Below are 137,868 nucleotides of genomic sequence, written 5' to 3' on the forward strand. Positions count from 1 at the left end.
AAAGGTAATGCTTAAAGGTAAATCAAGCTTATACGAATCGGCTGGTCCTTAACTGACCCTTAAGACAGTCTTTCTGTGTGGTTATAAATCAGAGTCAACCTCCGTAGACCCTATGTCATCAAACATTTCTGACTGATGCTTGGACTGTTTTTCTCGATGCACATTACGTATTAGAAAGATGGTCCATTGCGCAAATTAAGATTCAAGTTTAGCACAAGTGGCTTTACCACTCGCACACTGGGCTTATTATCTCTCGATAAACATTTGTTTTTATTGTTATTAAACAATGAGGTCCTGGGAAAATAGGCCTCCACAAGGACAAACTCCAGCGACTAAGGATAGTAGGAAAAAGTTAAATAAACTTTAATTATATGATTTATTCTTTGCTGTGTGCAAGGCTATTTTTGTTTCTTTTAGAGCTTAGTGATTGTACATGTAGTGACTGTTCTCGTAATGCGCTCTGCCACTGTACTTTACACATTATTGTTGACTATTATGCCGTAGCAGGCTATGCCTGAGTTAAGAGCTGTTGTATTCCTTCACTATTTTTTCTTTCTAATATATTTTTTTTCGATAAGGAGGCAGGGGAGATTTTGGTGCTCTCCCGGGGCTTTATTATGTCATAGCAATCAGTGCGCGCTGCAATATGCTCATTTAGCCAAATATAAAATACAGAGAGCCGAGAAGCTTAGTGCAGCAACAGACGTTATTAGCCTCTTTTTTTTATCTCCCTGCCACCCATAAGCGCAAAAATTTCTCCGGCTTCTTATAGGCGTTTGTAGATAATCCCACTTTTACTGAGCACGCCATCCGGCTGATGCGCTTCCGGAGCTACTAGCAGCAGCCTCTTCTCCAAAGAAGAAATCTAAAACGAAAAAACAAGAAAGCAACAAAATGAAGAACACCGAAGCAGCTTCAAGAATGCGAAGGCGGTGACCACGTCGCCATTGAAGGAACCTAAAAGCTCGTACCACTCCGCGCACAATTACTTTACTACTCTTGGTTGCTCTGGAGGCCTCGAAGATGACGTACACGTTCTCTTTATTGGCTTGTTGAGCCTATTTTTGCGACGGGCTCGTCCACCGTCCTTTGCTGGTAAGGCCCGCCTTAACGTGCGAGCCCCTTCCGGTAGTGCTGTATGTGATTGCATACGCGCAAGGCTGGCTTCTTTGTCAAAGAAGTCGTTTTCTTTTTTCTTTTTTTTATCACAGAAAATTTCTTACCCACCACCCCCTTTTACCACTCTCGTTCTGCTCTGTTCAATCGGAATTCAGTGCTTTTCTCTGCGCTCCTTGAGATTGAGTGGATCGACGCAATACAAGATGTTCGCGTGACCAAGTCACTTTCTCTTTGTGCCTCGCCGCTGTCCTTATTTCTGCTCTATGGCGCGGCCGCTCCAGCAAAAATCATTGTTCTGGCAAGATGGGCGGGAAAACTGCCGCACTCCGGGCCGAAATGTGGGGGCGGGCGCTCTGACGTTGCGTGGCACTTTAGCGGCGGCAAGGCCGGAGTGCATGTCTGCGCGGCGAGTGGGTAGATCCGGAACAGAAAATTGAAATATCTTCAAGTCGGGTGCACGGTTTAAACAAGAATGCCAAAAAAGGATTTGTCGCCGAAAGCGAGTACTGTGTATAGGTATTTTGGTCTTTAATGCGCGTTCCACATCCACCACTACGTCCATGAGTGCCGCTAGCTGGCCCTCCAGACGCTGAGGTGAAATATATGCATGTGCGTAAATACCCAAGAAAGCCGATGTATATCGGGACAACCGTCACCGTAACTGAAGTCGTAGAGGGGCCACAGTGCGCTTTGTGCGGAAGGTTAGAGCTCGGCTGTGTTGTATTAGCGGCAATGTATCGTCTCTTCTTTCACTTTCATTTAATTTCCAATTTCATTTACCCAACCATATTAAGCTTTTGCGCAAATTGCGTCCCCATATTTACATGATGAGATAATTAAAAACCTGTGGCTTTTTCGACTTCACGGTTTGTTGCTTCTTATTTTTTTATTTATTTATTAATACCTCAAAGGTCCCAACAGGACATTACATGAGGGGTGCTTTTGTGCTTTACTCACTGTTATTGAAACGGGAAAGTAGGTTATATAGGAACCCGTTATGAAAGTCGAGCCCACATCGTCCGGTATATATATATATATATATATATATATATATATATATATAAGGTCGCACGCCGACCGAATCGTCAGTAAAGTCATGTTATAGGTAGTTCCTACATGCTTCTAATTTTTGACCTATACCCAGGTAGCACACAAAGTATTGAAAACGTCGTATTAATGGATTCAACGGCTAAAACAGATTTCTGACCAAAATCGACGCTTTAAAAACGTCGCAGGCACGACAGCTTAAAAACGAGGGGTGAATACGTATTGAAAACGTTTTCATAAAACTAGCCGTATCTGTTCAATTACCTAGCGTACCGGGTTTTCGACAGCGCCGTTTTTGGTGGGAGAATTCGTCATTTAGCCAACCTTACGCAAGATGACGATACCGTCGTCACATGGGTCACATGACCACTGTGTACATGTCCAAGGTTGTGGCCGTGGCTGCCGGCTTCCGCGTGAAACCAGCCTGTGCATACTTCCGTAATTACGCTTGGTTTGGGCGGTCGTGTGGATCTGCCTGTTTTCGGTTGTGCTGTCCTTTTTCATTGTGATGAGTGAAAGAAAACAACGACGATGAAGCGCGCGGGTTCTTACGCGATTCGACCACGCATGTGAGTGATCTCACCAAATCAGCGATGGCCCAGTGGTATTGGGCTACGTATGGCCAGCACGTGGCGATATGCTTCGTGGCGAGACACGCGGCTAGTCAGCGGGAGACGGAAGACAGCAGGCCGACGTGTTGGACGCCGACAATCAAGGCGCTAAGGAACGTGGCCGTCCATGGAGCTGCCGCCCGACCGTTGCCCTTCGCCAAGGCGTTCGCCAGCACGAGTACTGATGCTCGGAGCGTGGCTTGGCCTGCTGTGCTACCACTTGCCGCGAGCATTGCGGATCGCGGGCAAGGAGTCTCCTTGGTCAGTTGTTCGGCGGAGCACCGTTCGTGACCTAGCTAATGGCCGCATATGCACCGAGCACTGCGGCTCGCCCGCAAGCTGTTCGCTGGGCAGGCTGACCATTCCTGCAACGTGCACTGCGGCTCGGATTCAGGCTGACCGATGAGCGCCAGTGAGCGGTCGTCTCCAGTTCGGTCCGGTTCGGTAGCTCCGCATCGTCTCCAACATCGAGGCGTGTCCGACGTCATCACGTCATCGCCCCTCACTTCGGCAAGCCCTCGTCTCATGCACACCGTGCCGTGAGCTCTTTTGACTGCTTCTCTCTCGGACTCCTACCAATCCTAGCGCTTTTAGCCTTGTATGTATGTCGTGTCATGTGGCGTAAGGTTCTGTGTGGTCGTAGTTTGATTTTATAGTTTTCGTAAATGTAGTTTGGTTTTAGTTTTCATAAAGGTATCTTGGATTTTCCCATCATGAGTTCAACTGCTTTTCTTGCGTCATTTTCCTCATTGCGCGGCATGACAAACAAGTGTGACGAATCTCCTCGTGATTTCCTTTACACTCATGCAAGTATTGCAGTGTTGTGCTATCTTATTCGACACTGCGTGTGCAGAGGTTTGTTTTTATGGTTTTAATTTGTTGAGCAGCTTAGTTTTGCATTAAAGAGCGCCGAGTGGAGGGCACTAATTTGCTCTTCAATCTGATTCTCATGTCGCTATGTGAGGAGCCTTTTCAGTGATGTTGTATTTAAGGCGTTAAGCTCAGTATGAGGATGAAGGTCAGACGAAATGTTGCTTTTGTATGGCTGACATCGGGATCCACCATCAGGAGTGGAACTATCAAGTTTGGCAGGATGCGAAGAAAGGAGGGAATTACTGTCTCTGCGCACTTTGCCTATATCATCTAGACAGCTGTGATCGCGGTATTTCAGTTTCCCGTTTCGCAAGAATGTTGCTGACACGAGAATTGACATAGATGATCTTTGTTAATGTTTCATTACGCGTATGGTAGCGCAAGATATGAGGTCAACTGCCCATCCTATTCCCTTGCCTTGTGCTACAGCGCACCCATAGAATATTGCGTACCACACCGTGCTGTTATCGCTTGCGATTCAGGTTCTCTCGATTGTGTTTTGGCCCGTTTTATCTTACGTTATTGGTATTTCATGGTCTTTAGAGGAACTTCGTTTTCAATGTGACACGGGCAAACTCGATTTTCTTTGGCACCTCGGCATGGTTGCGATATGTTGCGCTGCTTATTGGAGCTTTCTTCTTCTAGTTTTTCTAGTTCGCCAATGAATAGTGCACATACGCTGCGTAACTCGCTAGTGGATACTGCATATGTGAATCGTGAATCCCCTTGTCGTAAAATATCCTATTACTCCAGGCAGTCATGATTATTTGCAGTTTGTGACTGGTGTCGGACTCTACGCTGCGCGGCGTTCATGGCTTTAGTCGGCCGTCTGCCGAGTTCGTGCGTGTGCCAGTGTACGCACGGTGCTTGAGAAGTGCTCGCGCGGTTCTTTCGATTTGTGCGCGCTTCGTGCACTTCGCGCAACTAGGGCATGCCGCGGTTCTTGGTCCTTGTGCAACAAACTTTCCTATCGTACATCAGACAGAGCAGAGGAGCCTCTATTTAGGCATGTAAGCGCACTAAGTAAGTTGAAGGGTGAAAGTACATAGCATTTGCTGCTTAGAGTCCATGTGATGGGTTATTTACACAGCCATTTTAACCATGGCAGTGCGGAATGGATTCGTGCATGATTAGTTGCATAAATTCGTCCCTGCGGGGAGGTCTAAGTACAAAATGCGGTTACAGGGCAACAGTGCACCAATAACCTCAGAAGTATCGGACGAATGCATTGTGACTGAATGTGGTGTCTTGAATGGTAGTGAGCAGTTGACAGGTGACTTAAAACGTGATAATGCTTTAAGCGCATAGCGGCTTTAATTATTCTTGTTCCCTGGGAATGTGCCAACTGATCGTTCTCATTCAGTCCACTGGCATCAACACAGCGGCCACTGGTGAAAGTGCGGGAGAACACATGAACATACATGGGGACATCTTCCCTCATGTGCTTTAAAGGGCGTTCTCCAAATCGCTTAAGAAATGCAAGCAATCACACTGCTAGCACAGGACGGGCGAGTGAACGCAATTTAATATGGTATTACATAAGTTGTCGCTAATTTCTCTTGAAATGCTTGGTAAATTTAATGTAGAATCTACATATGTGAGTTCATGGAGCAGCCTCTTCAAAACAATTCCTGCAATAATTTTTATAGTTCCCCTTATTATGTTTGTTTTTATGATTTGGACACAGTGTTGTAGTTGCATATTTTGTGTACATATCGCTTTCATAAGTCATAATAAAATTTCGTATGTCTTCAAACATCGTAGCTTACTTGTGCTGTTATGTTTTATTACAAGATGCAAAAATTTGAAAGAATGTGTAGGACTCCCCACTTATCTAGCAAGCACACCTAGAGGCAAATCTTCAGTGCTACACCTCAGTGATGCCTCTGGTGCTACCAAGTGAAGAGGAAATGCGGGTGTCCCAGCTAACTTTAGCCGGAATTTTAAAATATGTCCATGCGTTCTAACGCGACCAAACCCATGTTGCTTACCATTGTATGGCGTAAGTCACTGTTTTTTTTGTATTCTGCTTAATTGCGTAATTAGTTAAGGTTAATGTACCAACTTCTGAAGGAACGAAGTTAAGAAAGAAGATTGGTTTGCAAAACGTCCAATTAAACAGTTTCCAACTTTCTATTAAGTATTAGTATTTTCCCGCTTACTGCAGATGCCCTCAAAATACAAAAAATACCGTGTGACATGCCCCCTTGTGCGTCGTGATTGCAGTGCCCCCAAACGTTCCGCGTACAAACGAACATAGCATTTAGCAGGGTGTGGCCGCTTAAAAGGCGACAAGGCACCGACGCAGGCGTTGGCTGCGCGATTTACGCCAGCAACCATGATCGCTTGCGCTGCGATAACGCTTGCCCTGTCGCGTTTTAAGCGGCAGCACACCCTGATCAATGTTATGTTCGTTCATACGCGGAGCGTTTGGTAGCACTGCAATCACGGCGTGCAAGCGAGCATGTCACGTGGAATTTTTTTTTTTATTTCGCAGGCATCTGTAGTAAGAGGAAATAACAAACACCTATTTTCTTCTTTCTTTAAGCTCTGACTGGAAGGTTTGTCCACGGTACAAAAGTGAAACGTACATCCTTCCCGAGTCGACATTTATGATCGCAGTGCTGCCGACAGGTGCGGAGTGTGTGTTGCGTGTCCGAAAGTGGACGACGAACGGACGAGGGGTTTTACGTGCCAAAACCAGTTCTGATTATGAGGCACGCCGTAGTGGAGGGCTCTGGATCAATTTTGACCACCTGGGGTTCTTTAACGTGCACTACAACGCAAGCATACGGGCGTTTTTGCATTTCGCCTCCATCGAAATGTGGCCGGCGCGGCCGGCATTCGATCCCTAATAAATGGAAAGTTAGAAACCGTTTAATCGGACGGTTTGTAGACCGCTCTACAACTTAATAATTTGAATTTTGTTTGCTTCGTTGGTTATTTAATATCAGCTAATTATGCAATTGATCCGAATACAAAAGATAGTGTGATTTACTGCAAACAATAGTCCGCAACATGCATTTCGATCGCGTCGTCTTAGTGTGCAGCGGCATATATTTAACTCTGGCTAAAGTTAGCTGGGACACCCTGTATATGGGAGTGATAGTATGTGAGCAAGCCTTTTTGCTGAAGCCATTGCATTTGCATTCAAAACATTTCAACTACCAGCGTAGTGTAGGATACGTGTCCACTTCGACAAAATGGAGCACTAGTGCAAATATCTGGGCGTACTTGTCCAGGGCAACAAGTGTGTCTACATTAAAAACATTTCAAGTACCAGCATGTACATTTCCATTGCAAGAGGCACTGAATAATGTTAAGTGGTGCACTCCCAAGCTGTTCATCAATGGAATTCTGTCTGGACTGTGTGCCAAATACTTTTGGATGTGAAAGTTGTGATTTTATTAGCCATCGTCTTCTTCCTCGGCCGCCTTTTATATATGGCGCGCTCCGGCGCGTGTGTCTCGTGTCTCGTGCCTCGTGCTGCGAGCGGCGAGGTTATAAAAAAACGGAGGGAAATAAACGCTTCTTCGGCTCCTGCCATCGGTCCGAATGGTTCTCAGATCTTCCGCTCGCTGATGCACATTATTGTAGTGGACCTAACCTCGCTCGCTATAACGTGGTGACCCGGACGTGATCGTACGGCGAGCACTCCGTCATGGACGATGTCACCAACGAGAGACGAACGACCAGCGCAGAGGGCCTCGCCACGTTGGAGATTCACCTGCCGTCCTTTTGGCCACAAACTTCTGCAACCTGATTTACTCAGGTGGAGGCCATATTCGACTTTCGGCACATTACCTCGCAGTGCGCGTAGTTTCTCCATGCTGTCTCGGTACTCATTACAGACAGAGGTGGTTGAAGAGTTTCAAGAACTTGTGGACTCGCCCCACGACACCACACCCTACTACCACTTCAAATCGACGATGCAGGATTGCAAGTCCGTGTCTGCACGCATGTGGCTTCAGCAGCTTATAAACCAACAGGAGCTCGTCGAGCGTCGAAACTTCTATGTCGTATGCGGCGGCTTCTGAGTGACTAGGCTGGACGCAAACAGGCCGCTGCTGTGTGAACTGTTCCTTCAGCGCCTGCCGCAGAATTGGGTGGTCGCCTTGGCTGCCACACAAGAAGACATGTCCCTCGACAATCATGCCGATCTGGCCAACCCCATCGCTGACAATTAAGCAAAAGGTGCTGTAGCAACAACGACCGTTCCGCTGTAGCACCTCGATGATTGGCAGTCTCGCCTTCACTAAACGACCTGAGAACCGTTCGCACCGATGGCAGAAGCAGAAGCTCTCTTGTTCTTCCTTTTAAATGCGAAGCATTTCTTGCGGGCGCCTTTGTCGGTCGCTCCCGCGTCCCACACCCCCACAGCGCATGCGCGTTCCCTCCCCTCTCTCTCCTCTCCTACACTCCCCCCTTTCTCTCCTCTAGGAATCCTGTACGGAGAGGCGCCCGCGTGCCACACCCCCACAGCGCAAGCGCCTTCCCTCCCCCCCTCTCTCCTCTCCTACGCTCCCCCTTTTCTCTAGCGATCCGGAGCGGTGCGCACGACAGGGGGTGCGACAGCTGCATACTCCGCTGGGGTCGCCACGGTAGTCCCGCGGTATGAAAATGAAGGAGCGCGCGCGCCTCATTCTCTCTCCCGTGCAGCGCCGCGATGAGTGCTCGGGCCGCTGCCGCGAAACCATCTGCCGCCCAAGCTAACCATCTCCCCGCTGCTTCGCATCCACACATGGTTCCCTTTAGCGGGAGATGGAGTAAATTTTTTAACCTTGCAGCACGAGACACGCGCCGGTGTTCGCCGTATACAGACTCGACAGGGGAACAGCGCGAAAAGACTAAGCACGAGAAGGGGAACACACATCAGCTCTAGTGTGTGTTCCTGTTTTTCTCCTTCGTCTTTTCGTGCTGTTCCTCTGTCGAGTATTTACCGACTAGCCGAAGCCTCTAGTTTCACTTAACTTGGGCCAAACTTAAAAAATGTGCAAAGGCTACGTAGCTGGACAGAACCAAGGTAATGTTTGCCGTCGCTTAGAGATACTCAGATTATATTTTGCATGATTATATTTTGCCTGGTTATATAATTGGTCTTCATTAATTATTCAACTTTTCAGTTGAAGTGTCAATGAGATAAGTGTCAAAATACACGCAAACTGGCTCGAGTGGCCAGTCGCGCGGCAGTTCTGAGTGTGTTCGGGGGCTTCTATCACATTCGGAAAAACACTTTTAAGTAGCACGTATTGAGCAACAGAAAGCTGTATCGGGAGGTTTTCATGTTGCTCTACAATTTTCTCATTGACACTTATCTAATTATAATAATCGAGAAGTTGAAGAATTAATGAAGACTAATAATCTAATTAGGTGGAATTCAAAAAATAATCTTAGTATCTCCAAGCGGTGACAAACATTGCGTTGGTTCTGTCCAGCTACGTGGCATTTGCATATTTAAAGTTTGGGCCAAGTTACGTGAAAGACCCTGTATAAAAAGCGGCTGAGGAAGATGACGATGGCTGCTAGAGGGTGAACGGGTAAAGGGTTTGCTCGGGGTTACATGTGCCAAAGCTTCTTGTCATTCAGAGCGCTTTTTTTTACTTTAGGAAACAGTAGATGTGTGTGAAGTGGATATCATGGCAGCGTGCAAACATATTCACTGGTTTGAAGATGATTCATTGCGACTTTATGCTTGTTTTTTTTTTCAGAGTGGTACATATGTGCCTCTTGTACAATGCTTTTCATATAAACCAAGAATTACTTCCTTGGTTACTTGAATGAAGCTATCAGTGCAATAGTTTTAATTTCCAGGTTTATATAAGTTTTAATATGAGGTTTATACATGCATGTCTCGTAAATGCCAAGATTATTTTATCTATGTAGCATTACTCAGTCTCATCATACACTGCATTACAATGGTGCACACTTGTGACACTCATTTCCCCGTTTGAGTAATCTATACTATTTTTACTTGATTGTTGCTTTTTGGTTTTATGGTTCTTTGAATTTACACCATTACATTATTTGACGTATCCCAAAGGCAGTATTGTTTATTTTAACATGTTCCCAGTGTTTGTTTTTGATACTATGCAGCATTATTCCTTTTTGTGTTCTTTTCAAGCTTCTAGATTATTGGTAACATTGCTTGTAGGCAGCTACCATTCGATTAAATCTCACATTTCGCAGTCTGCTTCTTGCAGTTGCTGTGATATCAATCTATAAATAACTATAGTCTGTTCATCTGACTGCATGGGCTGTTTACTTTGCTAAATAGGAAACTTTACACATTTTGTTTGTAGATTGTAGTCATTGTTTATCAGTTTCTAGTCTATTAAGAATTGTATCTGCGAACTTTACTCAAAGTTGGGGTACTTTTAATTCAATTTACTTTCTATTTCTTATACATTTTGCTGAAAGCTTGCACATTTTCAATAAACTTTTTCTTCGTCGTACTGTCCTTATTCCATGCACACTTGTCGCAAAAGCCCTGGCCTGGACGCTCGTCCAGACAGACAGACAGACAGACAGACAACGAACTTTATTTGATCCTGAGGAGCTACTGTCAGGACCCCCTAACGGGAGGCCGTTGTAGACGCGCCCATTTTTTCTTAGCGGGATTTCATTCCCATTTTGGTTGTAAACATCGTTGCTGCATAGCAAAGACAGTACTCTAGATTCATTTTCGTGGACATGTTCATTTTCATGTGACTTAGTAGAGGATGCGTCGGCGTCGATAGGCAACAATTCTTGACACTGCACCAGGAGCTCTTTTGCAATCGATACCGACGCTTCGACACAAGTGGAACCGCCCAAAATTCGCTTCAGATTATCGTAAGCCTTCCAAGACCATTTTTAGACCAGCTTTTTTTAACGTCTTAAAAACGTTTAGAAATTCGATATGAATCGCTTTGGGAAAGGGCTTATTTGTTTCTTTCCCAATCCTATTTCTAGACGAGCTTGTCGAATACGTCTTTAAGACATGCTATAGATCTTCTCAGAAAAGTGAGTAAGCTGGACATTAGCCGATATATACGACGTTTTACCGGCGAAGTTGTCTCACTGATGTCTTCTTTAAACTGTTTTTATCGTCTTGGATAAACGCTACGAAAACGTTATGTATCTCTTTTGTGCTACCTGGGTATATATATATATATATATATATATATATATATACCCAGGTAGCACAAAAGAGATACAGAACGTTTTCGTAGCGTTTATCCAAGACGATAAAAACAGTATATATATATATATATATATATATATATATATATATATATATATAAACTAGTACGTTGAGAACACGTATGAAAAATACAATACTTATTTCCTACGTTTCGGCGGGGGTCCGGCCTTCGTCAGGGAATTCATGAAACGGTAAGGCATTGTGCTTAAATACCTACCTGGTATTGGGGCGGGGGGTACGACACACTGTTGCTGTAAGGTACCCATGTCGACTCAGCATTGCACGTGTCAAGCGGGATTGGAAAACAAGGTAGAAAAAACGTAGGAAGGGAGGAAATAATGTATCGTTTTTTTTTTTCTGGTACGTGTGTCCTCAGCCTACAAGTTCCTCTTCAACTACCGGATCCCGGCTTAACCTCACTTCAATATATATATATATATATATATATATATATATATATATATATGCATATATAAGGTCGGACCCCGGCCGCATTGTCAGTAAAGTACTGTTATGCATATGTGTGTCCTACATGCTTCTCATTTTTAACTACACACACACATATATATATATATATATATATATATATATATAGGAAGAAATGGAGCTGGGCAGGCCATGTAATGCGTAGGATGGATAACCGGAGGACCATTAGGGTTACAGAATGGATACCAAGAGAAGGGAAGCACAGTCGAGGTCGGCAGAAAACCAGATGGGATGATGAAGTTAGGAAATTTGCAGGCGCAAGTTGGAATACGCTAGCGCAAGATAGGGGTAATTGGAGATCGCAGGGAGAGGCCTTCGTCCTGCAGTGGACATAAAATATAGGCTGATGATGATGATAGATTTAGTGTCGGCATTTCTTAGTGACTTTGTTGGCTGCGCATGTTCATCATCTCGTCGGCTTCGTCGTCTTCATCGCTTGTGGGGTCTCATCTTGAGACCGATCTGTGCCTCGAGTGTGATCGGTCCGCCGCGTCTTCGGGGCGTAATAAAGGTCGTGTTAACGCTACGTCACAAGTGGGGGAGGTTGGTCCTCGGTCCCCCTTCCTCTGCTCGCCCGCTCTACCTGCCCGCCCGCCTCGCCTGCTCGTTTGCGTGACCGCACACAACCGCTGTCAAAACGCTGGCTACGTGACGGAACGGCTAAACGCAGTTGTCGACACTGTTAGGGGAGAGGCGGGCGAGAGCCCCGAGAGAGTAGCTGGCACAGGCGGCAGAGGCTGGCAGGGCTGCGCGCACGCGCTGCAGTGGGAGAGCGGGCACGCACACGCGCAGTCTAGGGTGCCTCGATGCCCTCCTCGCCCACCACTCCCCTTCCACTGGGAAGTCGCGTTTGCTCTCCGCCGTGCGTTCGCTCCCAGTGAAAGCGCGCGTCCCTCGTCCTCACGAGCTTTCACTCGCACATATAGCATACGGCCAATGAGATTTTTTTTCTATTGCCGGACGCGACCATCGAAGAGTGAGCCCTTAATAGCTTTGCTGTAAAAACACGTAGGGCTATCTTTGAGCCGCCGAATATGGCCACTGATTACCTATATGCTGGCTCCTGTGCATAAGAGTTGGTGATCGGGGTTGTGCCTCCTGCTACGCTTCGCCTTACTCTAATTTATTGTGGGCCGAGGAGTGCATGCTTAACTGCCGTGCTTTTGATGTCGTAATCAGAATGTTTTTGTGAGACTTTTTATTTTGTTCTTGGGGGGGGGGGATTTTTAAAGAAGTCTAGAAAGCTTTGTAGACAAAGAAGTCTACAAAACTGTAAGGATCATTTAAGAGTATGGTCGTAAGGAAGTGCAGTATAATAATTTAAGGGTTCGATGTCTGAGTGTATTTATGTGCTCTAATAATACGGGTAGTATTATTGTGATAGAAATTGTATGGACACTCCTGGCTAATTTGCGGTGGTTGCGTGTTGCGCGACTGATCGCGGCCGCGAGGGGTCTATTTTGAAAGCAATCTGGGGTGGGTACCGAGTCTAGGCGCACTGATGGCTGATAGCTTCGTGTGCGCTGTGTTCTCCCCGCTTAGTTCGCGTTGAAGCGAGAGGTATAGCACGCAGGGGAATTCGCTCGCTGCTGCTACCGCTCTTCCTCACGCCAGCGTTTTGACAGCGAGTTTCCGGGGCCATCGAGTGAGATGTGTCCATGTTTGCTTCTGCATGCGTGACGCCATGCTGGTTAATTTACTTAGTAAGCTAATCTTTACAAATTTATATTACCGCCGATGAAACTAGAATACTTACTTCGCATAGCTGTCTAATAATTTGCTATCGTAATCGATGCTTTGCCTTTCGGGCAAAATTGCGACGTTTTTATGTGGACTCCCACTTAAACTGCCTTTCTGTGACCTTACTTAATCTTTGGTATGGTAACCTAACTTCTACATTTGCGTTTATTAAAGGTACTTCTTGGTTATTATGTGTCGCATACATTCTATTTTATTCCGCCCTATTTTTTGTCGGTTTGTTTGCTGGAGCAGCCGGCTCCAATATGGTGCGGCAACATAGTTTCAACAAGAATAGTTCGATCAAAGGTATAATGTTGCAAATAACTTCTTCGAAAAGGGCCTTCCAGTGTATATAACGCCGTTAATGAAAGGCGCCGGCACTTATATTAAGTTATTAAGTTATTAAGCACATTTGTGTTTGTAATTCCATTCTCGGAGTGCGGGCGTTCTCGGTCTCCACAGTCAACCGGCTTCTTAGCTATATACGTCAAAATCATGCATGATGGCATGCAGTAACAGAAGCATTGTCGCACGCGTGGACATGTCGAAAGAACTATTGCGCACTTAATGACTTAAAGAGACCTGTTATAGTTTGGGCCATGGTCAAACAGAGGAGGGCAAACGCGAACTTCGGCTGTCGGTAGCTGTTGTATATACGTCGTCACGAATTTGGCTCGCGATTGCGTGGGGAAATTTCCCCACTAACTTGCATTACGGAACGCTGTCTCCAATCTCAAAGACCTCGACGGCACACGCTTAGTGGCCAAACATAGTGCTCAAGCCCCTGATTACTCACAATAATTACTCTCGCAAGAATTTATTTTCGCGCTGCTTTGCTAGCCTTTCGTGTTGCTCGCGCCATGTTTCTTAGCGCTGCGCTTTTGTGTCATTGTTATCACTTGCATCAGCTTTAGGGCGTTTCAGGCACTCGAAACGTCGACTACTGTGATTACTCGCGAGACTCCCATTCGACTTCGCTAATTGAATCCCTTTGGGAGCGGATGTACCGTTCGTATGCCGGCGCCTGCAACGATCGCAGCCATGCCACCCCTGACGCGTTGATGAGGTCTCGATGGTCTATTGTCGTATGCACCATCGGTGTGCCGCTAGAGGGAACAATAGATATTTTAGTCCACTCGCCTCGTTTTCGGGTAAAGAACGTGGTAAGTAAGTGTAACGGCAAGAATGCGACAAGCCTACTACGAAGTGCACTTTATCGCCTTGCTGACTGTGTCAGCGTCCTGAAGAATAGGCTGTCCCTTAGAACGGCAATTTTTTCGCAGCGAAAAAGGCAAGTAGAATACTAGAAGAGTAGCTGGCCCCTTTAGATAGATTGTCACTTGGCCCGTACGCTGCTGCTAGGCACCAAATGAGTGTTGTCGAATTCATTCTTATTCTAGTTAACTTCCTCTGACAGGAGGAGTCGGGATACAAAGCTCTAAATCCAGTTAGCAATCAAACCTTAGTGAGAGGTACGTGCGTTCATCAATAGGGCGTTTCGCCATCATACTAGAAAGGCCGCAGAGGTGGTATAAAAAACAATTTTTACAAAAACTCCTGGCAATTGGCTGACGGTCCTCGTTTTTGACGATTACAGATGATGCAATGTTGTATGATTACCTGACATTGTCGCATTATTCGCGCTGTTTTCTTGGTTCTATTGTCACACCTTACAATTCTTTCCGGACCCACTATTTCTTTTATTCATCTGAAGTTTTTTTATTCGCTTTTTTTTACACGCAGGTACGTCGACGTTGAATCCTTTCTCGTCGAGCTTGGTTGACATGCCTTCCTGTTTTTTTTTTATTTCGTTTTTTTGGGTTGGGGAGGGGGGGGGGCAGGGGTCGAGAGTCCAGGTAAGCCCATCCCGGAGATTGCACAGTCTATGTTGTAATATGGTTTATTTTCTACTTTATTGCCGATAATCGCGAGCGTATCGTTTCACCTGCCCTGCAACGAATTTTCCCTTCATGTCTTGTTGAGATCTACAATGCCTTTTGGGACTCGCTAGGACAGTCTAGACACGCGAAGAACCGCTTTTGGCCAAGGCTCCAGATATCTACCCAGATCCTACGTACACCAAACCCATGTTAGGTCGCCAAAGACCTCGTTTCCAAAATTTACATGATAGATAGTTAGCGGGATGCTTGCATACTTCCCTTTTATGACTATGTGCCCATCAGCGTTATTTGTTTTCTTCCTTTCTACTCTTTTTCGTTATGCCCACTGTTCAGGTGGCGCTTCTATTTTTTATTATGTGGTGTTCTGTTATCCCAGTATGTATGATGCTTATCGATAAAACACTGGTAAGAAAAGGTGTATGCACAGAGAAGTAGGACACAAATCTAAGTACATTTAAGAAGAACTTTAGCTCAGGGGCCGCTATCTAAATACATGGGAAAGCAGAAATCGTTTTTCTCGGCGACCAGTGCACCAAATTTGATGACGCTTATTGCATTTGAAAGAAAAAAAAAGTTAAAATCGAATGACTGTTGCTGGCGCATTTCCGATTTATGTCCTAAATTTTGAAATAAATATTGTAAGAAATATAAAATTTTTAGAAAACAAAGCTATCATATTTACAACTCTGTAACTCAGCAATCGATATCGCAATTCTGTACACTACACATCATAGTACAACTACAGCGGATAAAATTCGTATATATTATACATGGCTCTAACATATATCGCTAATATGTGACTATATCACAAGAAGCCAACAAACAATGCCACCAACGAAAACATAAGAGCAATTCAGTCGTCAGCATAAAGGCGTATTTTTGCGGATACACAGTTTGGCAAATTATTTATATACAATAAGAACAAAAGTGGCCCCAGGACAGAGCCCTGGGGAGCGCCTGATGACACATTTACTATAGACGAGTTTGAGGAATTAAACGAGACATACTGGGAACGGTTATGTAAAAAAGTTAGCGATCCAGTCAACTAAGGATGAATTATTAAGTATAGCGCGAAGTTTATGGAGAAGTTTTGAATGTTTAACAGAGTCGAATGCCTTGAAAAAATCTATGAAAATGGCATCAATTTGATTTCCACTGTCCAGAGCGTAAGAAATGTCATGCGAAAATTCTACGAGCTGAGTTATAGTACAAAGTCCGCGACGAAAACCATGCTGGGCATCACTCAAAATTTTATTATTTTCAAGAAACTCCATAATATGCCTAAAGATTATATGTTCAATAAGTTTACATGATTGAGACGTTAATGAGATCGGGCGATAGTTTAATGGTGACTGTTTGTTGCAGGATTCATGCATTGGAAGAATTTTTGCCAATTTCCAAACTTCTATCGATTGGGCACAGGAGGCTTCGCTTCGGTCATCGCTTTCAAGGGCGAATGAGAATAAGGTAGGGGTATGATATTAGGATATTTGCAACGCGTGCAAACGCTCATTGGAGATCGCTTAACGAGGCCTCCATTCAGCAGAGGCGATAAATAGGACAATTGTTATGACGATCATAACGTACGTAGATGACGACAACGTTTTCCGATATGGCAATTATGCAAACAGGTGTACGATATACAGTATGAAAGCAGTTATTCTTTTTTTAAACGTAATGTTCAAACACGTTAGAAGAAAGCCCAACTTACTTTTATTGACGTTTAAGTTATTTTTATTTCTTAGTATAAATACACAGAGTAGGCCTTCTACAAGTTTACAACATGAATACATGCCACAGAGGATAGAAGTAATGGCTGACCTCCCGACCCCCCCCGCCCCTTCCCCCTTGGCGCACACACGAACACATACAACTCAACGTGTTTCTTTTTGTGAACACTTCCTTCGGGCTTCCTGTACAGTATAAAAACCTGTGACAAAAGAAATGTTTTCGTCGCGCATTGCCTCCAAGACATAAGCATATGAATCTGTCAGGTAGGGATTAAACTAACTGTGTACGCAGCTATTCCGGTACATAATTTATGCTCTCTCTTCAGAGACGCGCATTGTCAACGGGTGGTTTGCAACGACTCTACAAACCAGCACCAAACCCTAAAAACGGGTTTTTGTTACTGCGTTGCAGCTCAGAATGTTCCGAAACAAAAAAAAGAAAAGAAAGCAATGTTGTACGTCCCTCGCCAACAACGTACCTCAGTGTTGCCACGAACCACTGTTCAAGATTTCGCTATTCATAACAATTTTTAATACTACACGGGGACGCCTAGGTGGAGCCGAGCAGAGCGATTGGCTCTGCATGGAGCTCCGCGATTTTCCATATTTTGACCAGTTTTTCCTACGATATGCTGAATTTAGTGTGGGATACGTGATTCGGGAACATCTGAGGACTCTGCGGACACCACTGTTACCGGTGAGCTCTTCGCCTTTTCGTAAATACGGGCCAGGACGTGCCTGCCACGCGTGTGCGGATTGCTAACACTTAGGCCAATTACGGCGTCGGCTGCTGCGCGGGAGACGCCGGGCGCGCTGCCGTGACAGATGGCGACGCCGGCTGCAGCCGGAGCTGCGACGCCGACGACGGTGAACGCTACGACGGACGCGCCTGAACCAAGCGATGCTGAAGCTACAAGCTCGCTCGAACAACTAAAAGCACAAGCCGCGCTCTCGGACTTGGACCGGGAACAAATGGAGTGCCAAGACACCGATGAAGGGGATGACATCATCCCACACGACACCGATACGCCTACCACACGCATCGAGCAAGACGAGGACAAAGAAGGAGACTGGTAAACGGTGTTAACCATTCGCCAGAAGAAGGCTCTCGCAAGAGCTGGAAGGAAAACCGTGGGAGCAGGTTTGGCTATGACTCCTCGAGCCAGCACCTCGGAGCACCCAAGAAACCGCCGTTGAAGAAAAAGTCACGAGCCAACAGACTACCTCCGTTACCAAAGGAAGACTTCAAAATAATAGTCAGATCACCTCAAGGGCTACCAATCAAAGAGTTGACGCCACCGCAGATTTCCGAAGCGGTCATCATCGTCACGCAAGGGAATATGAGAGGGGAACACTTCCTTTTACGACTAAAGCCAGGATCAAACATCTTTATCATATCTACCCCCAAACAAGAGGTAGCAGATATAGTCAGGAAGATAACGACGCTCGTTATCAACGGCAAACAACACGTAGTAAAGGCTTACGTGACGGCAGGAGAAGACACAAAGAAAGGCGTCGTGCACGGATTGTCACCGCACACGAGTCCGGAAACACTCCAAGCCAACCTGCGCATCAGAACGCAAGGAGCGGAGATACTACGAACGCGCATGCTCGGGGAATCAAAGACAGCAGTTATAACTTTCTATGGCCCCATGATACCACGCTTTGTTTACTACATGGGAGGAGAAATGCCCTGTTACCCATTCAAGAAAACCGTACAATTCTGCAAGGCGTGAATACAAACAGGCCACAGGACGGACGTGTGTCCTCAACCTCATACCTCAGTATGCAACAGATGCGGCACTAAACAGCCAGAGCCAGAGCACGAATGTAAACCCACCTGCACCACTTGTGGAGAGGAGCATCTTGCCGGCTCGAAGGATTGCAAGAAACGGTTCAAAAAGTCGCAGCAGAACAACAAAACGCCAAGGAAATCATCATCCAGAATATCCAAAGCTCCGAGCAAGGAATCTCCACCGAGGCCACGTTGGTACGACACGGACGACACGGAAGACGACGACTGGCCACCATTAAAGCGACAGGAAGACCCACAAGCGGCATCGCCACGGCAAGAGCGATTTGGATCAAGAGAGCGACGAAGAAGACGATATAAGGACTCTGACGGTTCAGACTACCCCACTTCCAAACGCCAACCCACAGACACAGGGTCCAGGCAAAGATCTTACACTCCAGCAAGCAGGAAGGAACCCACCAACAACAAGGTTGGCTGGGCGGGGATGGTTTCTACCACGGCTCCCATAACATCCAACCCAGAATACCAAAAAAATCGTATTCGAAAACAAACAACTCAAGCTAAGTTTAGAAGAACTTAGACTGGAAATCACCACACTTAAAAGCCAACTCACAACTAAAGCGGTACAAGTAAAGCCCACACATGCGTCACAACAACAAGAAAACACGAAAGCGACGCCCTCTATGGACAAAACACTACAACTCCTGGTACAACAGATGCAAAGCATCCAAAACTTCCAACAACAATTATACGCTGATTTACAGGGACTTAAAGGATACGTAGAAGAAACGCTAGCCCGGCAAAGGCCACTACGTAAAAGAGCGAATAACAACCCCAACGCACCGTCGGCGAGAAAAGCCAAGAATTGTATAATCTCGGACTCGACGGACGTCGAAAGTGTGATCAACAATGGTCAGTAAAACGCCCAGAACCGCAGACACCGCAGAGATTTGGCACTGGAACTGCCGCTCTTTCCAAAGAAGAGCGACAGCGCTACAGATATACATCGATTCGGCCATCAGCAAACCTGATATTATATGCCTCCAAGAAATAGGGAAGGGGACAGTCAAGCTGAGGGATTACTACACAGTTACGAATCAGCAATACCCGTGGGTTGCTACATTAGTGCACAAAGGGATAGCGGTCAGCGCACACTATGCCCCTCAATGCACAACAGAGCATCAAATCATTGAAATACACACAAGGAAGAAAGGGAGAGCAAAGACCTTTATTTTCAACGTATACAGCCCTCCCAAGGAACGTCGACCAGAGTTTGCGGATATTCTTGAATACGCACTCGGCCACCTAGAAGTAAAGGACAAATTTATACTCCTAGGCGACTTCAACGCTCCCCACACAAATTGGGGATAGCGACGAAATACGCCCAAAGGCAGAAGCCTGGTTGAAATTACAGACAAATATGATCTAGAGCGAGCAACCCTCCCACTAACACCCACTAGACTAGGAAATAGCGTGTGCGGGGACACCTAGTCCGACCTAACCTTCACGCTAAACATAGCAGATGGACAATGGAGCAATTTAGACGAAAATCTGGGTAGTGACCACTATGTTATTAGCTATTCAATGACCACACCCCGGCTAAAACGCGCACCAAAGCAGGCCAAAGTCACTAACTGGACGGCGTACAGAAAATATCCAATGTTCACAACACCCCCTAACACTGCCGAGGACTGAGCAAAGGAACTCAAAGTCGCGCACAAAGCCACAAGAAGAAACATATCAATTAACGCGAAAACCCCTGCAGTCGACCCACACCTGCTGCACCTGTGGGAGGGACGGCGCAGCTTAACCAAGCGCTGGAAAAACCAGAGACTGAACAGAAAACTTAAGGCAAGGATAGCAACCGTAACGGAACAAGCAAATGAGTATGCCAGACAGCTGCAAGCTGAAAATTGGCTTCAATTTTGCGATTCACTAAGAGGGACGCTATCCACCGCTAAAACATGGGCTATCTTACGTAGTATGATAGACCCGGACTCTACAAAAACGGCAACAACGAGAACAATACGAACCCTAGTAGGTGAATACAAAACTAACACTGATACGCCGATCCAAGCCCTCAGGAACAAGTACATCAAAACAGGGGGTGATAGCGTCGAATCTCTCAGCTACAAAGGGCGAACAAACGATCCACTAGATGCGCCCGTTACGGTTGCGGAACTATATGCAGCGGCGCAGGACATCAGACGAAACACAGCACCCGGAGAGGACGGCATCACCAACGCAATGCTGCGCCACCTCAGCAATGATCAACTCGTACGACTAGTAGACAACAAGGACATATGGGAAACTGGTACGATTCCACAGCAAAGGAAGGAAGAACCATAGTCCTTATCCCTAAATCGGGAAAACAGAAAACTATTCAAAACCTGAGGCGAATCGCACTTACGTCATGTCTCGGGAAGCTGTTTGAAAAAGTGATACTCACGAGGTTAACCGATTATATCGAAAGACATAACTTCCTGTCGTGTGTACATGTATGGCTTCCGCAAACATCTTGCGACACAGGATGTTTTTCTCAGACTCAGAGACGAAGTAATTAACAACGTGGCGACTGGAGAAGAAAACATAGTGGGGGCGTTAGACCTAAAGAGCGCATTCGACACTATGTCTCATAAGCTCATCATGGAGCAACTAGAAAAAATGGGGTGTGGAAAGAAAACTTTTGACTACATCAAATCCTTCCTAACTGGCAGGACTGCCACGATAGGATTGGAAGATATACGGTCACCCAAGCTAAACCTCCCCAATAAAGGAACTCCACAGGGAGCTATACTCTCGCCATTATTGTTTAACATTGGCGTGAACAATTTAGCAAGAATTTTACATCAAATTCAAGACCTCAAATTCGCGCTCTATGCGGATGATACGACTCGTTCAAGCTTTTATCATCAGCAGGATAACATACGCTCTACCCTATCAAAACTTCAATCGCACAGAAACAAAGATGGTGGATCAGATCATACGGAGCGCGTACAAAGCGGCACTAGGATTATCAGTCAACACCTCAAATGAAAGACTACACGACACAGGAGTTTACAACACCTTTGAAGAGCTCAAGGCAGCAGTTCTGATAAATCAGATGGAGCGCCTATGTCTCACAGAAGCAGGACAACAACTACTGACTGAACTAAGATACCCGATGAGACCGCAATATTGCAGTTACCGAATCCACCAGATCCCAAGCCACATCAGGAAGCAAATACAAGCCACACCGATACCAAAGAACATGAATCCCGAATACCACAAAGGCAGAAGACAAGCCCGAGCCAAGCAACTTATCAAAAGCTTTGGAAACAATCAAGAAGTGAAATACACAGACGCCGCTCGGACCACCAGAGGACACGTCATAGTAGCAGTTCGCAACACACAGCGAAAAAAAGCCTATATAACGGCCTCAATAAAAACAACTTGCATCGCCACTGCCGAAGCCCCAGCAATCGCGATGGCAATCAAACACAGTGACAGCGCCGGGCACTCAGCACTGGTTATCTCCGACTCTCAAGCAGCATGCAGAATGTACATGCAAGGCAGATTGCCACGAATCGCGCTAAGAATAATAGGCGACGCACTCCAAGAACAACATGCAATCATATGGTGTCCAGGACACGAGGGCATCCCAGGCAATGAGAGGGCACACTCCCTAGCTCGAGAACTCACAAACCGAGCAAGGAACCACAGCCCTTGCCAAGATAGCCCAATTACGGCCCGAGACATCCTCGAGCACCAACGTCGCACAAGAGAGCGCCTTGCCCCCCGCCCCGCATCGGCAACTGGGGGTACAAGAAGCCCGCGCATACAGAAGAATACAAACACACACCTATCCCCACTTAGAAAGAGCACACTACATGAATCCCACACTACCACATGTGACGTGGGAATGCACGAATAGACCACAGGAAGCAAACTCGCGTCACATACTTACCTACAGTTGGGAGCCGTGGGAGATCCTCCTCGCCAAGCCGGAGCTGGAGGCCCAAAGGGGCCTCTTAGACCAGGCGCAGAGGGTAGCAAGGATCACTGGTGTCCTGGACTAAGGACCCTTTCACCCAACCACTTCCCTTATTCCCCTTTTCCCCTCCCTCGATAAATAATAAAGCTTTTCCAATACTACACAGTCTTTACTGTCACGGTCGTGAGTGGTTGCGTTCTTGCCGACCAATAGCTTTTGTGAGTCTAAAGCGAATCGTTTTCCGCAAGACTGTTGTGTGATGCACCTTCAGTTGTTTTTTTTCTCTCTTTTTTTTCGGTATGACGTATATAAGAAGTTGCTGTTGCCTCTTAGGGGCATGTGATAGGAAATTTAAGAAGTCATCATATTGTTTTTCTTATTTTTTATCTTTAGGCAGCAGCAGTAGAGACTACACTGATTGGTGCTGATGTCATGACGTGCACGCAATATTCACTGCAATGTGCCCCATAAGATTTCAGCCGTGCACTTATTCACGTAATTATCTCCTGCGCACTAAGTGCAAGTTAGCCTAGCCGGATTTTGTAGGAAAGAGGAAAGAGTGATACCGAAGGCAATCATTTCTTGAAACAGGGAAAAAGTAGGCATTGCATGAAGCTGGTGGATTATTTCACAGCAGGAAAGAATCGTTTCGCGAGCCATGTAAGTGTTAGCATTATACTTCATTCTCTTAGCTGTAGAAAGAACGTTTCCAGCTGTGTTCTCTTCACCTAGAGAGACAACGTGCGCCGCTGCAGAGAAAATGTGGCCTGGAAATCTAACGGGCTTTTGAGGGAAACATGCCATTTTTCTACCGAAAGTGAGAAACTATTCCACATGCGCTTCGGTGACAGAGCCGCATAGCTCACTTGCGCTGTAAGTGCTATACGTCTCTGCAAGGCAGCGTCATTTTATGATGAATAAATGATCACAGGGATGCAGCACTTGGTCAGTGCTTCTCCTTTTTTTTTTCAGCATTTCTTACCTTGCTAAAGCTCTCTTAGTCACGGAATTCTGCGCTCAAATCGTTCACGTGTCGGACTGTCGACAATGCGGCCGCAATACAAATTGGATCGGCATGAAATATCTTACCGCCTCGAGACGACACTGGCTCAATGCAAATGTCGCGGCGATGCCTAGCGTCGCGAGTGCTCGTGTGAGCGTGAGGCCCTACCATCTCCTACACACGCCCCGTTCTTTCCACGCCTTTCTTCCCTCAACTTCTCTTTTCTGAACTTCCACACGCTGGTCTCCTTTGTTACCAGTGCGCCGCGCACGCATTGGTTACGCAAGTGCACGTCGTCTGTATATCGTCGACGCTCGCTGGGGGCGCGTTCTTCGTCCGACAGAGTTAGACACATGGTAAGACAAAGCAGACACCGAGAACTGCAGCGTATACGCCCAAAAAGAAACAAAGCACAAGACTGCGCGGGAAGGACCGTCATTTATCAACGCCGCAGTGCAATGCGGAGGCTGGGAGGTTCGCGACGCGAGGCGATTGGGGTGGTGGATATTCTAGAGAGCGCCTGCTCGGGGCCCTTATTCTTTATCGCGGTACGGGCTCTCGGCTTTCTCGTCAGTTGAGCGATGTGCTTGCCCCCTCGTCTTCGCGGCGGGTCTGCGCCGACAGTGTGAGCAAACAAGCTACCGCAAAGAGAGCGATAAAAAGAAAAGAAAAAAAAAACAAGGAAAGGGGACTCAAGAAAGGGCAAACTTGGTGGCCGAGCTACGCTTCGCTTCTACAGAGGCACCAGCTCCGCTAAACGGCGTTAATTAGGAGAGCACACGACGACCTGGCTGCCGGCAAACAAAGGAGTTACCCACGGAGGCAGCGAACAAAAGGAGCGGCGCCGCCTGGCAGGAGCTGCGGTAAAGAAAGCACTGGCGTAAAGCAGGCAGCAGCCAACGTAAACGATTGCAGAAGGGGAGAGAAAACGACGCGTCACCTCCCCCCACCACCATACTTCCTGACTCCGCAGGCAGCGACGTGAAAAAACGGGCCATTGAACGTTATGCGGACAGGACACCCGCGGCTTGGCTAATGAATTGAACTGCGTGCTATATATGTTGTTCGTGTATAACGGGGCGAGCAGACGCGCGAGCATTATACGGTGGATACTTGCGCTTGTAATTCAGAAGTAGCCCCGACCGAATTACGAGCGGGTCTCCACACTCGATATGAGCCATGCTGCCATCACAGGCGCCACGTCCCCCAGCGTTTTTTTTTTTTTTAAATCTTTTTGTCGTATTGTTTCGGCTGCGTCTCTGCAAATGTTCTAAACGTTCTGCAGGGCCAATACAAACGGCGACTTTATTTACCGTAATCACGCGTTTCTCACCACTTGTACCATTAGAGCTCGTAACAATTTAGATACTTGTAACAATATTTGAATCTTTTGAGTTATTATCATTAAAATGTAAAAGGCGAAAGATTCGAAAACGTTGCCGTAATGTACAATGGCCGCAACGGATCAAACTTCAAGGATACTCAGCTCAATAATGGTATTTTGCTGCGCTGTCATGCAATGTGGGTAGAGCAACCTGTGTTCCTAGTCAAAAGGTGAAGAAGGCCGTGGTTATAGTAAGAGTAAAGTGGCGCCTAATCGCGCAACTTTAACCAGGCTGCACGCTTGTTGAAGGCGGAGTGATGTTTCGTAACACATCAGTTTCGAATAGGCGTACAGCGCATTGTCCGGAGATGCGCCGTTCTTGCAGCGGCGACTATAGTTTAGCCCATCTCATAACAAGAACTATAGCGGCAACGGCCCGGCGCCGTAGACAGTCTACGCGCAACGATGCTTTCTAAGGCTACGCCCGACCAGTGCCTATACTCTAATTTTTAAACGCAATATCTAGTTGACCGCAATGTGCTGCGGGAATTAAAGAAACGGGAACGCTCGTTTGTCGGGGACCATTATCAACTCTCTCTTCTTGGCATCCATTTGTCATTCGCTTGAAAGAGCACGTCCAGAGACGCTGGGCATTGTCCGGTTTCGCTTAAGTGTCGCGTCGCGATCGCGCTCGATTTAATTTTACAAAAGGCACGATTAGGTTGGGTCAAACGGAGAGAAATGATAATGCTTAGACCACTTTAGAGAGTCTGTGTTGGGCGTGAGCCATGCTTGTTCTCATCACCAGATTTATGGAACTTAGTAGAATGATCCTCCTTTTTTTCTGTTATAATAATATGAAGCGAAGTTTTGGGTCATCATGCGGCAATTACACGCCATCTAAACTAAATAGAACCCCTCCCCCCCCCCCCCCTTCCTCCCAACGGCGCTACGATAGAAAACCACACTGCGAAAAGTAGGCCTGAAACAATTCAACTGCGAGACTGGCCGTTCCGACAGATGAGTGTAATGCGTTTTGACGTTTTTGTCATATATTGCACCTTCATTTTAAGCGGTAAGAGCGGTGACGTTCACGGGGTCGCACATGGCGACAGCATGACATGTTCACATAGGAATTGGTGCATCATTCAGAAAACTTAAGGACTGCGCTGACCAGAATTTCCTTTTTTTTCAATTGCCTGATATTTCTCACTGGCCAATTAGCTTTGTTGCTCTGATAGAATGCACATGCCCACACACGCCTGTCTGCACTGCCGTGCTCAGTAAACAATCTGCGGCGCCAGTACCGCTGAATCAATTACAGCATTCTGTCTGAACGGGTGCTTTGTTTTTTCAGCTTCCAGTCCTTCACGGCTTGCTGCAACATGGTGTAGCTTTGCTAAACTACAGCCCACCGTTACCTATTCTGCAGCGTCACTGCATGGCTCTCTATGATACGTCTGCCTATCCTAATTTCTTGAGAATGTCCAGAGTAGAGCACTGCACGGGCTCGAGCTTACCCGATAGCCCGGGCCGGGCCGGGTAGGGAAGTTCTTTCACGGGCTCTGGCCGGGCTCGGGCACGGCATGTGCTTTTTGACCCGGGCCCGGGCCGGGCTCGGGTGTTTTGACGCGGGCCCGGGCCGGGCTCGGACTTTCTGGTGGCGTGCATGTAACGTGCAGCGAGTTATCCTCGCACGTCTCGACTCTGAAAAACCTGTTGCTCCGGCGCAGCTGGAAACTAGCAGTGCTACCCCTGTGTACTTCCCTTTTCTTCTTTCGTCGTATTTTGCGCTGTTTGAACAGAATGTTAAAGTCCAGAAAGACCGAAGTCACCTCAAACCAAAGAATATCATTGTGTTCCTTACCTAAATTAATGTAATAAATGCTTACAGCGCGCTGCAAGCGCAGTCGCTACTTGCTGATTCTTCAAAGGCAAATTGGTAAAGCGATGAGTGCTAAGATAATTCGTCACGCTGCTGAAATATGGCACTGCGTCCATCTATGATTACACGCATGTTCTCAACCGGCCACCTAGCAGCAGCGCATTACGCTGCACAATGGAGGAACGAGAAGCTTTCTTTCTCCATTTACTCCATCGACGCGCTGCACTCACGACCGGTCGTGGCTGCGCTTTGGCTAGAGTGTACTAGAATAGGCACCGGGCGGCCGTCGTAAGGCGCCAGCGGCGCGCCGGCGAAAAGCTGGCGAACAGCGCCGCGAACGGCAGCTATCAAAGCACTGGCATGTGAAGCAGACGACGGGATGAAGGCGCTCGGTGCTTCCAGTGATTTGGCACAGCGGGTTTTAAAGGCTGACGCAACGGAAAACGCATTTTTGTGTGTCTGCTTTTGAGAAAGGTCGTCACCTGTACGAGGCAGATCACATTCGTGGTATCAGGTAGTACATAAAGCAGAAAACGAGCGCAAATTGCGATGCAAATGCACCACGCGAACGGAGCTCACCGCGGCAAGCTAAGACGTGGAACTCCAGCAGTTATATTCCAAATGTTTTTTGGCTTTGCGCTTTAACATTACCACGTATTTAATCATGGAAATATGCGAATGACACAAAAATTATGGACAGAAAAAAAAAGGAGACATACGTCTTCCTTATTCTGTTTCTTGAGCTGCTTCGCCGATCACACATGTGTCAGTAAGTTCCCGCTCTCTGTCCGTTGTAGTTCTTTTATCTTTGCAATGCTTCCCCATTCTTAATTGCTTATAAACTAGCCCAATCTTCAGTCACGGCCCATTTTAAATTGCTTAGCGCGACTGGAGCCGTCGGTGGCGGCGAGTGTGAACACGCCACTGCATTGGCGTTCGCCGTCGATGCACAGCACAGAGGTGTGCCGGACGCAACCAGAGTTGGGAATTGCTAGGAACGAAAATGTACATTAAAGGAAGACTGATACACTGATAAGACGGTAAAATGACTACACGTCTGAGTGTTCGCCTTCGGTGCCCAAGCTACAGAGCCGTTACACTGCGGAGGCGAAGACAGGTAAGCGGGACACGAAGCTCTTGCGTATGAACGGCTCTTTTATTAACGTTAGAACAACTACATCATAGCAAATCAGCGTCGGAAATGTACAGTGCCCAGCGATTGAAGCGCTGGCAGCGCGCGGCTGTCGCCGTTTTTCTTTTCTTTTCTTTTCGTGCCACAGGTGAGCGCCGTGGGATCAAATGCAGTCATAATGCGTTACGAAGGTTCTCGCTTTCACTCTACACCACAATGCATCAGTTTGGTGTCCCCAGCGCTTACAGTCAGTGCAAAAAGCGCTGGCGACCATGCGATTCGAGTATCGCGTTTCAATTGCTGAGCACTGAACGCGCTGTTGCCTACAGACCGCACATATACAGACTTTCCGCCTGAAAAACGCGATGCCGCGATGAACAACGGTTAAATTGAATGGCCTAACCAGCTTAAGTCATGTTTCAGTAACTGTTTGTGCACCCAAAAACGCAACATGTTTGATCAGACTTGGTTTCACGGCAGCGCCTGCTGCGCGCGGCCCAGCTGCAACATGCCATTACATTCGCGGCGCCTCCGCATGAAGGCGCCACCGGTCCAAATTCATCCCGCGCCCGGTGCCTATACGGGCGAGTGGGACGAGCGGCTGGGGCGGCGCATGCTTTGCAGTGAGACGCCCGACGTGGAGAAATACTGTGGCGGCGCTGCGATAGAAGTGAATTGGGCCGCATGAAGGTCGTGCCGTTGGAAACTGCTGGCGATACTCCTCGGCAGGGTCATTCGTACTACTTCGCGCTCTGGTATTTGCGTTCAGACCGCTGAAATGGTGTTCATAATTGCATATGACATATTTATGCCTTAAGAATGAATTCCTGTCATTATCTTCTTTATTTTATTTTTTGTAGCGTTAGCTACACTGGCCTAGCCAAGCCCATTTCGCGCGGCACATCAAGAGCCGTGCTGCGCATGCGCAAGGATCAGTGATGTCACACGGCTTGCGCACCGGAGCCACCGGAGCCGGCACCTCTCGCGCACTCCGCCGCCGCCGCGCGCGACTCACCGCCGCCGGTCTGTGCATTCCAGAGGAGTGACGTCGTAGCCGTGGCAGACGCACTGGCGCCGGCACGCGCTCGCTGTGCAGTCGCCGTCTGACACTGCGCTGGAGCCGCTGCGCTTCTGACTGGCGTTTGCCAGTGTGGTATAGCCATGGAGAAGGAGAGCGCAAACGCTGCTCAACAGCGCAGAAGAACGGAGAAGCTTGACTCATCGGATCCCGAAGTAGTTGCCTGGCAATTAGCGGTTGAGCGTAGGAGTAATGAACAGAAGAAGGCTATATACATGTGCCACATAATACGTATACCTCATGTGTGTCATTGGAGCAGCAGTAAGCATGACAATCAAGCTAATCCTTGACAATCTAGACAACCAGGAAAGCTAAGAATAATCAGCTGAACCTTTGCTAACGCTACGTATATCCTGGCATAGCCGAGCTAAGCCACTGCAACTGTTTTTACTGCCGCTCGGTGATATTTTTAGGTCTCGGGCCGGGCTCGGGCCTAAGGTAAAGGGGTGGCGGGCCGGGCCGGGCGGGTAACGTAGATTATTTCCGGGCCCGGGCCGGCCCGGGTTGAAAAAATCGGCCCGTGCAGTGCTCTAGTCCAGAGTACATCACGTGTTTCCTCGTAGGTCACTTTCTTTCTCAATTCGTAGTCGTACAAAGCGGCGTAACTCAGTCTAGATGAGCGGTGACACTCTATACCAGATTGGGTCAGAAATATTGCCTTTGCGAAGTTTGTCAAATGACATTGGATACGTCTTGGCATTTAACTAGACTCAGGAATTACATAATCAGATAGCATTCTGCGAGCTCATTTCGCAGAGCCTTTCAAACTCGATGGCAAACGTGGAATATAATCGGTGTGGCTAGATATGCTCAAGTGTTCAAGTGCTGCTCTTTTCTTGCTCTACTTGGCGCACTAACAAACTCTTCATACAAACTCTGCGAGACCATATTCGGCTACTACGACGCTGTATACATCCACCTTCCACGCTGTGCTACGATCTGCGCGTCTTTGTTGGTAACGGAGAGGACAACCCAAAGAAATGAAAGTTGGCGCGTGATCACTGCCATGGCTTTCGACATCTGCTAACCAGGGTCTGGCATAACGGAACGCTTCTATAGCTAACTACATATGGCGCGAGGAGATCATGGTCACATTGGTAGCACTAGATAGGCCAAGTCCGTTTAGGTGTCAGTTTAGTTCAGTTTCACCGTCTCTTTTCGTTACAAATATGCGTTTTATACTTATTTATAAAACAGGCAAATGTACGACAAAGAACAAAAAAAAAACGAAAGCAAACCATGCACTAAAAGTTCATGTGTGCACCTGACTAGGTCCATGTCCTCAGTATATTGTACACTCGAGCAACAACAGTAACATAACACCACCTGTGGAATATAAATTTTGAGGCACTCTAGCTCGACAAGAAATACATAAACAAACAAACAATGCATTTAGCGAAAGGTGAACATAGTTCTTCAGAACATGACATAACTAATAACTAAACGAGATTCTAGAGGCAATTAGGCTAAAAAATTACACTAAGTGTTTGTTGCGTAAACTTCAATACAAAGGAAAAATTGAGCCTGGCTTCAAAAAAGGAAAAAGAAAAGTGCCAGGTTTTATATTATCTATGCCGTCGGCAAAAATTAGCAAGAGGAGGATCGGTCCATCTACAAATCTCTATAAAGTAGCTTTATGAAAAGTCTCGGGGACCTTCCTTGCGGAATTTCAGTTTAAATATTGCTGTTATCATTCAAAATAGCAGCCATAAACAAGTTGAGGCTGTGTGTGACATAATTTGTCCTTACTTTTGGGAATCGATAACACACTTTTCTGAGGTACAAATTTTGCATATGATGAAGTAAATTCTTTTATTTTTCAAATTCTTGTGGGTCTCTTTTAACCTCAGTATAAATACATGTCGCGAGCCTGCCCATCGGTAGTTTGCTTACTAATAGCAATTTGTAATGATCACGGAAATCCCTCGTAGAGTCCATGTTTCACGAACTTTCAAGCCCAAGGATAGACTTTTTTGCAATGTCGCTAGCGTTTTTGATGTGCAAAATCAAAAAGGCGTCGCCCACACTATAACGGCCTTACACAACCACAGGGAGGATGAGGGGCGCTTATCACAACTAGCAAACACTGTCCTTGATAAACTATATTGGTGGAGTAAAGCAAATTTTTTACAGATTAAGTCTAAAAAAACCAAAGCTGTCCTTTTTGCACCCGCCCAAAGACATGTAAATAGTAATCTAAACATATTCTATCGATCAGAACAAATTGATGTCACCGCGGACGTGAAAACACTTGGAGTGATTTTTGATCAGCATTTAAGCTGGGACTAACACGTAGAACGCATGGCAACAAGTATGGCAAAAGCATGCGGTGCGCTTTGCAGGCTTCGAGATGTCCTTCCGTTAAAACTACGGCTATTGCTGTATAACACAATATTTATTTCTCATGCAAATTATTGTAGTCTTGTATGGGGGACAACGTCACAAAAAAAAAAACATTCAGACGTTATCTCTTTTAGAAAAAAAAAAAGCATTGCGCCATGTTGCTTGGATTTCTTACGACAGTCATACAAGGACCTTGTTTTCTAAGTTTAATGTTCTCCCATTTCATTACAATTATCAGTTTAATCTTGCTATGAAATATAAAGAAAGCGTAAAACGAGGCCACTAGGGATTTACTGATCTTTGTAATCTAAGCAAACCTCATCGCATCAAATACGACATTCGGGAGCGAGAAACTTGGGTCGCGCCTTTTTCACAAACTAATCATAAAAAGGACAGACTATCGTGCCGAATATCGGTATTACTGAGCAGTCTTGAAAAAGAAAACGTCGATCTTAGGACTGTTTCACGTCGAATTCTGAAAGAATACTTCATTAGCCGTGCGATTTGCATGTGAATAGTGTATGTTGTTATTTAGGTTTCCTTTTCTTGCTTGGAATAATTTTGTATTTGTCTTGTATGTTAAAGTACATTTATATATACTTATGTACCTGAAAAAATGTATTGCTTCATGACGTTACATAAATATCTAATTTCTGCTAGGAAAAGGCCTGTATTGAAGGTAAAAAAATGGTTATACTGTATGTTTTTCAAAATGTAGTTTATGTATGCTTGCGTGAAAAAAGTTCACAAAATGTCTGCTGCCAAATACTGTAGGGGCAGGGGCCTTTGTCAAGCCGCTTAATATAGCGGCTTTTTGCTCCTGTCCTAGCATTTGTACATTCAAAGATGAATGCTGAAATAAAGGAATGGAATGGAATGGAGTCCTGTCAGTATTAATATGCGGCCCAGGTGCCCATTTGAGAATATCCTGTAGACAATCCATATCAAGGGTTGGACGAGGTGTTAACTGCAGCATATGCAGTGAATGCCAAGTTGTTTCACTTCACTGTGACTGCAAAATACTCAGTGGAGGCGTCGGTAAGGAATTTTTCTGCATGATTTTTTTCACAGCTGGCAATGTGCTCGGGCAGATAATTTGCGAGCAGGGTCACTGTTACTCATCCCGCTCGTCTCTTTTAAAACAGGCGCTCCCGCATGACACGCAACCAGACACAGTTAAGCTTGAGGACTAACTTTTTATCGGGAGGTTTGGCCGCTGCCTTTGCTCCAGTTAACAGTAATGTTGGCTTACAGTAACAGTAATCCCAGGTGTACTGCAAATGAATAATAAGCTTATGCGCAATATTTACCTGCCTGATTGATGCTGCTCTTATAGCCGCGCATCCGTGATAGAAACTGGGCGAATGCGACAAGACTGGCTTCGGAAACAAAGCGCCGAATTCACAAAGCTTCTCGTTCCTAAGCGCTCCTTGCAATTGGCCACCCGCCTTCGCTAATAAGGTGTACGGCATCAAGATTTACATCTATTTTCTTTTAAGAAGTCGAGGAACAGTTTTATGAGAATACGGGCCAAGATTCACTGCGCTACAGGTTTTCCTTCGTGACGGGGACGAGGGCCTTTAATTTAAGGCCAGGTACTGCCTCGCCGGATGCGAACTGTGCCCAGGCGAGACGAAAGAATTGTCTGCGTTTGTGTCGCAGATGTGAACGTTGTACCTGATTTGCATCTAGAGATTGTGTCATGCATGCTACCAGTGTGGCTTAAGTTAAGCAATGTGAACAAGCCAACATGTAAAGTAAGCAGCCAATTGCAAAACTTCAAAGCAAGCATCAGCACTTGACTCAATTCTGACATCGAATTTCGGAATAATCTGGCGACCGCTATCCAAGTGCGAGAACGCAAGACAGCGGTACATGCAAACCTTCACTGTGCCCACATTGAACGCAATGTTCTACATTTCAGACATCACGTTCCAGTTGTGTGGGGAAGCCCGATTTGTGATTTGAGTGCATCCTCTATTCGGCATCGGCGCTGTCTCAGTTAATTGTATCAAAATCGTGCCAGCCCCCGGTCACTAGCTGTGGGTATCGTTGCACGTACAAGTAAGTCCCGTGTTAAAAGGAACGCACATTAGCAGAACATAATCGGATTTCCCACTGTGGCAAGTAGAGAAATGAACAGTATTGCTGCAGATGACACATGTGCTATAGATGGCGCCGCCTATTTCATATTGATCTATCTGCATATGGCATCGACAGCACTCCAGCAGGCACCAAAAACTGCAGCACGCGCAAGACTTGAGCTATCTGCCCGCGTGTTCCCTCAAACAATGGGCCTTCTGGAGCATGATGGCAGCCAGTTGTGTAAGAAGTGTGGGTATATGCTGGAGTACGCTGACTGCATAAATTCCACGGCAGGGGACTAAGTAACCGCCCTACTAGAGCCAGTCCAAATGATCCATTTGTTGTGACATAGCGCATTTGTTGTGACAGCGGGAACCAGTGGCAAACCCATTTGTCATAACGGTACTGCTTAAACAGCCGTCGTATTCAGTTTGCGCTTACGACGTGGAGGCAGGTGCAATCGTCCCCGAAATGTGACAACAATCAACGTCGAGAGAACTACAGAAAATTAGCGGGACCTGGTCACCATACCATCTCAAACACGTGCGCTTCTTTTTATGACCAGTTCGAGTGCATGCTTTGTCGTTCAACGGGTTTTCTCACGCAAACTGAGGCACCATGCGCCACGAGCAAAAGTATTTCACCTAGCGCCCTTGGCACCCAAGAGCCAGTCCGTCGTCTTTTCGAACAAGTCCGCATAGACCGTTTTTTTCATGGGCGCCGCCATTGCGTAGGCAGTGGCGCCATCTATGGGCAGTTGGCATGCTGGCTTGGGCGAACGCCTGTGTTGTATGCTGTGGTATACGTTCAACGGCAGTTTCTGGTGGATTTTTTAGCACTCGCCGGGTCTATTTAGCATGCAATGGCATCTTCTATGTGGGGAATGGTCCTGTGAGGCGTAGTGAAGGAATTTAAGTCTGAAGTAATTAAGCGGCTGGAGTAACTGTTGGTGTTAGGGCGGACGTAGCACCCAGCGCGAGGTGTGCGCGTTTGTTTGAGCTTACAATCAGCCTCGAATGTCAGTTAGGTATTTCTGAAAATTCGTTTCACGAATGTTACCTTACTGCAGCATTCTCAGCACTGTAATTCTAAGCTCTGGTTTAGCTGCAACGAGTACTTGCGAAACATTTGACGATCCTAACAGCGGGGGTACCGTTCTGCTGGTGAATAAGTCGTGCTGTTTTCTTTGACAAGCGTTCAAGTTGTTATGTGTATATACACCGGGCGACTGCCTTGTTTGCTGGGCAAGGTTTTCGCCCACAAATAAAATAGTTTGGTTAATAATAACCGCATACCGTACAGTGTGAATCACACTTTAAGAGTGGTCGAATGACCAGCTGCAGACTGCGCGAGCGCCCGAGGCAGTACTAAATGCTGTGTTATAGATCTGTTTGTTCTATATAGCCTGTGGTCTAAGTGGTCCAAGCATGCTGCATGGCCATGCGGAGTCCTATTGCGTCGTTATCCCGTGTTCTGTTTTATTTTGCCGCAAAAGTAGGACATATGAACTCTTTTTTTTTTTCAGTCTCGTAAGTTCAGTATTTACGACGCATTCACCCAGGTTACAGAAATTGCGTCCTTACAAATAGCTGTTGGATTCTCTTTATGCGGTCCCCTTTGTATATTGTGCCTTACAGGGCAAAAAGGCAGTGCCGATCTAAGCACGAAGCAATTGTGTGTATCTGTTGGTTTACCAACCGCAGTGCTCGCTGTGTTGAGCAAAGCCTTCGGCCTGTTGCAGGAGGCTAACGTAGACATAGTGATTTGAAGTCTACTAGACTTAAAATGCGTGAGAACCATGCCGGTGGCTGATGCAAATGTTTTACAACAACTCTTCGTCGAGTGAAGACCGATACATTCAACATAGTTCACAACACATACACACACCGCCGCTGATGATGCGCGTCGCATTTTTGCCCATCTAAGAGAAATTTCCAGATACTGTAGCTACTGCTGCACCTAAAGGCTACACAGTGGTTGTTCGACGACCTCTTAAGAATTGACATCCCGTAAATTGCACTCAAAACTAGCTAAAACACCTCCGAATCGTTCCGCAGCGCGCGACCGGCAAACATTCAAGCCGCGCCGCGCCGGCTCGTTCACAAGCCAGAGAGGAGGAAAGGCTCGTCGCGCGCCCTTTCCTCCTCGCCCAAAGAAAAGGTCTATAGGGAGATATAACTTCAGCTGAGAATTCCCCTTAAATACCAGAGTAAAGCACTATTTCACTTGAAGTGGATTAATTACAAATAAATACAATTACAATTAAATATAATTACAGTCGGTGAAGATACTAAACATGCGTGTGAGTGAGTGAGATAAATCGAACTATAGAGCCAGCGATGCTTCTTCCAGTCATCCTTGATTCTATATGGTATACAACACGAATTTCTACCAGTTTTCCACTACCTGAAGTGCATTAACGTGAAACAAGCAATCAGGAGATATCAATCCACGCTACAATTGCTCTCTCTAATCCAGGTGTCAAATACACTAGCTTGTTTTTCTTGGGGTTTTCGATCTTTGGGCTTGTGCATATGACCAAGATGACCATGGTATTGCTTTCATTGCTTTTCAGTCAAACACACATGGACAATGGCCACAATTATCGTTAGCGCAAGAAGCTATTCGCGAACTGAGGCAATTTTTCAAGCGCACCGGCCTGAGTGACAGTTTGTAGTCCTCCTATGCTTCCTCCATCATGGGCGCAGTGCTCATTGTTGCTATTTTGCTTTTTTCTAGTCCTCCCTTTCCCTTACACCCAGTGTAGGGTAGTAAAACCGGCCGCTCGTCTGTTTTACCTCCCTGCCTTTCCTATCCACGATTTCTCGCTCTCTTTGTAACTCCCATCTCCCAGGCAAAACAAAAGACAAAAAAAAAAAATAGAAAAACATAAAAAATAGTTGGTTAGACTGTGAAAGCTTACAGAATGTAATCTTGTTTTCCTGTCGTTCGCGGAAGACATTTTCCTCGCTTCTACCTTCTGTTCGTCGCTGGGCCACAAGTGCTTTATCTCTGAACGGCGCTCGTCGAATCGACCCGTTGTGTGTGCGCACACGCGCCCATGTCTTCGTTTTCACCCCTCATCGTCTCGTCGCATCACACTAAGTGCCTCTCAGCCACCGAGATTGGCACAGCCGTCTCGTGATGTTCTCTCAACCCGCCTATCCTAGGCATGCATCCGTTGCATTATTAAAGGTTTGGCCGCGTATGCCCTAGAGGACATGAACAAAGTTCTAGAGGAAGTAGAAAGGGAAAAACCAAATTTGCTGGGACATGCACGCATGTTTTAAATCTGAGTGACGTCGCTATCTGACACGAAGCATAGGTCCTCCGTATCTTGTTGCTTCACCTATTCAGAGTAAAGTTTCACTGGAGGCACTCAAAAACTGGAATAAGTGAACAGTGACGTGTTTTAGGCGCCGCTCTCAGGTGTAGCTTTCAGAAGCTACCTATAACGATACGATGCTTTAGAAATAGTGCACGCAAGCGTCTTTGTGTACTCAAAACGCTACGGCCCTGCCTGTGTTCTTTCTTACCCCTTTTTACGTTCTTTTGTAAATCCCGCGGCTTACGTCCGCATTGCATTTGTGACCAAAATATAAAACTCCCTGTTATATGCAGTGCACGAAGGCCCATTCACGGTATTAACTTGCCCTAACCTTCTGAACATGGATTCCAATAGAAGCTGGGATTAAAAAAATGGAAGTCTACAAAGAAGCCTTTTCCCTCCCTTACTCTCCCGCGCCTGAGCCTAACAAACACAGACAATAATCAGACGTATGTGATCGAGAAATATTGCCCAATCTGCTCTAAATACCTTTCACAGCTATGAACCGACATAGCATACGAAACCCTTGCATAATATATATATATATATATATATATATATATAGTGTGCGCGCATTTTGGGCGTCAACTGCACATACGACTCATGATCTTGTGTGAGCGCTATTCGTGCATATCGTCGTTGTCATCTGTACATACGACTCATCATCATCTTTTGCCTCGTGCGGCGCTTCGTCTCTGCCTCGGGCAGCTGCTCGGAAATAAAGGCGTCGTATCGGTCGACGTCTCACAATATATATATATATATATATATATATATATATATATATATATATATAGTTAGTGTGAGCATTATTGCTTCGCTTCTTATTCTCATCTGTACAAACGCATCATCACCGTTTTGGGCCCCAAGCCTGGTGGTGGGGCTCTCACTCGAGAGAATAAAAGAGAGTCTGACTGCCTAAACCTTCTCTCACAAGTGGTGGAGTGTGCTGTCCGGTTCCTTCGTCCTCTCGCTGTCGATCTCTCTCCAGCTTCACCTACGCCACATCCCTGGAGCTCCGCTCGGGTTGCCGCCTCTACCAACTGCACTCGACCATGTCCCAAGATCAGCAGGCCACTACCGGGACATCCATCTTGCCTGCTCTGGCGAGAACCCCTATTTGGACGGTAACCACCCCTCAGAAGTATCCACCGGTGTTTGCAGGACTTCGCGCTGAAGACGTTAAAGACTGGTTGGAGCAATACGAGCGCGTGAGTGACTTTAACCACTGGAACGAATGTGCAAAACTTAGGAACGTTGCCTTCTACCTCACCGGCGTCGCAAGAACATGGTTTTACAACCATGAGCTCAATTTCGTCAACTGGAGCACGTTTAAACAGCACCTACGTCAGATTTTCGCGAACTCTTCTGTCCGCTCAGATATCGCCAAGAAGAAGCTTGCTGAGCGTGTTCAGCAATCGGGCGAGTCGTACACTTCGTTCATAGAGGACGTCCTCGCCCTCTGCCGTCGAATGAACACCTCGATGGCAGAGAGTGACCGTGTACGCCACCTGCTCAAGGATATTGGGAATCTGGCATTCAATGCTCTTTTAGTGCTGAACCCCACTACCGTCGCAGACTTTATCAGTACGTGTCAGCGCCTCGATGAGCTTAACATTCTCCGCTTACACCCTGACACATCTGATTCTAAGGCGTCTAACGACAGCGAGCTACGTGCCGTGATTCGCTCCATCATCCGCGAGTAACTGCACGCCCAAGCTTCGTCTTCCCCTCCTGAGGTCCATATGACCCCTCCTGGTGGCGGCCTCGATCCGCCATATCGTGAGGGAAGAGATAGCTGCCGTGACCTGTCTGCAAGTCCCGAGCCCGCAACCCATCCTTACGCCCAATTACGCCCAGGTTACCTCTGTAGTGCCACCCTCCCAGCAGCCACTACAGCAGGCTCCTGCATCGCACGGGTCTTTGAATCCTATCACTACAAGACCACCACCTCTCCCGTCTTACAACGCATGGAGCCCACCTCGACCTGTTTGCTACTATTGCGGCATCCGTGGCCACATTGCAAGCTTTTGCAGACACCGGCAGCAAGATGAAAGGCGTGGCTATGACGGGTCTGAAAGGGATGAATTTTCTGGCTCTGTACCACAACGTCGGCGTTCTTACTACGATTATTATCCACAACGTTCCCCCTATCCGCAGGAATTCAACGCTGCCGGTTCATTACATTTCCCGCGCCGTCGCTCTCCTTCGCCTCTTCGACCAGCTACTTCGTCCAACGATCACCGCCCGGAAAACTAAATTGTGCAGCTTCAGGAGGGAAAGCTGCATGCTGTGGACAACGTGAAACTCCTCCGGCGCACCCGTCAAATGTACTTTTGGAGGGTGTTGAAGGTATACGGACTGAAGCCTTGGTTGACACGGGTGCATCGCTTTCTGTTATTAGTACTGACTTGTGTTCTCGATTGCGAAAAGTGAAGACACCATATAATGGCCCTCCCCTTCGTTGTGCTAATGCAGTTCTTGTTCAGCTCTGCGGTGTTTGCACTGCGCGTGTTTTCATTGATGGCATCCTTCACAGTTTGTGCTGCTATCTTCGTGTACCTACGCGATGATCTTGGGATGGGACTTCCTGTTCTCCGCTTCAGCTTTCATCTCTTGCCGTCAGCGAACTATTCATATTATGGACACTGAATCTTCGTCCGCTGTCGATGCTCACAGGCTACGTTTCCTCACGTCTACCGACTGTTCCATGCCCGTGGGGAATGAGCATATAATATCAATGTATATCGGGCCAAGCCACGACAACGGGGACAAACGTTTACCTTTTGTGACATTTGCTCGCAACACTGCTATCCAGCGAATGACAGGGTACTCACCCTTCTACCTCGTTTACGGCCGTTCGCCGACATTAACCATCGACGCCGCTTTCTTAACTGCCCCAACTAACACCTCGGCCAGTGTCGTGACCGTGCTCGATTCAACACAGAAGTCAGTCAGCTAGACCGCAAGCAACGTTACGACATCTCTCGTCGAGACGTCTCCTTTCGTCCTGGAGATGAAGCACTCCTTTGGACGCCCATTCGTACAGCCGGTTTGTCTGAGAAGTTTTGAATCGCGCTTCCTCGGCCCCTACATTATTAATAAACAAACATCCCCAGTGAACTACTGTGTTACTCCCGTCGAAGTTTCTTCGGACCATCGTTATCGTGGTTCGGAGATCGTTCACGTTTCGCGTCCGAAACGAGTCGCGGCCTGACTGGCCCCTTGCGCGCGCAGGGAAATTAGTGTGAGCATTATTCATACGCTTCATATTCTCATCTGTACAGACTCATCATCACCGTTTTGGGGCCTGGTGGTGGGGCTCTCGCTCGAATAAATAAAATAGAGAAATAGAGTCTGACGGCCTTAACCTTGTCTCGCAATATATATATATATATATATATATATATATATATATGCATTAAAAGAAGCGCAGGCGCACGTAGAAAAGCAAAAACATTGATGAAGGCCGGCCCCCGGCCGAAACGTCGATATTAAATGTGTTGGCTTTTCTACGTGCGCCTGCACTTCTTTTAATTTATTAAACACCGAATCCGAAGAAATACTTCCTTCATATATATATATATATATATATATATATATTGTTACGAGGCTATATAGTTAGTTTAACGAAGATATAGTTAAATAACGCTCCTGCTTGTTACTGGTCTCCTGAAAGAGCACTCAAAAGTTAGGCCAAGTGGCGGCTTCATGCTTCGCCTGCTACCCAGGTTGTCTTCACAAGTGTGTCGTGCCGGCGGATTAGGCCGCGCAATGGCGTTTTGCCCCTTCAGGCAGAATGGTGGGAGTGAGAAAAGTATAGGGAGGGTAACTGCAAAAGCGTCAGGTGGAATGCACTGGCACAAGTGGAGTGGAGGAAGGATATACAAAGACGATAAAAAGTAAAATTCAATGAACCAATGCGGAAGAACGCAAAAAAGAAAGAAAAAAGAAAACGAGAGCGAGGAAGAAGACGGGCAACCTTAACCGCTTTCAATAGTATCAATAATTCTGTCCTGAAGTTAGCACCCAGACACGCGGAAGGAAAACCTTAGCTTATACTTTGCCGACTTGAAGAATTCAAGTCTCATACTAAGCAAGCGGCCATCCTACTATCGATGTTCCGTCTATATATATTTGGAAAAACAGGAGCCCATCCGGTCTTCTTATTTTCTATAAATGCTGGGTGGGCTCTCGCTCGGTATTTTATGGTGAAATTTGACAATGAATGCAATAAACCATACAACATGGCGAGATAACATGTTTCCTATACGCACCATGTTTCGAAGCCATCGTTGCTCAAATACTTCTGCCTGCTGCACCTCAGTGTGCTTTTATGAGCATCGGGCAATTTGCTTTCGCCCGGCTCACTGGCTAATCAGTCGGTTGACTGATTGATTATTTGTATATATTTGAAAGGCGACGCCGGCCCAATGTTGGACGCCGTAGTGGAGAGCTCTGAGTTATCTTGACTGGTATTTTTTTTTTTTTTACTAAATCTCTTGTAGGAAGCGTGCCCGTTATATCAAAACACATAAGGGGGTCAAGAAGACACGGGGAGGAGGGCTAACTTCCAAACACTGTTTTTTTTTATTTTGCAGCGACATATCGCTTCAAAATTCAAAACTGGTCGCGGTAAGTTCGCCCTCTTCCTCCTGTCTACTCGCTTATGTGTATTCGTCTGACGTTCGCGTTCAGCCTGCAAAAGGCGTAATGTCAACTAGCCTGATCAGCCGTACATGACTTAGTCCGGAAAAAAAAAAAAAAACAGCAGCCCCGATGCGACACCATACCGAGCCCGTTAGCAAGTATGTGCATTTCTTTAAACAGAAAAGCTGCTGCTATTATTCGTGAGCATATAGGAAAGCTTTAAAAAAGCCCGAATGCGGTGATTTATCAGTCCGTCATGGCTATGCGTCGATTTTTATAACATCTAAAATTTGAAAAATTAAAGGTATGATCATCGGGAAATATATAGCTAGATGCGCTTCACCAAATCTAATTTACGTTTGTAATAACAAACGTAAATTAAATTTTCTTAAGCGAAGTAAAGAAACAATTTAGGCGGGACCGCGTTCAGCGTTCGCAAGCCAACCTCCTCAGAAGCCACTCCCTCCTGCTTTCTCCTTTCACGCTGGTTGTTCAGCGCGTTGCAAACTGGGAATTTTACCTAGCCGCAGAATGAATAAAAAAAAATACTGAAAAGTAGAACACGCGTGAACCCATGTGTGAGCGCACGTGATAAGTGTGGGCCAAGACCATGTGCACGGCGCAACGTTTGCCTATCATACTGCGTGATTACGTGCTTATGGCGGAATTCCCGGAATCCCCTTCGATTCTTTCTTCCTTCTTTCGTTTTTCGTAGTGGCACGAGCATCGAGTGACACTCTTGTATCTTGCACAGCACTTCCGGTTCCCTTCCTGAGACGATTGGGAACAAAATTCAGAAAAAAATAGAAAAAAGAAGTGCAGCACAAAATTCATGCGTTTCGTTATAGATATGACATAAGAGCACAAGTTTAGTTTCAAGTTACGTTCCTGAAGTGTCTGCTATAATTAGATGTAATTACCTGAGACGAAATTCAAACTAAACCAGAAAAAAATTTAAAATGGTACCATACAAAAGTCATGGGTTTCAGTATATATATATATATATATGTATATATGTACACGTAAGAGCATAAGTTTAGTTACCAGTTGAGTTACTGAAGTCTTTGTAATAATTAGAATCAAGTATAAATAATACTGATTACCGCACACTTAGCACAAATACAGGAATAAAGAACACATCACCATGTGAAAAAACCCCATGAAAACAATCCGTTAATTGGGAGAAACCATAGGGGAAATCAACTGTTCAGTTCAAATGCGATAATAAAAGGAAAAGCAACATGAAAGTGAACGAAAAATTAACTTGCCGCAAGGGGGAGTCAAACCGACATCTTCTGCATTACATGTGCGGTGCTTTACTAAATAAAGTGCACCACGGTGTCCATGCTCTCATCCACTTCCTTGGGTATTTGTATATGTGTACAAGATTTACATTAGGCGTGTTTTAACATCGCTTTAACAGCACACTTTTGTATCTTTGGAGAAAGTTTATAGTATTTGAAATAAATAAAACTAAGAAGTAGCTCGGGATAGCTCGCCGCACATCTTGACAAGACTGGATACACCTTCTCAACGTCATCGCCTCCGTTATAGACCAAAAAGATTAGAAGCACCCCATTAACGCTCATTCCTTGTGAATATCTTTTTTTTTTTGTCTGTATTGTATCTTCCCCAGTTGTGCCTGTAAAGCCTGAGGGGGCCGAACAATAAATAAATAAATAAATAAATAAATAAATAAATAAATAAATAAATAAATAAATAAATTGTGGTGCGAAAGCACACTGTCCAGTCATGTGAGTGCCTTTGTACCCGTTGTTTAGCACTGCAGGCAGTTTGGCCGGCACATAGATAGCACGGACCGAACGTCGTTCTATTCATTAATGCTACCCCTGCCCTTCTCGCCTCACTTGTACAACCGGCTCTGTTTTTTTTTTCTTTTTGTTCAAAACGCAGGTACTACGCCATCATGTCCCCTCTGAGCTTCCGGTGGACTCGCAAGCGGGGTCCCCACATCATCCTGGCCATCTGGGTGGTGGCTGCGCTGTTGTCTAGCGTGCAGTTCGTTCATGGCCGAGCCACTCCCTTCACCTGGGCCGACGGCACCTACTACGACTGCCACGAAAACTGGGACGAGAAGGCCGGAAAGGTGAGACGCCGCCGCTTCTGCACACTCTCCGTCATGTCCCGATCTCTCCCTTCGAAGCATGCCCCGGCCGTGTCCTATACACCGTATGAGTACCGGTGAACTCATCCAGAAATCAGTGCAGTGAGGTGGAATTTATGGAACCGACCCAGATGGACCTTTGAAGGAGTCCTGTGGCAGGGATATCGTGGGCTGAAAACAGCTCAGATCTTGGTTGTAACAGTGGAGAATTTGATGGCGGCTGTGAGCTGAGGAAGCGCAGGACGGCGAATTGAGTGCACGATGAGAAAAAGAAAATACAATAGTTAGAGAAATGTCAATGGAAGAAACTCCCATCACATTGTTTTCTTTTATTGTTCCCAGTCGTTTGCCAGAACCGTGTGGTGTATGAGATATTTTAAATTTTACTGAGTGACGATCCGTTGGTGACTTCTGGTATTTTGTTAAAGCAGAACGGTACATAAAATGCCCTCGTTCTTTTACCATAGTTCGTGAACGCTTTAGCCGGAACGAATGTCTCAATCTTACGCAAATCCAGAGTTTTTACGGTTTTTGTTTTGTTTTGTTTTGAATGTTTCATCAAAATAAGGCTTCGTAAGTACTACCAAAAGTTCTTTAATATCAAATATTCCATGTTCTGCCATCAGCTCACTGTGGCCAACAGCGCTGCTGTTTGTTCCGTATGTTATGTATTCGTAAATTTCGGTATTATTCTATTTAACACTTTAGCCTATATGGCGAGGCCAGTCCGTAGATCGTAATGCCATATCTTAATGCAGTTTCACCCAGAGCCTTATAGGTGAGTTTTCTTAACGAAGATCACATACTGATCTGATTTTGTACTTAACTGCGCATACTGTTCGGAGTCTTTTATCTACATATTGTATGTGATGTACAAATGAGCAGGATTCATCGAAAATTATGCCAATGTACTTTGTTTTGGTAGAATACTGCATGCATACTTTGGCAGGAGCATTGATTGCAGCGCTCACTGTGTAAGTATAGTTGGTCGGTCAGTTCCACTTTTTTGTATGGGCTGTGGAACCAGATTAACTGGGTTTTTTCTTTGTTCACAAATATATAGTTGTATATCCGCAAATTGGTATAACTTTAAGTGCAACAATAGATGGGCCAAATCATTGACATTCAAATTAAAAAGCAGTGGGCCTAGCACGCATCCTTGTGGGACTCCATGCTTTATGTGAATTAAGTTGCTGTCGATATTTTGAATTCGAACAACCTGACGTCGATTTTTGAAGTAGTTAGTTAAAACCTGAATGAATGGTCCGCGTAATCCCCTGTGAGTAAATTTTCCGAGGAGTACTTCGTGATCCAATGTATCGAAGCATTTTTAAGATATTAGAAAAGCCCAATTACTATCTTAATTTTATTAATTTCACTGTTCACTATGTCTGCAAAGTCTTCTCGTAGTGTGATTTTGCTTCTCTTGCAACGAAGACCATATTGTGAGCTACACAACAGATCAAATTTTTCGCAAAATGAAACCATTTTTTCTGAATAAGCTTTTCCAGAACACACGACAATGCTGGCAAGATTGCTATAGGTCTATAGTTATCGCACTGTTGCCTTCTCCCGTTCTTGTAAATTGGTCTAATCAAGGATACTTTCATTGCGTTTGGAATTAGACCCGTCCTAAATACTTCTGAATAAATATATAGCACTACACTCTTTAAACAAGTAAAGTTAAACAGTATCTCACGAAATCTAATTCCATCATATCCTGCAATTCTAGTAATGTTAAAGGATCTTATTACATCCCAAAAATTGAGATCAGTTACCTCACTCAAGTATGCAGAGCTGACGTTTAGCTTAATTGCTATGTTTTATGCTACCCTAGGGGAATATTCTGGATGTTTGATAAGAGTATTCGCAAACCAGTTATTAAATTCATTTGCTACTTCATCCATTTCTCGTTTTCGAAAATTATTGTTTGCGACTTCGTCTATGCTGCGCTTTGTTTGTCTGTCCATTAGCGAATTTACTACGTTCCATGACTTTAGATATATAGATGTATAGATAGATAGAAACAAGAAGAATATAATAATTGAAACCTAGTATAGGAAATTGCGAAAATATATACTAAATGAAATTAACAAGCATATTGATATTAGCGGAGCGGAGGAAGCCACCTATATGGTATGCACAGAATATAACTCGTGGAACATTTGTCACATAATGATACCAAGCCTACGAAAACAGTGTGAGAAGCCATCCAAATAGGTTAACATGGCTTGATGAGTTAGGAAACTCGCGCGTAAACTTGAGGGGGGGGGGGTTAGTTTCTCACGCGACATGTGTATTCTTAGAACTGTCGAATGCCGCTCGTTGATGGGACGTGAGTGTAATAAGACTTTGAATGATGGCAACTGCTCAACGTATGCGTAACAGCGGCGTATATAGGGCGGTAATGTACGCGTTACTGTAGTTTATAAAGAGACATCTGTCGTAGTTATAGCATTCACTGGAGTCAAGCCAAGCCAACCAAGCGAAAATAAGCCACGCGTTTCCTCTCTGTAGTACCTATATAGGCTACGACACGCCTCCTTCCAAGAGCCTCCGAAAAACACGCACCAGTGCACCTGACGTGGTGCCGCCATTGCAAAATTCCACACGAATGTATGCAGTCGGGCTCATGACAGAGTTTGTAACTCTTCTTTACATCAAGCAGTGTTAAAAAAAACGCAGTTTCACAGCGATGGTAGAGGCAAACTTTACAAATGCCTTTTGGGGTGTATTAATGTGCGCGATCTCAGCACACGGGCGTTTCACAGGGAATGCAAGATGCAACCACCGCGTTGTCGTGCCCGTGCGCCGTTGAAATGCCCCGCGATCACTAACATGTTCTCATGGCTGATAATAAATAAATAAATAAATAAATAAATAAATAAATAAATAAATAAATAAATAAATAAATAAATAAATAAATAAATAAATAACCTACCAATAAATGAAGGCAGGAAGGCACGTCCGCTAGTCTCGCAACTTCGGCGTATGATTGATCAAACTGGCGCTCAAACTGCGTCGTCAGTACATCGCGCCTCTATTATAGTGCAAGGTATACAAGTCATGCCTTTCAAAGCAGTCGTTCCAGTTCGCGCTGCTATATGTGTCGGATACAAATGCAGCAGCGCCACGGGGAGGGGGGTGGAGGCATGCAAGCGAAGCAGGAGGCATGAAGTGAAGCGCAAGAAGAAAGACGCCGAAGACGTGAGAGACGGCGATACTCCAGAGTTGCAGGAAATGGGGTGGCCGTTTATATTTGCGCAGCTTTTGGTAAGAGTGATCTGAGCAAAATTTACGGTGCAAAACATTCTGATGGTGCCGCTAGCATGGCGCTATTTATATGCGAAACTATGAAGATGCAATCTGGAGTTATCTCGCCACGCCAGGGCAAGTGCTGACTACAACTGATCATGACGGCAAACGCTGCGAATCTTGTGGGTTGGGTACGTCGACGGTATTTATGCTATTTGTACTGGCATCGATTCAACAACTGATTCAGAAACACATGCTCAGTCCCGTAGGGACTATATACGGCACGCGTCGATGAAGAAAAAAGGAGTTCAACGTCGTTAATCACGCTGAACAAATATGCTTGCCCTCAATTCAATTCGTTCTCAAGGCGCAGTTAGTTCAGTGAGCGCTCTCATACATAATTACTCATCCACATTGGGGGACTGTTTCTTCAACTGCGAGTTTTTTTTTTTTTTCGAGGAACCCTTATGGGTTTCCTTTGTAGCAATTACAAAGATTGGGTGGATGTCTCATTTCCCATTAATATATTATTACATACACGCACACACGTGCCCAACGACAAAGGCCGTCAGACTTCAAGGAACGCCTCGGGTATTGCGTTACTCGCCGTGGTAAATTACGAAAGAATATCCGTTTACCGCCCTATAATGTCATGACTTTATACGCAGTGTCGGGTGGTAACGCCGATGAGAAATTCCGACCAATAGGACACTCCTTCCGTGAGTCCGCCTGGAAAATTACTTTAATAACTCCCAAGGCACATATTCGAATGACCCGTAGAATGACTGTGCCTATGATTTGGAGGAGACGAATATTTTTAATGGAAAGACATTTTTTATTTCGATTATTTACGGCACGTCGACTCTGGTTGCTTTCCCAATGTCAAATCATCCTGAAAACATAGTACTCGTTTCTGCTTTCTTGCGAGATGATTAAGCTGGAATGCAGGTCACTGTTTTCCATGCTGCCTGCAGCTTAGAAATTCCTCGTCCTTTAACTCCCCCTTAAGGAGCAAATAAAATGAATTTATGGTGCCTTCGTTCTGCATCGAACAGTGCAATTTACCGACAAATACTTAAGTACATCGTTATGACGGCGCTCACATTTTGCTTCATTTCATTCTTATCGAGTCCGGTAATGTAAGGAAACTTATCGCGTGTCTCAGGCCATCAGCGACGTGCATGTGCTGTGCTTTCAGCGGTGCATGCTTTCAGATACCGACTTCTGCCATACTTCCAAGAACGCAGGTAGTTTGCAGTCATTTGGCTGTCTCAACAACCGTCTTTCTAAAATGAATCATCCATTTGCGTTCGGTCTCTGACTTTAACACAAAATTATTATCTCTGCAAGTTCCAATAAGTATAACCTTTATCCAGCACGAACGGTAGCCATCTTATAAAATGGGAGACCTGACGACGCCACCTGCCGCTCTTTCAGTAAACATGGCAAAAGATTGCCGCTGGTGTATGGGGGGCTGTGTGCTGCTCTGCAATTAAGGACCATTTTTTCACGAAGCAACGCTCTGCTTTTATACGCACCTTTTACTCATGCTGCGCTTCGATCGCCCCATTTTGTTTGAATTGAAGTCTGGAGTTTTAGATGTCAAAATCACGATTTCCTTATGAGGGACGCCACAAGGGGGGGGGGGGGGGGGTCATACGCAGTAAGTTTGACCAGTAGGGGATCGTTGACGTGCCTATAATGCAGGGGTCACGGATGCCTTGGCGTTCCGCCCCTATCGAAATGCGGCCGCCGCGGCCGGGATTTGCTCCCGCGACCTTGGGCTTAGCAGCGCGACACCCTATCCGCTAAACCACCGCGGAGGGTCATTATATTTGCCGCTCTAGCCCCTTATTGATCAAATAATCGCAAAACACTTTTCTAGCAGTAGCTGAATTTCAACATTCCTTTCTATTTACTATACTACTAATAATCTTTCACGCGAGGGGCAAAGAAGCATCATTGTGACACAAGAAAAGCGCAAAAAAAAAGTAATGCAATAAAGAAAATTTTAGCACCGACGCACGTATTATAATACCGGTTGCTATTTCTTTAGACAGAAGACATATTTAAAAATTGCCTGAGGTAGATAGCACGATTTCAATTTCTAGATGAAGCAGCCTTCGTTTAACTGTATGCTTAACTGAATAACTAACACAATTACGCTAAATAAGTTTCTAATTATTTCATTTACATTTTACATATTTATATCTACGAATCATAGCTCGTTAGCATGCAAGGCATATCGACTTAAAAAGAACTCTGAGTATGGTACCGGTTTTGAGATAGGCACCGGGTTTCGAGAAGTCCGCGAATACACGCAAAATTACCACGCGAATGGCCGCTCGAGGCACTTCGCGTGTATTTGCGGGCCTCTTTCACGCTCGGAAAAACACTTTTATGTAGCACGTATTTTGCTACAGAAAGCTGTATCGGGAGTTTCTCATGTCGCTCTACAATTTTCTCATTGACACTTATCATATAATTATATTTGTGACGTTGATTATTTTTTATTATTTAGTTATGACTAATTATTTAATTATGCGGAATGCAAAAAAAATTGTCGACGGCAAACAACATTACCTTGGTTCTGTCCAGCTACGTGGCGTTTGCATTTTTTAAAACTTTGGCCCAAGTTAACAGGAACACCTTGTATGTACTACATGTGCGCGCGCGTGCGCATGTGTGTGCGTCTGCGTGGGTGCGTGTGTCTGTGTCTGGCCTGTGTACGTGTGTGTGTATGTCTGTGTGTTCACGCACGTGTGGGTTTGTCTATATATATATATATATATATATATATATATATATATATGTGTGTGTGTGTGTGTGTGTGTGTGTGTGTGTGTGTGTGTGTGTGTGTGTGTGTGTGCGCGCGCCCATATGTGTGTGTGGGTGGGTGCGTTTGTGTGACTGTGTGTGTCTGAGCGTGCGTGCTGTCTTTGTGTGTGCACCTGTGTGTGCGTGTGTGTTTGTCTGGGTCTGTGCGTGCGCGTCCATGTGTGTGCGTGTCTGTCTTTCCGTGAGTGCAAGCCCGTGTGTTTGTGCGCCTGCGTGTGTCTGTGCCTCTCTCTCTCTCTCTCTCTCTATGTGTGTGTGTGTGTGTGTCTGTGTGTCTGTGTGTTCACTTGCGCGCGCGCCGGTGTGTGGTTGTGTGGGTGTGGGTGCGTGTCTGTGTCTGTGTGTCTATGTGTGCGAGCGCGTGTGTTTATGTGTGCTTATGTTTGTATTTGTGTGTGTGTGTGTGTGTGTTTATGTGTGCTTATGTTTGTATTTGTGTGTGTGTGTGTGTGTGTGTGTGTGTGCGTGTGTGCGTGTGTGCGTGCGTGCGTGTGTGCGTGCGTGCTGCGCGCGCGCGAAGTTGACTGAAAGTAAAGCGCTTTAGGCAACTAGCTGCATCGGTGTTTGAGTACGTTCAAGTTTATTGAAACGCAACAAATTGATTTAGACATTACGGCCGGGGACCCCCATTCTGTGCTTTTTTTGGAATGATATAGTAGATGTTTTGGCATGCAGATATGGCGCAGACTGCTCCTTGTCTCATGAGCAGAGGGTATAGTTAGATACAGGGTGTTTCACTTAACTCGGCCCCACGACGCAACCAAGAGTGGCGCCGGTCAGATGAAGATGATCTCGCCAGCCATTTTGTTTATGCATCATTGTCTATCTTGTAAATATTGTAAATACACCTGTATATGTGACTTCCGCAACGTACCAAATTGGTGAGATGGGCTGGGTACCCACTAGAAACAAAAATGGAGCTCCGCAGTGGGCGTCACCTCGGACAGGACAACATGATGGACGAAACAGGACCCGAAATGGGGCGGTCCGCACAACGCCTACAACCCCGACGGTTGTCCTGGCTCAGCTGCGGAATCCTGTAACGTTCGGCTGCACCAACCACCTCGACGTGGAAGACTGGATCGCCACGTACGAGTAAGTGCCCACAGCAAATGGGATCCCACAATTATGTTGGCCAACTTGGTCTTCTAACTACAAGGCAAGGCGAATGAATGTGTGGTATGACAACCACGAGGAAGAGCTTAACGACTGGGAAACGTACAAACAGAAGCTGAGGGAATTCTTCGGCCGTCCCGCTGGTCGGAAGAGCACCGCTGAGAAAGAACTAGCGACACGTGTCAAAACGTCCACAGAATCATACGTCTCATACATCTAGGACGTGCTGGCTCTGTGCCGTAAGGCCGACAGCGATATGTCTGAGTCAGACAAGGTTGGGCATGTACTGAAGGGGATCGCTAACGATGCTTTCAACCTGCTCATATGCAAAAATTGTGAAACACTACAGGACATCATAAAAGAGTGTCAACGCTTTGAGCAGACCAAGAGCCTCCGCACTGCAACGCCATTCGCGCGTCTGCTGAACACAGCTGTGACATCCTCCTGTGACGACGGGCTAGGAATTCCGCGACCACCGTCATCAGATGACCTGACGGGGATAGTGCGGCGAGAGCTTGAACCTATGGCTCCTGCAGCCCTTTTTTCACGACCCAGTGAGCTCAACAACTTGCCTATAGCACCATTTGTGCAGGCAATAGTCCGCGAAGAACTCGTGAATCTTGGAGTTCATTCTGTATGCGCCGCTGCGCTTCACAACTCTCTCGTGCTCCTTGTCCATTGAATGGTCAGTGGTATCCTGCACGCTACCGAAATCCAGCCGAGTGGCGAACCCCACACGATCGGCCAATCTGTTTTGCCTACCTGCGTATCGGTGGCGCTGCTGGCCATTGTAATAACCGTACTGTCTCCTCCCCTCTGCGACCGCCATTCACCACTTATTATCGCCCCGAACAGAGCCAGCGTCGTTACCAGCCCCTGTTTGAACCGCAACAGCCAAACAATCACACTCGTGCCCCTTGGAACAGTCCCTCGTCGTCATTCCGACGTCACCAGTCACGCCGACGCTTGAACAAAGTTCTCACACCCGCTGCATCACTCACCCTCCGCGTCGCCGACGGCGGAACGCCTACCGTGATTGGTATGTGCGCTGATCGCATTTACATCGTGGCGCATGAAACGACTGTTTTGTTGGCCGTTCTGGAACAATGCCTTTACGACGTCATACTTGGCCTATATTTTTTATCGTCCCATTCAGTCCTATTTTGCCGGCGCGTCTAGTGTCATTCAGCTTGCTCTGCCGCATGGCTGCTCTAGTCCACTAGTCACACAACCATGGTTATATTCTCCCGAAGGCATCCGCCTGTCGCCTCAAGCCACTACGTACGTCACTCTAATGTTCCCATCTGTTCCTGACGGCGTCTAAGTGCTATGTGCCACCACTGATATACTGCTTGAAAGGAATTTGGCAATTCCCCATAACACGCTCACTGTTACAGGCAATCAGACTTCGCTCCCTCTCCTTTATTTTACTTGCTCGGCTCAAATTGTTCCCAGAGGCATGTCCTTGGACGACATCTCGTCTGTGAACGATTGCGAGATATCGGCTCTTGACGCCCAAATTCCGTCGTCCTCTACAGGAACCTCCGATTCACCGACTCTCACAGACGAATTTTGCAAGATGATCGCAGCTCACCTTCTTCCTGCACAAGCTGCTGACCTCTACCGTCTCTTGGAAACTGCGACATTTTTGACCTTGACGGCCGCCGTTTAGCCCAGACATCGGTGGTCACCCATCGTATTTACATCGGAGACGCCAATCCGATACGCCGACGGCCGTACCGTGTTTCAAATGCTGAACGACAAGTGATCCAATGAGAAGTCGATAAGATGTTGACTAAAGGCGTTATCGAGCCATCTTGCAGTCCATGGGCGTCCCCTGTTGTTCTTATCAAGAAGTACGGCAGTTGACGCTTTTGTGTCGATTACAGAGACCTCAACAAAATCACGCGCCAGGATGTCAATCCCTTGCCGCGTATTGATGACGCTTTGGATTGCTTGCACGGAGTCAAGTACTTTTCATCTATAGACCTTCGATTAGGCTATTGGAAAATCACGGTAGATGACATGGACCGTGAGAAAACTGCCTTCGTAACATCCGACGGCCTCTACCAATTCAATGTTATGCCGTTCGGCCTTTGTAATGACCGGCAATCTTCGAAAGAATGATTGGCTCCTTACTTCGCAGCTATAAATGGTCCACATGTATGTGCTATGTAGACGATGTGATGGCCTTTTCACCAACTTTCGCGAGTCATCTCACGTGTCTCTCGGTCATTCTAGCTGTTTTCCGACGCACCGGCCTGCAGTTGAGCTCATATACAAGCGCTACTTTGGACGTCATCAAATTACTGTTCTTGGCCAACTCGTTAGTGCCGCTGGAGTTCAAGCCGAGCCTGACAGGATTCGTGCTGTCCAGAACTTTCATGTTCTGTCTTTCACCACAGATGTAAAAAGATTGGTAGTGCTGTGTTCGTATTTCCCTCATTTCGCCAAGAATTTCGCTGAAACCGCCCACCGACCCATCGACATAAAAAGGACGTTACCTTCAGATGGGGCCTTGGCCAAACCAAAGCCTTCTCCACCCTCGTACGCTTGCTAAATACTCCAACAGTGCTGGCTCTATATGATCCATCTGCCGCCACGGAACTGACCACAAGTCACCATAAAATTAGGGCTGTACTCATTCAATGGTAGCGTAACGCAGAGCGCGTAATTGCATACGCCAGCCGCCTCTAGTCACCTGCTGAGAGGAATTTTTCAATTACTCAACGGCAGTGCATGGCGTTAGTTTCCGCAGTAGCCAAATTCCGCCCCTACTGGTACGGCCGCACATTCTCCGTGGTTACCGATCACCCCGACTTGTGCTGGCTATCGTCACTGAAAGATCCGACTGGTCGATTGGGTAGATGGGCGCTACGGCTCCAAGAGTATTCATTTGCTGTTTCATGCAAGTCAGGCTGCTTGCACAAGGACACCGACTGCCTCTCCCGTTATCCTGTCGACCACCCTGAAAATGATGCGCATGACAGTGACGCTTGAGTCCTAGCCCTCTATGATCTGCGTGACATTCGCATTGAACAACGGCGTGATGACTGCTTATGTGTTCTCATAGATCGTGTCAATTGTGGACATTCGGATCCCACGTTGGGCATGTTTCTGCTCCGCGACGATGTTCTCTGCCGCCGCAGCTTACGCCCTGAAGGACCAGAATTTTTACTCGTTGTACCATGCCATCTCCGGACCTCAGTTCCTGAGCAGTTGCATGACGCCTCTACTGCAGGCCACCTCGGCGTTTCGCGTACCTACGACCACGTACGGCGCCGCTTCTACTGGCCAGGCCTATACCGCTCGGTGCACCGCTACGTTGGAGCCTGTGCGCTCTGTCAGCGCCGCAAAAAACCAGCTGTGCTGCCCGCTGGACGCCTTCACCCCATCGATGTGCCCTCAGAACCATTCTTTCGCGTCGGTCTTGACCTTCTCGGACCATTTCCGACGTCGAAATCTGGCAATAAGTGGTTCGCATGATTGCGTACGCAACCTGGTACGCGATCACGCGAACTTTACGCACAAGCTGTGCAACTGAGGTGGCGGATATCCTTTTACATGACGTCATCCTTAATCACGGCGCACCCAGGCAGCTCCTCATTGATCGCGGCCGCACCTTCTTGTCCCGCGTTGTTGAAGACCTGCTTAGCTCCTGTTCTGCCGAACACAAGCTTTCCACCACCTACCACCCGCATACAAGCGGATTCACGGAGTGGCTCTATCCCACGTTGACAGAAATGCTGTCTCTGTACGTTTCTGACGACCACACTGATTGGGACAGCACGTTACCCTTCGTGACCTTCGCCTATAATTCGTCCCGTCACGAGACCGCTGGCATATGTCACCCTTTTACCTTCTGTTCGGCCGCCACCCTACTTTTCCCTTTGACACACTGCTTCCTTCCTCGACGAACACTCCCACTGAATATGATCAAGACGTCTTCGCCCGGACTCACGCAGCACGTCATATTGCCGGCTCCTGGCTCACTGAGTCTCAGGCCGCACAGAAGATGCGGTGCGACCGCCGACATCGGGACGTTCGATATTCCGCCTGACTCCGTTGTCCTCCTATGGACACCATGTCACCACGTCGGCTTGTCTGAAAAGCTGCTGCCACGCTACACGATACTGCGTCAGCTTGGCTATGTGAAATACTAGATCGCTCCGCTGGACTCGCGTCTCCCCAATGACGCTGTGCATGTGTCCCGGCTGAAACCTTACTTTGCCGCGAGTTCACCTCCCCTTAGTTAGCACCGACACGGCGCCTTTGCAGGTGGGGGTTATGTTACGCCAAAAGTGGCGCCAGTCAGAAGAAGTCGACTTGGCGTGTAGAGGTAGAATTGATCTCGCCAGCCATCTTGTGTATGTATCATTGTCTCTCTTGTAAATATTTTAAATGCACCTGTATATGTCACTTCCGCAATGTAACAATATGCAAATGCTACGTATCTGGACAGAACCAAGGAAATGTTGTTTGCCGTCACTTGGAGATACTTCGATTATTTTTTGCACTCCGCCTAATGGCATAATCAGTCCTAATTAATTATTCAACTTCTGAATTATTGTAATTAGATGATAAGTGTCCATGAGAAAATTGTAGAGCAACCTGAGCAACTCCCGATGCAGCTTTTTGTTAGTTAATACCTGCTACATAAAAGTGTTTTTCCAAGCGCGAAAGAAGCAAGCGAAAACACGCTTAATTGCCGCGTGACTGGCTGCTCGAGCCACTTTGCGTGTATTCGCTCGCATCTTTCGCGCTCGGAAAAACACGTTTATGTAGCAGGTATTAATTAACAAAAAGCTGCATCGGGAGTTGCTCAGGTTGCTCTACAATTTCCTTATTGAAACTTTTCATCTAATTATAATAATTGACAATTTGAATAATTATTTAGACTAATTATGTAATTAGGCGGAATGCAAAAAACAACCTGAGAATCTCCAAGAGATGGAAAACAACTTCACCTTGCTTCTGTCCAGCTACGTAGCATTTGCATATGTTTAATCTTTGGCCCAAGTTAAGTCAAACACTCTGTATATATAGTTCCCTACCACCTATGCAAGTAGTGTATACAAAAATAACAAGTACAAGAAAAGCTAACGCGCACACAGTGGCATTGTAATATGCCTCTGCAATGTCGTTGGTTTTCGATAGTTTAAGGATTTCTGGTAAACAGACGTGCGGTCAGTGTTGCTCGGCTTCAATTGCGTTATTCGAAGATGTGCCGTAAACATAACATTAAAATGTTTTATTGAATCGTTCTGATTAACCACCTGAACAATGCCAACTGCCATGCAAGTTATTCGACAACCAGAAATGGGCTAATTCACATATATGTATATGTAGTAATGTAGGAATCACACTGGCCGCGGTGATACAATATATTAACTTGCGAGAAAAAAGCAAGACGGAAGTTGTTTTCACATATTTCTAACGTTTCAAAGAGTGGATCATCCTTTCTCAAAGACCGGTGCCCGCGCAGAAACGTTAGAACTATATATTGAGACTTTTACAAATAAATTGTAAATACATTAACACGACAAATACAGTCAGACATCTCTCCTCTCTCTCTTGACACACACACACACGCAAACACACATGCACACACACACACACACGTACACACGCACACACGCGCGTACACACACACGCACGCACGCACACACACACACGCACCACGCACGCGCACACACACACACACACACACACACACACACACACACACACACACACACACACAACACACACACACACGTACACGCACGCACGCACATCAACAGATTATACAGGTGGCACTCATTGCAAAAAAACTACTTCTCTACTAACGTTTCTAGGCCGTCGTCAGTCTTAGGCAATACCCGGACCTATACAATCTTTACTTCAAGCATATACATACATATACTATTTGGACACCAAGCCTTAGAATGATTTAAAAAGCACGGTCTGTCAGAAAACTGTATACAAACAATGGAGTTGAATTTCTTCGAGACAATTCGCGTAGCTTGTTATCTCATTGGAGTTGCATGAATGAACCGCCGGGTTGCTCAGTCAGCCAAGGCGTCGCGCTACTGAGCACGAGGTCGCGGGATCGAATCCCGGCCGAGGCGGCCGCATTTCGATGGAGGTGAAATGCAAAAGCGCCCGTGTTCTTGCGGTGTATTGCACGTTAAAGAACCCCAGGTAGTCAAAATTAATCCTGAGCCCTCTACTACGGCGTATCCCATAATCAGAACCGGTTTTGGCACGTAAAACCTCAGGAAGAAGAGTTGCATGAATGTAGGGGCGGTTATGGGCAGTTTATTTCAGCTTTTTTTTTTTAATTTGGCATTTGGTCTTTAAACTCATTTTAGAGCTAATGAGAATTTTGGAATGCAACTTAGACGACAATCTTCTTTAATAGCAAACGTATTAATATGACTAGGAGCGTTGAGCACCCCGAGAAGATAGCGCTAAGCTCGCAAGAATAGGGTCATCATACTGACGATCGATGAAGACTTTGAATCAGCTTTAAGGAATTCCCAGAAAAAATGTATACACTGAAAGAAACCTCAGTTCCTCACGAAACTCATTATAACGCTTAACATTAATTCCTAAGGCATCAGAATATGCAGATGGTTATTTTACACTTCCTCTTGTCTCACGAAATTGCGGAATACATCACACAACACAATCAAATATTAGATCGTCGGGCTTTTTTCATCATATGGATAAAGCAGAGGCTGGTCATTACTTATGCGGGCGTTTCTCGTTAACTTCGCTTCGACCTTAATATGCCAATTTTATAGACGGGATAATTTACGCATGAGAAATATATGATTACGTTAATTATAGAGGCTTATAAATGGGTGCTTTTAGCACAGAACTAAAACTAATAGATGGATATGGAATAATAATTCAAGTTTGGCAAAGAAAAAATAAAGCATTCATTTCGCAATGCACTGTCACGGGAATGAAAACAGATATCACAATGTTGTGATCTTCAATTGGGACGTCCAAAGAGGAGCAAATTTATATACTGGCTTTGCATAATATATAATAATTTATAGGCTATTAACTTCCATGTATTGCAGTAAGAAAGTCTTACGTGAAGAATACAAAGATTTGACGTAGGCTCCTAAGATATAAAAGTCGTCTTTAGAACCTTTAAAGAATGAATCTTACAGGTCTGCAATAGACTAAGAAACTTCTGTGAGGTTTTATGTTGTTCTAATATTGAGGTATCAAACTTAAGGAATTTTCCAATTGTCCGCTCTTTTTGGCAAACACTTTCGTGGCCACAAATCCAAATTATCCGTTCTATTTGAGGTAAAGCTTCCTTAAGTTTAGCTATCTTAATTCAAATCGAGTCTTATTTCATTACGTACTTCTGCGCTTTTCACTTCTAGGCTTTTCATGTGTTCGAACGCGTTAATTGGTGTTTGCACAAAGATTCGGGCTGCTGTTAAATTACCAAACACATTTAAGGCCTCAAATCCGAATGCTCTGTTCTATTCCAGGTAAAACTTTCTTAGGTTCAGCTATTTTAATTCAAATCGAGTTTTAGTTGATTGCGTACTTCTGCGCTATTCATTTCTACGCTTTCCATCTGTTCGAACGCGTTAATTGGTGTTTGCACAGAGATTTGGGCTGCTCTTAAATGAAGACCAAGCTAAAACAACAAATGAGCATAAACTGATGGAGTATTACTTATTCTTTTAAAATTCTCCAAGGTGAAATTTCTTTCTGAATGTCGCACCCTAATCGCGGTGACCACGACGACGGTGGCCCGTTGCGGATGGCGTGGTGATAATGAGCATTTAGCGGCCGCTTTTGTGCGGAAAAAGTTCCCAGGCGGGGCAGGTTTACTTTCTACTTCCTTTGAATGGAGTGTAGTCATCCGTTATTGGTGAACAATTATCTGGCACCGAGCAGACGCTTCCGCAATTATCGACATCATAGGACACTGATACGAGAATGTAAGTGAACCGTGGTCCCCCGTATTTTGTTTTTACTTCCTTTGATGGCTTGCCAAGCATATGATCGGGGTAAGACCTGATGTGCCTTTACCTTTATAATTCTGTGTCTTGTACATTCAAGATATCGTGGCTAACCACCGCGTTAGTCCATTTGCTATAATGTTGCGCTGCTGAGCTAGAGGTAGCGAAAACGATCGAAATGAAAACGATCATGTGCTGAAATTTATGTGCACGCTAACGAACCACAGGTGGTAAAAATTAATCCGGAGGCCCCCACTACGGCGTGATTTCAGCACGTGAAACCCCATCACTTATTTTATTCGAAGTCATCGAGACTGAGGGGAAAACGAGCGCCTCTCTTGCTGTTATCGTCGCAGGTGTACACGGCTGTGATATTCACGGTGACCTTCCTGACCCCCATGCTGGTGCTCACATTCACCTACTCGTCTATCGGCTGGAAGATGTGGCGCCACACGTCACCTGGTAACGCCGACATCCAGCGCGACCAGCAGCAACTCACGGCTAAGATGAAGGCGAGTACAACACCGATTTCTTTCCTTGCAGCGTCTACCGCTAGAGCAGTGGTCTCTGCCCTTTCTACACCGATGCTTGATGTCCACTAGAAGTGGGGTCTCTACGCCTGCCTTATAGGCAGCCACGGTATCAAATTCTAGACTCGGAGGCTGTTTTTTCTTTTGTTTACCATGACGAAGTTTAGCCTTGCAAGAAAAGACGCCGGGTGCATTGCGAGAAGTACTTTTTTTTTCGACTGAGTGGTGCTAATCCATAGTGGAAAAAAATTCTCGCAATTTCGCTTCATACTTCGCGGAAGCATACTTCCAGGGCTGCGTACGGTCACATGATTAGGGAAAATGACGAGGCAGGTAGAGTGGTGCCGAAAGCTACACTTCGTGCATAACATGGTTGCCAGCACAAAACACTTTCAGTGGCTTCCATTTAGGAGTAACAGTAAAAATTTCCTTTATTTTCTTTCTTGCATCTAGGAGGCTAATTTTGGAACCATGTAGCGAAGCAAGAAGTACGGTACATTCAGACCCATAGGTTAGTCGTGTGTGAAGACGTTATTACTACTACTACACGTTTCGTACTTGAATTTGCCATGGATGATTCCGTGGTTCCAAAATACGATTATCGTGGTGAAGAGAGAGAGGGAAGGTAAAAGGAAAGGTGTACGATTATCAAGAAATCGATCCGATTAGCTACTCTGCGCGGAGGGAGGGGGACAATGTGAGAGAAAGGAAAGAGAAGACAGAAGTACGAAAAACGTAAGTTGTGCACACAATCAATCGTTTCCGTGGATGCAAAGAGCGCTCGCGCGAAGACCCTCGCGTGAAGCACTTGGTGGCCTCACGTACAAAGCAATGCCGGGTGGGTCACGTGCACAAAATTGTAGGTAACAGACCACAAGTGGGTTAATTGGAGTGACACGTTATTTTCTAAGGTTTCCTTACAATCACATCTGCAAAGCTTATTGTTTTTCATCGGAGGCCGTGGACGAAAAAACAATGTCTGTCTGTGCAGCCCGGTTCTCAACAACACAAGGGACTTTGTTTTTCTCCACAGCGGTGTCGTAGCGAGTTCTCATAAAAAGGCTTATTAAGAAGCGACACGCATCACTATGACTGCCTATAGGCCTACCACATGCCCGCAGGCGACTGCAGAAATGGAAGCATTTCGCTATCAGCGTTTTGCGCAGGCTTCATAACATGCCTGTTGTTGAGTTCTATATGAGTAGAGGGACGAAAGCGAGACAAACAGAGATTGCGACGTCATCTACGACTAAGTGTTACACAACTGTACGCACCTATGTCTAGGTAACGTTGTCTATGTTAGAACGACGATGACATTTGTACTCCGGCGAAGACACGTTAAAACCTGCGCGATGTGGGCCGGTCATGAAGGTAGTAGAATGTGACATAGGTTCCACGTAGCGTTATAGTTGCTACGAGGAAAGGACTGGTGAATGTGAGCCGATTCCGGAGACAGTGCAGTCTAACACAGCATCACGAAGCACTACCTCTTACGAGTGAAGAATGCGAGAAAATGGCATGTGATGCACCCGCCAAACGTTTAATATGCAATCCACTTCCAATTTTACAAAGTGGAGTAGCAATTGAGTTTCAGGGTTCAACTCTAAAAGTCAAACAGCTAGTTGGCTTTGGCAGAAGAATATTACGCGGGGGATGGTGGCTTAATGCTTAGAACATCCGGCTGCTGTGCTGGGAGGACCAGGTTCGATCCCACAATCGGTCATGCATTTCCTTTAAATGCGAAGCATTCTTTGGGTTCCCCCTGGTACATTGCGGTAAGATAGGTAGTTTCCGGTCTCGGCCTTGTTCCGGGCTTCTTCAATAGCGAAGAATTCGTGTCCGAATGGTGAATCTCTAACCTCCACCTAGCATGATGCTCTAAACATGGAACCAACGATCATACGAATAATCTTCTTGTGCCAACGCGACATAGTTCTTTCAGAGGTCGGACGCGTGCGGCACGTCGCATAGCACGAGCGAGAGTGTGCGCGCAGGCGCCACTTTCGATTCAGCCACAGACTTGTGATTGAAACGCACGAGTGATTGTGAATCCTACCCCTGTCTTTCGCGTGTTTCGCGTTACGTATCAACAAAAATGTGAGCGCGTTATAACATATGTTCTTTCATTGTTTCCATGGGGCCGCTCGCGCTTTCAGATGTTGTGTTAGATTGCACCGTCTTCGGCAGCAGCTCGAGTCGCAACGAAGCAGGTCGTAATGGTTTCTCCGCCAGAGGACAAAAAAATCAGTCACCATGCCATTACCGCCTTCTTGCGGCAGTCGTGATGCACACGGTACAGTGCTTAATTGTGATATAGTATGAAAGTGAGAGCTTTTGTGGCGCATTGTGACTGCATTTGGTCCCCTAGCGATCTCCCAATGCTCTCCGGTGGCGCAAAAAGCGCCGGCCACCATGCGGTCCGAGTATCGCATTTCATTCGTTGAGCACTCCAAATAAGAATGTTGGTCCATTTGATAACGCCTTGAAAAACCCTAAACGGTGCTACATGGTTAGCTGCCAGCAAAATGCTTCGCATAACATCGATTCTTACTTGTGTGTGGAACCTGCATAACTTCCATTGAAGTGGTTCGAAACGAGGCGATACAGGCCACTATACGTATCTATTTACCACAAAGTGCCTGGTATGAGGCAAATAATGCTTCACATTAAAAAAAGAACCAGAGAAATAAAAAGAGAAATAATCGAGTGTAAACTGTCATGGTGGCTTAGTGGCTCTGGCGTTGCGCTGCTAAGCCCGGCGGCGCGGAATGAAATCACGGCCGCATTTAGATGGGGTCGAAATGCAAGAAACTTCCGTGTACCGTGCATTAGGTGCACCTTAAAGAACCGCTAGTGGTCAAAATTAGTCCGTAGCTCCGCAATACAGCATGCCTCGTAATCAGATACTGGTTTTGGCACGTAAAACCTCAGAAATAAAGAAACATTAACCATAATAATGCAAAAATCGCGTGCCTCAGGCTCTGCGGGTTTTCCCGGTCGCTTCTTCACACTTCATGGCGCCAACAAGGTTATTTACGGGACCGCACCTGAGTAAAAGCTATGTATTGGTTCATATACGAGGCACAACAGTTGGATCCGTCTGCCCCTTTGCCATGGCGTCGCCATCGCGCTCTTCCTTGTCGTCTCGCTTGTTTGTTGTGAGCAATCAACTGAGTAGATTGCCTTGTGCGTGCGGGCATTGCACTATATGCAGGTATTGCACCGTGCGAGCGGCGTCAACGGCGTGAATTCAAAAAGCACGGAGTCCTGATATGCGGAAGTTGAGGCTGGCTTCAAACAAGAGCGCTGACGTGTCTTTCGTTACTGACGTGGTGTCCACGTGACTTCTAGAGAAGCACATGGCGAGGAGCAGAGAACGCCGGTGGTTAAGGCGGCGAAGGCAATAGAGAAACCTCTTGCTCGCCTTCCGCTCCGATTGATTTTCGTTCCCCTTAAGTTGCATGGCTATGCTCGCCTCCTAATGTCATCCTCGTGTGAGCGGGTGCTGTCTATTACAAGTTTGCGCCAGAGCCATGCGACCACTGGTAAATAAATTTCCCGAAGAGATAAAAACAGTGATGTCATTTTCTGGCTGGAAGTAGAGCGACTGGCCCGAGCAGCGCTGTTTTTTTTTTCTTTTTGCCCATTTTCCTTGTTCGTCAGTTATCTGCACACCCCGCAATTTTTAATGTGCCATCGAAGCAAGAAAATTCTAAGAAGTACAACAATAAAGAAAGAAAAAAAGAAAGCTCTTACTTAGGGGCACGCTTCCGTACTCTATTCCCGATTTAACCACGTCGCAGATATTTTTCAGTAGTTTACCGTTTATCCTGTCACTCTAGAACTCGCAGGAAGTAGGCAGTCGCAAGTCAAACGATTACACGTGTGCATGTACTTTTTCTCACTGCATACTTCTTTCCAGTTCCGTAAATCTTTTTTGTCTCATACGCATCGCACTGCAACTATAGACGAGAAGCGCGTCGCGTCATAATGTTTCTCTCTCTCGAGGCCATTTTCAGTGAGAGTTCTGCATAACAATGACCAAGCTACGAAAAGATCATTGCAATCTTAACAGTTCTTTTAATGCTGAAAAATCGCAGTTTCTGTAACGTTCAATTCCGTGATTGCATGAGCAAATATGGACAAAGAAAAAAACATTGTGACTTCCGTTATTCGACCAGTAAATAATGTGAATGAAGCCAGGGGGTCGAACCGAACCCAAACCTGTACCGAAAATTGTGCCCGAACTGGAATTTTAGCATAAACTCTACCCAGCCCGCGCACATATTCTTTTAATGGGTCTGAAGCGGAACCAAGGCACAAAAATTAATAAAGCTTACTGATCCGGAACGAAATGGTAAGACGTTTTCACGAGGGCGCTTCCGACGGTCTGGCCTGGAGAGTATGTGTCAGTATTGCCGGTTCGGTCTGGACTGTGAGCTTGCCTTGCACTTGCATTGCGGAGTGGTAGCTTTTCTTGGATGTTTCCGTTTATTTTTGTCACGAATTACTTACGCTCGTAAATAATGGAATATACACTGATCAAAAGGCTACAAGCCAGCACTGTGCAGTTTATGGGTGCACAAACAGCCAGCGGAAAATAACGATTTTGGGGACTAAGTGTGTCCACAACACAGCACTCCGCGAGACCACTGCCGCAATGTGGTATGTTCACGCTTCGCCGGTTTCCTGCATCACCTGAGGACTTGGCATTTCAGTCTAATGTGAACCAATGCACACATCACTAAAAAACCGCAATTTGGTAAACTCTTTTCGGCACATTTCCCAATAGGTTGCGAGAATTGTCAGCTCTTCGATGGAATATTTTCTCATATGTAGAGGCCGAGGCTACATTTGTTATTCTTTCAAACACGACTTCATTCCAGTGCCTAATACGGGGGTCACACGGCGCACTTTTGATCGTGATCAAGCCCGATATGGGTCGAACTTCTTGGTCGCGATTGGCTTTATTGCTCAATCTGCGGAAGGGAGCCAATCGCGGTCGAACATTCCGATTCAGATCGGTCTCGATCGCTATCAAAAGTGGCTGTCTGACACCGGTATAAGACAAATTGGAGCACTCTGCGAGAGAACTAGTCGGTTAATACACTTCGCAACGATCTGGAAAAATCGTGTCCTATGGAAGATGTATACAGACCCTGTGTCCACCAAAACATTGTCTCTGCGTTCACATGCACCCTGCGCGGCGCTGCCCATAAAGGTAATTAACTTCAACAGTGGGGTGCTGCATCGAGCTCACCCATCTTTGAGCATTGTCTATGTGCTTGGGCAGCAAGAGAATGCAAAAATGAACGTGTCAACCTCATCATCGCGGCCTAGCGCCAGTGCTAGAGTTCGGGAACCGTAATGCGCTAACTGTGCGTGGCGTAGAAACGCGCTAAATGAGCCCGCGCATGTAAGAACGTAAAAAAATGTATTCGCATGGGTACGCAGACAATAGCATTATGCTTGCAAGACTAACAGTAACGAAAAAAATAAATTATTCGCACAGTCGATCAAGTGAAACACTTACGTGCGTGCAGTGACCGCTTCGCTGACCACTAAGCGCTTTTCACTCACGGTCAGTAGTGATTTACAGTCATATGCATATGTATTTATTCTACAATTGTTAAGACTCGACATTACTTTATTATGAACATAGCACAGTGAGACGGTGTAAGGGAAACAAGAGAAAGAGCAGAGACAGCCCTAACGCTGCAATATATTATTGGCTTATTTCGCTTCAGAGATAGCGCACACGAACAATTCTTGGCTTACGCAATATCTTCAATGCAAACTTCGCACACGATCTACGTTAAGGTTCACCGTGAGCGAAGCTTCTTCCAAATTCAGACATTCGAAAGAAAAGCCATTCCAGGTAAACAAACGTAAAAAATAGGTAAACAAATATATCTTTATAACAAGTCATGTTATAATCCCTATTGGGATTGACAGTATGTGTAAATAAACAAAATACTAAATACTAAAAACAAAAATCTAGCCCCTGGGCTAGACTAGTAGCTAACTACTAGTTACAGTTTGCAGGACCAATTGTACGCGAGAATTCTGACAGCCGTTGGGTACTACGTTAACCTCGACTACGGGAACATCAGCCTAGCTATTTTGATGGCTTCCTCGACCTCTATGAAGACCCATAGTTGGGAGCTGAAAATCATTAAATACAATGTGAACCATTACTTCCTCTGACACCACATCTCATATGCCGCAAATAGCTCCCTAAAAATAAACACAGGAAGCAATGAAAAATTAATAAAAAAAAGTGCGCCTATGATCCCGTGATGGTTACGAGATAGGGTGGCGAAGTACGACGCAGACAGAATGAGGATTCCTTTTTTCATTACCTTCTCCGTGAAAACACAGAAAAAAAAACGGCAGCATACGGGCTTAAGTCTAAACTACGCATCTACGAGAATGACCTCTAGTCTCATTTCTAACACCGCACCTTGGCTTCAATGCCTCATATCTAAAAGGCATCGCGAAAGCTGCGACGGCGACGGCAAATCACACGCGACTCGCCCGGCGTGCCGCTGTTCCTGGTTCCCGTACCACGATGTGGAGGGCAAGCTCCATGCTGCACCGTCCTCGATACTGCAACCCACTTCCCCCCAAACAAGTACACACACATAATTGGCGGAGAAAATAGCGCGGAGCGACGTGCAGAAGCTCGCTTGCCACCTTGAAGTCGGCAACACGAATAACTGCGCTCCGGAGCCACGTGGCGTCGTGTTCGTGCCACGTATGCCCTTTCAAGAGCGAGCGGCGTACGCTGCATACATTGAGTGTCGGCGATGTTATTTTCGCACGGTTCAGTTTCGTGCTGGCGTTTGCAGGGCCGACAGCATAATGTGAATGTCGAGGTAGTGCAGTGCGTACGCTCTGCAAGCACACTTGTGGCAATTTGTATCGAGAGCGGCATGCACTCCTATTGCTCTAGCGGACCTAGTGGAGATCGAAAATTTCCAAAATTACTTGAGGCCTGCGTAACCTGCGACAACTCGGAAATGTCAGACGATGAACCAAATCATCTGCGACGCTCTCTTGAATTCCAGTTAGAATGTGGCCCGACTTATTTCGAAGCTTTATTGTCCAAAATTTTGGCGGAATCTTATTTTGCTAGCGAGAAAACCTTTGCGTTCGTGCTGCACTGCCAGCGAAGAAGGAAGTGAGTTTTATGTTAAATGGACGAAGTGATAAATTGCCCACAGTTCTGATATTGTGTCGCGGGTTTTCTTTTCTTTTTCACTAACGTAGTTGCACCTATTTTCGTTGTTTCTGAACACTGCGCATATATTGTTGCATCATGATGTATTGAATATGAGGCGGCTTTCTGCAAAGCTGACGGCTAGCTTTCATTCTTTCAGTGATATATTTACCGCTTCCCGTCTGTGCACATGTGTTCTGTTAAGCTTGTATTATCAGCTTTCAAGTTTTTGGTGTATTTATTATGACGTTTTTGGATGGCTGCACTGTTTGTGATTAATCTAGCTTTTCTGTTTCAGGAAGAAAAATATACATATTGCAAAAACGTTCAGTTTTCACAGTGAGAATTTCGTCCTTAAATATGAAGGCCACCTTGTGCGAGTGCAAAAGGTGGCGTTCAAGTTTGGAAGGGGTCTGAGAATGGGAGATAACGTGCTCTTGGGCAATGAGCCTGTGATTCCACAAGCTTTTTTGTGTGCGAACTGATAAAAATTTGTCGCGGCACCGCTGCACCGTGGCTCGTTTCGTTCGTTCTAGAACTGGCTTGGCCACCAGGCCTTTGTAGGTGTCTGGAGAACTATTGCCGCTACCACCGTAACTGTAATCTACCAAAACGCGGTTTCATTTTGGTATACACGCGTAGTAAAAACGCTAAAAAAATTGCCCGTCAATCCACCCTGTGAAGGTGGTTGGAAAGCGAAGCTTTTTACGCCACCCTCACGGTGACTGCGGCGCACTTGATATTTCACACACTACAACGTAACTTTAACCACGGCCTTTATTATTATTTACTTCACAACAATGTTCACTACTGCTTTATGATCGGTGTGATATACACTACTAGACTACCCCATAGTGGGGTAGTCTAGAAAATTAACCGAAGCAGTTACTAGGCTGGAAGGGTTTCGAATGACGTCAACCCTCTTTCAAGCAGCTGCATAAGCTTTGCAACAGCTGCAATCTAATCTTACGGACCGCGCCGAGCCTGTTTGTGTTGTTTACCCGCAGCCCTTATCATCCATCATGTTGGCTCGTCACGTTGAAGCTTGTTTTTGTGGTTTTTCTTGCGAAAACGAGTGCTTAGTTGTACGCTGAATGCCTGAATTCAAGTAAGCTATACAGCTATACCTGCAATTGTTAGCGGTTCGTCGGGATCGTTTTTTGCTTACCACGACGGACACGACAGAACCCTTGGCTGGTAGAGGTACAAAGCTTCGCTTTAAAAAATAATCTGAGTATCTCCAAGCGACGGCCAACAACATTACCTTGGTACTGCCCAGCTACGTAGCATATACACATTTTTAAAGTTTGGCCCAAGTTAAGTGAAATATCCTGTATAGACAGCCACATATACATATACAGCGAGATATCAGCCTATCCAGCAGCTCCCCCACCTACCCCCGCCTCGTTCCCTCTCTGGGGGTGGCGATGGCAAAGAAATCTCTGTAAAAAGTTTGCTATAAATAACTAAAGCCTTAGTACTAATAACAGCAATGTTGTAGTTACCTAGAGCTGTGATGTACACCCTCTTTTAGTCTGAACTAAAACAACACCCCATGTCCACGGATGAAATTGATTTCCATACGGGGTGGCTGGGAGTTGCACAAGAGTCTGCCTTGTTGCTCTCAGTCGCCTCGCTGAATGGCGATCGTTTACCAGCGCCATGCAGCTTGTAACGTATACTTATGATCGAAAACGCCCCTACAGATGACATTGGGACATGCACATCAGAGAAGGAATAGACGCATTGGGCAACTACTGAAATCAGAGCTCGAGACGTTCCCAGTGGGCGGGAGCAAAGGCAAGTACCGCAACAAAAGCGAATGCCTCAGGTTTGCACAAAACAAGGAACGCGACTCTTGCCGAGCACCGCTTCGAGCCACAGCGGCAACGCCTGATGGCCGAAGCCTACAGCGCCGGGTTGGTGCCTCGCCATAAACAAACCGACGAGCGTGTTTTCGCGTTTTCTGGATCTCGTTTTTCTATTTTGGCCACTTCATCGAATAGTGCAGCACAGAAACAGGAAGGCAGGCAAGCTTTGCTCCCCTTAAGGCAGTGTTGGCGACAGGGCCACGAGGCTCGCTCGAAGCATCGGAAAAAGCGCTACCCAACTATTGCTGTGACCCTTGCCGAAGCCGCACGTGCGTGTAGATTTGTTCACTTATTCCCCACAGTGGTCACAATCCCGATAGCAAACAACTTGGCATCAAAAAGCAAGATTACCAGCCATCCAGGTAAGCCCAGGATGTCAAGGCATAGCATAGACGCTAGGCGAGAAAAGCAAAAAAAAAATGAATGCAAAGATTTGTTTCGAAATTTCTCGGGGGTAGCACGAGAGAAAGTGTGTCTGCTCCTTGTTATGGCAAGCCGAATAGCTGGTGGTGGTGCTCTGCAGGACACAAGCCTGGCACGTACTGAGCACCCGAAGGCAAAAGCGAAGCGTTCGATACGTCTATATAGAGACGAAAAAAAAAGAAAAGAAGAATTTGAGCCACGTTGGTTGTTGAAAAAAGAGGCGTAAAGACAGGAGTAAAATTGCCAGGGAACGCGTAGGCATTTCTTGGTCTTGACAGGGCTGGTGCCCGCTTCGATCGCGAGACGTCGTATGACAGCGCCGCCCGTGTGCGCATCAAAACACGGAAGCTCTGCGATCTTTCCTCTCGTCACGGAATAGAGCACAACACAAATTTATTGCTGCTCTTTTCACGCATGTGGTGAAATAGCACGGTCTCACCTTCAGAGTGAAAAGCAATGTCTTATTTCATTCCATCTGGATACTTTCTTTGTGTTTGCTATCTGTCGTCAGGTGCTGTAGGGCCGAAAGCACTTCAGACTTTAGCGCTTAAATACCCGCGCGTGTACTCGATTGATGGCACGCAAGTTACAGCATTCTTGTTTCCTTTTTAAAGCGAAGATTTGTTCCTCTACCAGCCAAGGGTTCTGTCGTGTCCGTCGTTGTAAGCAAAAAACGATCCCGACGAACCGCTAACAATTGCAGGTATAGCAGTATAGATTACTTGAATTCAGGCATTCAGCGTACAACTAAGCACTCGTTTTCACAAGAAAAACCACAAAAACAAGCTTCAAAGTGATGAGTCAACATGATGGATGATAAGGGCTGCGGGCAAACAACGGAAACAGGCTCGGCGCGGTCCGTAAGATTAGATTGCAGCTGTTGCAAAGCTTATGCAGCTGCTTGAAAGAGGGTTGACGTCATTCGAAACCCTTCCAGCCTAGTAACTGCTTCGGTTCATTTTCTAGACTACCCCACTATGGGGTAGTCTAGTAGTGTATATCACACCGATCATAAAGCAGTAGTGAACATTGTTGTGAAGTAAATAATAATAAAGGCCGTGGTCAAAGTTACGTTGTAGTGTGTGAAATATCAAGTGCGCCGCAGTCACAGTGAGGGCGGCGTAAAAAGCTTCGCTTTCCAACCACCTTCACAGGGTGGATTGGCGGGCAATTTTTTGCATTCAGCCAAATTAGAAAATTAGTCTAAATTTATTATTGAACTTCTCAAATATTAAAATTACATGAAAAGTGTCAAAGAAAAAATCGTAGAACAACATGAAATATGCCCGATACAGCTTTCTGTTGCTCAATATGTGCTACATAGAAGTGTATTTCGGAGCGTGAAAGATGCCAGCGAATACACGCAAAGTGCCTCGAGCGGCCAGTCTCGCGGGGATTTGGCATCAAAAATAACGTCTACCATCAATTTCGCTTGGATACTCAGTTCTGCTGCAGGCGCTTGGCGCGTGGGTCCACAGTCCGTGGCATCTGTGTTCGAAGCAAATGCTTCGCACATGCACTAAATATTGTCTGTACATTATCCGCAAAAAAACTCTTCTAATGTTTATTTTTAAACACTAATGTGGCCCGCGGTACAATCAACATTATTTCAGGGCTCTCATGGTGTGCTTCGTTGAACGCGGTGTGAGTGTGTCGTTGATTCTCGCAAACATTTCTTGACGTTTGTCTCACGGAAATGTCAGGTACTTCATGGCATGGCGTTCCAGAATGCTTCTGCATATCGAGTAATGGTTAGTGCTAATGCCACCTTTTGTGACATCGAGACATTTTTCCTCTCTCTCTTTACACACACACACACACACACACACACACACACACACACACACACACACACACACATACACACACACACACACACCGAGCAAAAGAGCGAGAAAAAAGAATGGCGGTGCCCGTGACGCATGCGTCACGTGATCCATCCATCTGCGGTATGGTAGAACACAGGGAATTTCGCTTGAGAAGGCTAGGCGGGGACAAGTGGAAAGAGGCTCTGTCGTGTCGGTGAAGCTCACCTCCTGAAATCATGGGTTCACGGCACAAAAATATTTTTTATCTCGGCTATTAACGAACCAATTTGCAAAATTCCTGAGGTAGAACACTCCCTAGAGGGCACGTAACAACTTCCACCGTACAACCAAATTTTGCTATGTGGCCTGGTGAGAGGCCGCTTAACGAACGATTGTTCTGTTGCATATTGTTTTTATTTTATCTTTTTTTTTGTTATAAAAAGGACGCGTCGGCTGGCGCATGTTGCAAGACTCGGTGACGTCGCGTTCTCCTCTGGGATCCCGAGATATAATTTCTATCATTGCTTGCTCAGAGCGCCGTGCAGTTTCATCACGCATAATAAAAGCTGAACGAACACCAGTGCAGTGATAAATGACCGTGTTAAGTACTCGACATAATTGTGATGGATACGCTTGCTGGAACTACTTTCAGGCTCTATTTCCCACACCTCTATCCTAGCTCCTCTCGCCCCCCCCCCCCCCCCACCCACACACACACACACACAGCTACCCAGCTTTCTTACTGCATTCACGGCAGTTTTAGCTGTTCTCGCCTACATCCCGCAGACTCGTTTTAATGCCGAGCGACGAGGCATGTAACCTCGAGCTTTACACTTTGCTGTTCATCCCACCGTCTCTCTGGATGATTAACCCTTCTATGCGGCGGGCTCTCACACTGCAAGGTATTATTTTTGAAGTACTTGTTCTCTCTATATTTATTTTTTGGTGCTGCGAGCTTCGACTTACTCCGCGCGACCAACCGTCAGCAGATGAATATTTGCAGAGTGATAACAGGTGCCGCTAATTATTCCTGCTTAGTATATATATATATATATATATATATATATATATATATTTATATATATATATATATAAGGCATTGTGGAAAGTTCTTGTACCACTGTTTTATTACGACAGCAGTTAGGTTCTGGAAACTGAATTTCCCTTGTCCGTCCATTTGTTTACGCTGACGATGACCGTTGTCGTTATCGACGTTGCTTTGACGTCCTCAGGTCACCTCTTCATCTTCAGCTCCACCAGCCCACTAGGGCGAAGAAAACAGAAGAAAAAAAAATTGCCCGCCAATCGACCCTGTGAAGGTGGTTGGAAAGCGAAGCTTTTTACGCCACCCTCACGGTGACTGCGGTGCACTTGATATTTCACACACTACAACGTAACTTTGACCACGGCCTTTATTATTATTTACTTCACAACAATGTTCACTACTGCTTTATGATCGCTGTGATATACACTACTAGACTATACCCCATAGTGGGGTAGTCTAGAAAATGAACCGAAGCAGTTACTAGGCTGGAAGGGTTTCGAATGACGTCAACCCTCTTTCAAGCAGCTGCATAAGCTTTGCAACAGCTGCAATCTAATCTTACGGACCGCGCCGAGCCTGTTTCCGTTGTTTGCCCGCAGCCCTTATCATCCATCATGTTGGCTCATCACTTTGAAGCTTGTTTTTGTGGTTTTTCTTGCGAAAACGAGTGCTTATTTGTACGCTGAATGCCTGAATTCAAGTAAGCTATACTGCTATACCTGCAATTGTTAGCGGTTCGTCGGGATCGTTTTTTGCTTACAACGACGGACACAACAGAACCCTTGGCTGGTAGAGGTACAAAGCTTCGCTTTAAAACATTGCTTACCGAGGCCACTATTGCTTGCGCTGCTGACAATTAATCGAAACCTTTGCAGACCGGCTTATATAGTAAAACGGTATTTTGCACAATAAAGAGCTGCATGTGAAATGAAACGAGTAACAACACAATACCTTCGTAATATACAGGGTGTTTCGGCGAACACTTTCAAAATTTATTTAAGGTTTACTGTGGCAGATATCCCAATTCTAGTTAATGAGCCGGTCTACTCGAAGCGGCGGACATTACTTGCGCAAAAAAGTGAAATGCATAATCGAATAATTATTAAACATTCACTAATTAGGTTTTTAACTAATTACCTGATGGCCCATATTGTAATCTACAAATTGTAGCCGTGGAGTTCGCAAGGCAGATCCACTTGGAACGAATTCCCGGGATGACACCGCTTTCGAGATATTAATTCCCGAACTTTGCGAAGAAATGCATTCGCGTTCCAGTTAGTTTCTTAACAAAACGTCGCTTTATGCATTGAAGCACAAACTTATCTGGAACGCCAATGCATTTCTCCGCAAAGTTCGGGAATTATCCCGAAACTGGTGTCATCCGGAGAATTCGTTCCAAGTGGATCCGTCTTGTGATCTCCACGGCTACAATTTGTAGATTGTAATATGGGCCATCAGGTAATTAGTTAAAATTAATTAGTGAATTTTTATTAATTAATCAATTATGCATTTCAATTTCTTGCGCAAGTAATGTCCGCCGCTTCGAATAGACCGGCTCATTAACTAGAATTGGGCTATCTGCCACAGGCAAACTTTTTTTGAAAGAATTTTGAAAGTGTTCGCTGAAACACCCTGTATAGTCGGTTCATAGGTGTATCTGAAGCACATGCAGACCTGCTTATATAACAGTGCATGATATTCAACGGTATCATTATATCGGCGAAAAACTTATGTTAACCTAAGTTTTTCACCGTTTTTACAACAATTATTGTGACAAAACAGCTGGTGCGCATGAACGTGGGAAAATTAGTTGGAGGTAGCCAAATATGCGTTTAAAAATAAAATTTGCCTACCATTTTCACTGGTATCTGAGCTCATGTCACCGTAGCAATGTGCACTTGGGAACCGAACGCCTCTGTGCTGTCAACTAAGCTGTCGCGCAACGACAGATCTTGGTAATTTCTGCATGGTATTGCGCTCCACACAGACTCTGACAGCGATGGCACCAGTACACGCGTTTGAAAAACCACTTCATGCAAAACTGTAGCGGACGAGCATAACCTCGTGTGCATCACATAAAAGTGGCGCTCGAGAACATGGCGGTACACTGCTGGGTGATTCTTGGCCCGTGTGGTCGGAAAATAGCGTCGACGGCACAGAGGAGGCGCACATGACAATGGCGATGATGAGCCTCGAACATGGCACACATCTCACATGCAGGATCCGCCAAAAACTACGCGGTTAGCGGGGAACCCATGTCGAAAGCATCGACGCAATCACTGCCAACAACGACGGGGCAATTATGACGCCACAAACTTTTTCTATCTTTTCTTTTATCTAGTAGCTCGCATGAATCACACGAGCCCGATATATCAGCACTGAAAATGTACCGGCGAAAAATTCTTTCTCACAAGCTCGAAAGGTGGCATTTCATTATTTCACTCGTGACACCCATTGTAGAGCAATGTGTGGCCTCCGAGGAGCACAATCCCTATCCCGGGCATTCAAAACGACTCATAGAGGCTGAAAAGCGAGTAGCCATTTAAGCAGCAGCTCGTTAAAGCTTGCGGGCGCACAGTGCACGCCAAGCATACTTACTTTCAATTAACATACTGTTGTGTGTTATTTCAAAAGGAATTCCTACTCACCGGAAAGCCATATACGACAGATTGCTGCTCGGCGTGTGGAGGAGTGAAACAATCCACCAATCTATAGGCACGTCGGGGGAGGCACAGCAGGGGATTGCCTTTTATTTATTCATTATAGGCGCGTGCCGTATCATAGAACGTGCTGTGTTGCTGCGCGAAAGACGTGACGCAAGACGAAGTCCGCACACAAACATCTGGTGTCATTCTTTCGCACTACTGTACATCATGCTGAACTAGCCCGATTGTCTGTTCTTCTGGGCTAGATAGCAGCAGCTATTTCGCAAAACGCTTCGCGCAACATTGCTTCCCGCAATGCGTTGGATCTGCATAATTTTTAATTACCGCTTCAAGGTGCCCATTCACGGTGAGATTGAAAAGGAAAGAAACGCAGGAAGCTAATTAGACCAGACGGGCGGCAGAGGGGGATGGGAGAATGAAAGATAGAGAGAAGACAGGAGTACACATTAATATGGACAAAACGGAGAGTGTCTACGGTCGGGGACTCAAATTTGCTTCCTTCGTGCGCTGCACAAGCACTCGTGTTGCTCTCTGAGGCCAGGCTCCAAGTTCATTCTGCTCAAGGCACACTGGAGAGTCTGGCGCTGTTCATCGAAGCGGATGTATGAATACTATCGAGCACGACCCCCAGCTACTCTTCTAGCTTCTTCGAATATCTGCAGAGTATTTCGTTACCGCCAATGATGTAATCTGATATTAGCTGGTAAAGTGGATCAATAGTGTTTGCAGTGCAGCAGAATGCAAGAAAATTCGCCACTTCTTTTCGCAGAACATCGAAACGATGGCTTCGGGAGCGCAAGAAACACGCTCAATGGGTACCTCAGGAGTGACATATGTAGCGACTTCTTCCTGTTGTAATTGTAACTGTGTACTTTATTTAGCCGTGCTCCGCGCGGCTTCTGGCATCCGGTTCTCTTCAACTTGGAGCTCGAAAAATCGGTACCATTTTTTTAGGCGTAGCTCGGGACAGCCGGCTTTATAACACATTTCTCGGTCACGATCAAGGTCCAAACAAACAAACAAACAAACAAAAAATGCAGCTTTAATTCAAACTGAAACGTTTTTTGCCCTGGTGACATTTTTTTATTCAAGTACTCATTTTTTTCTGTTTAATTGTGCTATCACAGCTCCGCTCAGCGCCGCAGCCTTAATGACTGCATATCTTTTCATATGCAGTTCTCGGCGATTCCGACGCGAGGATCGTACCACATGGCGGCTCGTGCTTTTTTGTCTCTAGTTGCCACTGGGTGTCCGCTAGTAGGCCAAATTGGACCAAATGCTGTCACAATGCATAACAAAGGTTCTCGCTATCATCCTATACTACAATGCATCGGCTCCGTGTCCCCAGCGCCGATCGGTGGAGCAGAAAGCGCCAGCAGCCATTCGCTCCGTATGGACACCCTGCACTGTTCAGAGGGAGCTACGACGTTATCATTTTGAAAGCCCCTCAATGTAAAAAGTAGCGGCACGCTTTGAAGAATGCCGCCTCCTCCGTTCAGTGAACATAGGCTCCGTTCAGTGAACAGAGGGCGCTACAACCGAATACGGCAAAGTAAAACCCCTATATATAAAAAGTAGCGCGATCCACTTCCCTCCTCCTCCGTTCCACTATCGCGCTCGGCGCGACCAGCGCGATCGAGGCGCGATATCGACAGTGGCGCCGCCTGCGTCGGGTCTGCCGTGGCAGGCGACAGCTAACGCGCTACCAGAGGAAATCCGAGGAAAACTTCGATCGCGCCCTGCGGAGACGTTTTTGAGGCGCGATTTTGCTTCGTCAGTCAGTAACTGGTCTTAATAATGCCGTTTCGGAAGTAGCAACGCGACGATGCGAGACGGCGCAAATATCAAGTGTGCAGCAAGCGTTTGCGCACGCCGGATGGTAAACAAAAAAAGCCTTTTGCCCTCGCCTTGTCGGTTGCGGAAACTTAAGGCGCAGCAGCATTCCGTCACAACGAAGTTCTTGTCCCTAACACGTTTGATCCGTTTGTGCGTACAGCACTTTCGTCGCACAGGCCCGAGAATGGCAGTCGGAGCGCGCTGGAAAGAAAAAATATACAAAAGCGCGACGCGAACTTCCACGTGACACGGATTGGCCAATGGGGGAGCGGAGGAGGCTGGGGCGACAGGAGGCGGCTAAGAGAGGGCGAGGAGGAAGCGCCTGGGTGAGCGCGGTGGCGGCAAGATCTAAGAATGGCGCTACATTTATAAATATAGGGGTTTTACGGCAAAACGCCGTGCAGCGCCAATGGGGGTAGGAGTGTGAAACACTGAGCCGGCCGCTCCGACCCCGGCGGCAGCTACTGAACGTGTTCCAACGCGCACGTGACGTTCAAAATATCGCGTGTGTTGTTTTGCGGCTTTAAGCCGATAAGCTGTATTGAAAATTACTTTCATGCGCCTATACTTGACAAATGAGAGAAGCTGTATGTGGCGGGCCACGTTTACGACGTGATGGAGACCAACGGCACCGACTTGAGGGCGAAGTGTCACTCGCAGCAAGGGAAACAAGTGTACGACGTTTCCTTGCTCTCGTGCTTTTTGCGCCGTTCACGAAGTGTTTGGAGCAGATCCTGCTCGTCTGCTTCGGCATCCACGGCGAGCGGTCGTTCTCGCTGAAGAAAACAAGAGGAGCATCGCTCCGAATAGTACGCAGTTCATATACTGACGACACAGTGCCCTATGCATACGGCCGCAAGCAAGAGCGCCCATGCAGTAACCGAATGACTTCTTCACGAGACGGTAAACGAGGCAAACACGCCACAAAGCGCTGACGAGAGCGAGCAGTCTCACGGCAGGCGCCACTTGGTGAAGGCATTTGAAGTTTAGATGTTACACGCACCACCACTACCCCCAAAATCAACGGAAACCGAGTTTATTTACTTCGCTGAAAGTATCACAGAAAAACGCAATTTAACAGTTAATTACCGGACTACACGCATGCAAGCAAATCAACAAAGATTCGCATGCAGCCTACAAGAGCATTTGAGGCACATATTCGCGCGTAAAATTTTGCGATACGCAAGCTTGCTGTGCAAAACGTGCTCCATACACTTCCAACCGCGCTAAGCACACAAATACAGTTGCAGAACCTCAAGCAGCTAGACCTGGCTAGACCTTAAAGCATATAGTTACAATGACACCAGGAAAACGCTGTTTTAACAATTACTTAACTCTTCGAACAGCAACAATCCATCTTTTCCGTCGTTCTTGCTCCCACGGGCGGCCTAATCGGTACAATTTCATGCCAGGCAGGCCTTCGATCGTGACTGTGGCAGTCTTTTACACAGCAGTGCCGGCACTTTTTCCTCTTCCGTACGCTTTCAGTCGATGGATTAGAATTAGTAGAGCTGAAGGATGACATTGTCTCAATGCCAGAAAAAAGTGTCACAGTTTCGCCCTAAGGGCGAAGCAATGAATGCGATAGCAACACAGCAATGTCATACGAAGTAAGGTGAGCAGCTTTGGTAGCAATATGAATTGTAGTAAACATGAGCTGATTAAGTAAGCAGGTGTGCTGCGGCGTAAGTAGACCGACATGAAGAGAGACTCGATGACCACGACAAGGCGCGTGTGAAACGGTGGTGTTGATGAGAAGCGCTTCCCGTGGGTAGCGCGTGCGAAGGGACACACCTGTAGTGCTGCACTGCCGATCCGGGCAGCATTGCATGTGTAGCGTGCGTTGGAAAATGTGGCCCTACTATTACTAACTGAATGAACAAGCGTGGTGTGAGCGCGCAAAAACAAACATGAATAGATCACACTGAATGACTGCAGACAACGACTGTCAAAACGCTCGCAGCAACCCCATACGCCGCATGCAGCGGGCGAAGGTACGTGCGGTATATCGCTTCAACGGAAGCTGGGCGGCGAATGCACGGCGCATAAAGGTCAGAGCCCTGTGGAGATAAGAGACGGTGCGGACGAGCGACGAGCGCGGTTGTTGGCAGAGTAGAAGTGCGCCCCCCCCCGCCCCCCCCGCGCTCCCTCCGGCGCTGGCTTCCCGCTTCCTTGCTTGCTCGTGGGTGATTGAGTGCGTTGGCTCTCCGTGATAGCGCTCGTCCCCGCGCGCTTCCACTCGGGCATACGGCGTGCGGCGAAGATTTTATCTATAGGGAACCTCACGGCGACGGCGACGGCAGAAATCCGGTTGAAGTGTCCATATAATTGCTATCGCAATAAAACCGAACAGCACTATCGACGCCCTGCCTACGAATCGACCCCGCGCGCTTTGGCCGTCTCATTATTGTTTGCGGCGCTGCGACAGATGGCGCAGCAATCGCAGCAAACTTCACTGAGCGGAGCCTATAGGGGCTTTAAATGACACCACAGCCGCTATTCTGGACATTCCGCCATTTTCTTCGAAGTGTGACGTACGCGCGACGCTTACAAAATGGCGCCGATAGCCCCGATTTGCTTTCGTAACGTGACGCAAATTTGACGTTTCGCATAAGAAACTGTAATGTAGGCACTGAACATAGCGTGGTTGATAAAGCAAAACAGTTTTCCTCCCCAGTGAAAATAAAGCAGCTAGCTCAAAGCGTACGATTATTCGATCAAAATCGTTTCTCGCTTCCGTCGTCTGCATGTGCGCAGGCTGTCCTCTGCTTGATTAGCTAGGTTGCGTGTCCTCGGGAAACGGAATGAGTCATCGTATATTGGCGCCCACGCGCTTGCTTTCTACCTTGAGACAATATACGCGACCTGCCAGTGATGATCAGCGCACGCTCTAGGCCGCGTTATCGCTATCTCGTGATCCGCAAGTGACTCAGCCCGACTCGTCTGGCTGAGAAGCGACCGAATATCATCGATAGCGTTGCGCGCGCCACAGGCATCCGCTTGAGTGACGCAAACGCTGGCACTGCCATCTCTTGTGCACTTCGCTGCTTACTCGCACCGCGAGAGGAAACTTCAAGGCGCCGTCTTGCGTACATTTCTTTTTGTAAATTAAAAAGTCACCGTTGTCATACCCTTTGATGACGCGAAAAGTCATTAATATTGATTACAATACAAACACAATAGTGAAAAGTGCGAAATGTCGCAGAAAGTTTGCTAGTTTCCACCAATATTATTTCAAATAAACGTGTTTTTAATAGAAATGATGGTTCAAAACACAAATGCCAACACCACCCGAGAGCGATGCAAATGCTATGAGCACGCGTTGTGAACAAAAGATTTTCATGGCCCCAAATGACAGGGAAAATGCGGCGATACGCATGCCTCTCGACTGACACTGCATATGGCCGCTCATTACCATAATTCGCGCGGCTCGTCGCACCACAAATTATGGCGGAAAATCTGTGCAATGGCGGCCCAGCGCAACGTCACGCAACGTCAAACTGACGTTTACGAAACGGCCCTTCCTGTGACGCTCTTCACGGGATATTCTTTCAGCCAATCAACAACTGACATGCCGGCTATCTTGGAATGCCACCACATATTCGCGAAATTGCAGATGCATTGTACGAGCTTCTGCACGCTGCCGTCCACTTTCTTTTTAAAGCGCTAAAGTCGCAATATAGGTGCCAAGGACCACAAAAAAGTATTAGTCGAAAAAACTGGCAGCTCCACGTCACGCTTCGTCATTCTGACGAAAACGCAAAATTGCATTTTGCAAAACTTCCGTTTCCCGGCACAAATTTCAAAACACGTGACCTCTGGACAGCCAATGAGAAAGCCAAGAAGGCGCATAATGGCAGCCGTGCAGCCGCCATGCGTGTCCAGAATAGAGCCTCACGTCGGCCGTCGCGCCGCCGGGTGCTGGCTGCGTTTGTTTACGATCGCGCTCCATCGCCATTTTCGCCTGATAAGCGTCTACCGACTGGCGAGGAGCACATGTTGGCGCCGTTGCTCTTCTGTCTTGCTTTGGTTTGCGAACGCCTAGAACTATGTTTTGCGGAAAGTGCGACGTCGCTACACAGAAATTTGTATCACTATCACCTGCAGCGCCTTCGGATGCCAAATTAGTTTCAGCAAAGGCAAGAAGCTTAATCGTTTTGTACGCCAACAGGCTTGAATTCGCGGGCACGGGAAACTGCGTGTGAAAACGTATTACGAAACTTTTACGATTCAGCTGAATCCTTTTGACATTGGAGGCTCGAGCATGAAAACTCATCTTAGTTAAGCAGCTCTGCCTTTTGTGGTTACTTACTAGCTTTCTTTAGAGCGAATAGCTTTGTTTGCCTCTTTTGTTCTTGGGCGTCGTTGGCGGCCACCCGGTGGATTTGCGATACAAAGGCACCGATGAAAAGCGTGTGTGGTCTCCCGAAACCGAGTTACGGGGTGCGTTCATCGCCGAACAACATCATCATAGGTCTTTGAGACGTACGTGCTAATTCGCGTGAGCGTTAAAGTTTGTGAAGGTTACGATGCGGTGGTGTAGCACTCGCAAAGAAAACATCCGGTCGCCCGCTCGTTCACTGGCTGGTTTAGTCATCGTTAATTTAGTCGTTTGCTCATTCGTTTAGTCGTTCGCTTGCTTGTTCGTTCAACTATTAGTTCGTACGGCCACTATGTGTCTAAGACGCACTTGCTGTAGGACACTAAGGATGGTGCGTCCATGCCCTCCGCCAGCCTTTGAGCGTCATAGCTTATACGCGCCGCGAATTCAAGTGGCAAGGACGGAGCGCATTATTTAGCTTACTGAGGGTTTGCTGGAGGCCAAGATGTTGGCATTTGATCGTAAACGTGTTATTTACAACCATTCGCAACAAGATCTTGCGACACGCCCTTGACAAATGTAGTGCATGCGATACATTCGGAATCGTCATGGTATGGCGTTAGCGCTTGTTTAGATATGTATAAAAATAGTTATCAAAACAGGAAAAAGAATCTGCCGTCACTGAATTGGTCTATACTGTCGCGTAGTAGCTGCGGTGAAGAAAACAGTCGCAAAACTGTGAATGACGAAATACTTTTTGTTGGGCGAACCTGTGGCCACAAAAGCAAGTCGCACTAGAAGCCCACCGATAGCGGCGAACACAGTCGGCGATCGTCGAAATCTGATCAGCCGCGAAACGCGTCGGCTTTTCTACATGTGTCATCGAAGGTTCCAGAGTTATCCCTGGTGCCCGCGTGTCTTCCAGAAAGTACTAGACAGTTCGCGTCGCTCATACAATCAGATTACATAAGCGACGGTGACAACAGACAACGGAGGCTCTATTCTGGACACGCATGGCGGCTGCACGGTCGCCATTATCCGCCATCTTGGCTGTTTCATTGGCGGTCCAGAGGTCACGTGTTTTGAAATTTGTGCTGGGAAACGGAAGTTTTGCAAAATGCAATTTTGTGTTTTCGTCAGAATGACGAAGCGTGACGTGGAGCTGCCAGTTTTATCGACTAATACTTTTTTGTGGTCCTTGGCAGCTATATTGTGACTTTAGCGCTTTAAAAAGAAAGTGGACGGTAGCGTGCAGAAGCTCGTACAATGCATCTGCAATTTCGCGAATATGTGGTGGCGTTCCAAGATAGCCGGCATGTCAGCTTGTTCATTGGCTGAAGGAATATCCCGTGAGGAGCGTCACAGGAAGGGCCGTTTCGTAAACGTAATATTGACGTTGCGTGACGTTGCGCTGGGCCGCCATTGCAGAGATTTTCCGCCATAATTTGTGCTGCGACGAGGCGCGAGAATTATGGTAATGAGCGGCCATATGCAACGGCAGTGGAGAGGCATGCGTATCGCCGCATTTTCCCTGTCATTTCGGGCCATAAAAATCTTTTGTTCACAACGCGTGTTCATAGCATTTGCATCGCTTTCGGGTAGTGTTGGCATTTGTGTTTTGCACCATCATTTTTATTTAAAACACGTTTATTTGTAATAATATTGGTTGAAACTAGCAAAATTTCTACGACATTTCGCACTTTTCAGTATTGTGTTTGTATTGTAATCAATATTAATTACTTTTCGCATCACCAAAGGCTATGACAACGGTGACGTTTTAATCTACAAAAAGAAATGTGCGCAAGACGGCGCCTTGAAGTTTCCTCTCGCGGTGCGAGTAAGCAGCGAAGTGCACAAGAGATGGCAGTGCCGGCGTTTGCGTCGCGCTCAAGCGGATACCTGTGGCGCGCGCAACGCTATCGATGATATTCGGCCGCTTCTCAGCCAGACGAGTCGGGCTGAGTGACTTGCGGATAACGAGATAGCGATAACGAGGCCTAGAGCGTGCACTCATCATCACTGGTAGGTCGCGTGTGTTGTCTCAAGGTAGAAAGCAAGCGCGTGGGCGCCGATATACGATGACTCATTCAGTTTCCGGAGGACACGCATCCTATCTAATGAAGCAGACGACAGCCTGCGCGTATGCAGATGACGGAAGCGAGAAACGATTATGATGGAATAATAGTACGCTTTGAGCTAGCGGCTTTATTTTTACTGGGAAGGAAAACTGTTTTCCTTTATCAAGAATGCTAGGTTCAATGCCTACATTACCGTTTCTTAGGCGAAACGTCAAATTTGCGTATCGTTACGAAAGCAAAACGGGGCCATCAACGCCATTTTGTAAGCGTCGCGCCTACGTCACGCCTCGAAGAAAATGGCGGAATGTCCAGAATAGCGGCTCGGATAGAAGGATGGCGTTTGGTTGCTCACCAACGCTGCTGTTGCGAAGAGCGTTCGTCTGGTGTTTGTCGATGGCCTTTCGTCTTCAGGGACGGCGTCGGTGTCGAGGAACGCAGGCTTTACGTGGTAAACGGAGACACTGTCTTCGCGTCCATTAAGGAGCAGGACGAAATGCTTCGGGCAACGCTTGACGACAGTAAAGGGCCCGTCGTAAGGCGGCTGCAGTGGTGGTCTGACTGCATCGTGCCGTACGAATACGTGTGTACAATCGCGGAGAGCACGACTGGTGAAAGATGGGCGTGAGTGTTGACGCGGCAGAATAGGAGACACGTCTCTCATGGCATTCCCGAGGCGGCTGGCATAATCGGCAACGTCCAGTGGTGGTATAGGTGACGCCTCGAAAAACTGGCCAGGAAGCCTTAAGATCGTGCCAAAAACGAGCTCAGCTGAGGAGCAGGACGCGTCCGTACGTATCGTACTGCGAAGGGCGAGGAGGACGAGTGGTAGTCGCTCCGTCCAGGGTATGAGTGATCGTAAGGCCATGAGCGAGGCTTTGAGTTGGCGGTGAAATCGCTCAACCATGCCATTCGACATCGGGTGGTAGGCCGTCGTCTTGATGTGGTTGACACCAAGCATCCGGGACAAAGTGCGGAAGAGCGCGGAGTCAAATTGACGACCTCTATATGTTGTGATGGTCTTGGGAACTCCGTAACGGCTTATCCACACGGTGATGAGTCCGCGGGCAACTGACTCTGCCGTGATGTCGGTGAGCGGTAGTGCCTCAGGCCACCGCGTCAACCGGTCAACGCATGTTAACATATACCGGCTGTTGTTCGATGGGGGCAAATGGCCTACGAGGTCCAGGTGCACGTGACTGAACAGCGAGTCGCGAGGCGTAAAGGTACCCAGTGGGCTCACTGTGTTGCACCGGAGCACGTGTCCAGCGGTGGACGTCGATGTTCATTCGTGGCCATAGATATCGCTCTGTGACGAGGCGTTGAGTCGCACGTATGCCGGGGTGCGACAAGGAATGCAAGGCTTTGAGGATGCTGCGGCGAAATGGCGCTGGAACATACGGGCGAGGACGTCCGGTAGAGGTGTCGCAAATGAGTAAAATTGCGCAGCCTGGAAGTTAGACATCTTCGAACTTGAGGGAGTTCTCTTGGAGTCGTAGAACTTGAAGTTGACTGTCCTCGCGTTGTGCAGTAGCCATGGCTGCAAAATCGACTGGCGGGCGCTCATCCACCGTTGCGTTGATTTCTATTCGAGATAATGCGTCAGCAACAGGATTCTCTTTACCACTGATGTGTCGGATATCACTGGTAAACTCTGATATATAGGCAAGTTGGCGGATCTCACGTGGAGTGTGGGAAGAGTTGGTAGCGGTCGAAAGACACGTGAGCGCCTTGTGGTCGGTGAGGATATGGAATTGCCAACCTTCGAGGAAGTGGAGAAAATGCTTGACAGCCAAATAGGCCGCCAGCAGTTCGCGACCGAATGTGCTGTAACGGCGCTCGGTCTGTGAGAGCTTCCGGGAGAAGAAAGCGATCGGCTGCCAAAGTCCATCGACCAACTGCTGCAGGACTGCTCCAATGGCGACGTCCGAGGCATCCACAGTGAGTGACTTGCTGGCGTCGCACTTTGGGTGTGCGAGGAGTGTTGCGTTGGCGAGCGCTTCCTTGATGAAACTGAAATCTGTCTCGGCGTCGCCTGTCCAGGAGATGGAAGCGTTCTGCTTCGTTTGACCGGACAGAAGTGTATCGAGTAGGTGCGAGATAGCAGCGCAGTAGGGAATAAACCGCCTGTAATAGTTGGCAAGCCCGAGGAATTATTCGCAGTTGTTGGTCGTGGCAACTGTAATATAGCTTCCACGCGCGCGGCTGGTGGAGAGATCCCATGGGAATCCACGCGATGGGCAAGGAAGTCCAGTGGAGAAACTCGGAACTCGCTCTTCGGTCTGTTGACAACTAGTCCGTACTTGCGGAGCCGCGTAAAAACTTGACGCAGGTGAAGTTCGTGATCCGCTTCTGAGGTGCTGAAGACGAGGATGCCGTCGATGTACGCGAAGCAGCACGTCAAACCACGAAGAACCTGGTGCACGAACCGTTGAAAGGTTTGTGCGGCGTTTCGTAGACCAAACGACATACGTATGTATTGAAACATGCCAAAAGGTGTTATTATGGCAGCCTTCGGTACGTCGGAAGGCTCGACAGGTATTCGGTGGTATGCCTTCACTAAGTCGATCTTGCTGAATACGGTGCAACCGTGCAGCAAAGCCGTGAAGTCCTGGATGTGTGGTATCGGGTAGCGGTCCGGTACCGTCACTTTGTTGAGGGCGCGATAGTCACCGCACGGCCTCCAGTCACCTGACGACTTGGGGACCAAGTGTAGCGGTGATGACCAGGCACCAGAAGAGGGGCCGACGTATCCGAGCTCAAGCATATGCTCGAATTCTTGCCTTGCGATCTTGTAACGGTCAGGAGCGAGACGACGAGCACGTGCAAACACCGGCGCTCCTACTGTCACAATGTGGTGAGTGACATGGTGCCGTACCGGGTCTTCAAGAGATGGAGTACGGAAGAGATCGGAAAATTCTTTCAGAAGTGTAGACCACGGCGGAGAGACTTTGGCATGAGCTTACACGAGACGCAAAGGTGGTAAACTTGATGTCATGCCTTGAACATTTAGGTGGGTCTCAGAATCCAGGAGACGGTCATGTCGTAGGTCGAACACAAGCTTAAAATACGAAAGAAAGTCGGCACCGATGATTGGTACACGCACGTCAGCGACTAAGAAAATCCACCGAAACGTGCGTCTCAAGCCAATGTCAAACGTAACGCACCTGTGTCCGAAGGTCCTTATGGTTGAACCATTGACAGCAGTGACAGGCGGCGTGGTCTGACGTCGTCGGCGGTCCTCCAGCGTAGGAGGAACGACACACACTTCGGCACCTGTGTCGATGAGGTACCGGACTTTCGTGACGCGATCTGTGACGTGGAATAGGGGGCTGTATGTCGGGCCTAAAACACTGGCCGCCGCCAGTGCGTGCCCGTGCGTTTCCCGCAAACTGGCATGGCTGATTGCACTGACGAGCGCATGCAGCGTATCGGCGGTGGTACCAGCAGACGCTGTGAGGCAGACTTGGTGATCTGTCGCGGCTTTGGTGTCGCTGTCGTGACACACTGCATCGGTGGTCTGCTTTGAGCGAGCTGAGTTCAGCGGCCAGCTGGTTCACTTTGCGGTTGAGCTCCTCGTTAGCTTAAAGGAGACGGTACAAGCGGTCGTCGCGGACCGGCGCAACGAGAGAAGAGTCATGTTGTCGCTCGATTACAGATATGGCCGGGGTCCCGACATCCATAATTTTGTCGGCCATCTGTGCCAGGTAGTCGAGGTTTTTTGTGGAGGACACGCTAAAGATCATCCGCCCCTGCTGTGGCAGTCGCTGTAGGAAGAGCTAACGTAAAATGGATGCGTCCAAAGCAGCAGACTGGTTCCCAATCAGATGCCGCATGCGACGCAGAAGCTCCGTGGGCTTTCGGTCACCGAGCTCCTCCGCGGTGAGTAGCTGCTGCAGCCTACGCTGTTCCGACTCGGTGGTCCGGCGTATAAGCTCTGTTTTTAAGAGTGTCGTAGGGTGTGTCAGGAGGCGGAGAGCGCAGAATGTCCCTTACGATGGCGATGACAGCAGGTGGTAAAGCACCGATGGCGTAGTCGTACCTTGCTGTTTGCGATGTTACTCGATGTCGTCGGAAGAGAGGCTCGACGCTCAGAAACCAGAGTTCTGAGTCCGACTGCCAAAACTCCGGTAGCTTGAGAGTAGCGACATGTTCGGGTACCGTGGGATTCGGTGTGACGTCGCTGTTGGGTGTGGTGTCCATGATCAGCCGGAATGAACGAAGCTGAAGGTGTTTACCGTGAACACTCGGTGCGTTGGCGATGGAACGAGCAGGTGGCGCGTTGGCGTCGGAAGTCCAGGGTCACCACTTGGGAGAAGACGTGATGGCGTTTGGTTGCCCACATTTATTTATGCACTATCACAGACGCTGTTGCTTTTGCCGCCGTTCTTGGCATCTTGTCGCCGTTCTACTCTCGCGCTCAGCACGAACGCGCGGAGCAGCCGAGGCGCAACATCATCGTCGTCATCAAGACGCTAACGGCTCGCCATGGAAGCATCGAGAACGTTCGAGAAACTGCCGATACGAGCAGGCGCGTCCTGCGCTGAGCGATAATGTTAAACTTTAGTTAGCCGATGAAAAGCGGTCACCGGTGAAAGATAAAAAAGTCAACGTGTCAGTATATATATATATATATATATATATATATATATATATATATATATATGTATATATATATATATATCACCCTCCGCAAACAAATCCTATGCTATACACGAAGTTACTCGGAGCTAGAACGCGAACGCTTAAAGCGCACGGCATTGCTAAGCGTGCAAAGGTCGTCGGCTACGCTCAAGCGGTGCAGGCGGCGCCACGGTCGCGGAAGGAGCGCGCTAGAGAGGACAACCGAGGAGGAGGGAAGGCGTAGGAGGAGAGTGTCACTACTTTTTATTTAGAGGGGTTTTATTCATTTTTCACCCCAGCGTCGCCGACACCAGCCGCTAGAGACGTGTTAACAATGATCATCATCAGCCTATATTTTATGTCCACTGCAGGACGAAGGCCTCTCCCGGCGATCTCCAATTACCCCTGTCTTGCGCTCGCGTATTCCAACTTGCGCCTGCAAATTTCCTAACTTCATCATCCCATCTGGTTTTCTGCCGACCTCGACTGCGCTTCCGTTCTCTTGATATCCATTCTGTAACCCTAATGGTCCACCGGTTATCCATCCTACGCATTACATGGCCTGCCCAGCTCCATTTCTTTTGCTTAATGTCAACTAGAATATCGGCTATCCTCGTTTGTTCTCTGATCCACACCGCTCTCTTCCTGTCTCTTAACGTTAGTCCTAAGAGTTTTCGGTCCATCTCTCTTTGTGCGGTCCTTAACTTGTTCTCCAGCTTCTTTGTTAACCTCTAAGTTTCTGCCTCATATGTTAGCACCGGTAGAATGCAATGATTGTACACATTTCTTTTCAACGACAGTGGTAAGCTCCCAGTCAAGATTTGACAATGCCTGCCGTATGCACTCCAACCCAATTTCATTCTTCTGTAAATTTCTTTCTCGTGATCAGGGTCCCCTAAGAGTAATTGACGTAGATAAACGTACTCCTTTACAGACTCTAGAGGCTGACTGGCGATACTGAATTCTTGTTCCCTTGCCAGGCTACTGAACACTATCTTTGTCTTCTACCTATTCATCTTCAACCGAATTCTTACACTATCTCGAATAAGGTCCTCAATCATTTGCTGTAATTCGTCTCCATTGTTGCTGAATAGGGCCAATGTCATCTGCAAACCGAAGGTTGCTGAGATACTCGCCAATGATCCTCCCTCCTAAGCCTTAATTCCCAGTCTAAGAGCTTGAATACTTCTTCTAAGCATGCATTGAATAGCATTGGAGAGATTGTGTCTCCTTGCCTGACCCCTTTCTTGATAGGTAACTTTCCACTTTTCTTGTAGAGAACCAAGATAGCTGTGGAATTCTTGTAGATGTTTGCTAAGATATTCACGTATGCCTCCTGTACTCCTTGATTGCGCAATACATCTATGACTGCTGGTATCTCTACTAAATCAAATGCCTTTTCATAATCTATAAAAGCCGTATAGAGAGGTTGATTGTACTCCGCAGATTTCTCGATTTCCTGATTGATGACATAGATATGATCCATCGTAGAATATCTCTTCCTGAAGCCAGCCTGTTCTCTTGGTTGGCTGAAGTCAAGTGTTGCCCTGATTCTATTGGAAATCATCTTGGTGAATATTTTATACAATACTGAAAGGAAGCTAATGGGTCTATAATTCTCCAATTCTTTAACGTCTCCCTTCTTATAGACTAGTATAATGTTGGCGTTCTTCCAGCTCTCTGGTACACTTCAAGTTGTGAGGCATTGCGTATAAAGGGCCGCAAGCTTTTCAGGCATAATATCTCCTCCATCTTTGACTAAATCTACTGTTATTCCATCTTCTCCAGCAGCTTTTCCCCTGGTCATGTCTTTCAAGGCCCTTCTAACTTCATCGCTAGTTATAGAAGGAGCCTCTGTATCCGGTTCATCACTATTTCAAATGAAAGTAGCTTGGCTGTTTTGGGCACTGTACAGGTCAGTATAGAATTCTTCCGCTGCTTTTACTATGTCATCGAAATTGCTGATGATATTACCATGTTTATCTTTCAGTGTATACATCTTGCCTTGTCCTATGCCAAACTTTCTTCTTACTGATTTAATGCTGCGTCCATATTTTACGGCTTCGTCAATCTTTCCCACGTTATAATTTCGAATATCCCTTGATTTCTTCTGGTTGATCAGTTTTGACAGTTCAGCGAATTCTATCTGATCTCTCGAGTTGGACATTTTCATGTTTTGTCGTTTCTTTATTAGGTCCTTTGTTTCTTGGGAGAGCTTACCTACTGGTTGCCTTGGTGCCTTAGCTCCCACTTCAATTGCTGCTTCTGAGAGCAACGTAGTTGCGGTTTCATTCATTACCTCTATGTTGTTTTCATCTTCCTGTTCTAAAGCTGCATATTTGTTTGCGAGCACCAGCCTGAATTGGTCTGCTTTTACCCTTACTGCGTCTAGGTAGGCCTGTTTCCTCTTGACTAATTTCACTCTTTCTCTCTTCAAATTGAAATAAATCCTAGACATCACTAACCTACGGCCACTGCACTTTACCTTACCTAACATTTCTACATCCTGCACTATGCTTTGATCGGCAGAGAGTGTGAAATCTATTTCATTCCTTGTTTCCCTATTAGGGCTTTTCCAGGTCCACTTCTTGTTGCAGCGCTTCGTGAAGAAGGTGTTCATTATTCGGAGCCTATTCCTTTCCGCGAATTCTACTAACATCTCTCCTCTTGCATTCCTAGAATCGATGCCAGATAGGTTGAACGGATGTCATCGCGGACGCCATATTGGTGTACCAGTAGGTCGAGAAGGGGCGTAAGTACGGAACATGACAGCATCAAACAGCGCGTTTGCGTTATCTCCTTGCTATCTGCGGCGTTCGCAGTCGACGCTACAGACTGATATGACGCCGTGCCTGCAGTATCTAAAAGCCCAAGGAGTGGGGTTGGCACTACAGGGCAACGTGGCGCACCGGAATGACGTCGGGCGCCACGCTTCAATGCCAGCGGGCCGCCGGCATTGAAGCGTTATGGCACGTACACACTAGCGGTAAAACGCGCGCGGCGCGCCGCCGGCGGCAAAACGCAGCAGCGGCAGGGCGGCCACACCAACCGGCGGGGCGCCGCTGCGGCAATCACGTGACAGACTAGACTCCTCTCCCCTTCTCGAACTATCCGGGAGCTGACGCGTGCAGATGATAGTGCGAAACGAGAAACAAGCGGTAGGTCGGGTCCGCATGGCACCATTTCCCCCGCGCACGTCACGGAAGCGGGCCGCTCTCATTGGTCTCCTTCATCCGCGGCACGCGGCAAACCGCAAAAAATCGGTCCAGGAGCGACCCATGCCGCGGCAAGAAAACCTCGTTTCGAGGCTGCTTTCGCGGCGCGCGTCTTGCCGCCGGCGGCGCGCCGCGTGTGAGTGATTTTAAAAGGAAGAGAAGAGAAAAGTACAGCGCCGTAACTGCCTCTCGGGGGAGGGCACCTCAACAGCGCTGTACAGGGAAGGGGGTGAGGGACATATAGTGACAGGCTAGTGAGAAAGTGGGGTCGCGCGTTTTGCCGCTAGTGTGTACGTGGCATTAGGCCAACGCCGCAGACAGCAAAGAGATAACGCAAGTTGCTCGTTGGGCCGGACCAGCGGTGACGTCGGAGACGTGACGAAAGGGAAGGGGGGCGGCGACATCGACGACACAGACGCTTTTTTGCGGCCAGTTTCAATTTCAAGCAGCCAGCCAAGGGGAACTGATTGTTCGCGTAGCTCCCACATGAACTGCGCTATTCAAAATTTGATTGTTGGGCTAGGTAGTGTCGAGGACGGGCCCCAAAGTACTCATTTGCTGTAGGCACTTATTGTTGATAATTATAAAGTTAATTAGCGTAACTTCGCTAATTACGCACGTAAGTGCGGAAATTGCTCTGTATCTAGAGGCCGCCAATCCGTACACTCGAATGGTAAACATAACGTGACCAAGATTTACATTTTCCCAATTTTAAAAATTTGGTGCAGCTAAAAAAACACCCTGCATAGCTGCACACACACTGCACAAAATTCAGTCTAGGGTAGCGAGTGCACCCTGGAGTAGCCGTTTCAGACCCAAGGCTTTTATAGCATGCCATGAAAGTCACAAGATAATCTATCAGGATTGCAACCCTTTACACTTATTCAACATTTAATGTTAGAGCTGGCAATTTCATTTACAGTTATATTCATACCTACTGCCGTAATACGTATTTGACCTTGATTAGTCATTATGTATTTATTTGTTCAGTTACACTGCCCACCTTAAGAAACCTTTGGCTGCTTCCTTCCAATGGATATATTTGCCATACCGTAATTATTAGTGAGTATTTGTTTAAGTTATAGGAAAGCATCCACAGCACCTAAGAAATAGATGCGCCCGTACTACATGAGCTTCGAAGTAACAGTTGTTTTGTTTGCACTGATCGTAGCTGAGCTCATGTCATGTTACAAATGGTGTCAGGGCTACATTTTGGCAATTTATTAATCATATACTTTCGATTTTAGGAAAACGCACCAGATACCACCAAGTTGCCTACGTGCGTTCGGCACTCGTTTGTGCTGTTGAGCTGAGAGATACTGACAAGAGCTGACAAGTTGTATTCCAGTAGATGCTGGTTAGATTTGCCAATACAAACTAGTTACAAAACTGCAATCAAATGTTTTATCAGAATACTTTGACAGGATAAGTGAGCCAATAACTCACGCCGTCTTGCATGTTTGTTTGGTCGACTTGTCCGAAACTAGTTTGTCGCAGCAGTGTTAATGAAAAAAAATTATTTAGATTTCTCCTGATCATGCGTCCCTAGTCATGCCGAAATTACTTTTTCTGTGAAAACCGTAGGCCTAGGCTAAAGCCGTACCACTCCATCGCATAATCTCACCTAACTGCACCATTTTTCCTCAGGTTGTCAAGATGCTTGCGACGGTGGTGCTGATGTTCGCCGTGTGCTGGCTGCCGATTCACCTGATGAACCTGATATTGTACTTCGACCGCGCCGCCATGCAACCAGACACGACGGAGCAGGAGTACCTGTACATCGCGGCCTTCTTCTCCTGCCACTGGTTCTCGATGGCCAACAGCTTCGTCAACCCTATAATCTACTGCTTCATGAGCGACAACTTCAGAGTGAGTGTCTGTTACTCATTAGACATGCAGTGCTTTTACCAGCTTTAGCTCGATAGAAGCCCCATGAGCACGCACCGATCTCCAAGCTGTTCAAACATTTCGACTCTGAACGCTCAAATGAATATTATGGTCACTTAATGGGGAGCAAAAAGGTGTTACTTGTGTATGTATCAAATCTTGTAAAACACCACGAATATGCTCTGTGCACTGTTTGTAAACTTGAACTTGCACAGTACAATGAAAAAAAGAAAAAAAGTAAACATGCGACTGCTTGAGACAGCCACCGTGGTTTGTTTGCTTCAAGGGGCAGTTAATTTGCAGGGAACAGTGGTGAGCGACAGCACAGTAGCGTTGATATCGGCCTGAAAGCCTAGAGATCAGCTGCTCTTTATTGAAGAGGCTTCCTTGAGGTTTCAAATGTCAATTTTGCCTTAGGAAGCAGCTGAAGTGTGAAATGTTTTACAACTTCAATGCCAATTATATATGCTCTCTTTTCTCTCACTGCCATTATGCTAAAGAATAAACAAGCATGGGGGCACCTAAGCAACTTTATGATGTATAAATGCGAGAGCATTACTTTTCGCTGGATCTATCGCTGAGTTATGTTGTCACTGAGTTTAGTGTTACGGCGAAATGTTGTTTAGTACTGCTGCGTTGTGTTTCCGAGTGTAATGTTGCTGCTATAGTGAGGTCGCAACAACGCAAGACGTCAAACCGGCCATATTGCGATCTGTCAGCTGAGTTTTATTTGCGGAGTTCTCATTAGTGTTTCACGTACATTGCGTTGAGTGCTCATTCTCGATAACACCACTTTTCTGCATGATGACACCAATTTGCCGAGCGATGGCAGCACGTTTGCGAGCGGCACCATGGTGTTGACACTACATTTGTTCATCAGGTTCGTGGGCGAACTCCCCCTAATACTCTGGGGGGATGTCACAGCCGTCGTCCAACGGGCACCTGATGCGCGTTGCATCTTATTCGTCGTCGTGCTAAATGGGCTCCGGCGATGGCGTCTGCGGGGCCCCGACAACGCGAAAGGCACAGCGAGCGGTTGCATCTCGCCGTGCTCGCTACGCAGCCGCTCGCTCTGCCATCTAGTGAGTCGCCCGCCAGGCAGAGGCAAACCACGCGCACAGGCTTGAATATATTCATTATTGTCGCCGGTTGCATCAGCGGCGCAATACAACGGGAACTTAGCGTGCTCGGCTACTGAACGGTAGCAGTGGCGGTGGGGCAGACGATCGAATCCTCACCGTGGCCACTTTTTTAGTGGCACGAGCACCGAGTGACCCTTGTTTCTTGCGCAGCAACTTCTGGTTAGGAACCGACTTTCGCTTTGTCACAGAAGTGAGACAAAATTAAAAATAAATCATAAACAAATAAAAACAGGTAGATATCGATGGTTCTACTTATGGTTATCACTAGTTTAGTACAGTAAAGAGCTAATTAAGGACCAGGAATAATGAAAAACAAATAATCAGTCTAATTGTCTACGTCGTCGTCGTAGTCACGGTAAGCAAGCGGCTCGTACTCGCGCTCGGCACGCGCTCGTGCCACTGCTCCCGCGTTCGTCGTCGTCGTCTTCCACAACTGGCCGCGTTGAAGCAAGCATCTCGCGCTCGGCACGCGCTCGTGGCACTGCTCCCGCGTTCGTCGTTGTTGTCGTCTTCCACATCTGGCTGCGTTGCCGCTCATCATTCCAGCGTAGTATTTCACTTCGGCGGCGTCCAGAAGTGAAATACTACGCTGGAATGATGAGCGGCAACGCAGACGCCCGCTCTACGAGAGCCCCAAAGCTCTTGTGGCCTGCAGAACCTTTAATAAAGTTGATTTCCTTCCTTCCTTCCATTTCACTTCTCTTCTGTCGTCGTAATGGGGAGGCCGCGTTTACGCAGTTATGAGAAATTGCTTAAGGCAGTATGAGCCCATTAGCGGAGTATCATTGCATGCTTCGCACCTCCCCAGGTTTCACGTGAGTGGAGCTGCATTTCGCTCAATGGGTCATTTCACACTTAAGCATAAAATTTTATTCACCACTCAAACCAAGCCTTCGACTTAACTCGTGCCAACTGTAATAACTAATAAATGCCCACACCGCCACGGGGCCGTATATACTCGTGCCAGCCAGCGGCGAATGTTTTTTTTTTAATTTAGATGAAGATGACGTAATTTGTGTGCCGTTTTTGTGCCACGGCTTTCTGATTATGGCGGGGTCGCACAATGAACAAAGCCATACTCTTGCATAAAACAAAAGCCGGCGCTCATGCTTGCGCATTGTCAGGTGTAGCCGCTGCATCATGTGTAACGTGAAGTTTCGGTTTAAAGGCAGTAAATTTGGCGGGGATAGCTCTAAATAGTTATCGTTACCTTGTGCAAGGGGCTCGCCTACCGATAGCTGATTAAGGAATGTAGTTTATCTATAGAGAGAACGGGCGCACTAATTAGACGCCTATACCTCGTATATCTATTAATCACCGCTGTACCCTTCCGACAAACATTCGTCACTCACACACATTTATCAGTATCGTCCAACAAGGCGTAATATTGTTTTCTCCCAGAGCTTCCAAGGCTTTTATGAGATTTCGGGCGTTTTTCAGCGGAAATGTAGAAACTCTGATACTGTCTTTAGGCTGTAGGCGTTTACTACACAGTATCTTGTCAAAGTCACGTCTGATGGATTTGTCTCACGAAAGGTTGCTCTTTTGCGTGGGCTAGACTGAGTGTGCAAAAGAATGCTCCTCTTGTTGCTCACGAGAAAGAAGAATCGTCGACCATGAACCTTCCTACCAGAAAGCGTGTTATTGCACAAAAATATAACCCTCAGCCGAACAACGGTTCTCAAGTTGAAATAGTTAGCACCGGGGATGTGCCACCTTAGAGCGAGGAGGAAGACCGCTAGGTGGAAGCAAACCTAGTCTTGCAAATATATTGCCGGAAGTTGTTCCAGCCTGGCGACCGATCGCATGCCGGCGGCGTCCCTTCGGCTAGTCTTGGCTGCATGCTGGCATCTTGTGAAGCGCTCAGGTGACGATCCGTCAATCCAATTTCTTTACTCTGTTCTCTAGGTGGTCTGACTATATTACAAAAGAGGATATATATATATATATATATATATATATCGTTTTGTTTATACACGATAATTTCATCAAATACTGTGTGATAGGAGACACGCGCACTCATACGCACACATTTATGGGGTTCACGTGTGCACTAATGACAAGGAGAAAGGGATTGGAAAATGAAACGAATCGTTACATAATGCGGGCCCACACTGCCAAAACTGAACCAGAGCCCTCCAATATACGAGATTTCACGCATTCCCTGAGTGGCTAGGAACTTCAATAAAATGCCAGCAAATGTAGATCAGCTGAGTAGGATTGCCTTCCGATTTTTATTGCACGTCCATAAGGAGGAGGAGGGGGGAGGGGCATACACCAAAAATTGCTCACACGTGTTCGAACGAAAGAAAGATGTTGCCTTTCGTCATACCTGAGCTCACACAGCGATTTGTGAAAAACATATACTTGCTCCTTCTAAGAGCAAAAACAATGCTTTCCCCTCTTGAGGATTTCCCCTCTTGGAGGGCGTAGTGCGTATGTGTATTAAGAACAGGTCACACTGAAAGAATGGTTAGAGCAATACATAGGGCGTTACGTGCAAAGACTTACCTGGAGAGGCACTGTTGCTAAAAACCAGGTCAAAAGCAAGGGGTACAAGCTACATTGTTTTACCTGTAATTATGCCTATACTAACAAGAATGACCAGATAGCTTGTTCTTGGCAAATGAAACACGATACACGGAGCGCGCGGCCGCCGGCTCTTGTTGCGCCACATGCAGGTTAGCCCTCGTGAAAGCGAGCTGGTGCATTGTGGTATACGCTGACGGCGAGAGGGTTGGTGACGCATGGAGGCAGCATCCGGCCGACCGTCGTTCTGTGTTTCGCGGTGGCGCCGCTGAAGTACTGCCAAGCCGTGGTTGCTGCAGCGCGCTCATGTGGTGGCAGAACTGACAACGCGCGCGTTTCGCAGCACTTGAATGAGTATGTTTTCGTGGTGTGCTAGCATGGCTCATGGTTTCGGAGTAGGACCAAGGTGCTTGAGGCATACTGCACACTCACTAAAACAGAGAGATGAATGAGCGAAGAAGGAATAAATATTAACTTTCATTCTTAAAAAAATGTAGCCTGCCAAAAAAAGGCTTCCCTCGTTAATGGCTTTAAGCACGCTTGATCTGCCCTCTTGGCTTTGGCCTCCTGTTATACTAGTACTTCGTCATGTTGCCTCGATCATTCAGGACGGCCGCTATCTACCGGGGTAGGCTGTTGAACAGGCGGACGGCGAGAGGTCGGTATGCGCAGGATGATTCCACTCGGCATCCATGGCCGCCCGCAGATCATCGACCGAGGCTAATGAAGCGGTTGACGAGACATGGACCGCTGTATGGCGCCCCAGTCATTTTCCATTATATTCATGTTGGTCCCTTGCGGTGGCCACTCTAGTACCTAATGCGTCTTTGCTCCAGAAACTGAGTCACCGACACTGAAATAGGGAAAGGGCTCCTGTCTACCTAGTAGTACAAGAAGCCATCCGTAAAGGGCCCGTCAAGGACGGGGGGGGGGGGGGGGCAGGGTGCTGTCTGGATCTCTGTATGCAGCAGCATTGAAGCGGCCTTCGAGAAGCACCAAGGGCCCGAATGCGTCTTTTGATATGGCTCCCCAGACGCTGACGGAGCAGCGTCCGCTGCCCAGGTCACTCGCTGGAGATTTCCTCCGTCAAATCTTTGAAAATGGAGGAATGCTTGTCACTGATGTGTTCTTATTTAGGAGTGATATGCAAACACGGATTCCGAATACAGTGGTACACATTGAAAGCGTTGGCTGCGTATGATAGAGCATTCGAATGACGGAACACGTATCACAACTTGTTGCAGGGCTAGTTGGTTAATCTTAATCCGTAGTGTTAAGACGCAACCAAGGACGGAAAAAAAGAAGGATCAGGACAGGAAAGAGCGTCATTGTGCTTGTGCGTCATTGCGTCGGACGTTGTTCCTCTCGGTCGGCATCCTCAGGGCATGTTATCTAGACGGGCTTCATGGCGGTACGCATTAACAATCTTGCCAAATGAGGAATACGCGTGCTTAACTGTCGCAATTTGTGACTGCGACATGCCTGTGTCATACAGGATAACTATTTGAATAGGCTCTGCCAAAGCTACCAGTATACCTGGCACGGTTGATACAGTATGAAATTCCGTTATAATAGTTCTGCCGTTTTATACAAACTTATACAGTGGCGCGATTGATAAGGGTCGGTGTCTTTCCTGTCCAAACAGTTAGATAAGACGGGTAATCACCGGTCGCTGTCAGAATTTTTCGCCGCAGAGGTTTGCAGTATAAAGTTATCTATTTGCAACAGCAACGCATCATGCGCCGTGAGTACGTGGGGTGGGTGATGTATATCAAAGAAGGCCTTGTGCTGCTTGGTAAGCCTCAAGGCAGATTCTACGTCGGCGAAAACGGTGGTCTCGTGGACAACGCCTTTCTCCTCTATGTTTTCCGCTGGCCTTTCGCTGACGACTTCTTCATTGTAACGTATACCGCTGCGCGTTCATATGGCGGTATCATTTAGCCGGCTTCGATTGTGGGGAGACATTTGGTGAATGGATGAATGTATCGCGAGGTTTTACGTGCAACAGAACGATCTACTTATAAGGCTGTATGGAGTGTTGTTACGCCTACACATTAACGCGAGTACAAGAAACGAACCAAGCTTGCGCACCAAGCAGTGTTCATTGAATCGCTCACACTTCTCAGGCATATTTCACATTTCGCAGAGGGTAAATATTGCAAGGATACATATAAAGGAGTCGCAGCTTCGCCCGAAATGCTAAGCATCGATTGCGATAGCAAATTTGTAGACTGCTATACGAAGTAAGGATAGTACGTTTATAGGCCGTATAAAGCCGCAAACATTCGCTTGCTAAATTAACAAGCAGGGTGTCACGCGCGCACAGGTAAACATGAATAGATTTCGCTCGATGACCGCGGAAACTCGCTGTCAAAATGCTGGAGTGAGGAAGCGCAGCGGCAGCAGCGAGCGTATTGAACTTCGTGCTGTCTCTCGCTTCACCGCGAACTAAACGTCGAAAGCACAGCGTGTACGAGGCTACCGGCATTCGGTGCACTTTGTCCACGTCGCAGATCGCCTTCAAGATACGGCTGCACGCGGCCGCAAGCAGCAGCTGCTGTAGTAGGACACCCCCACCCTCCCAATCTTCCATCGCTTCCCCCCATGCCTCGCGCGCGACAAACGAAGGCGCGTTTCCGCTGAGCCGCGCGCGGAAGCTGCGATCGTCGGCTGACCCTCGCAAGCTTTCACTCGCGCATACAGCGTACTGCGGGCGCCGACGATGTTATCATGTTTGGACTTCATACGAAACATCACGGCGAAGGTGACGCCGACGGCAGAAATATGGTTGGAGTGTCAATGTAATTGCTATCTCAATAAAATCACAATGAAGCATTAGGAGCAAACAAGTAGTTTCTTCGCATGCACAGGGCTCTTCAGGGAGCGCGAATGTTAGCTGTACAGCCTGTGAAGAGTGGCTACCTAAGTGACGTAGCCTGCTTCACTAGGCAAGTTCTCATGTTTTATGTGTATGCTATGCCCACGGTCGTGAAAATAACCGTACTTGTGCCCCGATTTTGTGTTTACTTCGGCGCAGTTGACGTTCGGAAATTTTCGAAAGGTATTCAAAAAATACTCGCATTTACGAATAGCGACCATTTGATTTGAAGACCGAATTTCAAATATTCGAACACACCTACACAAATTGTATCTACTCGTTCCGAGCTGGCTATAATACAGCACTGGCTGAAATGCCAGTGCGGGAAAACCGGTACGCCAGCTCAGAAATCTCGATCCGCTTTACCATCATTTCGACTTTGCCTTGAAAGCGCTTACGTTGCTTAACGACCTTCTATGCCCCTCGATGCCCTGCGAGCTAATTGCGGTCCGCGTGTTCCGTTCTTGTCTCTGCGCAGGCGGACGTGATGCAGTTGATATTGAAGCGTAGTTTAACCGGTCTCGACTGGGCGCGCACCACGAAGCGCTGGTCGCAACAGCCGCCACAGCAACGGGAGAAGCAACATAAGCAACTCGACGCCACTTGCTCCTTGAACGGCGCTCTCCCCGGGGTTGCAACATCAAGGCGATGAGTGCGAGTATTGAGGTTAGTGGCTTCCTGGGCGCCTTTCTTTCAGTAATTTAGTCTCAGCTTAATTGAATTTGGATTTGTTTACTTAGTTCGAAATACTTGTGCTAGCGATGTAGGCAACCAAAAGAATGGACAAGAACATATCAATGTCCGCGACCGATTCAATTAGAGAAGTAGACTACGTTTTGTTGCAGGGAAAAAAAGGGCCTCCTTTTTTTGGCGGCGTTGGCAGCGGCCATTGGCTTTCTCTTCAGGTAACATAAAATAATTTAATTATTAGTAATTATTTACACTCATTAAAAAATTAATGTAGTAAGACTAGAAGAGAACCAGGAAATACAGTAAGTATGATGGTGGCATGAAGTATGCAATTAAGAAAAGATTAATCGAACGGCACGCTAACATCAGCAGCGCAAAACGGATGGTGAATAATGCAGATGCGAATGGTCGAGAAATAGAACAGCGGTAGAGGGGATGCCGCGTTGTAGGCGACAATATCCAAGAATATGGATACCTTAATGCAAGGGCAGTGTCGTTAGTCATTTTTTTTACTAACAGACAAAAATAGACATCACATGCTGCAATGTAATGCCTACTAAAAGGTTCTGAGTGTATTCGCACGTTCGCGTATACTGAGCCACCAAATATGTACCAAACACATGCGTTACGTATTGCACATACGCCAGCTAGGGCATCCTCAGCACGCATCGTACATCCAAGAGATGCGGCATCGTGACAATAAAAACCGCATTTTGGCGGCCTCCGTTAAGCTCGCAGTTAATTACGCTATGATATTTCTGTGGTGCCATAGGAAGTTGGGAGGTCTTTGGGGATACAGTCAGTGAGACAGCACTGCGGACTGACCACCACGCACACTACACGCTTACCTTGAGTGCACCGTCGTCATCAACAACGCTCAATATGTTCGCTATCCCTTGCGCCGGTTGCCGTCAGGCCTTGATTGACACCTTTCTAACAACGGGTGTTCGTGCAATCACTTTAAATGAACAGCTAATTTCCAGCGTTCTCATTCGCTGCTTTCATTCGAGCACAGAAGCTACGATAATACGATACGCAACTCCTGCTCGCATCGGGTCGGCAGAGTCCTGGTGGGGATGCGAAGGCAGAGCGAAGAGCCCTGGGCTAGGGTGGGTATCCTGTAAGTGCCGACTTGGTGGACATGTCAATTTTCTCACCTGCGGAATTTCTGATTGGCTGGGCTGGGGTACGCGTGAGAAGGAGACAGGCGCCACCAGCCAATCAGTACCTCAGCCGCAGACGAAATTGAAATTTCCACAAAGCGGACACTTACAGAATACGCTCTCAGGCGGTGCAGTCGGTTGCTTTTAAATTTTAGCGTGTTCCACACGGAGAGCGTCGCGTCACATGCTAGTACGCGCTGCATGTATTCTAGCGTATGGCTGCATCTGACTGTGACAATAGACAGTTCTAGAATATCGTTCGGTGCACATCCCTTCAAGAATTTCAATTTATTGTACGGGAACACAAATGTAAATAAGAGACGGCGCCGTCTGACGTTTCATGCTTAACATGCCCAAGCCAAGACGATGCATTAGCAATCATTCTCCCGTTTCTATGGTGGCGCGCCTCGTCAGGCCTACTGTCGCCAGAATTACCGAACGGTCTGAGAACTTGGACGTTCTATGTGCTCACAACTAGCTTCAGGTGAGTTTAGAGGAAGCGAAATCTCATTTCAACCATTACTCACAATCAACGATAGCGAGAGCATAGCTATCACAATAATTGACGCTGAAACGATAGCCATAAGTGCCGCTATATCTTTGATAACGCCAAATCAGGTACGTTAACATAGCGTGCCTAAACCACAGAAACCCAATAACGTACGGAGACAATGTGGAAAACGATACTTCTTCACGTACGTAATGCCTTTAACGTTTGCTCGCAACCACTATTCTAAACTGTATAATAGCAGGGATTCTTGTGCGCTCTCTTCAAGACATGACCGAGCAGTGTTATTGGTGTGCTCGTTAGACATTATGCCGCAGCAGGCAACCCTCGTTTGTCGGCTATGGCTAGAAGCAGCCTTCCGTATTGAAATAGTTGACAACGATGCTTGTGACGACTGTAGTCGTCAGGAGACCTTATGCACATTTTGTGTGAGAGTCCTGGACAGAGTGTGCAGAGACGATCGGTCACCACTGCACCAGCTCGCATTGATGATGCATCATTGTCAGAGCAAAATATTTTGTAATACCGACTTCATAAGCCTTCGCAGAAGAAGGCTACGAATGCATTGTTGCAATGTTAAGTACATCAAAGCAGCACAAGCGACTTTAGCACTCCGTTATTCTGAGTTGTGAATCGATGTGATCGTGTACAGGTATCTGTTTTCTCTCTCTATCTTTCACTAAATTTCCTTTTTATTCTTCCACGTGATGCTCTCACGAGTGTAGGGTAGCAAACCACAACTTTTGTCCTGATTAAACTTCTTGCATTTCACCTCTCTTCAAGAACCTCAAGAACATCGGTTCGAGTTGTATACAAATTTTGGCCTAGCACTGCGGTATGATAGTCTCCTGGTTAGTTCAGTTTGTAGAGCGACCGCCCGGAAGGGCATTAGTCCCGGGCTCGATCTCCTGATTAGGATGTATTTTCTTCAACAGCGAAGATTTATTTCTGATAAATCCGTATTAGTTTTCTTTGCAGCTTCGTACTACATTCAGGGGGATTACAATTTCGCTTTCATGAAGCTTCCTCCACCTTGCAGGTTTCCGTAGTGCTGATTTGCCACATCTCGGTTGCATTCACTCGGCCCTTCTACGCAACTGCGCATTTTACCTAGTCTTCCCTGAATTAAAAAAAGTATATTTTATTACATGCGCCTGGGGGTTGCATTCACCAATGCAGACTCAACCTTGATGGAAAGGACTGATAACGCCGAATGCAATGCCTGAGGTGGCGATAAAACTAAAGCACACCATCTGCGCTGCTGCGGAATCATTTAAAAGGAAAGCCTTACCCTCCACACCGCTCTCAACCAGCTAGACGGAGAACCTTTCTTGTTGGATAACATCTTGAGACCATGGTGACAAGAAGGCAAGAGCCCTCCTTTAATACCTGACGGCAACCTTACTGACCCACCTTTCCTGATAAAGCGCTCAGAATTTTCACTACATCGGTGACATCAAAACCAGGCTTTCTCTTCTAATATTTTCCGCGCCTTTTCCATTCTCTCAATGCACGGTAGCCACCCGGGTTCAGTCCTAGTGAACCTCCGTCTCTTTCATTTATCCTTCTGTCTCCCTCAAACACGAGCGAATGGCAGTGAGAAATTTGGCTGTCAGATATTTCACTTTTCCAAATGTGTGCCGATATCAGCACCGAGCTTCTGCTTAACATTTAATTTACCTTAACGAGCATGGAATGAATGCCACAGGGAAATAAATTCCGTACGTGCAATTTCTGTCCTATGTTCGAACCGTCTTATATCCGCGCATTACTGGAATTTCTGCTTCGGTTGCGCTTTTTGATGCCACCTTATTGGTACCCTTTCTGGCCATATTAAATTGGCAATTTCCTTATGTAAGTTATGAAGAGCTACGTGGGTGTAAAATTATGCAAATGCAATAGACGTGTCGTAGTCTATGCTGAGCGAAGCTTCAGAAAAGCGGTTCAAATCTTTAAAACTAAATGCTATGTGCACAATGGTCTTTATTCTCATCCTACGCAGCCAGCAATCTCAGGAAATGTTTGTTTAGCACCGCACAGGTCACAACGTTAATTTCATACAGTGATGATATTTATTCACTACTCCATTCACAAGTTATGTCAAAATGCAAGCACCAAATCACTCGGATGCGCAGTGTCAAACATCGGCGCAGTGATATCACGAGGACGAACACGATGTAAGATGCTTGTCGAAGTGTTCAGTATTGCTTTTTTTTGCTTCTTATTCTCCCATATTTGGTACCCCTTTCCGCATTAGAAGGTAGCCAACCGGAGTGTTCTTCTGGTTAACTTTCCTGTCTTTTCGTTGCTTTTCTTTGTCTCTTCTCGAAGTGAGGTCAGCTATATAGAGGTAACGAAGGAAAGGCGGGGAAGTTAGCCAAGGTCGCGCCCGGCTGGCTACCTTGCACGTGAGGAAAGGTAAAGGGGAAATAAAGATTAGAGGGAAGAAGGAGAGACAGTGTGCGCACAGTGGCAAGTGAATGTTGACTCACGTACAATCTTAAGCGTTGGTACAGTGCCACTTGCCTTGAAGAAGCGCATTAACGTTTTGGTGGCCTTGGTTCATACTAGAGCTCTTCGACCAAGATCCTAGGATCATTGCTTCCCAGTAGTATCTGTCGTCTAAGCGCTAAGTCTAGCACGAACAGCATATTGTTGAGAGTCTATCGGATGGAAAGAGGCACATAATGTGGGGCTGAATTTAGAAAGTTTGTTTTTAAGTGGAGTTGATAACATGCGGGCCGCCTTCGCTATTGAGATGTCCAACATCACAATTTGCCGATGTCGCCTCTCACGAAGAACTTTACCGTCAGAACGTTATGTGAATACAGGCTGGTGCTCCAAGTTTCATCGCAGCCGCGAGAATGGCGTGCGGCGCTGTTGGTAGTTCCAATAAGGAATGAATAGGCATTCGGGTATGCAACGCCCGATGACATGCGGTACAACAAATTTTTTTACAGGACGGAAGAGCCCGCTGGGCAGGTTAAGCTTCAGGCCAGGATCCATTGAATAGAGTCTGTAGTTAGTTAAAATTCAGCAAAGTCCACCATCGTATGGTGCTCCACAATCAAGTGAGTGAATCTGCTGCTCTGCATTGGTTCTGCACAATGGTATAAGCACGCAGTGGTCATGTTGGCGAGCTGAACGCGCAGCCTCATCTATGCTCTTGTTGCCGGAAATTCCGCAGTGGCTCGGCAGTGCCTGAAATATAATGATCAGGAGAGGTGTATGCACAGGGGAGCGGCCACATATATCTAAACACGTACATCGTAGGTTTCTGTACCCATTGTGTCACAGTGGCACATATATCCATTCTGGAGGATTAGCCAAGAATAGGCACATACTCAATGGCGCAAGAATGGTTTTTCCCAAATACAAGCAATCAAAGGACGTCAAAAAGACCATTGAATACGTGCGCTATTCTACAAAGAGGTCTGTGGGTTTTTGAGACCCCTATAAACTGACATAATATGTACAGGTTTTATATCGTGATTTATTTTTTCATTATGCGGAACAGGGGTTCGCTCGCTCGCACTACATTGTCGGTAAACATTCAATGGTATAGTATAAGCCAGTTTATTGGAACCTGGCTTGGGGGTGTGCCTATCAGGCGAGAGACAAACGACGCACGCCAAACGCCGAGATGATAGACAAAAAAAAGCATCGGTTTTAAACTGCATTTCTATCGCTTGCGACCTGAGTGCTTTAATTTTGGCATCAAAGAAATGTCTGCATGCACTCGTTCTGTGTCATATAGAGTAAGCATGGTCTTGGAAGTCGACGCTTAATGAGAGGCGACAAAAAGCCTAACCGTTGAAAATCTGTCGTCTCACGAAAATTCATTATGTCAGCATTATTCTGAAAGAAGTAAATGGGCCTATTTTCCGCTTTAGCTGTGGCGCTGCCTTACAGCTTAACTGCAGAGCCATTAATAAGCATAAGCCAATGAGCCGTAGTAAAATCCGAGTCGCCAGTTTGTAGTTACTGCGCGACTCGGCGTGAAGTGGAAAACTGTCATTTGTTAAATTTATTTTTGGGCGATCGCTTTCTGCGAATATGCTAGTTTGAGCGGTGCCAATATAGTTCAGAAATAAGCCTGGTACTAAATCATAGCCAAAGCGCAAACGCGCGATCTTGAAGTGCGTCTCAAAATTGCATTTAGTCAGTGGTAGCTGAATTAGGATGCACCGATGCGGAAACCGGAGGACTCAACCAGGTGTTAAATGTGCCGCGAGGTTTGTCCGTCTATTTCGCATCGCACAGGGAGTCCACGCTCAAGAAGAGAACAAAGCTTGTCGTTGCGTCAGATTCTGCTTTAGTGGAGTTCACGTCCGTTTGTAGTTGTAGGGTGGACGTGAATAGATGTGACTATGCATGCGTAAAGGCAGGCAGTGTCACTTGAGTATGACAAAAAATTACAAGCTCAATGGCTAAGCAGACGATCTACCGGAGCACAAGTGCTGTTCTTTCTTATTTACACTCGCTTTATATAGCAGCTGAGACATTCTTGCCCTCTTTATCACGTTTGAATCATGCGTAATTCTCTCTTAACTTTCATTCCGCCTGGATTAATATTGCAGTGTAACTGATGGCGAAGTGCTACCATTGAATGGTTTCCTTGTACAGGGACGTAGACTATGAACGCACAAGTGCATGAACAAAAATGAAGATTTATAGATCGTAATGAAGTCTCATTATGGCCAAACATAAGTGACCAAGCATTGCGGATGTTGTACGTGCTGTAGCGAGTGACCCTGCTGAAATGCTTTTGGCTTCAGCAATTTCCCATAGTTCTTCTTAAGACACCTGCAGAACGTATTGAGAAGTCGGGCTCCATTTGTGTGGTTTGAAGTGATTAAGTTAAAGGAATGTTGAAGCCGCTGGAGTCTCAAGACTTTTTTTTTAAAGAGCGACTGCTGTTATCGACCGTTTGAACTACCTAAAAACGGTCTTCTAAGGTGCCCTCTATCTAGCCGATATTTTTTTAACTTTTACGAGCTTACACAAAACCTATTTTACATAGCCGTTGAGCTGGCTACTTGGATACTTGACTACTTGCAGCAATCTACTTGTATTCGTAGAAACTGGGCCTTTGCATTGCAAAGTGTGACATGCAGAACTATAATTGCAGGACCTCCTGGCAGCACTCAACACTCTATTCACCACTGTGGGCGAAGTTTTAGAGTATCAGCAAGGACATGGCTTTCCGGCCGATCCCCAATAAAAAAGACCTTTTTCCCTCTGCCGTCATTCTATATGGTTGTATGGTCTATATTGTCGTATGGTCATATAATTGTACATGGTCGATTATAAAATAGAGACCTTCATACAGGAGTCCATCAAATCATATAGACAGAAACAGGTATCCAGAATATATATAGGACATCAGGGTTTTTTCGATGTGGATACGATCCTGCGTAGTTACGTGGTGCTGGACTCCCTTAAGTTATGTGCATTGTGACCCTCTATATTAGCACTGCGGCATGTTGAAACGTCAGCTACCTTAAACCAGGGCAGGTGGGCAGGCTAATTTCCCAACAAAAGTGTTTTGGAATGTTTTCAAACTACTGTAAAGCCTTCGCGACGGGAGGCGTACTTTGGAATTTTAACTCAGCACCGAGGCGACCACGTAGCTTCAGGTTGTTGTTGTGACCTCAAAGCAACAATCTCTGAGCTACGTCGGCGCTGGCTGCACAAACCGGTTAAGTCAACAATGATCAGACTCGAACTACTAGTTTAGTGAGTGGTTGTTTGTTGTCCGCCAGTCAAATGCGCCGGTCCACTCGGGGATCGGCTATATGAATCAGGTGGTGCGAGGGATCAAGAAAATAGAAAGGTTGAGAAAAATGAATTCAAACGAAACTGGTAACTGAAAATTTTGAAATTGATAGTTAACTGGTACGAATATGACGTGAATATCATCTAAATATTTTAGTAAAGAAATATGAGAATACAAAAACATTGAAAATTTGACCTTGCAATTCTTGTCTCGCACAGAAAATTCCAGAGGGCATCGCAAAGCTTCCTGTGGCTAAAACTCAGTTCGGTTGCACCAAAGGAAATGATCACCGGAAAAGCGAGGGTCAAGCCTAGTTTTCCAAAGGTTCCCAGTTTTTGAAACAACACTCCGCGACATCTAGCGCCGCCACCATGAAGCCTGCGCGTGACTTCTGAAACGCACGGCGTGCCGCTGAGTGCGAACGCTGAGAAACGCGTCGTGCGGCCATCGGGCTCCGCTCTCGCGCTTCTTTCTGTACATCCTGCGCCATCTATTGGCACTGCCGCGATGTTCACGCGTGTATTCCGAGACGAGAAGCGCGGCGCGCGGGTATACCTGCCAACGCTGAGACTTGTTCCCTCGCTTGCCATAGACCCGGTGGCACAGACTTAGCGGCCCAAGCTGGCGAGATGTTTATTGAAGAGCGGCACATACTTAGTACAGTCATGGCGCAGCTCGTAAAGCGTTGGGGTGAAAGACGTTCATTGAAAAGCGGAACATACCCGCTGCATTTGTGGTGCAGCCTGCTAAAGCGTCTGGCTACTGCTCTTGAGGAATTCTTGTGACGTGGGTCCAATTCCGCTCAGGGTCGGAGAAATTTAAGGGATCATATTCGTCATTATAGAGTGGCAGATTCCCAGTGGCAAATACGTAGTTAACCTAAGTTGGCGCCAAAACCTTCATTGAAGAGCGGCACACACCTACTGGCACACACCGAGTGGCCCAAGTTGGCATCAAAAGAGGTTGTAGCGTACTCGCCCCAAGCGGGAGCGAAAAGAAGACGACTACACTCCTTGAAGTTTGGGACAAGAACTAGTTTATTTGCTTAGAAAAACATGCTTCGAAAGCGATAACAGAAAGGGGCATGTTGGCTGCGTATCTCCAGCGGCGCGCCGGAGATAGCGTGAGGCATGTTGGCAGCGTATGCGCCGTGCGCCGCCGGTTTACGAATTGGTATGCGCACACAAATAAAAATTTACACGATCACCGGCATCAAGGTCCGCTACAAGGTTTATTGCTGACCAGCACACACTGAGTGGCACATACCTTGTGCTCCAAGTCGGCGTCAAAGAGTCTCACCGAACAGCGGAACCAACCCAGACCCACATCTAGACTGACCCAAGTACAGAGCGGCACATATATAGCATTGCCACATACTCAGCGACCCAAGTTGGTTCGACGATTGGTTTCGAACCCTGTTTCCTCAGCATAACATCCCGATGCGCTGCCCCCTCGACCATGGACTACCCAATGATGCAGGTAGACAGGAAAACGGTTAGATAAAAACATACATCGCTATCCCCCGGGAGGTGCCCGAAGTACTATAGAAATGCTAATGCATTAAAAACGAATGTCCTGGAGATTCACTCTCATTGCAGCGGAGGAGGAAGATCCGAAAGCAGGGATGTTAATGATAAAAGCGTTTGGTTGGTTGCCCTTCGTTGGGGACGGAAAAGGCGAATAAAAAGATGAGAGACAGAGGCAGGAGAGGCGCCGGTGAATTCGCGCGCTCGCGCGGAGTGCACCACTACGTTAAAGACGTTTACACAGACCAGCCGCTGTCAAGCCTTCACTACATTGGACGAGCACAGATATATATATATATATATATATATATATATATATATATATATATAAAGGAAGGCAGGGATCTTAAACAGTGAAGACTCCGGTTGGCCACCCTACGCAGAAAAATGACAAGGGCCATACCAGACCTGTGCAGATTTGAGGTGGCGGAACTGGGAAGCGCAGTCTCATTATCGATACTTTAGGCTTGTTCCAAGGAACAATTAGACGCGGAAAATCGGAGGTGGACAATGAATATTTGGCATAGTACGTTATCTGCAGTATCAAATTGTCCGATCCACGCCACAAGGACGAACGCATATGGTGGCAAAATACTGACTCCAGGGCCTGTATTGAATGCTACTGTGAGTGCATCAGCAGATTCATGTAGTATTAAACGTCTGTGGTCTGGAACCCACACCAAACTAGCGAGGCGTAAATGTCTTTGAACGAGAGAATAGAACGCTTCTAGGCGTTTAACCAATTACATGTATTTAGCGAAGAACAAAGAGGCATACAATTGTTTAAAATGGCATCGGATGACAAATATGAAGGTAATTTACGTGAAGCTAAAGCAGTTGTAAATAATTCAGCCGGAAATAAGAGAGATAACACTTCATTGTGCGAAAATCAGAGAAATCGGCTGGAGGAGCTTTGTGTCTGGTCTCCTACTCTGCGTAGCGTAACGGAAGAAGACGAAAAAGAACCGTGAGAGAGAGAGAGAGTACTGAGGACAATGATAGTGTACAGTGAACAGTACACGAACGTAATGTCAAGAGCGCTTTTATTCCTTGCAGTGACATTTGACTGCTGTTCCATGGTGATAGTATCTTATGCACCGAAAGGGGTCTGTTGTCCAAGCCAAACAATGTGGCGTTAACGGTTAAGGGTCTGTCGTTCTGTGCAGAAACCAGGGCAGCCACAGCGGATGTGTAAGATTCTCTGTGGTATCACATTATTAACAAGTGGGGTCATTTTGCAGGTCTATCTTATGAAGACAACGTCTTGTGAATGCTACCCCAGCCTCATTCTGTGTAGTAAAGACGCATGACTTCACTTTGATATTGTCACGTAGTAGTGACGCTGAAGAAAACAGTCGTAAAACAGTGTACGACGAAACGGGTTGTTTATTGGGCGAACCTGTGCCCACAAAAGCAAGGTACACTCAAAGCACAACGATAGCGGCGAACACAGTCGGCGATCGTCGAAAATCTGATCAGCGGCGAAACGCGTCGGCGTTTATACCTGAGTCATCGAAGGTTCTAGATTAATCCCTGATGCACGCGTGTCTTCCAGAAAGTTCTAGACAATTCGCGTCAGTCATGCAATCAGATAACAGAAGCGTCGGTGAAAACAGGCAATGGAAAGAAGCATCGATAATGTTCTAGAAACTTCCGATACAGGCGCGTCCTGCGCCGAGCGATAACGTTTAACATTTGTTAGCCGGTGGAAAGCGGCCACCGGTGAAAGATAAACATGTATACGTGTCAATACCCTCCCCTTAAAAAGCATCGTCCCGATGCTACAAACAAATGTGAAAGCGTATATAAACAAAACCACGCGTAATAAAGAGAAAAAAAAGTAACAAAGTACCTAAGTTCGTCAGCGGGCGTAGAAAGGTTTAAGACGCACCACATGGATGACTTCAGGTCGTGCCCGGCGACGCTGTGATTGCGAAATGCCGTCTGGCACGACCTCATAGTCCAGTGCGCCAATACGTCGGATAATCTTGTAGGGTCCGAAATAGCGACGCAACAGTTTCTCGCTAAGTCCTCGTCGGCGAATCGGAGTCCAGACCCAAACACGGTCGCCGGGCTGGTACTCGACGTAGCGTCGTCGTAGATTGTAGTGTCGGCTGTCGGTCCTCTGCTGGTTCTTGATGCGCAGGCGGGCGAGCTGTCGACCTTCTTCGGCACGCTGCAAATAAGTGGCAACGTCGAGATTTTCTTCGTCAGCGACGTCTGGTAGCATAGCGTCAAGCGTCGTTGCCGGGTTCCTTCCGTAGACCAGGTTGAACGGCGTCATGTGCGTCGTTTCTTGCACGGCCGTGTTGTATGCGAAGGTCACGTACGGAAGGATGGCATCCCACGTCTTGTGTTCGACGTCGACGTACATTGCCAGCATGTCGGCGATGGTCTTATTTAGGCGCTCGGTAAGGCCATTCGTCTGCGGGTGGTAGGCGGTGGTGCGGCGATGGCTTGTCTGGCTGTACCGCAGAATGGCTTGAGTTAGTTCTGCCGTAAAGGCCGTGCCTCTGTCGGTGATGAGGACTTCTGGGGCGCCGTGACGCAGGAGGATGTTCTCAACGAAGAATCGGGCTACCTCGGCGGCACTGCCTTTGGGCAAGGCTTTTGTTTCAGCGTAGCGGGTGAGGTAGTCCGTAGCGACGACGATCCATTTATTCCCGGACGTCGACGTCGGAAAAGGCCCCAGTAAGTCCATCCCGATCTGCTGGAACGGTCGGCGAGGTGGCTCGATTGGCTGTAGAAGTCCGGCTGGCCTTGTCGGCGGTGTTTTGCGTCGCTGACAGTCTCGGCATGTCCTTACGTAATGGGCGACGTCGGCAGAGAGGTGAGGCCAGTAGTATTTTTCTTGTATCCTCGCGAGAGTGCGTGAAAAACCGAGATGTCCAGCCGTTGGGTCGTCATGGAGAGCTTGCAGAACCTCTGAACGCAATGCTGAGGGTACCACGAGGAGGTAGTTGGCTCGGAGAGGCGAGAAGTTCTTCTTTAGGAGAATGTCGTTTTGCAAGAAAAACGACGCCAATCCTCGCCTGAACACCTTCGGCACAATGACGGTCTTGCCTTCCAGGTAGTCTACAAGGCTCCTTAGTTCCGGGTCGGCTCGTTGTTGTTCGGCGAATTCGTCGGCACTGATGGGTCCCAAGAAAGTGTCGTCATCCTGGTCGTCTTGTGGCGGCGGTTCGACGGGGGCGCGAGACAAACAATCGGCGTCAGAGTGCTTTCGCCCGGACTTGTAAACGACGGTGATGTCGAATGCTTGAAGTCTCAGGCTCCAGCGTGCGAGGCGACCTGAAGGATCCTTCAAGTTAGCTAGCCAACACAAGGCGTGGTGGTCGCTCACAACTTTAAAGGGCCTGCCATAGAGGTAGGGGCGAAACTTTGATGTAGCCCAGATGATGGCGAGGCACTCCTTTTCTGTTGTGGAATAATTTGCTTCCGCCTTCGATAGCGACCGGCTAGCGTAACTTACAACCCTTTCTAGTCCGTCAGTCCTCTGCACAAGCACGGCGCCGAGTCCTACGCTGCTTGCGTCGGTGTGGACTTCCGTATCGGCGTTTTCGTCGAAATGCGCAAGTATTGGCGGCGATTGCAGGCGTCGCTTCAGTTCTTCGAATGCTTCGACTTGCGGCGTCTCCCACTTGAACTCGACGTCGGCCTTCGTGAGATACGTCAGTGGCTCAGCGATCCGTGAGAAATTCTTGACGAAGCGCCTGTAATAGGCGCACAGTCCAAGAAACCTACGCACTGCCTTCTTGTCAGCGGGCGGAGGAAAGTTGGAGATGGCCGCAGTTTTCTGAGGGTCGGGGCGCACTCCAGACTTGTTGATGACGTGGCCCAAAAACAAGAGCTCCTCATATGCGAAGCGGCACTTTTCGGGCTTTAACGTGAGTCCGGAGGTTTTGATTGCTTGAAGAACTGTTTCAAGGCGCCGCAGGTGTTCTTCGAAGCTTGAGGCAAACACAACGACGTCGTCCAAATAGACGAGGCAAGTCTGCCACTTCAAGCCTGCCAGTACTGTATCCATGACGCGTTGGAAAGTCGCAGGTGCCGAGCAAAGACCAAACGGCATGACCTTGAACTCGAACAGTCCGTCTGGTGTTATAAAGGCAGTCTTCTCCCGGTCCCTCTGGTCGACTTCGATTTGCCAGTAGCCGGTTTTGAGGTCCATCGACGAAAAATACTTTGCGTTGTAGAGTCGATCCAAGGCGTCGTCAATCCGTGGGAGGGGGTATACGTCCTTCTTCGTGATCTTGTTGAGCCGACGATAATCGACGCAGAAACGTAGGGTTCCATCCTTCTTCTTCACTAACACCGCGGGGGACGCCCACGGACTCTTGGACGGCTGGATGATGTCGTCGCGTAGCATTTCGTCGACTTGGTGCCTTATGGCTTCACGTTCGCGCGCCGAAACACGGTACGGGCTCTGACGGAGTGGGCGGACATTTTCGTCGGTGATGATGCGGTGCTTGGCGACAGGGGTTTGTCGAACTTTTGACGACGACGAGAAGCAGTCCTTGTATTGCAGGAGCAGAGCTTTTAGTTGTTCTTTCTTATGCCTGGGAAGGTTCTGATTGACGTCGAAAGTTGGCTCAGGTATTATAGTCGTCGTTGCAGGTGCACTGGAATCCGTGAAGGCGAAAGCACTGCTGGCTTGTACTATTTCGTCGATGTAGGCGACCGTGGTGCCTTTGTTAATGTGCTTATATTCGGGGCTGAAGTTCGTGAGCATCACCCTTGCTTTCCCTGCACGTAGCTCAGCTATGCCTCTAGCGACGCAAATTTCACGGTCGAGCAGTAAGTGATGATCGCCCTCGATGACGCCTTCCATGTCTGCAGGCACTTCGGTACCGACGGAAATCATTACGCTGGAGCGCGGCGGAACGGTGACTTGTTCTTCAAGCACATTCAAGGCATGGTAACTGATGATTGTATCCGGCGGTATCGCTTTGTGTGTTGAAAGCGTTATCGACTTGGACCTTAAGTCGATGACTGCACCATGTTGGTTTAGAAAGTCCATGCCTAGGATGACGTCCCTGGAGCAGTGCGGCAGGATTACGAAGCTCGCCGGGTAAGTGCGGTTGTTTACCGTGACTCGCGCTGTGCAGATTCCAGCCGGCGTTATTAGGTGACCTCCCGCTGTCCGTATATCGGGTCCTTGCCAGGCCGTCTTCACCTTCTTTAACTTGGCGGCGAACGCGCCACTGAAAACTGAATAGTCGGCGCCAGTGTCGACGAGAGCGGTGACGTTATGACCATCGATGAGCACGTCTAGATCGGTAGACCGGCGTCTGGCGTTGCGGTTGATTCGTGGCGTCGGATCACGGCTGCGTCGGCTTGCTCTGGTGCTGCTACGTCGCGTCGGAAGGTCTTCGTTCGGCGGCGATGTGTTGTCAAGGCTGTTGCTAGGCGGCGTGCTGATATCTCGTCGTGATGATTCGCGAATCGTCGTCGTCGTCGGCGGCGGAGGATCTTCGGCATTGCGTCGTACAGCAACCGCACCTCCATCGGTTGCTGCTTTTAGTTTCCCGGGTATGGGCTGGGAGATCGGCCCCGGGTTGGGCCGGCATACAGGCGGCGATGCGGCGAGATGTAGCGGCCTGGTGACGGCGAGCGTGAGGGTCGTCGTGGTTGCCACTGGGCTCCGGCAAGGTAGTCGGCGATGTCACGTGGTCGCTCGCCAAGCTGTGGGACGTGGCGCATTGACGGCGAACCCTCGTAGGCCCATCTCGCGGTATGGGCATCGGCGGTAGACATGGCCGGCTTCCCCGCAGTGATAGCAGAGCGGGCGGTGGTCGGGGGCGCGCCAAATGTCCGTCTTCCGCTGGTAGCTGCGCTGGGCGACGGGCGGGCGTGCTGGCGGCGGCGGCGGTGGACGACGGAACTGCGGCGTTATGGGGCCCTGGTGCGAGCGTGAAGGAGGGCCTTGACGACGGGCAACGGCGGCGTAAGTCAGCGCTTCCGGCTGGGGTTGCGGCGATTGCGGCTGCACATCAGGAACTCCAAGTGAGCGCTGAACTTCTTCTTTGACGACGTCGGCGATAGATGCCACTTGAGGCTGCGACCTGGGAAAGAGCTTCTGCAGCTCCTCGCGAACGACTGCTCTGATGGTGTCGCGCAGGTCGTCGGCGCCTAGCGCTTGAGCATCGGCGTAATTGGTCAGGGCACGGCGGTTGTATTGCTTGGCGCGCATTTCAAGCGTCTTCTCGATCGTTGTGGCCTCGGAAAGAAATTCGGCGACAGTCTTGGGCGGGTTGCGCATCAATCCGGTGAATAGTTGCTCTTTGACACCCCGCATCAAGAACCGAACTTTCTTTTCCTCGGACATATCGGGGTCGGCGTGGCGGAAGAGGCGAGTCATCTCCTCCGTGAAGATTGCGATGTTCTCGTTGGGCAATTGCACTCTGGTTTCTAATAAAACTTCGGCCCTTTCTTTTCGCACGACATTCGTGAAGGTCCTCACGAAGTTCTCGCGAAATAGGTCCCAAGTCACCAGGGTGGTCTCTCTGTTCTCAAACCATGTCCGAGCAGCGTCATCCAACGAAAAATAGACATGGCGCAGCTTGTCATCGTCGCTCCATTTGTTGAATGTCGCGGTCCTCTCGTACGTCTCCAGCCATGTTTCAGGGTCTTCAGCTGATGATCCACGGAAGGTCGGTGGCTCCCGAGGTGGCTGCAGCAGGATGGGGGACGCTGGGGCTGCCATTGTGGTCGTTGACTTGGCCTTGATCGATGTGGTCTTCTCGGGAAGAAGTCCGTATTCTGGCAAAAGTCCTTGCTGCCTACGGCTAGCTCGCTGGTCCTTGGCGACGTTGGTCTCGTCCTCCGGTTTCGGGCTTGGGTCGCGGCTTTGCGGGGGCGTCCGCTGCATGGACACAAAAGCACCTCCACCAGATGTCACGTAGTAGTGACGCTGAAGAAAACAGTCGTAAAACAGTGTACGACGAAACGGGTTGTTTATTGGGCGAACCTGTGCCCACAAAAGCAAGGTACACTCAAAGCACAACGATAGCGGCGAACACAGTCGGCGATCGTCGAAAATCTGATCAGCGGCGAAACGCGTCGGCGTTTATACCTGAGTCATCGAAGGTTCTAGATTAATCCCTGATGCCCGCGTGTCTTCCAGAAAGTTCTAGACAATTCGCGTCAGTCATGCAATCAGATAACAGAAGCGTCGGTGAAAACAGGCAATGGAAAGAAGCATCGATAATGTTCTAGAAACTTCCGATACAGGCGCGTCCTGCGCCGAGCGATAACGTTTAACATTTGTTAGCCGGTGGAAAGCGGCCACCGGTGAAAGATAAACATGTATACGTGTCAATATGGTGCAATCCTGAATGCTAAGTCTCAGTCTAGCATGAAAAGGAGATCTTGTCGAGAGATGGTATCAGCTCAGTACAAACTATCCGTATTGCAGAAGAGAGCAGTGCCATAACGACGTGTCTGGAGAAGATAATGGTTACTGCATGAGCTGGCATCGGCATACGCAAGCTCTGCCTGCGTATCTGTTGACTTATTGCCTAAGGTTGCACAATGGCTGGGTACCTACTGGAGCACTATCACATGACATTTCTCATGCGCTTCATCAAAAAGCAGAGTCTGTGACCAGTTGCTAGTTCTGTTTCCTCTTCAATAAATATCGAACTTCTTGCAAAGCTGGCAGAGTCGGAAAATATTGTCCACCATCGCGGTACGTCACTACAGATGAGTGGTAGTGTCTTACGCATAGCTCTTAATTCCACTGATATTCAAGATGTTTTATAAGCGATCTTGAAACATTGGCTTAAACCACCTGTAGGCATCACGAGTGCAGTTGTTGCAGAAAAATCTGTGGTAGAGCCTTCTACAGACACAGGGAAACTTGCATAGTTTTCTCGGTAATGCAGAGATAGTGATGCCGCAATAAGGTAAACTTCCTCATCGCTGCCTAGACAACGCAGCACGCTTTGCGCTGGTGCGCACCATTTCGTTCATGACAAATTCTTTATATAGAGTGTTTGACACGTTTCTCTCAGTGGTATGCACTCTGTTTTGTTCATTGCACAGGATCTGATACATTTTTTTCCAATGGGCCTAGAGTTTTCCTAAGCAATGCGGTGCTTGCATTGAACTTTGTTATGCGTATACACCCGTTACGCTGAAACTTTCATGGCTTTAAAACGTTTGCCTTGTGACACACTGCTGATGCTGACATGTTGCCACTATGCTGCGTGCTTGCAAGGATGATTGGAAAGGAATACCACCTGAGGCGAAAACATTATTGCTTCGACGAAAGATATGGAAGGTCCTCGCCGAAGCAAAACTTCAAGTGGAGTCAAACAACGCGTACAGTCATCACGTAGATGTCTGGGTGTAGTATACTGCTATGGTGCCTGTATTGTCCCATAGCACTAAGAAAGCACTGCGGACAAAACCAGGAAGCGCAACTGAAGGAGTATCATGCAAATCACTCTGAGATTGCGTGATTGTTGTTCGATGACTTTACGTGCATTATTACGGTGCACCTTTTGTGAGCATAATATATTGCAATGTTCTAGAAGCACCCATATAAACCCCATTAGCATGGCACTGTAGCGCTAAACTGCGCTCGCGATGCAAAAGAAGTCGAGGCAGGAAGCTACACTTTAACGTAGATGGCAGCCGAATTATTTGAGCGTCTACTTGCAGAATAATATAAAATCATCTGCCCTTCCACTCCGTGAGGATGGATGATAAGCGAAGCTTATCACCATCGCAACAAATGGAGGGTATACGTACTCGTTCACAGTGCTGAACCAGGCAGGTTTCCCTTGATTAAAGATTGCTTACACGTACCGCAAACTGTAAATTCACCAAGGTCTTTTCCATTCAACACTTCCGAGGAAGTGTGTCGCTGTTCGTCGGAGCGGATCACACTGATGAGGGACAAGATGCTGTCGAACCACACGCTTGCATTTGATGCGTCGAGTTTGCTCGGTGGCAGGATTAGCAGCATCCGCCCACCATTTCCGCTTGCGATTCTTCAAAATGAAATTGCTTCAAAATTAAATGTGTACGTCACGTAAGACAATGAATGGCTCATACCTCCGTAAACGCTGCCTCCGCATTACGACGACAGAAGAGGAGTGAAATTCTACGCTGGAATAATTAGCGGCAACGGAGTCGGCTGTGGAAGAAGACGACGACGACGACGAACGTGGGAGCAATGGTACGAGCGCGTTCGCGTGGTTGCGCTGAGAGGCACCGACGTGCCAGCTGTGAAAGAAGACGACGACGCTCTAGCCATTGCGGATGAGGATAGTTTCTGCGAACAGACACGGGCGTTTAGACTAGATATAAACATTCGCTCGTAAAGGGGTAAAAAAGTGACAACTTAACGCCAAGAATGTTTTCTTCTTACGCTAGAGAGTAGAGGACTGCGCAGGCCCAGGCTTACCCAGAAGGCCATGCCCGGCCCACAGGCAGATCCGAGTAAAGTGTTTTTTGGCAGGCGTAAACCAGGCTCGGGCATGAAGCAGTGAGAATGGGCAGAGCCCGTTCACTGATGGGCCTAGGTCAGGCTTTCGAGCACATGCAAGTGCTCTGCATACATTCGAGGCATTCTGTGCAAAGATAAAGTGACAAGCTGGAATAACTGCCCCTTAGCAAACAAAAATTTTTAAAATCAATTCAAATTCTAATTTTTTGTTTCAACATAACCAAATTTTGTTCACGTCAAAGCAATAAATAAAATAAAAAAATGTCACAGTTTCGCCCTAAGGGCGAAGCAATGAATGCGATAGCAACACAATCAATGTCATACGAAGTAAGGTGAGCGGCTTTGGTAGCAATGTGAATTGTTGTAAACATGAGCTGATTAAGTAAGCAGGTGTGCTGCGCCGTAAGTAGACAGACATGAAGAGAGCCTCGATGACCACGAGAAGGCGCTTGTGAAACGGTGGTGTTGATGAGAAGCGCTTCCCGTGGGCAGCGCGTGCGAAGGGACACACCTGTAGCGCTGCACTGCCGATCCGGGCAGCATTGCATGTGTAGCGTGCGTTGGAAAATGTGGCCCGACTATTACTAACTGAATGAACCAGCGTGGTGTGAGCGCGCACAAACAAACATGAATAGATCACACTGAATGACTGCAGACAACGACTGTCAAAACGCTGGCAGCAAGCATACGCCGCCGCGGGCGAAGGTACGTGCGGTCTATCGCTTCAACGGAAACTGAGCGGCGAATGCACGGCGCATAAAGGTCAGAGCCGTGTGGGGATAAGAGACGGTGCGGACGAGCGATGAGCGCAGTTGTTGGCAGAGCCCCGCCCCCCCCCCCCCCCCGCTCCCTCCGGCGCTGGCTTCCTGCTTCCTTGCTTGCGCGTGGGAGATGAGTGCGTTCGCCCTCCGTGATAGCGTGCGTGCCCGCACGCTTCCGCTCGGGCATACGGCGCGCGGTGAAGATTTTATCTATAGGGAACCTGACGGCGACGGCAACGGCGACGGCGACGGCAGAAATCCGGTTGAAGTGTCCATATAATTGATATCGCAATAAAAAGATAGTAAATACTTTCTATCATATATCCAAGAGCGCGAGCAGCACAGGAAATTTAGGTGTAGCCGGCTACATAAAGGGAAGTGTATTTTTTTCTTAACATCGTATAAAAAAGGATCTTGGACATTTAAAAAATACATTTTGGGCTTTTACGTGCCAACATCACGATGTGATTGTGAGGCACGCTGTAGTGGGGGACTCAGGATTAATTTATACCACGTACCTGGGGGTCTTTAACGTGCACACAATTCACGACACACGGGTGTTCTTGCATTTCGCCTACATCGAAATGCGGCCGCCGTGGCCGGAATTTGATCCCGCGAACTAGTGCTTAGGATTTTTTCCTTATGGTTGCTTTGTTTCTGCTCATATGTACTAGAAAAATTGACTTTTATTATCCAAATTGTTTAGTTTAAGATTTGGTATTGTTACTTGCCTAGCTTTGACAAAGAACAGTGAAATTACCGTAATGCCAGTCAAACCTTTGTTTACTACGCCCGTAAATGATTATCAGTCACCACCTGAGCCTTTGATGCATAACGATGTCTCATACATCTTTAATTAAGGACCTTCACTTGCGCCAGTGGTCGCTTGACAAGTTATCAAGATATGCATTTCCACAACATCGATGTGGGCCTGCGGAATTAGCAGTGCAGCAGGGTCGTGCATCTACCATCTCTCTAATTTGTTATCATTATTCATCCCGTTTTTGATTCCCCTTCTCCTCTTACCCCTTTGCAGAGTAGTAGGCTAGAGCACAGTAACTCAGGCCGATCTCTCTGCATGTTATTCAATAAGATCTCTCTCTCTCTCTTTCTTTAAGCGCCACAGTGATTTCTGCCTTGGTGTAGCCATCTTGCTTTGTTCACGGGGTTGCATATTACCCAGATTTTTACACCCAGTCTCGCTTTGCTCAGTGATCCTCCTCACCCCCCTCCCACTCCCGTATCCTCTTTTTTTTCTTGTTTTTCGTTCACTGTTGGCTCTAATTTCCTGAGGCCTCTGTCTGAAGCGAGCTTAAGGTTGATTGTATATTGCATTACTTTTCACAATATACCGAACTACTAGACACGTGAAAGTCAGTACAAACTCTCGTAACGACACCTTGCGACGCTTTTTAGAGCAAAAACATGCTAGAAAGGATTTGTGTTACACTTTAGCTGTTATAGTTGAAGGAAAAAAATGCCTGAAGAATAACTTTTGTAAACCTAGTTATCACGAGTGAAAGGACTGCTTGGCTTGGTTTTTCAAAGAATATGCACACAGTGTTACATTAATGCACGCTTCCGCGCTTGGTAAGCTACTCCATAACGTGCTAATTGTCCCCCCTTTGCTCCGGTGTTTCGGCAGCCAACTTTGCCGTTGCTTGAGATTTCGCAGCCTGCCGTCTAGCTATATCTACTGGATGATTGGATTCAACCGGTCGCTTGCGCTGAAGTGCACGCACAGACAACCCAGCCGGCGTGCCATCCATGGCGAGACTGAGCGACCAATCGCCGGCGAAGCAGCCGTTAAACCCACACCTAGTCACGTAGTACCGCAGCGGCGAGGCTCCGAGCGAGCGCATCTGCGACGCATCTCCACAGCGGATCACGTGGCGCGACGTCACACCTGCCACACTTGCGCTCCGTCGGCTGAAGGTCATTGCGACGCGATGAATGACCTTGCGAGACAGCGTAGTAGATCTTTCGCTCTAAAACTGGATGTTTATAACTTAGTCACCGCCGAAGTTTTGCACCGGCACCTGAGCAGAATTTGGTTGGTCTCTCCAATTTGTATAATGACTGTGTGTCCTCTGGTTTAATTCTACGGCACAACACCCAAGCTAGTCACGTCTACGCCTTTGGTAATGCGGTATTCAGAAGTACATGCACAAAAACGCTAGAACTTCGCTGGTTAAATAATTGCGCTAGGGTGTTCAGTGGTACCTACATAAATATGTGATCGAGAAACTGACAGATTGTTGTATTTTATGCTTCGTATGGGCGCAGGTTGACCTTCGACAGCTGATGATGAGCTGCTGTTCCCCATTGGCGGAGCACGCGAGCCGCACCTTGACCAAGCGCAGCTGCTCGCACGGCGGCTCCCTCCGAAGCAGCACGATAGTAATGTCCACTGCCGCTGCAGGCGCCAACCACGTGGGCGCCTCGAGCCTGCGCCGGCACCAACGCTGCGACGGCTTCCACGCTTCGTCCACTGTCATGGTGCCCCTGCGTAACCTAGGTCTCTCTGGACAGCATGCTAACTCGGGCGGCGGCGTTGGCGGTGGAGGCCCATCCACCCGGGTTCCGATTTACGCGTAGAAAAAAAAAAACGGGAGAGGGGGGGGGGGGGGCGGTTCACCACACTGTGTCGGGGCCACGCGCTGCCAGTAAAACTCAAGAAGCCTACTCTTCTAAGAACTTTGCTCGAATGCGTGTCGTGAGATTAGCAACCTTGTGAATCTCCAGTGAACGCATTTCTTGTTTCAGATGAGAATAAGTGACATCTTCCATAGTGTTTACCAATTGTCGCAGGGAACCCACTAATTACAGTGTATCCAGCAGAACCGTGTGACAACGTTATATCCGTGGGACTCAATATCACCAGATACCAGTTCGCCGCTCAGTGACGTGATAGAAGGGTCACAGGTCCCTGCATTTCACGTATATGGCAGAGAGAGACGGAGAGAAAGCTGCTGCAAGAATAGAGGGAGCTTGTGGCGTTTTTGAAACGCGATGCGTGCTACTCTCTATTGGATGGAAATGGGTGCCAAAGGCACAAGGAGGAAGGGGACGGAGAAGAGTGAGAAAAAAAATAGGAAAAGAAAAAGACAAGGCACACACTCTTTATCCGTCAGTTTCTTTCTCCAATGCATCGTGTGTACTTTCTACTTTATTATTCTCTCAATTTGCCCACATCTTCCCCGTTATACATATCTGCCTTTCTTTTAGTGTAAATAGCGCATAGTACGCCCCCTCCGTCCCCCTCTTCCCCACCAGGTCAGAATATGTGCGAGTATGTGTATAAGTCTACGGTACGCGCGAATTTCAAGGTAATCAGCCAACACTGGCACCAGAGATGTTGAAAATCTCACGTACAACCTGTAAACATATTTCAGGATACTCTGCTGAATGCTAAGTGTTTTGATATGTGTGGTATACACATCAATAAAACTTCGGTTGGCACTAGTTGGTAAATAGATTTTAGGGTGAAAAAGATTAGCGCAAACAACAAGCACAACAACAAAGAAGAGACGAGACAAGCACTGGCGCTGTGCTTGTCTTGTCTCTTCAATGTTCTTGTCCTTGATGTTTGCGCTGATCTTTTTCACCTTGGTAAACACAAGTCGCCAGGATACGTGCGTGATGGCCTGTAAAGAAGAAAACCGAGAGAAATCGTGGCTAGATTGGTAATACTTCTCACATGAATGAATAGGGTGCTAGTAAACGGAGGGGGGGGGGGGGACTTAGGTTTCGCTATTTCTCGTTGGTCTATTTTGTTTGTGAAGTCCTCTAAGGCAGCGATTACCAAAGTTTCCTTAACGATGAGAATTTTGTGAATGTGCACCATGATTAGTTTCGCTGCCGTTCTAACATGGCATGACGCTACATCTCCCTCATATGATCATAACGGGTGCTCAGATATGTTTGTAAACACGGGACCACATGCCCTTTCCACTTCTTCATGCAGTAGACTGTGTGACTTCTTTTCAGAATGTTCCAACGCAAACGTTTTCGTAGCCATTACTGAGAGAATTCTGGGAATGTTTGTTTGGAATCTCGAAGCGCATAAAAACTCGAGATATGACGGAATGCCAGAGGATGTGCATATATATATCTTGTGAATTACGGTGGCCTACTGTGGTGGTTACGCATGCGTGGTACATGAATCACGCGAATTAATTTCTTGACTGTGGGCGAAGTTCACTAGCCACCATCTTTTGTGTGTTCACAAGTTCATGTATTCGATATCATAAAACAGCGGTGCTGAGTGAGCGTATACAGACTAGGACAATGTATCACGCGCTTGCTATATTCATGTATATTTCTCACCTGTACAGTCTGTGTGTCCTTGCATCATTCGCACGGAAAGCTGATAAGATAAAGGCACATATTGCACGCTCCATTTTTCCTTTATCGATCACAATCAAAACACAAACGTTCATTACAACACTTCCGTTTGTATCAATATTTTGTGTTCTAGATATAGGCTAGGTGTCTTCACTTGTGACCACGCCTGCTCTGATGAGCTCTGTTGGCTCATTGTTGAGTTGACCAAGCATGAGCTCATTTCTGTTCCAAAATGCAGGCAGAAGCTCAAGAATAAAATGCTCAGCTCATCGCGTGGTGATAGAAAAGCGAATGTACTATCACGTGCGTACAAACGCTATCGTAAAGGTTTCCTGGTGAGATCCATCCCCCCTGCCAAAAAGAGTGCTGTTTAGTCTTCAAGCACTGACACATGTTCAGCCTAGCTACGATCATATTTCATCTCTCAGCATGCCTGCATGAATGACAACAGATTTTATTTGATATATAGGGTTTGTGCTCACCATGCAAATGTCTTTACTGCTATAAACATTATACACTGTGGATAGGCAAAGAAAAAAAGAACTTTTGAATTCTAGAACTTATCACTAATAAATATGCTATCTGATAATGGTGACTACAACGCAGAGCCAACGGACAGGAAAAAGGTCAGTATAAATGAACAGTTCCGTTTTTTTTTTTTCATTATCGCGAAATCCAGCCTTTATTTGTATGGCTGTCAGATGTAAACGGAGACTGTACTCAGTGAGTCGGCTTAGTAACTACCTTTAATCTGAAGTTATTTCTATGTTTTTGTTGATTACTTGTGACGTGATTGCGCAAAGAACAAATTCTGTTTTGTTTTGTTTTGTGACAGGATGTAGGTCAAAGGTGGCTGCTGCAAGGAGGATGCAGAGGGCGTGACAGGAGATGTTGAACGTGTCGACTATTACGACTCTAATTTCATACCTGTACCTGCACGAGAAAGCCACGCCTAACTTCAGAGCGGCTGACTTTGCTTAGTTAACCAGTGCTAACTAAAATAACTTTGATTCCTTTTGTTTCATTAAAAATTTCGTTGAAAATATCATTTATTGCTGTCCTAAGTTCCACAGTTGGGGTTTGTACCCGCTGCATCCAGAGTAATTCTGACGTTAGAAGGAGATTTTAATGCGAAAGCATCAAATGGCCCATTTAGTGAAAAAGCTGGCGTCTGTCGTCTGGACAAGCAAAAAACGGCACCTAAATTCCCATTGGCTGCGACACCACGCCACGTGCGCGCCTCGACGGTCGAAAGTGGACACCTGCTGCCGCGATAGCATGCAAGGTGTTGCGTGAGGGGAGAGGTCATCGCAGTGACGCCACGTCACCCTCGCTCTCGCCAGCCGGTGTTATCAGCGCGTTTCTTGCACGTGCAAGGTCTCGCCTGCGTCCTAAATGCGCCTCGCTAATCGCTATAAAGAAGTACTGTATAAAAACAGAACAAATTCGTAACGAAACATCTCCATTGACGTCATACGGAACCTCACGGCGACGGCGACGGCGACGCCGACGGCGACGCCGACGGCAGAAATCTGCTTTTGAGTGTCCATATAATTGCTATCGCAATAAAACGCTGGTGGAAGTGAGTTTCGAGCCTACGATCCCACGCTCAGGAGACGTCTGTCTTACTCACTGGTCTAAGCCACCGCCTCCTAGATAGCAGTCCTGTGTAATCTGCTATATGACGTCATGCTACTTGGACCTAAATTTTCGTTGCCAAGCCCAGCATGACGACAGCGGTGACGTCACGATCACCACGGCTTACTCAGCAGCGTACCCATGAGATTCTATGGCAGTCGTACAAGGTAGCAAGACGTCATGGATCGAAGTGGACCATCCTTCTGCTATCTAGGAGGCGTTGGCCAAGCGTTTCAGCGAGTGAGGAGTTCGTAATTTGAAGGACCACTCAGCGGCGTTCAACTGCGTATTTATGCTTTCGCACTTACAACTCATAGGAAGTGCTTGGTTGTCCTGGTATTTCTTGCTGTTTAACTAATTTTTGACATTGAAATGTGCCCTCAAACGCTAAAAATGTGCTCATAGATAGGCACTGATTCAATTCAAATAAAGTAAACAAAGTCCATTCTATTTGAAATAAATAACTGTGCAGGCTTGAGCCAGTTAGGATCTGTATTGCGTGATGGCGGGTTTCAGGCGCTCGTGCCAGTCTCATCATGCCTTTTGTCCGCTAGTTTGTGCGCGAAGACCCACCAGCATGGTTTAGAGAAAATGATTTTTCTAATCCCTGTTACCTGTAAAATTTTCATAGAAGCACTGATATATTTGACGGAAGATAATGTCCCAAATAATTCGTAAAGACGAGTTCAAAATTTCATGAGTTTGTAGTGAAACCGGTATGCTAATTCCTTTTGCAAACTTTACTTAGTAGACCACTCGCAGAAAAAAATGGCATCCCATATTTCTCACGAATATTTATGACAGTCGTCTTTGTTTTGAAAAAGATTTATCGATGGATAAATGGTGTACATCCCAGCCAATCATTAGTTTCAGTATATCCTTGCTTTAAACGTCTTAAAAGACAGGATTAACAGCATTGAGGTATCTATTGTCGTTACTTAGCTACACAGCTGAACAGAGAATTTCAATATTTACATGACTGGCGGCTTGAATGTTATAGCTATCTTTTTTTATTGTCCACGATCAAAATTCATCTCCCTACAATCGCTACTATTTAGCTCGTTCTGTATTTTATGTACAAAAAAGTTTCTTCCTGTTCACGTGAGCAGTACGAATAAAAATAAGAAAAATTTCAGTATGCCTTGCGGTGACGCTCGCTTTCTTAGGTTCAAGGCCAGAAAGTTTCAACTAAAACTAAAAGCGAAAGCTTTGACTTTTCAACATGATGACGCCAGTGCGGAGTCTTATGTAAGTCACAGATTACGTGCATTGTTGATAATCTTGGCTCACATACAAGAAAATGCACTGTATCATTTGGTATATGTCACCTCTTTACTTCCAAATGAATGAGTCCATAATAAAACAACTGCGCGAGCACCGACGCCACTGTAGCTTTTTTCACGTAGCGTCATATGCCACTTATTACGCAACAAGAATATAAGGCGGCGTCGGATGCTGAATTTTTACAGTATCTTACCGTACCGTGAGGTAACGTATGTTGCTGCTAATTTTTACAACTGCAGCATGTGCACCTTTTATTCCCGTCTGACGAAGCCAATCAAGTGCACACTATAGGCATACGCGTTTAGTACCTGCAAATGACCCTATAGACCGGCGCCCTTTATTCTTACTGTTTCTTAAGTCCTACGCTTTGAATGTTTTATGCCACATGCTGAGAAGCACTCCCATGAACTAACTTTCATAAGTTATTCGCTCGACACGCCATAGTTATCGTGAGTCGGTGTGCGATTTTGAAAACTTGGCGTGAACATTTCGGTCGTTTTGGAGATACAAGACAAGAACTGTGTAACAGCGTCGCAGCTCTGCGTTTCAAGAGATGCGCGAATTCAAAAGAAAAAAAAAACAATCAACGTAAGCTATATTCATTCTAGAGGCAAAAGTTGTATATTTAGAGTATCTAATACCACCTTCAGAACGTAAAAATAGAACATTTCACACTTTTGGAGCCTTCCGACTATTTCTACCGACTATCGATTGCGGCAAAGAGCGAATAAATCGCATGGAAACGTCATTCGCGTAGTTAACAGCATGCCAGTCAATACAAGGCTTATTCAGTGGTGTCACTTCCTTACATAATTATAGATCTATGTGTCAGTATGCAGGAAAAATGGTGTTGAAATCACACTGCGTAGGGTTAACTTCCCCTTTCATGGATATAATCCGGGTTCTCACATTTGGTACTTGCGCATTTCAGCCCTAACAGTACAAGACACTGGTGGTGTTCAAAACCCGTTGTCTATGACTTGTTTCCGGCTCCTAGAATCGCGTCCGGTGCCTTCAGCCAGAAAAAAAGCATAGCCTTTAAGACCCGTATTTTTTATCAGAGGGCGCCACCCTATGAGGGGGGAACTTGGACACCACCTATTGTAACTACGCACTTCCGGGACCGTCATTTTTTAGCTTTGCTGCCTTCTTGGTTAACGTATAGCGATTTCACGAACAGCGCATTCTCCCGCAATTTCAAAGTTTTAATTCGTCGTCGTCCCCGGCGTATATTTTCTCAGGGGAGAATTAAATGCGTCACTTTTCGCCGCGTTTCCTGTGTTGGGCACACGCGATGTCAAATTCGCGTTTACGATGTTTATGTCCTTACCTCACTTTTCGATCTCCGCGATCGTAGTGTGCCTGAAACAATCTAAATGTGATATTACAGCGAAGATATTTAGGAGAGTTCCGCAACAGGTTTCGTGAAGCGGTGAAGGCCGGCGTGCGACGGCGTGGTCGATATAAACTATAAAGGCTACGCAACGTGTGTCGGCGCACCGAATTTGCTTTGAATCGCAATGATAAATAAGCATAAAATAAAAGTTACTTTGCGTATATTATTTTCTCGGTTTTTCTTTTTTCCAATAATGCGTAATTTATGTCTCTCCCGTCGCGTTATACAGGTTCCACGTTGGATGTCAGCTAGGAGTTTGTATGGCTGCGGAAGTAAAACCTAACTGTGTGTTGCTGGAACGCAGCCTTCGTAGGAGCAGTCACTTAGAACAGCCAACCACGACGACAGCCGATCGAAGGGGCAGTTTATGCTGAGTTCTAGCGACGCCGTGAGCCATCAAACAGAGCCATATTACTTCCGAGTAGTGTGAGGACTCACTTGTACAACTCCGCCACCTTTGACGAATTAGATGCTCAGATTGGCATACATCAATAAACGATTTTTTTTCAATGACAGTGTAAATAAACTGGCCGTATTCCTTTGTGCCCGACTGTTAATGGAAATCAGAATAATTTGTGAGTTTGTTGAGCCGCAGTACATTAAATGATCAAGCTGTGCAAGAAAACAGCCGGGCACTGCAGATTTTTTTTTTTGTTAGCGACAGAAACTGCAATTCACATTTCATATTAATGCAACAGCAAACTCGCCATATGACCCACCTCGAAAGAAGTCGTGATGCTCTCTACCAATAGAATTAGCACCATTCTTCCTTGCAGAATATCTTAATGAACAAGTTTGCAAGAAAGAACCCATCTCAGCATTATTATTACAGCAAGTCTAAGAAACTTGGTGTTTGTTAAACTACTTTATCGCTGTTAATAAATTGTTGCATACCTCCAAGCAAACCCTTAGTCCGAATTTCAACCGTGGGCTACAAGGAAGTGGTAGAATTCCCCCCCCCCCCCATATTACTGAGAAATCGCAGAGGCTTGTTTGCGATAATAACGTCTACTAAATATCTATGACATGTCCCTCAGAAGCTGCTCGCAGTTAATGGCTAATGCATGGCTACGCATGTGCACTGCTTGCGAGTAGTGCTGAGAAACTCTAGTGGTCGGATTTTTAAAATGCTTGTATGTTGGCTCACTAAAAGCAAGTTAGACGCCGACGCGACTGAAGTACACTGTGCACTAATTTGAAATTTTCGTGGAGCAGCGCAAAAAAAATCACTAAAAGGTGGGCAAAGGCAACGTATACAATAATAATAAGATAAAAGGTTCAGACGTCGGCCTGAACAAGTGTGGTCTAGCCAGCTACTCAGCGTACATAAATAACAAAAAAAAAACTACTGAACACATCGGTAAAATAGTTATTCTGACATAAAATCTAATATTTATCCCTAACAGTTATGGTGCCTGCCCAGCCTCCTTGTTAGAGTAGCGAAGGTAATGAAATTACCTCCTTCCAAACGAAAACTACAGGCAGGTGCCGCGAAAAATAAATGGGGTTGGGGGTGTTCTACGAGTCTGCAGCGAACAATTTTCGAAACCTTAGCGTCTCATAAACTTCCTGAACAAAATGTGTCTTTCACCACGTTACCGAGATTTACAAGTTGTCAAGTTCGACTTGGATTATTTATAATCAAAGAGCAATTAGCGTATATATTTCAGTAGTTCTATTGATTAGCCGGCGAAGCCGTGTAATGCCTCCTGAAACCTTGCAAATTATGTTAAACATTGCCATATTATATATACCACTTAGTTGCTTAAGCTTATCTCAAGATGCCTGTATTATTTGATTGTTCGAAGCTACATCGGACAGCAATCCGTGCCTTAACTCCATATATACTATTGCCGTTGTGTCACTGGCGCCATCGCGCTTGCAAGCGTAGTCATCGGACATTACTTGTCGCATGTTCAACCTCTACAGATATAAATATATACCGTGTCTGATCAGCACCAAGGTACAAACTGCTATCTGCTGCGTGACACTGGATTCTGTCTGCTCTACTGGTGCGCTGGGCCGGTTAACCTAACAGGGGATACCACAGACTGGGATCCCGACGCCGAGTGCAATGCGTTGGTACTAAGAAAACATTTTTTTTAAAAATAAGGTGTTATTACTCTACGACACTGTGAATATTTCAAAATAAAATTCGTCGTCCATCTAGCTGGTTGTTACCATGCCTGAAACATAAACATTTTTTTTAAATCACGAGTTATCCTTTAGACAATGCTCACGCGAGGACCGATGGGACTAGTAGCTCTGCAGCGAGACTTTATACAACGGCCAAAAATAAAGACGTTATCTGCACATGCTGTTCGAATTCCCCCTTATATAGATACCAGCATGCAAATGATGAGAATTTATCAATTGTCTCTTTATTAACGTGAAACACTGTAGGCGACGAACACGCTGCGCACTTTACATGGTTAGCGCGTTATAAAGGCTAGCGAAAAGAATCCAGTGACCAGCTCTGCTTATCGTTGTGCGTCTCGTTCAGGTGGGCCTTGAAATAGTGTTGCCGTGGCGTGTTGAAAATAATGAAATATATATTGTTCCCACTGTAAACCAAACTTAAGATGGCACACGAGTATGGGTGCATCCACTCTATTATCCCTGTGTGTTCCGTTCTCGTGAGCCTCGAACCAATGTTGCCATGCCGTGTTGAAACGAATGGAATATATACTCTGCCTGCTGTAAACCAAACTTAAAAGAGCCGAGAGTATGGCTGTATTCACTCCATTGTCATGGTAAAATAAAAGCGATGTTTTCGTCTTCAGCCATGTGTCTTTGTCATTCATTTCATGCCGTAAAGAGATGAGAAAAACGTATATATACAGGGTGTTTCAGGGAAAACTTTCAGAATTTATTTAAGGTTGCCTGTGGCAGATAGACAAATTCTAGTTAATGAGCTGGTCTACTCGAAGAGGCGGACAGTACTTGCACAAAAAATTGACATGCATAATCGACTAACTAACAAAAATTCACTAATTAAGTTTTAACTAATTATCTGATGGCCCATATCGCAATTTACAAACTGTAGTCGTGGAGTTCGCAAGGCGGATACACTTAAAATTGATTCTCAGGATGACACCAGTTTCGAGATATTAATTCCCGAACTTTGCGGAGAAATGCATTGGCGTTCCAGTTAATTTTGTGCTTCAATGCATAAAGCGACATTTTTTAAAGAATTTAACTGGAACGCCAATGCATTTCTCCGCAAAGTTCGGGAATTAATATCTCGATACTGGTGTCATCCTGAGAATTAATTCCAAGTGTATCCGCCTTGCGAACTCCACGGCTACAATTTGTAAATTGCAATATGGGCCATCAGATAATTAGTCAAAATACCTAATTAGTGAATTTTTGTTAATTAGTCGCTTACGCATGTAAATTTTTTTGTGCAAGTAATGTCCGCCTCTTCGAGTAGACCAGCTGATTAACTAGAATTGGGCTATCTGCCACAGGCACGCTTTAAGAATTTTTGAGTTAGTTAGTTAATTCAGGTTTAATGGCGCAAAAGCGACAAAGGCCATGCTGCGCCAGACACAAGGTAATAAGAAATGAAATGTTAGTGTAGCGAGAATTGCGTTACCTTATATTCTATGTAATAAACCGGCTTCAACTAAAAACTTGAACAAGTCAGTGAATGGCACTAGCGGATCATCTCCCAATAGTAAGGCGGGGTGTAAAGGTATGTGTAAGTTATACAGATTCTGCAGAATTTTTGAAAGTGTTCGCTGAAACACCCTGTATATATATTATACGTACAAAAGGAAATATTGCACGGGCTTCTTATATACATGGTATCCCAACAATCATGCACCAAGATTTAAATATATGCAAATGCCACGTAGCTGGACAGAACCAAGGTAATGTTCTTCGCCGTCGCTTGGAGATACTCAGATTACGTTTTACATTCCGCCTAATTACATAATTAGTATAAATTAATTATTCAACTCCTCAAATATTGTATTTAGACGAAAAGTGTCAATAAGAAAATTGTAGAGCAACGTGAAAAACTCCTGATGCAGCTTTGTGCTGCTCAGTATACGTGCTACATAAAAGGGTTTTTCCGAGCGTGAAAGAAGCCCGGGAATACACACAAAATTGCCGTGCGACAAATTTCACTGCCTGATTCTGATCTCATATTCGGACCTTATCAAAACGTTTCCATTTAATAATTAGTGAACTGATTCTGTAGTCTAAGCTAATATTTTTTAATAGTGCGGTTGACTGTTTTATTCAAGTTGAAGCAAAAGCGCGCATACTTCGTGCTCTTGAAAGCCATACAGATCTTCAAAACAAGTTATCGTGGATTGTCCAGTTATGGCCCATTTCACTTATCCCAATTGAGTGTGCCACATGAAAATGAGTGTGCCGCATTTGCTCCCATGGTACAGCTCTCTTAAACCTGTGGTACATGCAGCGAACCTTTACGACAAGTTTCATGCGTCGGAGAAAAAAAAAAAGCAGCGGATGACGCAGCTTGTTGGCTCGCTTACGCTGCATGGAACCAAAGCAAGGCGGACGTTTTCGTGCATTCGCTGCATCGTTCTCAATGTGACAAAAAATGTAAAAGCATTTTAATATCTCTATGTGCAATGGACAAAGTAGCAGTTTTGTTATATTACTTATTTGGTAAGAATATACAAATTCTATCATTGTCCCTAAACTTTTCATTGCGATCGTTTACTGCGAGCCGGCAGGCAAAAGTAAACGAAAGACGAAAAAGAAGAAAAAAACGCACCATCACTCGTTTATCCAGGCTATTATTGCCGCTTGAATTATTTCGAATGTAAGTGATAAATATTTTAATGGTATCATTGCTCAAAAAATGAAGGAAATCAGGCGGCATTCCAACCCACGCATTTTACATGGGAGGCGGAGACGGTACCTCTGTACTTTTTCAAAAAGAAGGGCAAGAAGGTGGCTCTTTAGCAGATGACTTGTCACGTTGTCGGACGCGTTCAAAAATGTTGGTAAAACTGCGCCCAATTTTGGCTTGTTGCGACGCTTTTCCATTGGAATTTTAGGCGAATTATGCACATAACTCGTCCCCGACGTAGCCACAACCTGCGGTCGCTGCTAAAAGCGCCATTCTTTGCAAAACTTCGGAGAAAAGACGTGTTGACAAAGGAACACTCGAAGAGAAGTACGGCATCATAAATGGCGCGAATGCTTGCTTCGAGCGCTGCATGATATGTGATTGCCTGTTGGCTGACTATTGTTCAAGCTGCCTACGTAACATGGCCACTTCTGACCACGTCTCTTTCTTACCTTTCTGAGAACGCAGGATGTCGATGCCACTACGCTTGAATCTAGTTACTGCTGCACGCCACCCATGGCCACGTTTTTCTTCATTAATTCAGACACAGCATTCAAATATACTTGCACCAATCAATAAAGATGATGGCCACACTTTCTCGAAAACGCGACAGTGGGTGCCATACGACCCGCGCAATTAGGCAGTAATCATGAATTTCTGTTCATATCGTCTTGCAACTTCTCTGCCATTACAAGCAGACGAACCGGAATCCAAAGAATGATCGTACGGTCAAATCTGCGCCCGGATTGGCTCATGTTCATCACCGCTCCCTGGACGCTTCCGGCGGCGGTGATCACCCGATGAAATATCTGGCCAGGCCAGATCGGCGGCCGGCATTCACTTTTTGCGATGCTGGGTATCTGGCGATTACTCGCCCGCTGACGTTACTCGCTTGGACGACGATAGTTCGCGTCTTTGTATACTTTCGGCTTTACGTATCTGCTGGTTGTCTCGTTAACCTTCGTTATCTGAAAGCGACCATCCTGGAACGCTATGATATTGACAAATGTACTTGTTTATCTTTCTCGGGTGACCGCGTTTCACCGTCAAACAAACGTTATCGCTCAGCGCAGAAGGCGCCTGCATGAAGTACAGGTGTCAATATGATATCATATTCTTGAACTTTGCGGAGAAATGCATTGTCGCTCCAGTTACTTCCTTAAGAAAACATCATTTTATGTGTTCAAGTACAAAACTAACTAGAACGCTAATGCATTTCTCCGCAAAGCTCGGGAATTAATCTCTGGAAACTGGTGTCATTCTAAGAATTCGTTTCAATAAAAACACCCTGCGAACTCCAAGGCTAGAATTTGTAAATTGCGATATGGGTCATAAGGTAATTAGTTAAAAAGTTACGTCTATAGTGAATTTTCTTTAATTAGTCGTTTATGGATTTCAATTTTTCATGCAAATGTCCGCCTCTTCGGTTAGACCAGCTCATGAGCTAGAATTGTGCTATCTGCCACAAGCAAATAACTTTTAAAATGTTTTGAAAGTGTTCACTGGGGAAACACCCGGTATAAACAAAGAACGCGCTCATCCGGCACCTGAAAGGTCGCAAGCATCATGTCAAGGTCGGGATTACCCTTCTAAGGGTTAGTCGCGTCCTTCAGAAAAACACCGGGGAGTGACAAGTCATTTTTGAACGTCGGGCAACTGCTCTTATCATTATTACAGATGATGACTTTCGCCAACGTACCGGGCTTTGTCGTGAAGCTATGATGGTTCATTCTTTAGAAACAGTATTTATTTTGTTTCCCCTGATAACTTACGCAATTTGGGCAGAGCTCAAAATATGAAAGTCATGAGTCAGGCACTGCAGTACCAGGCGAAATGAACTATGCCCGAGAAAGATAGACTTTTTCCGTCACTGTCTTTTGGAAACGATGATTACGTTGTAATTTAACACACAACAGAACTTCGTACACAGAGTTCTCCCAATAGCTTAACACAAAGTTAATAAGTCCTAATATTATTAAACTAATAACATTTTATCAGAGACACTGTCACGAGACTTTAACATATACAATGAAGGGCTCTGTAATTTCCACGGTGACTTAACGTAGGTAACTTGAAATACTTCACTCAATTATCACAGTCAGGCTGCTCACATATACAGCATTACTAATGACGTCTACCATGGCCTCGGTTAAATCCCAGGAAGTAAATGTCTACCTCGTCGCATTGTTAAAGACTCGGTAGGCGTAAGAGTGGCCAAAAATCGAATAGGAATGCGTAGTATGGAATTGGTATGGGATCTTCAGCGGTATCGAAATTATGCAGTACACTCAGGTCTCTCCAGAATGGGATTGTAAGATTCATTTACTCCGACTATTCATTTATCATTAGTATTACTAAACACCCGCCGCGTTGGCTTAGCGGCTGTGTTATGCTGCTAAGTCTGAGGTCGCGGGATCAAATCCGGGCCGCGGCGGCCGCGTTTCGACGGGGGCGAAGTGCAAAAACGCCCGTGTCCCGTGCATTGTGGGCACATTAAAGAACCCCGCGTAGTGAAAATTATTCCGGAGTCCCCTGCTACACCGTGTCTCCGAATCAAATCATGGTTCTGTTTCCTAAGAACTCCAGAAATCATTCATACATTTGGTATTACTAGAAAAAAAGCATACTGAGCTTCTACGCCAGATTGGCGTCGTTAAGGCACCTGATATTCCATAAGTTCTACCACTCTACGCTCCAATATTCCATCTGGAAGAGCTCGGTGCTTGTCAGAACGTATGAGCCAAAACGCAGCCTCGCCTTCAGAAGGGATAGTCAGTGCCAAAATCCTACGGAGTGCGGAACGTGAAGAAAAGTTTATATTTCTACACCGTAGGCACGATGCGTGATATTCAGATTAACAGCATGTACTGGTCCAATACCAGGAATTAGGGACATTTCGTACAGTTTCCTTTTTTCGCCACCACGTGGCGTATCGACCTTAAAGAATTCGAAATTCCCGCTATGACGTATGCTATGACGCACAACTAAAGAAAGCGCAATAAAAAGAAACACACCCTGAAGCTGTGGCTTCACCTCGGTGCTTGGAAACGAGCGCGCTTGTGTATCAGCGTTATCTCGAAGACGGCCAGCTACTTGCTCTACTGACAATGAATCGACGGTTTTGCTAGACACTTCGCCAGAAAGCTCGTCCGCATTCTGGAGAGATGTCTGATCGAGATAACGGCTCCCGGGAAGCTTCCGATGAATATATATTTTTTTCCTTGAGCAGACTTTTTATTTGTACACCACTGTGGCCCCGGTCTTGCGTATACGCCAGGGTTCTGTTTCATGGGTTTCCTATAAAACTGGCGTGATCCATTATTTAAGAGGAAGCTTTAGCTCGGGCCTATCTTCGATGCCGGATTATCAAATACATGTAAAATGCAGGAATGCTTTCATGAGAAAACCGCTGAACCGATTTGAATGAAATGTGTTGCATTTAAGAGGGAAAGTTAAATTGCAGAGACTGCAGCAAATAGAATTTTCGTTTAGATAGTGTAATGTTTTCAAAGAATTGCAGGATCGTAAATTTCAAAAAAAGTATAAGCATGAAGTTTACAAATCCGAAACTCAGCCATTAAAAACAAATATGGCATTTCTATAAACTGCACCCGTTGGAGCATCAAAAGCGAACAATTTTTTTGCTTTAACTTAAAACTTACGTGAATTTGTTATAATGTTTGGAAGGGTTTTGCAAATGCAACATTCACAACATAGTGGTATAATTCAGGATGGTGTATGATATATGATTGCTATCCGCTTTCGATGCATTATTAGGTGCAGTTTACAGAATTCCGATATCATTTTTAGCTGCTGAGGTACATAGCTCTATAAGTCAAGTTTTCTTTTTCGAAATTTGGCAATTCTTTAAAATTTTACGTAAAAAAAGTAGACGGCCTATAATAAAATATCCCTTTCGGCAATCACTACACTTCAACTTTTTTTTTCTAAATTCAACATAACTCATCAAATTTGGTGCATTGGTTGCTCTGAGAAACTATTTCCGATTTCCCATGTATTTCGATAGGAGCCCCCAAGCTCAATGTTCCCCCTAAGTTCGAGCTTGAATACTATACTTGTTGGCAAGATACGTTTGTAAACGTGTGATCGTGGCCTAATGAGCTAGAGCACTGGCGTACTGAGCTCAACGGCAGAGGATATGTTTGCAAAGCTTCTTGGGAAGGAATAGGAGAAAAGAAAGGGAGCAGGCTGGTATGTTATTCAGAAGCGTGTCTGGTTGGCTAAAAATTACTAAATGCGTTGGTCGTCATACCACCTTCCGTTCCATCAGCATAATTTCTATTTCATACCGCTAGTATTGTGCTATTATTGTCAATCAATCGAGATTAGAACACCAGTGTCATGGCATTGTATTCCGTCGCAATTCTTTATCGCCGTCACTTCAGAGTATTCTCATTGTCGTCATGCCGTCGTCCTTAAATGCCTTCGTCGTTATATCGACATCATTCCTACCTCGTAATTCCATCGTCGTCACTGCATGCACCGTCGGCTTGTGGTCCTTGTTGTACCATCGTGAGGTAACATTGGCGAGCGATGGTCATAACAGAACGGGTCAATCAGGGAGACAGTGTATGGCCGCATATAGCCGAATCACTTGAAAATGAGGAGAAACACTACGGATTCTAAACAAAGATGTCTTAGCTAACACGATGTGTCGCTTCTTGTTCGCTAGATTGTGTAAATGCTAATCGCATTAACTTCGATAGTCATCTTAACATGGGTTCTGCAGGAATTCTTTCGTCTTCGCGACACTAACGAACTCTTGTCCACATTGTTCCCAGCCTATTAACACCTCGAATTCCTAGAGATGATCCTGCTCAGGCATGTGACGGACGACCCGAAGTTTGATGGAGGTAGCGGTATGATTTCGACAGCGGCGCCGCCTATCGACCAGGAGAAACACATTTGGGTGGGTGGGAATAGCGGCGAAAGGCACACTTCATGAGTTGCTAGACATCACAGATTTGAATCAACCTGACAAAGAGTTAGAAATATATATGCATTGCAGTCGCGCTAAAGAAATTGAAAACTATTGGATTGGTGCGAGACTCGCTGCAAAAACATTCATTAGACTGTCTCAGGTATCTGAGCTACCCTTAACTGGAATCAATGAGATGAGTTTCGATAGAGCTCGTTACATTTTTCAAGAGCGGAAGACGTGCCTAGAGGCAGAGTCGACGGCAATATTTTGTTGCTGCACAAAAATATCTACATCTTCGGCATGATCATTTTAACGGAAAAACAAAAATTAAATAAGTTTTCAAGAAGTACTTAGAGTACATTGATAAAATTGTAGCAAACAAATTCTGAAAAGCTAATTTGCAACTTTTTTGTGTCCTAAGGCACAGGGCAACTTACTACTGGTTTCCATTAATTTTCTTCGTTATATTTTCAAGCGAGTTGAATATTCTGCCGTAGGTTATATCACAATTAGCCCAACTAATTAAACTGAGACTTTCAAGTGTATATTGTTCTTGGACAAATGCTTTAAGACTACGCGGATGCTGCAAAATTTCTCAACATTGGGGAGGGGAATATGAAAAACAAATAGAAATGCAAAGCATTTTATTGCCTCGTAAATTTTTATTTTGAATGCTATTTCCACTCGTTAAGTGGCGCGACCCTCGTGTTCGCAGCCTTGTACATTTTTTTTGTAGCACTAGGTGCGTTGTCTGCGAATTTACGTGAATAAGCAAGCAGATCATACTTTAATCTGGCGGAGAAAAAAAACAAGGAAAGCCTACGTTGTAGATGCACTGTACTGAAACACAATTAGACAGAGTCTAAATTTGCATATATTTCTAACAGGGTTGCCTAAAAATTACCGATTGAAAAAATT

At 46.6% G+C, this 137,868-nt stretch overlaps 1 protein-coding gene across 1 annotated transcript; it reads left to right on the forward strand.

The window, feature by feature from the left end:
- Window positions 1-36,327: 36,327 nt before the first annotated feature.
- On the forward strand, window positions 36,328-121,110 carry LOC119438455 (RYamide receptor). The gene is made up of 5 exons (XM_037704784.2): window positions 36,328-36,407; window positions 43,159-43,351; window positions 58,914-59,069; window positions 91,840-92,061; window positions 120,799-121,110. Exons 1-5 carry the CDS (start codon window positions 36,328-36,330, stop codon window positions 121,108-121,110), a joined length of 963 nt encoding a protein of 320 aa, XP_037560712.2.
- Window positions 121,111-137,868: the final 16,758 nt, after the last annotated feature.

The sequence above is a fragment of the Dermacentor silvarum genome, chromosome 1 (assembly GCF_013339745.2).
Source record: "Dermacentor silvarum isolate Dsil-2018 chromosome 1, BIME_Dsil_1.4, whole genome shotgun sequence".
In the NCBI taxonomy this organism is placed as follows: domain Eukaryota; kingdom Metazoa; phylum Arthropoda; class Arachnida; order Ixodida; family Ixodidae; genus Dermacentor; species Dermacentor silvarum.

Excerpts from the sequence above, each read along its gene's own strand:
- LOC119438455 (XM_037704784.2), top strand. The coding sequence starts at position 36,328 with ATGTCTTCGTTTTCACCCCTCATCGTCTCGTCGCATCACACTAAGTGC. Across the intron at positions 59,070-91,839 it reads AACTCACGGCTAAGATGAAG|GTTGTCAAGATGCTTGCGAC; the intron begins GCGAGTACAACA and ends ATTTTTCCTCAG. Across the intron at positions 92,062-120,798 it reads TCATGAGCGACAACTTCAGA|GTTGACCTTCGACAGCTGAT; the intron begins GTGAGTGTCTGT and ends GTATGGGCGCAG.